This window comes from Bubalus kerabau, chromosome 21, assembly GCF_029407905.1.
Source record: "Bubalus kerabau isolate K-KA32 ecotype Philippines breed swamp buffalo chromosome 21, PCC_UOA_SB_1v2, whole genome shotgun sequence".
NCBI classification, from domain to species: domain Eukaryota; kingdom Metazoa; phylum Chordata; class Mammalia; order Artiodactyla; family Bovidae; genus Bubalus; species Bubalus kerabau.
Window position 1 is genome coordinate 33442189 of NC_073644.1, and position 121896 is coordinate 33564084.

The 121896-nt window shown below is 44.2% G+C and overlaps 1 protein-coding gene across 3 annotated transcripts; it reads left to right on the forward strand.

The window, feature by feature from the left end:
- Positions 1 to 17399: 17399 nt before the first annotated feature.
- KCTD1 (potassium channel tetramerization domain containing 1) lies at positions 17400 to 121661 on the forward strand. Of its 3 annotated transcripts, XM_055558942.1 has the most exons (6): positions 17400 to 17737; positions 49874 to 49944; positions 70068 to 70246; positions 97825 to 97969; positions 116024 to 116329; positions 120749 to 121661. In XM_055558942.1, the coding sequence occupies exons 2-6, from the start codon at positions 49942 to 49944 to the stop codon at positions 120905 to 120907; spliced, it is 792 nt and encodes a 263-aa protein (XP_055414917.1). In that variant the 5' UTR covers positions 17400 to 17737; positions 49874 to 49941; the 3' UTR covers positions 120908 to 121661. The 3 variants fall into 3 exon arrangements, with proteins under 3 accessions (XP_055414917.1, XP_055414918.1, XP_055414916.1); XM_055558943.1 differs by lacking the exon at positions 49874 to 49944 and having other exon boundaries at positions 17402 to 17737; XM_055558941.1 differs by lacking the exons at positions 17400 to 17737; positions 49874 to 49944 and adding an exon at positions 18085 to 19878.
- Positions 121662 to 121896: the final 235 nt, after the last annotated feature.

Below are 121896 nucleotides of genomic sequence, written 5' to 3' on the forward strand. Positions count from 1 at the left end.
TTAGATGTTGTTTAGTCGCTCAGTCTAAACAACAGTTTAGACTCTTTGTGATCCCACGGACAGTAGCCTGCCAGGTTCCTCTGTCCATAGGATTTCCCAGACAAGAATACTGGAGTGGGTTGCCATTTCTTCCTCCAGGAGATCTTCCGAGAGCAGGGATCGAACCTGTATCTCCTGCATTGGCAGGTGGATTCTTTACCACTGAGCTGCCAGGGAAGCTGATGTTTGGATACATCTTTAAAAAAAAAATAGTGGACAACTAGGCAACTACTGTCGAGGGAAACCTTAGGAGCATTTCAACTCTACTGGGAGAGGGTTTGCAGGAGACCTTCAGAGTCATTTCCCTTTGACCCTGGATCCCAGAGGGTCTCCTGCTGCAGGGAAAATGTTCCCTTGTTGTATTGTCTCAGGAAGCGGCTCCTTGTGGCATCAGCTAAAGAGTTGATGCCTAATTAGCCTGAGGACACGGGGGCACAGATTCCTGGGCAGAAAGGAACACATAGCCTCACCACAGCCCTCTCATCTCCCCTTCAACCTTGCTTCCAAAACAGAGCTTGAGTATTATCATCTAAGATTCTCCAAGCCACCAGGGGAAATGCCAGTTGTGTGGGCTGTGACTTTGGGATTAAACCATAGAGCCTGTAGAGTCAAGTCCAACCTCCAAGTGCCAGCACCCAGGCTGCTCCAGCACAATGTTCCTACAGTCGCTCCACGAACAAGCTCCCTCTCCTAAATGCAAATTCAGATCTCCCCAACAGATTCGTCAAGCTGGAAATCTCTATATATACCCACTCTCACCCTCTGTAGGCAGGAGCAGTTTCAGAGCTGTCTTTCTCGGTGAATTGTTAACCAACTCTGAGTCTGGCAGTGAACCTAGAGTGGCAAGCTTTTGTTGGTTTGTTTTAGGACAGCCAGAAGGAGCTCGGTGGAACTGGTCTGATGCCTCTGCGGTGCAGGTGTGAACCTGGGGGTGGGTAGGAAGTGCAGCCAGGGAAAACAGAGGGCAGGAGCCCAGGCAGACCCAGGTGCCCCAGTGGAATCTGGCTTCCTACTTCCCTACCCAGGCCACAGATACCTCGCTGGAATCCTTGGACAGACTTATGAAGGCTTGCAAATTGGAATTTCAAGAAGAAAAATTGTTTATAATGCCAACATTCTGAGCTGATTTAATGCAAGAGGAAACAGTATTTAATGACAACTGTTTGATGACATTTTGAAACAGCAAGCCATTAGATTCAGTTCAGTTCAACACATGATCGTAGGTGCACCTACTATGTGCTTGGTTTTATGTTAGGCATTCAGGAGGAAAACAAGAAACAGACTATATCCCATGGGATTCATACTCTACTAAGATAAACATCTATTTGGGGTACAAAATGCTAAGAATACTTGTGAAAGAAACACATTTTTCCTAAATAGAGCTGAAGATGTCAAAAATCCAGAGAAAAAATTATTCAATAATAGAATAATCTTAGAATGACAAATTCCCACAATAATAACAAAAACAACAATGACATGTATACTTAGTGCAGATCTAATTCTGCTTTCATCTAATGATTTCAAAGAGTTTAGCAACCACTGCTGAGTTAATCCTCAGTGCTAAACCTGACTCTTCCAACTTCTTTTGGGAAAAAAAAAAAAATTGGCACTAACAGTTAACATCCCACAGGGAAGAAGTTCTGGAAAAACAAAGCGTGCTCACCCCCACAGAAGCATCGAGCAGCAAATTAAAGATAGTCTAATTTATTCAAAAAAGTAAGCTGGGACTCAGAAGAATCAAACCAGTGCCCACAAAATAAAAGGCAACAGGAGAAGGAGTGTACATTTATTTCTTGCAGATGGAAATGACAAACTTTTATGTACCTTAGACATTCTTGTGGGGCTTTCTGTATTTCTCAGGAATCTAAGGTCCTGAGTATATCCTGAGAAGTCTTGCTCCATATTCAAAGAGGGAATTGCTTCCTCCTGTTTTAAAAACAGAATGGAGGATAAAGATTTCATTTCCCAAATATAATATATAGAAGCAAGTTGATTCAGTGATGATCTCCAAACCCTTTGATGGGTCCCCTTAGAACCAACCAACCATATCCATATGAAGGGAAAGGTTATGAATGAAAGAATTCAATTGTTTGCAGGAAAAAAGTGAGTCTGCCAGAGATGGAGATGATCTGGAGCAGATCTGATACCTAATTACAAAGTAATCCAATACTTAGCGGTCTCACCTGGCAGTCTTTGTCTTCAAAGGATCAGACCTTTGAATATTAATGAAGTCTTCACCTCCTTTCCTCTCTACTCCCCAAATAGCTACTCTTTCATGAAAAGTTGGTCTAATTTCTTAGCAGACCTCTCATTATCCTATTATTCTAGGATACAGTTACAAGTATCTCTTTTTCCTTTTGATGTTCTGTGATATTGCCTTTAGGCTTGTTTTGAATCGATATTGTATATTGTATGACCCTTAAAAAATACACACACAGACAGGCACATTGGAGCTTCTACATGGAGATACTATTATTATAATAAAATAATATGGAAGTATTAGCATAGGACAAACATCAGAGATGGCTTCATAAAAGCCTCCAAGACATGAGTTGGGTCAGATAAGTACAGATAAGTGGGAATGTGTCAAATATGGAGGTGGATTCACAGGTGGCTCAGTAGTAAAGAATCTACCCGCAATGCAGGACACTTGGGCTGGATCCCTGGGTCAGGAAGATCCCCTGGAGGAGGAAATGGCAACCCACTCCAGTTATTCTTGCCTGGGAAATCTCATGAACAGAGGAACCTGGTGGGCTACGGTCCATGAGGTCGCAAAGAGTCACTCACAATTTGGTGATTCAGCAACAACAATGGTGGAAGGTTGGGCAGGTGTTGGGAAGTTGTGGGCAGCTCACATTTGTTGGTTTTCAAGGAAGAAAAGCTTACACAGATGGCCAAACTAAAGGCTATAAAGGTGTCCCATGGACATCTAAGGACAAGACGCTAATCCCAGCCTGGACTCGGGAGGAGGCTGCCCCCTCCTCTGTGCTTGGTACAGCCTCAGTCTTGGCTCCTTCCTTGTTCCCTGAGTCACAGAACAGTGGAGGATGCCTGGTTTAGGGCAATGGCATTAGAACTGCGGAGCATGAGCCGAATGAAATAGATTTGACGTCAACACGGGGGAACAGTAATGGTGTCTGCCAGGTTCCTAGCTTGGGTGCCCTGCAGAGACAGGAGGTATGAGGAAGAGCAGGTTTGGAAGGTGTTATGGACAGAGTTTGTGCCCCCAAATCCATATGCTTAAGACCTAACTCCCAGTGTGGCTGTATTTGGAGATAAGGGTCATAAGGAGGTAATTAAGTTGAATGAGGTCATAAGGTGGGGCGGTCCTAACCCAGTAGGACTGATGTCCCTATAAGAAGAGATATCAGAGATCTCCACCTCCATCTCTGTCTCCACACACGCAGAGAGACGCAGGCAGGTGAGGGTGCAGGGAGAAGACGGCCATCTTCAAGCCAGGAGGAGAGGTCTCACCAGAAACCAGCCCTGATGGCACCTTGATCTTAGACTTCCAGCCTCCAGGACCGTGAGGGACTGCATCTCTGTCTAATCCACACCCGGTCTGTGGTATTTTGTTACAGCAGCCGGAACTGACTGATACAGAGGGAAACACAATTAATCCACACTTGGATGAAGATGGATTTAAAGCAAATGGTGACTTAGAAGTGGCAGGTCTTGATGGTTCGATGGAAGCGGAGGGTGAGAAAGAGCAAGAAGGAAGCAGGAGGAAGGGATGCGGTCCAGGTTGCAGTCTTGGGTAGAGGATGAATTGTGGTGACTTGCCTTGAGTCTGCAGTTCCAGAGCCGGACAGGGCAGAGAGTGAATGTGTAGATAAGCTCTTGGTTGTAAGCAAGAGAAATTAAGATGGGGCGATTAACTGTACGGAGGTAGTGGGATTGTAACAGAAATGAAACCTCGTGGAAACCCAAGGTCAGGATTCCAGTAGAGTCATTCCCCTGGAGTCCAGACATAGAGCAGCCCCAGGGCTTTCAGCAGATGCTCACTCCAGGAGCAGGACCAGGCTGCCTCGATGGCCTGTCTTCTCCCTACTGGCTGACTTACTTTCATCGTAATTCCTAGAGAGAGAGATTGTTTGGTTCAGGAGTTTCAATACAGGCTTCTAGGTAGCTTAGGGGTTGGTTGTGTAAGGACCTATCCTTGATCCAGTCCATTAAGGTGTTGGTCATGTGATAGAATGACTACTTGGCTTGACAAATCTGTCCCTTCAGCAGTGGCTGTGAGCAAGGCAGCATCCTCTAGAAAGATCTGGGGTGTGCCAACCAGTGTCACTGAAACATCTAGAATGGAAGGTGGGGTTGGTAAGAAGATCTTTTTTGTGTGTGGTTTTAGGCTTGTTAGGTACATTCACAAAATGTGCATATATAATTTTGGTTCAGTTTTTTCAACAAATGATCTCATGTGCATGCGTGCTCAGTTGCTTCAGTCATGTCTGACTCTTTGCGACCCCATGGACTGGGGCCCTCCAGGCTCCTCTGTCCATGGGATTCTCCAGACAAGAATACTGGAGTGGGTAGCCATGCCTTGCACCAGGGGATCTTCCCAACCCAGGGATCAAACCCACTTCTTCTGTGTCTCCTGCATTGCAAGCATATTCTTTACCACTGAGCCACCAAGAAAGCCCAAAATGAACTCGTACTTTACATTAAAGTGGTGGTGGTAGTGGTAAGTACCAGCCTGCCAATGTTGGAGACCTAAGAGATAAGGGTTTGATCCCTGGGTCAGGAAGATCCCCTGGAGGAGGAAATGGCAACCCACTCCAGTATTCTTGCCTGGAGAATCCCATGGGCAGAGGAGCCTGGTGGGCTACAGTCCATAGGGTCGAAAAGAGTCAGACACAACTGAACCGACTTGGCACACACACATGCACTCGAATAATAAAACATCTTGGAAATTTTTCCACTCATCACCTACACATCTACCGTATTCATTAAATCTACAGCTAGTATTCTGTTGAGTAGATGAGATACAAATTTATTTATTCACCATCTACTGCTAGAGTTAGATTATATCTGATGAGCCTTTATTACAAACAATGCTTCAAGAACATCCTTGTACATTTTTCTTTGTGTGCTCCTAGATTCCTAGAAATGAACTGCTGGGTTGAAAGGGATGTGCATTTTGCGTGCTGATAGCTACTGCCAAATTGTCCTCAAAAAACACTGTACCAGTTTATACTTCTAGCAACAGAGCATGCTTGTGCTTATTTCTCCACATCCATATGAATGTTTCTTCAACTATTTTGAATCATAAACCCCTTTAGAGTCTGTTAAAAGCTATGAATCCTTGTTGTAGGAAAATACACAGATGTACAAACACAGAACATTTTCCACATAATTTCTACCAGTTCACAGATCACATAAAGACCACCCAAGACTCAAGACTTCATATTAAGGGTCCTCCAAATAGACATGGAGAATCCCAGGGACGGGGGAGCCTGGTGGGCTGCCGTCTCTGGGGTCGCACAGAGTCGGACACGACTGAAGCGACTTAGCAGCAGCAGCAAATAGACATGTGTGAATGGGTCTCCCAATCTAGGAGAGTGGATCTCAGTCCTAGCTGAGCATTTGTTATGTATTTAGTTATTTATTTGTGCATTTGTTTGGCTGTGCTGGGTCTTCATTGCTACTCAGGGGCTTTCTCTAGTTGCGGTAACCAGGGGCTACTCTTCGTTGTGGTGTGTGCGTTTCTCATTGCAGGTGGCTTCTCTTGTTGTGGAGCACAGGCTCTAGTCTTGGGGGGCTCAGTAGTTGCAGCTAAGGGGCTTAGTTGCTCAATGGCATGTACGATCCTCTAGGACCAGGAATGGACCCCATGTCCCCTGTCTTGGCAGGTAGATTCTTAACCACAACCACCAGGGAAGTCCTTAGCTGCACATTGGATCACCTTGAAAAGGTCTGGCCCATGCCCAGGCCACTTTCCAGACCAAGTCAATCAAACTATCTCGAAAAAGATCTAGGTAATAGAATGTTTTTTGCAAGTTTTCCATGTGATTCTAAGATGCATTCAGTTGCAAGAACCCCCTCAGTTTAGCAGAGGCTTAGAGAAGGGTAAAAAGAAGTCATTTGAAGACAGAAAGCCAGAGTGTACAAGGGACTCTAAGGATCTCAGACATGGCTGCAGACTTTTTTATTTTCATGAGTCACTGCGGGGTAGATAGGAGGGACGAGGACCTGGCACTGATACATATGTTTTCACTGAGAAACTGTTTCACATACACAAAAGTAGAAAACCTGAGCACCCACATGACCTATGAAAAAAGTGAAAGTGTAGTCGCTTAGTCGTATCCTACTCCTTGTGACCCCATGGACTGTAGCAACCCCAAGGACTGTAGCGACCCCATGAACTATAGCCCTCCAGGCTCCTCTGTCCATGGGATTCTCTAGGCAAGAATACTGGAGGAGATTGCCATTTCCTTCTCCAGGGGATCTTCCCAACCCAGGGATCGAACCTGGGTCTCCCGCATTGCAGGCAGATTCTTTACTGTCTGAGCCACAATACTGATTTGAATTTTTGCCACATTTGCTCTGTTCTTGTAAGGGGGGCAATGGGTGAGGGCTGAGATTTCTCCCTCAAATAATTCAGTGGCATTGTTACTTTTTAAAAGTTGCCCCTGGTGATTCTAAGGTGTAGCCAACATTGATAATCATTGTGCATTGTGAAGCCTCCCAAAGAGAAGGAACCCTGAGAAATGAGTAGAAGGAAGAAATGACAGGGAATTCCCTGGTGGTCCAGTGGTTATGAATCCGCCTTGCAAGGCAGGGGACCTGGGTTCCATCCCAGGTCGAGGAACTAAGATCCTGCATGCCAAGGAGTAACTAAGCCCTTGAGCTGTAACTACGGAAGCCTGGAGGCCACAACCAGAGAGTCTGTGTGCCCGCAGTGAAGATCGCACATGCTACGACTAAGGCTTGATGCAGCCAAATAAATCTAAATAAATCTTTTTTAAAAAGAAGAAGGAAGAAAAACCAAATGCATCCCTGAGAGCCCACAACTTGGACCAATGAGCAGAGCAAGCCCCCAGTTGGCCTGACTAAAGGGCCTGGCCATGAAGGTCAAGAGCAGTGACAGTCTGCTTCAGGCTGCAAGGATGAAAGAAGGCTTCATGGGGAAGTAGAATTTGGAGCTGGGCCTTAAAGAATCCAGACAATTTAGATCAGCAGAAAGGAGGGGAGGAGGAATTTTCCAATCCAAAAGGAAGCTGGTAGTCAGGGCTGGTTATAGACTCAACCACAGGAGTCATAGTAGAGATTTCCTTCCCCCTGGTCCTGCTGAATTAACTCAGGGAGGCTCTCCAGGCTCCACACCCCCCCCCCCCCCATCTCTAATCTCATCTTTCCTCCTTCCTGTGCTGACTCTTCCCCTTAGAAATGTTTATCTACCTTCTCCTAGGCCAGCGGTTCTCAAAGTGGGGTCTGGGAGCTGGCAGCATCTGGGAACCTGGGAGAGAACCTGGACTGCTGCTTCAGACATATGGGGGGTGAGTCCAGCCTGCCAGGGGATTCGGGTGCACACTCAACTCTGAGGGTTAATGTCATGGGAACTTCTGGCCGCATCTGCTCCCTTCCCAGCACTGTTCTGTCTGGGGTTCTTCCTCACAGAGAGCTGGACTCATGGTAGGAGACACAAGGAAAAACCGTTGAGAAATCAGCCTGGGGCAAGGCTATGGGGAGTCTGGACTTGAAACTGAAGTAAGAAAGGAGCCATGAAGACGTTTGATCAGGGGAGTAAAAATACTCAGAAGATATTGGAGACTACGGAAGAGCATGTTAAGAATGCAGGTGGCCCCCAACCTCACGTGTGTGCCTGCTGTCACTTCAGTCCTGTCTGACTCTTTGCAACCCTATGGACTGTAGCCTGCCATCCTCCTCTGTCCATTGGATTCTCCAGGCAAGAATACTGGAGTGGGCTGCCATGCCCTCCTCCAGGGGATCTTCCCAACCCAGGGATCGAACCTGATTCTCTTATGAGGGTTCTTTACCTCTAGTGCCACCTGGGAGAGAAGCCCCCCAGCCACACCCCACCCCCTGAAATGGCAGGCAGAGTTCATTGTGAATGTGCATCTTATGAAGAAGTGGTTTCATAACTTCTATTCAATTTTCAAATGAATTATGGCCTCCAAATGATTTAGTGATCATTGCTATAAAGAGGAAATTATTGTATTACTTGCTAAATTATATTAGCTTTTGAGGTCATGTTTCTCACAGCGTGGTCAGGCTAGTATTAGAATTTATCTGAGCTGTGTGTTAGAAAATGTACCTTCTTAGGCTGTACCCTGGACCTAATGAATCAGAATCTCTGCAGTTGGCACCAGGAATCTGCATTTTTAAAGAAGTTCTCCAGGTGATTCTGGTTGATTCTGATGCATTCTGAGGTTCATGAACTGCTTCAGGCTTTAAATTCAAAAAGCCAATACTTCAAGGAAAGCTAAATTAGTTGTGAGTTTGGAAAGAATGTGGGTCATTAAAACATGGTGCTAAAGCACAAAAAGTCTTACGATGCGAACTGAAAATAATAGCCAGAGAACAGATTTTCCTGGGCTGTTCAGTGATCATTTAAAGCTAGGTTCTGTTGGGAGTTTGATAATGATATATGCACACGTATGCTAAGTTGCTTCAGTTATGTCCCACTCTTTGTGACCCCCTGGATCATAGCCCACCAGGATCCTCTGTCCATGGGATTCTCCAAGCATGAATACTGGAGTGGGTTGCCATGTTCTCCTCCAGGGGATCTTCCCAACCCAGGGATCAAACCCGGTCTCTTACGTCTCCTGCATTGGCAGGCAGGTTCTTTACCACTAGGACCACCTGGGAAGCCCCAGGAATGACATATACACATTACTATATTTAAAATAGATAACTAACAGGGACCTACTGTATAGCACAGGGAATTCTGCTCAGTACTCTGTAATCATCTATGTGGGAAAAGAATTTGAAAAAGAATAGATACATGTACATGTGTAAGTGAATCATTTTGCTACCCCTGAAACTAACACAACATTGCTAATCAACTATACCCCAATTTAAAGTAAAAATTTTTAAATAAATAAACTTGAAATAAAAACAAAAACAAAACAAAACAACAGGGCTTCCCCAGTGTATCCATCTGTAAGCAATCCACCTGCCAATGCGGGAGACACAGGTTCAATCCCTAGTCTGGGAAGATCCCACAAGCCAGAAAGCAACTAAGCCGGTGCACTAGAACTACTGAACCTGAGTTCTAGAGCCCACGTGCTGCAACTGCTGAAGCCCACGTGCCCTAGAGCCCATGCTCTGAAACAAGAGAAGCCACTGCGATGAGAAGCCCATGCACTGCAACTAAAGAAAAGCCTGCACAGCACTGAAGACCCAGCACAGCCAAAAATAAACAAATGAAATTTAAAAACATAAAAATAAAATAAAGCTAGTTCCTATGTGTATTACCATCTGGATGGCAAAAACAGATTTGAAATGAGTTCATCCTCAAGTTTTGATAGTCCAACTCAACTTCCCAGAGTTGGATAAAGACTAAGTTAACCTGTTTTCCTATGTCAGATGGAAATAAGATAACTAAGAGAAAGGCAGAAAGAAAACTCCTGACCACATGAACCTACTGAAGGTTCACCCCTCCCTGGAATCAGGCTGGTTGTGTTCCTGGAGAGAATCTTCTGTTTTATCTGCCTCGCAGCGTATACTTGGCACTTTGCCAAAAATCCACTGACTACAGATTTTGAATTACAGATTTTGAAATATATAGGATTTAAACAGCAGATCACCTGAGATTGAATTCATGGAAATATACTTTAATCAAAGAGTGGTTTTTTTTTTTTTTTTGAGGGGGGTGGGGTGGTGCTGTGTAAAACAGAAATGAAGGACCTGTTTCGGTGGATTAAGCGTGTGTGTGCCCAAGTTCCACCTCCATTAGCTGTGTGATGTTGACAAGTTATTTAAGCTCTCTGGGTTTCTACTCATCTGGAAACTAGGAACAATGCTCACATATATTTTCGAGAACAACTTGAGAGTGTTAATATAAAAAACAAGACTCACAGCAAGCACTCTTTAAACCTTAATAAGAATGAAATATGGTGCATATATGTTTTTCCAGATTTCTACACTTTCTGAATCTGAAAAACCACTGCTTTTATAATCAGAAAAGAACGATAAACCAGTTTTGCTTTGTTGCTGTTTTTTACTTTAAAGTAAAAATGAGCTGAAAAGATAGCGAAACAAACAGATGCCATCTGTTTTTAGAGGAGCCTGTTTTTATTTGGAGTAGCAACAACGTGTAACCCCTGGGGTACCCTAATCTAACCACAGACTGTAGGAACACGTAGAATGGTGAGTCCTGTACTGGTATCTCCCGGTGCCCTGGCTCTACAAACTTAGATCCCAAAATAGAGGAGTTAGGTCACACTGCTTCCAGCTTTCCTGCCCCTCTCCAAAGCAGTCTTCTTCATCAAGTGCAAAAGCCTGGATCTCCAGCAACAAATTAAAGAAATAGAACAAGCCCATCCCAGGGCTTCTTTAAATATTCAGATAAACCCATGTGCCCCTATCAGTTAAATTAAGCTTTCCTAAGAAAAAGTAAGTCAATTAGTTCAAAATGTGGGTTAGTGCTTCTGGGTATTTAAAAGGGGATTTTTTTTTTCTTTCTTTTTTAGTTCATTTAGAAACAGCCACGGGGCAGGCACATACCTACTCCTCTGCACGTCCTGTGAATTGCCACCACATACCTCGACTAGGCTATCAAGAGCTTCAAAATCTGGTCCTTAAACTTTCTCCAAGTCCTGAAGATATTGCAATACCAGCTTTAAAATGTATCTTGCTTTGCCCTTTTAGTTCATATACTTTATCTTCACCTTCTGACAAATTACTGATATTTGTCAAAGGGTACTTGGCATTGCTGTAGAACATGAGAAGACAGGATTCTAGCCTAACTGAACTTCTTCCTTCTTTCATTCAACTAATATTCTCTAAATGTCTGTAAACAAAGGTCAAGTGTCCAAGACACAATGCAATGTAGTTCCAGAGCACACTTGATGACATATCTTGCAAAACTCATTTGTCCAAATGGTTCAGATGAAATAAACCAAACTTTAGCAAAACATAAATACAATTAGATATTTCTTATGAAAATGAATTTCTGGAAGCAATTTCTGGGTCATATAATATGAACATTTTTGTGGCTTTTGAGAGGTTGCCTACTTGCTTTCTTAAAAGGCTATCTTAATTGATATTGACAATAAAATATATGAGAATAACATTTTCATACCAACATTTGGGGATAAAGTGATGACATTTTTGTTTGTTTTGTTTTGCTTTTACTAATAAGTTACTTTTTTGGCATATAGCTAATAGTTTCATGAATATTTTATCATCTAAGACAACTGTAATAACTCTTCCATTATGTAAGATATGGAGGAGGGCATGGCAATCCACTTCAGTATTCTTGCCTGGAGAATCCCATAGACAGAGGAGCCTGGCAGGCTACAGTCCATGGGGTCACAAAGAGTGCAACCCAACTGAAGTGACTTAGCACATGTAAGATATATATATTAGTTATGTGACATTAACACATATCTGAATCTCCTTTTCCACTTTAATTAGTATTGTAATGGTATTGAAATAAATGTTATTTAATAATAGGACTAACATCCACTTCAATCCTACAAGCTCTTTAAATATAAATGACTAGAAGAGAAATTACTATCATTATTAATTTTATGTTTGACTTTGACAGCCTTTACATTTGACTTCATTATTAGCCAAGAGGAGTTTCATTATCAGAATCTTATAACAAAGAGAAATAGCACTCTCTTAGGCTCTACAAAAACATAATTCTCTTATGGAAAACTACATTCCTTTAAGATATTATTTGTTTTACAAACAGCCTAGGAGACTGGTAGGTGATTATTAGGTACAAAGATCAAGAATTATAGTTACCAGGTGGCAATTAGAAACGAAAAATTCTACTCCTGTGAATCACTGTGGTAAGTTCACTCTGACCTATTTTTTTTTTTTTTTTGACAAAACATCAAAGATAAAAATAGGTAAAATCCTTCTTACTCCCTAGAGAGTAATGCAGGACAACCTAGGATTTCAACAGAAAACACCTAATTCTGGTCTGATTGGGTTTGTGGGCATTCCTTTTGTCTGTAAAATCTTCATTTCTTCTAAGACACAAATGGGTCTGTACTTACAACAGCCCTGGAAAATAATCCCAGTATTTTAGGTGCCAAGTGATAAAGGTGACAGCTTCTTAGGCTATTTCTGCTGTGCTCACAGTCCAAGGTCTTGGGGTAGTCCTATTCTAACTCTCCAAGATTCCCAAATCGGATGATACAGAGAAGTATTTTAGTGATAGGGAATTGTTCCCCTGAAGATTTTTATTTTTTATTTTCATTCTTTGGTTCCTAGAAGCTGATTGTGGCAAGCCACTTAAGATTGGGCTACAGAGCCAAAGTTTCCTGACCTACAGAGATCTCAGAGAGCTTGGGCAAGTGGCTTAATCTTTGGGAGCCCTTCTGGCCCTAGTTTTCTTGTTTATATTCAAGCCTGGAAATACTAGAGTCTTAGTAATTAAGAGCTAACAGTTGAATGTTTTCATTTCAAAACGAATCACTTTGCTGACAATGGTCTGTATAATCAAAGCTATGGTTTTTCCAGTAGTCATGTACAGATGTGAGAGTTGGACCATTAAGAAGGCTCAGCACCAAAGAACTGATGCTTTCGAACTGTGGTGCTGGAGAAGACTTTTGAGAGTCCCTTGGACAGCAAGGAGATCAAACCAGACAATCCTAAAGGAAATCAACCCTGAATATTCATTGGAAGGACTGATGATGAAGTTCCAATACTTTGGCCACCTGATGTGAAGAGCTGACTCATCAGAAATGACCCTGATGCTGGGAAAGATTGAGGGCAGGAGGAGAAGGGGACAGCAGAGAATGAGATGGTTGGATGGCATCACTGACTCAATGGACATGAGTTTGAGCAAACCGTTGGAGATGGTGAAGGACAGAGAAGCCTGGTGTGCTGTAGTCTATGGGATCGCAAAGAATCAGACATGGCTTAGCAATTGAACTGCTCTGTGAACTTTTGTGGTGGTTAGCTCTCACCCCACACATAAATATTTGTATGTTTATTGAGTGTCTACTATGTACCAGCCACTCTGCTAAAATACACTAAGGAACTGTACTGGAAATGAACCAGAGATGAGGTGATAAAGGACACAGTTTCTGCTTTTACAGAGTTTTCTTCCACATCATAGAGTTAGATTACATGGATTCTATTTTCATCTGAGTTAGAAAAAACATTACTCAAGATGATTTTCAATTAAATTCAGCAGAATTTAGTAGTAAAACTCTGAAACAAAGATATGTCAAAATAGTTTTGATTTGAATTCACATTTAACCTCCAGACTGCTTTATAAATCTTTTATTAGTAATCAAATCAAGAAAGCATGACTTTAAAAGGAGAAACTAAAAACAGTGATGAAATAAAAAATTGCTGTTCAGTTCAGTCTCTAGGTAGTCACCAACTCTTTGCAACCCTATGGCCTGTAGCACGCCGGGCTTCCCTGTCCATCACCAACTCCGGGAGCTTGCTCAAATTCAAGTCCATCGAGTTGGTGATGCCATCCAACCATCTCATCCTCTGTTGTCCCCTTCTTCTCCTGCCTTCAATCTTTCCAATCAATGATGAACTGATTTCTTTTTATGACCTCCGCCCTCAAGAACACACAACATTTCTTGAATTTATCTACTTAAATCTTCCCCAGCTCATGTCTCTTGACAAATAGCTACCTGCATTCCCCAGTCCCTTACTCTTGCAATAACTTCCTATAATGTGGTCCACTAGAGCGGGAATCAATTTCAAGGGAATATTAAACCGAAGCAGTCATTACGTTCACTTTAACTTGTAAATATTACTGCAAACAGTAATGTTGTCGTATAGTTACTTTTCATCCTACAAAAATTTTTTAGTATAGAAATTCAGACTCATGATATTTCAGATGTTTCCCCAAAATGTTTATTCCTTAACGGCTAACTAAACATATATCCTATTCATTCATTCACGGTGAACAACTGGAGTGCTGTATCCCGAGCACCAGCCTAAATGACAGAGGTATATTGACGTAGGAGAGGAAACATATAAAAAGCAACTACATTATTATATAACAGATAAGGTCAGAAGACCGTAATCAGAGTTGAATATGTTTCTTTATGGCACAAACTCACAAAGTATGGACTGAATGGGAGTAAGTAGGTGGGTTAGAAAATGAAGAGAAAACATTTGGAATTTTTCCTTCCAAAACAACCATGCCACTACTTTCAAGTAATCTAAGAAATGGAGAAGCACAAATATATATGTGATACTTTATAATGACAATGAAGAGACAGAAAATGGTGATGAGTATGAGTATCTTGTTGAAGTTGTAAACCTCTTAGGGTAGCTGACTGTTAAATAATTGCAATAAATGCTCTATACAGTGCTGGAATTGTCTTTTATATGAAGAAGCTGTATGTTTTCTATGTGCAGAAGCTATCCTGCACAAGAAATAACCATCTTTACAAGGAAGGAGAGGCAGCTGTCAGTTTCAAGTGGTGAGCTAAAGGGACTTCATGGTAGGGCAAAATCAAAGTGGAGGAAGGGATGCTGGGCTCATAGGCAGAAGATAACCAATATTGCTTCGCTACCAAAATAATAAGAAAGGTCTTTTGATCCTCTCAATTTGGAATTGAGCGTGTGTGAACCACAGGATGTTTTTAAGGAATCACTTATTAAAGCTAGAATTGAACTTCTTTATGAACTCAGCTGTAATTCTGTGTTATTGGGTTTTAAAAATCAAGCAACATTTGGGGAAGGTGTCGGTGTGTATGTGTTTGGGATGGGCGGGGGAGGGTGTCGTTGGTGAACAGGTTTATAACTGCTTGGTTTTCCTGAGTGCTCTTCCTGGTAAATACTCTTAAGTATTATCCTGAAGAGGTCTTTACCAATATTTGATGAAGTATCATTACGGGCAAAGAATTTTGGTAGCGTTTCAGGAGCCGATGCCACGAAGCCGATTCCCGGTCGCCCGCTAATCAGGCCAACGCGTACTTTCCGAGGTGCGTTTTTTCGTATCTAATATTAGCGGGGGTCCTGACCGTTGTTTGCAAAATATCCAGGCAGCCTCAAAAGCTGCTGTTTTCCCAACTCCGTTAAAAAGTTATTTGCACTTGGGTTTTTTTTTTTTTTGGTTCTGCTCTTCCCCACTCCCGCCTCCTGGCTTTTGCCAGTAGAGACCTGCCCTGGGGGCGATTTTGTCCTGGGAGCACAAAACTATTTTCTTTTCTGGAAATAAGTTGACGTCAACTGGGAGCTGTTTTTGGTTGCTTTGTTTCCCGGAGCGTCCAACCAAGCACACCGCCTTCGGCAAATTGCGAGCAATTCAAAGCAGCTCGCCCAGCTGGGAGGGGAGCCGGGGCGGAGGGAGTCGGGGGCACCCCTGCCGCCCGCAGAAGTGGGGAGACCTTGGGAAGCTGCTCCGCCTCTGGAGTGTGGTCCGAGTCCCCGGGCCGAGCCCGGAGCGCAGCCCCGAGCCAACGCGGCCCCTGGGCTCACTGAATCCGCGGTGAGGGCCGCCGGGCGGGGAGCAGCCCCTGGCGGGGAACTTGCCGGGCGCCCACCTGAATTCTCCGCAGGGCTTACATGCCGGGCCGGAGGGCTCAGGAGGCCCCCAAACCTGGGAGCATCCCGGGACAAAGGGCCAGCCTTCCGGAAGTAGCCGGTGCGGCTGATGTGTGCCAGGTCGTGTGCGCGGGACCGCGGGTGCGACTAGCTTCGCAGCCTACTGCCTTGAGCTCATTTCTATACATCCCCAGCACAGTGGCGTTTGGACACAGCGGGCCGCACCTCGGAAAAGATTCCCGAGGAGTGCTACCTCCGGATCCCAGCCCTCCCCCCACTCCCCAGACAGTTCCCTGCAGAGAGGAGGACTGATGAGAGTGTGGTGTGTGTGTTTCACCGAGAAACGGGAGAGTGGGGTGTGTGTATGTGTGTGTGTGTTTCCCCGAGGAGCAGGAGGGGGCCCGCGAGGCAGTGACTTGCTCTAACTTGTTCACACCTGGCGCGGTTTCCCCCAAGCTCAGCGGCGGCGTCCAGGGCCTAGGAGGCGCGCGGAGGGCGAGACTGGTCGCTGGGGAGACACTGTCAACTCCCACTTTAGACGCCCATGCGGTCCAGAGACCGTCTTCCTTCCTTCCTCTTTTCTTCTTTTTTTTTTTTTTTAATTACAAATTGCCTCATGGGTTACTTTTGATGCGCAAGATTATAAACTGCCCTGAAAGCAAGACAGAGGGCCTGGTGTGTGTGTGTGGGGGGGGGGGGGGGGGGTTGTCGCAGGGGACTAGCAATTGAGTAGACCGTCGCAGCCCAAGTGCTGAGAATTCGGACTGAGATCCGAGGACGCACTTGAAGGGCTGCAAAGGCAGCCTCACCCGCGGGCCGGCCTGGGACTCGGAGTTGACCAGCGTGCTAGGGGGACACACTCGGGCTCCCCGAGGAGGAGCAAGTTAGAAGGCATTCCAAAATCCGGAGATGGCGGCCGCGGCTGTGCCTCCAAAGAAATGAGCCGAGGTCTTGGTGGGTCTGGGGGCGCTGCCCCCGGGCCTGGAGTCCTGGAGGCGGTGACAAGGACGTGCCCGGAGCCTGGGCGCTCCGTGGGCGGGCGTTTGGCTGGAAATGGGACAGTGTCTCCGATGGGAAAGCGGGACCCGGCGAGCTCTCTGGCTGCCTTTCCAGTTTCGGAGGTGCCCGCCCCCGCGCGCCGAAGGCAGCACAGCCCCGAGGGCGAACGAATGGCGGTTGGCAAACTTGGAACCAGAGCGCGCCCAGGATCCGAATTGCCGGAATCGTGGCGGCGGCGGGGGCGGCCGAGACCCAAGTTCACTTTTTTCCCGCCCACCGGCCCCAAGGGTCTTAGGGACTGGCGATGCCCGCTCCGACCAGGTGGAGCGCCTCGCCGTCGGGAGCTACGTTAGTTTGCTTCGAGGCAGGAGGGCGGTGGCCTGGGCGGGTGGGGAGGGGTCCCTGGGGTCTCGAGCGCCTCTCCCCCGCGTGTCCCCTCCCACCCGCCCCTCCCAGTCTTTCTGCCTTTGCTCCTTCCCCAGGCTGGCTGGACCGGCGCGGACTTGCCCCAGACCTACGGGGAGCGCCCCAGGTCTTTAATGACAGCTTAAAAGTGGCTGTTGGAAAAGTCGAAAGGGATGAGGCTGACGTGGGGCGTGTTTCGCTCCTTTGCAATAGTCGGAAAGAGAGCTGGGAGCCTTGCGGCTGGCCCCAGGCCCCCGCGCCTCGCCCCCAGCCAGTAGGTGGGGGAGCCGCCGCTGCCGCCAGCCCCATCCCGCTCCCAAGCCTCGCCCGCTGCGCCCTGGCCGCGGGCGCAGAGAGGGTGCGGGGCCTCGCCGTGCCTCCTCCACCCTGCTCATTAACCTGCCTGCTCCGCTCCGTTCCGGGCGGCCCCAGACACGGGCTTCTCGAAGCAGCATCCGCGGCCCGCCCGGTGCAGCCGCCTCCCCGAACCCCCGGCTCCGGGGGGCAATGAGGGGGCGGTGGAAGGGGCACTGCTCCTCGGGCATTACTTAGAGAAGCGAGACCGCCCCGCCCTCTCAGCCGGCCCTCCCTCGCTCCCGCCCGGGCCCGCGCGCCACTCAGCCAGAGGGTAAGTTGGGAGTGTTTCACCCCCATCGACAGCTCTCCCTCCCCTTCCTCCCCCCGCCTTCAAAGTTTTCTTCGGAGTGGGGAGAGGGGTGGGGGAGGAAGAGGGTCCAGCCAGCCTCGGTCCTTACGCGCTGCCTGTCTAACGTACCCCCGCCTCCCTACCCCTCCATCCCCCGCGCGCCGCTGCCCCTCCGGAGCCGCGCTCCGAACTGACAATTGGCGCGCGGCTCCTTTAAGAGCCCGGCTTTGCCTCCCGGTAGCTGAAGGTCATTAAACACAAAAGCTCTCAGCGCTGCGGTCCAATATAGCGCATGCGCCCTGCCCGAGGACTGGCAGAGAGACGGCAATATGGCGAGAATGCCTGGCAGCGGGGACTGTAACACCAGCGCGGGCGGCAGCGCCGCCGCCGCCGCCGCCGAGAACAATGGGGAGCGGGGCGAGGGCGAGCGCGGGGTGGGGGGCCGCGGCCGCCGCCACGGCCGCCCGCACTACTGCAGCGCGGGCGAGGAGGAGGAGGAAGACGAGGAGGAGGACGAGATCCAGGAGGTGCAGATAACGGGGGACGAGGAGGAGGAGGACGGAGGTGGGGGGCTGGAGGAGGACGAGGAGGAGGAGGAGGAGATGGGGCTGGACTGGGACGAGCCCCTAGAGCCCGAGGACTCGGCCGGGGAGGAGCTGGAGCCCGAGCCGGTCCATAGGATCAATATGGACCAGAGCGCCGCGCTGGAGCCCGAGGCGCCGCCGCGACTGTTGGCGCCCCGGGCCCGCGGCGGGCCGCCCGGGGCCGGCGCCGAGCTGGACCCCGACGTGCTGCAGCGCCCCGAGCGGGCCCGGCTGAGCGAGAACACCCGGCTGGCCACCCGCTACGCCGTGCGCATCTTCCGGGAATACCTGAGCGAGAAGGCGCAAAGCCCGGACTTCGAGACCATGGACAAGGGGGCGCTGTGCCGCGTGCTGCGCTCCTTCTACGCCGAGGCCCGCTCCAAGAGCGGCCAGCTCTACAGCAAGTCGTCGCTCATCAGCATCCGCAGCTCCCTCAACCGCTACCTCAACGAGCCCCCGTACTGCCGCACGCTCGACCTCACCAAGGACCCCGAGCTGCGCAGCGCCAACCTGACGCTGGCCGCGGTCATCCGCAAGCTCGAGGAGCAGGGCGCGGGGCCGGTGGTGCAGAAGCAAGCCATCACGCGCGCCGACCTGCGCAAGCTCTACACCTCCAGCGTCTTCAGCACCAACACGCCCTTCGGGCTGCTCAACAAGGTCTGGTTCGAGACGTGCATGTACTTCTGCACGCGCGGCCGCGAGAATCAGCGCGAGCTGGAGGAGGACTCCTTCGGGCTGGCCATGGACGAGGATGGCCGCAAGTTCGTCTACTTCAAGTCCCTCGGGCCCTACCACAAGTCGCGCTCTTCGTCGTGGAGCAAGAAGCGCGCCGAGAGCAGCGACGAGGAGAACTTGCCGCGCATGTACGAGACGGGCACCGAGTTCTGCCCCTATGCCAGCTTCGTAAAGTACTTGTCGAAGCGCAACCCCCTGTGCAAGGCGTTCTTCCAGCGGCCCCGGGACCACTGCAGCGAGGGCGATGTGACTTGGTACGAGAACAAAGCCATCGGCAAGAACTTGCTGGGCACCAGGATGCAGATGCTCTCCAAGGCGGCCAAACTCTCCAAGACCTACACCAACCACTGCATCGGCGCCGTCTCCATCGCCACGCTCAACAGCATCGCCGGCATCGGTACCAAACTGGGCTCGCCTGCCCCGCAGGGCTGCTACGCTGAGGCTCTGAACGGGGCGGCTCGCCACCACTCCCACCAGCCCCCCACCCATCCCTCCCACCACCACCGCCCCCAGCCGCCCTCGCTGGGGAACACCTATATCCTCCCCAGAGACAGCCAGGTCGGGCCCGACGTGAAATCGGAGGCTGCGCCCAAGCGCGCCCTGTACGAGTCGGTGTTCGGGTCGGGGGAGATGTGCGGCCCCTCTTCCCCTAAAAGACTTTGTATCCGCCCCTCGGAGCCTGTGGACGCGGTGGTAGTGGTTTCGGTGAAACACGACCCCCTGCCTCTTCTTCCGGAAGCCAATGGGCACAGAAGCAGCAATTCTCCCACAATAGTTTCACCTGCTATTGTTTCCCCCACCCAGGTAACCAAACCAAAGTCTGTGCATGAAGTGTTTCTCTGGTACCACTTGGAGACTAACTTGGTCTCACGCACGCCTGGGTTGGTGGGGGGCGGGGGAAGTTTTTCAAAGTAGCAGATAAGCTGAATCGGATTTGATTTCACTGTTAGAAGCTTAACTCTCTTGACGCTTTTCAGGAAAGTTTCCACCTAACCGTAAAGGCTGTTGACAGGGCCAGCTACCTAACACTCCCTGCTGCGCAGTAACGCTGAAAACTTAAGAGTTCACAGAACAAAAGGGTCGGCTCAACCCTCCATTGAATGTCTGGGTTTTAGACGGCAAAGCGTGCAGGAATACTGTGCCTCTAAATGAAGCAGTTACTTAAACTACCTTTGCATAAAGCAACCATTAAAATACTCTAGTACATATTCACACTAACTTATGAAGGTAGAAAAGCAGTTATAAATGATTATTTATAACTCAGACATGCCATTCCCACTTCCTGTAAGAGGCGGATTTTGGAGAGTGGTGGGTGAGTGCCAGTTTATACTGTGCCGTGTAGTTGAATGTAAAGCAGTTTGGGATGTCGTTTTCATCAGCTAAGTCACTTGTTGATGGTTTGGAAAGGTACTGTCTGTACTGCCACCAGTTTCCCGGTTGGAGCATGCTTTATGTGCTGGGCTGTGTGGGCACTGGAACTTTGCTCTTTCCTAGCGCCATGGAGCTGTTGGTCCTAGGGCGCAGTTAAGTGATGGCAAGATAGACAGTTGAGATAACAGCAGATTAGAATGGAAAGAAATCTGAAGTAAGCTAGCTCAGAAGTTGAGCCACCTCGGGTAAATCACTTTACCTCTCTGGGCTTCAGGATCCTTAACAAAGATAAGGGAGCTGTTTGAACATTAAAATTATTTAATTCTAAGTGGTTAGACTTCTGGGTTGAGATTAGAGGTTCAGTTGGATATTTGTCTTACTATTTTTCCTAGAAGAATATATTCATATTCTTTTAAAGCTAAGTTCATCTTTTGGATACTGTGCTGTAGGAGCCAAAAAGCAGAGGTCCTTGGGGACCCTCCTGTCTTTTTCAGACAGGAGTAGCCCCTGGGTTTTTACAGCTTGGCCCTGAGTTTGGGGGTGTAGGGCAGGCCTTTCAGGGCACAGATGTCAGGTACCTCTATGCTTTTTCCAAAGTGGAAATTCCAGTTCTGGATAAACTGACCCTTTCAGACTCTTACTGGCTAATCAGCAAGCCTCAAGGCCAACTGAGAAAGGGTATACTATAAACACCAGAGTTCTCTAAGATACAGGAGACCCGGAGGCTGTGTGTCTCTCTGTGCTTGTAGCGCGCAGTTTCTAAACAGAGGTGGTTTAGGGAGTTGGAAGGATGGAGACTTTGGATTTGCTTTTTCTTTGAAAGCAGAAATAAATGATCAGATTCTTCTGATAAAGTAAAACCCTTAAAATGTCCTGATTTCAAGTAGCACCTGATTAAGAGTTAAAAGCCTAAGAGAATTTATTAAAGTACCTATCTGCTTGAAATAACAGTGAAGCAGTTGGTCCCCTGGCATCTGTCTACTGATTTTTTGACTCTAGTGTCACATGGAATCCTGACTTAAGATCCGCAAAAGATGAGGGACCTTTGTTTTTGTTGGCTTGGTTTTGTTCTAAGAATTACAGCACTCCGCCACAGTCTTTTATTTTAACTGAGTGAGATCAGTCATTTCTATAAACCTGGACACTGATGCTTTTATTCTTGAGTCTCTTGTTAGGTAACTCCCAAGTTAAATATAGATTGGAGTGTCCATATGTCCATATGTTGGTTATGTTATCACTATGCCTTTCAAACAGTATCTTAGCTAAGTCCTTTGCAGTTAAAACACTACAAAAAGTTTCTTTGCTTTCGCTAATGTTAGAGTAAAAATTTTTTTCATCAGCATTAAGAAGTTTAAGGGAACTATTTAGTAACTTCTGTAGAATTCCCTTCAAAAGCCTGAGCATTCTAAGTATGAAATGCATGTTCAATGTAAGTACAAAGCTGATATTAAACTTTTTCCTCCTGTATTTACTCAAATCAGTATTGAGGTTCAGGGCATTTCCTGGGGTTTAATGACTGGCTGGGGTTGCTGGCCTAAGGCATCACTTTAGGTCGGCAGCTCCTTTGGCTGGTCATTAATCTGCAGGAAATACCCTGTGTACCTCGAGGTTCAGTCATTATTACTTAACTATAAAACATAGGCTGTCTAACTTTAGGCAGGCTAGATCTTATCAAGTGGAGTCACACTGAATTCCACTAAGGACTGCTTGATGACCAGTGACTCCCTGTTTGAGTCTTGCATCGTATCTGAAGTTTCTCAGCAAATGAAGAGCCTGTTACTGTAAATGCATTTACTCTTTTACTTCTTGAGGGTGTTCATAAGTGTATTACTTATGGGACTGGTTGACAAATGAATGCACGTAAGGATTAATGAAGATTATGGAATTTGTGATTCTTTGACTCATGTGAAGTTCCTGGCTTTATTTAATTTTGAAGGGGGTGGAGGCTTGGTGGTTGTGATGGTTACCTTAACTGATTGACTCTTTAATCTCTTGAATGTCTGTGTTCAAAGTAAGAGATGGTCTTAGTTCTCTCCCCTCCTCCACCCCAAGGCTGTTGTGTCTAAGATGATCTCCTTACTGGTACAACTTCCTAACTCCCAGATGATTACATGGTACATATTTAAAGGCTTAGCGCGTCTCCTATTCAGCCTCTTCATAGCTGTTCTCTTTGCATGAAAATGTGGCATTTTTCTTGCCTCTTCAACACTTGGCAGCATTTGTAAACTTGTGAGAAAGGTGTCCTCAGTTGAAGTTTCTTGACCCTAACCCAGATTACCTCCAGAAATACTTTTAAGGAATTCTGTAAGTAGGAAACCTATCAGTGGCGAGATTCTGGGGTTGGTGGTACACGTCCAGTGTTTTCTGTTTCATTGACTTCACTAGGGACCAGAGTCTGTCCTTCAAATTTCCAAGCTGAAAATTAGAGCAGCTTCCCCGTGGGACACACCCAGTGGTTCATGACCTTGCCTTTGAAGAAGCTGGATGCTGACAGCACTTGGAAATCCAGTCTTCATTCAGGTTCTGTCATGCAGGAAGAGAGAAGGAATATTCGTTCTAACTACTTACGTGAAAAAAAACATGCATTTTACGTGTCATTGAAATAATTGCCAAAGTCCTGTTTTGTTTTGGAGACTAGGCAGGCGGGATACTCTTTTTTTTTTGTCTTAAAGGTGAACTCAAACTTCTGTAAATGTGAAAGGTACGTTCATGCTCAGTCATGTCCAACTCTTTGCAACCCCACGGACTGTAGCCTGCCAGGTTCCTCTGTCCATGGGATTATCCCGGTAAGAATTCTGGAGTGGGTTGCTATTTCCTCTTCCAGGAGAGGATCTTCCTGACCCAGGGATCAAACCCACGTCTCCTGCATTGCAAAGAGGGTTCTTGACCACTGAGCCATCTGGCAAGCTCCTCAGTTGAGACAGAAGGGTGTTTAACAGTTACGTCAACGGTGGGTTATCTGGAGCGGTTAGGATTAACCACCTTGTGTAAAATGGATGTTTTCCTGATTTTTAATAATACTTTGTGGCTGTATTCTTTTTTCTCATGCAGGAATGTTTGCTCTCCTTTATAGAAAGTTCAAATTGGTAAAGGAACTAAGTGGCATTAGCCTAAGTAATGGAAGTTTCTTCGTTCTTTTAGGAAACAATTACTGAACACCTACTATTTTGGCTTTGGTACCAGAAATCCTTATAAATTAATCATTTTCCACTTGGCAAGTAGTCTCACTGGCAAGATTTTGGCCTCATTAAATATTAAAGGAGATTAAAATAAAGACAGTTAAAAGGTAAAACACTCAATGTTTTGAAAGTCTGTTTTTGCAAGTCATTTGGGAAAGAAATCTGTAATTTTACTCTTTTGTATTAATATTGCCATGAGTACTCAGGTGTGTTGTTTTAAATTGATACAAACCCACATATATATCATGGGCAGCTTACTCCAGTATTCCTGCCTGGAAAATCACATGGACAGAGGAGCCTGGCAGGCTATAGTCTATGGGGCCACAAAGAGTCAGACACGACGAGCGACTGAGTGTGCGTGCATGCACACACGTCAGCTCACTATCAAATCTAATCCAGAAAAGGGAGAAAAACTATTTGCTGCCAAAGGGAAAAGTGGATGCCAGTCATCTAAATGTAAATCTTAGGATCACCTTGATTTAAAATCTGGCTCCCCTGACAAATGTTACGTAAAAGGCCATCCTTTCATCACTGTAGACAGATTTCAAGCAAGAAGCGTTTCTTCAAATGGGACTGCATGTTGTATATGAGACCTCTTACATTTTCACCTTGATTTAGGCCAAAGCTCCATTTCAGTGATTTATGAAAAGTTCACTTTCGAGTTATCATTTGGTGTCTGCATCACCATTTCAAAAGAAAGTTGATACAGAAGTTGCTCTGTGGTTACCTGTGTTGAAAATCTTAGGACCAGACATATAGACTAGGTATCTAGAACTTTTCTTTTTTTTTCTTTAAACTTCTCTTTGATCATTCAGTCATTCACTGCATCGTACCAATTAGTTAGGATGCCATTTGAAAGACTTCTCTGGAGAATTTTTTTTGCTGCCCCCACCCCCATACCCTGAGGGATGTGGGATCTTAGTTCTGTGAACAGGGAGCAAATCTGCGCTCCCTGCATTGGAAACGCAGAGTCTTAACCACCAGACTGCCAGGGAAGTCCTCCTTTGGAGAATTTAGATACGGGGTAGAGAGGTGGGAAGTGATGAAGTTAAATTGCCTCTGATAAACGGAAATGAAAGAAAGAAAACATAGCTTTAGAATTTGAAACATTGTGCTGATGTTTTTATTTAATACTAGTGGTTTTCTAAAGATGCTGACTTCCACTCAGCCATTGTTACCTGAACCTCTTGCTACCTGCTAAGGGTTGCCAAGAGGAGTGGATTCAGAGGAAGGGCTTTCAAGCTGAAGTGACTCTGCTTGATGCGCGAACATTGCGGGAGAAACAGATGAACTCGTAAAGTTGTAGGCCCTCTGGGTTTCCAGAGTTGCGAAAGTTCCTCTTTGTCTATTCTCCTTCGAGAAGAGAATGAGCTGCTTATGGTCTAGAAATAAGTAGGCGTTTTAACTTTTTGAGATGTCTCACTAGAGCAGGGGGCTATGGGCTGAAGCTGAACCTGCATGTGGGGTTTACCTGGCACCCATGACTATATGAACTAGACGGTAGACCCCATTGAATCCCCTTGGGCTACTGGAGGCCCAACCTAATTAGATGTGTTTTAGGTTTTCAGTAATTCTGCTTGGCTTTCTGTTCAACACTTTCTTTACAGTCAGACTTTATTCCTTTTGGCTTATGTGTTAACAATCTGATGAAACCTTTTCTTTTTCCCCTAAAAAAAGATCCTTTTGTATCTGACAGCAAACTCTCTCTTAGAGACTGAGACTGATTATCTTTTTTATTATATCCTAAATTTGTCCCAGTCTTGGGTCACAGAAACAAATGGGTGTGGGTGACGTCTTCCAGGATTGGAAGGCCAGAGTGTCTGAGCTTTAATTGGAGGTCTTGTCACAGCAGTTTGCTCTTGTGCTGCTTTGCAGACCCCAGTGGCAACTTCCTTTTTCTGGAAACCCACTGCTTTCTGAGATTTGTGATTCGTGTTTAGCAGCTGGAAGCAGTTCAGCTTCCGTGGGCCTTCCAGGCAATGAGTTTGGTAATATGGGTGAGGAGGGTACAATGAGGTCCCCAAGGTGTGAAGGCAGGGGTGGTGTAAGCATCTCCTATGTCTAGTCCTTTTCTGCAATCCTCAGAAACTGGGGAGACTTTGAGGAGAGCCCTGGGCACCTGCCAGCCCCTCTCAGTTTTTCCCCCATCAACAGCCCCATCTCCACCCAAGTATAGACTTTGAAAATCATCTTTGTAAGGCAAGCCTTCCTGGAAATATCTAGACTCCTTCACTCCCTGGATTACTGCTTTCTGATGGTCACCTGGCCATGAACCCTGGCAGACAGGTGGTTTGATTTGATCTGTAAGGAAAGAAAGTGGACTCGAAAGTGTTAGTCGCTCAGTTGTGTCCGATTCATTGTGACCCCCATGGACTGTAGCCGTCCATGGAGTTGTCCAGGCAAGAATACTGGAGTGAGTGGCCATTCCCTTCTCCAGGGGATCTTCCCAACCCAGGGATTGAACCCAGGTCTCCCCCATTGCATTCTTTACCACCTGAGCCACCAGGGAAGCTCTAGGCACATACAGAAGGAGGCAAAAATACGCTACCTGCAAAGGGTTGACAGATTTATGAGACCATCCGGCTGTAGGCTTCTGGGAAGAAAGGAGAGGAATTCGGAAAGGAATGTGGGAGAATGGCAGAGATAAGTGTTGCTTCCTTTGTGAATAATTCGGTTCCCAAATGTCAAGACTAGTTTGGAAGCTTATAATTTTCGATTTCTAGTTTTATTTTGTGTCCCCCATCCAGCTTAATTCACCTAGTTCAGTCCAGGCTCTCACCATGCATCTCCATCCCTCCTCTCTTTACACAAGACAAAGGAAACTATGATTTATAGCGCTGGGTCCCACGTGGGCTCTTGAGCTTGTGGATTAGTTCTGATACCTAAACTTGCTGTGGTTTTTTGGCATGTAGTTTTTAAGGAAGTTACAGACGTTGAGTTGGTTCACCATCCTGGCTTCTTTGCCGTTCTGGGTGGACAGTTGGACCAGATCGAGGCAGGAGTGAAGGGAGGAGGCGTGAGGCTGCAAGGCTGTCATGTCACTGGGCTGCAGTCCAGACACAACCGTGATTCCCTCCTTGCAGAGTCGGATGTCAACTGTCTCAACCTCTGACTGACTCTGTAGTCAGGAAGTGGAGTGTAATCATTAGTATTAATAATAACCAAGATGAACCGAGGGCTTTAAACTAGCCCCCCCGACCGGCAGCCTCTGCATCACTTGGGAGTAGTGGGCTACTTGGTCTAATTTAATCTTCACATAGTCCTTCAAGGAGTTGTGGTTATTATTTCCACTTTACAAAGGAGGAATCCAAGGTTAATAGATGCTGACTTAATTCCCTGAAGGTCTAAAAACTGGTTAGTGACTATGCTGGGATTTGAATCCAGGACTGTCAGATTCCGGAGTCTGCTTTTAAAATCCATGGGCTGTTGATTCCACAACCCTTAGCTGTTCATATAAAATAATCCAGTAAAGAGAAGATGATATAACATTAGATTCATATCACGGCCTTAGGTGCTTTGCTAGAGCAACGTAAGAACTTATTAAAATACAGCAAAAAAAAAAAAAGGGAACACAGAGTATTTCCACTTACCATGCTTCCATTTGGCTGCATGTGGTCCCAGCCTCTGCCGAATCTGGGGACAGTATCAGCCATACTCTTTGAGACGCCCCATCACAGAGCATGTTAAGAGCAGACTCTGGGGCCAGACTGCCAGCGATAAATCTCAGCTCTGCCCAGAACCAGCCTGCGCTTTGGTTCCCTCCTGAATCACATGGGGACAGTGGTCATCCTCACCTCCATCAGTGTTAAACGAATTACTGTTTGAAAATTGCTTAACTCTGGAGCGTTTGATGAACACATGAAAAACGGCTGATCTTGCTGATGAAGTCCCAGCCTCAGTCTTGAGTGTTTCTCTTGTGAATAGCTCATCCAGATGCTGCACAGGCCCTGCTGCCTCCTGGGGCGTCCGTTGCCGCAGGCCAGTAGCACACCCTCTGGTCTCCTAGGAGGTGGGCGATCCCCGGAAGCTTCTGGCACTGTGGCTCTCCCAGACCCCCTCCCTCTCACTCACCTCCAGCTGTCCATCCAGGTGTCCTTCACACCAAAGCCGTTTTTTTCCTCCCCTCTACTTTTCTTTGAGATTCTACACTTTTCTTCTGAGTTTGTTCTGCAGACCCTTCCCATTGCTAGAGGGGGTAGGAGGTACCCTCTGGAGGCGAAATTGCTGCCCAGACTCCAGGGGATTTACAAAAGTTGGCTTAGATGGAAATCTAAGCTTTTCACAAGAGGGTAAATTTTATTTGGAATGGTTTGGGATTAGGGGAAGCAGTCATAATACATAGTCTTAAAACGTTATAAAGGTTGTTTTGACAATAACTTTCATAAATTTTAATTCCAGTATTTTAGAAGTAGGGCCTGTATTTGCCTACATCTTCTTTATATTGTTGTGTTTCCCTCCCGGCGTAAGTGGATTATCATTTTCTAATTCTTTGGTCTTGGAGACTATATAAAATCAATCGAAATTTTACTTAAAGTTGATGTGTACTAGTACTAACACATGTTTTGAATAGACTGCAGAATCAGGGTAATTGCTTGGTGTTCAGATGCAGCATTTCTGACCAATTAGTGATCTCTTCTGCCTTGTTTTAATTTGACAGAGTGAGCGCTGTTATAAAATAAGAAAGGATCTCTGTGATGATACAGGATCTGTTACCTCTAGTTTGCTCTTCAAATAATCACAGTATTGTAGTCCCAATAGTATAAGTTTGTGGGTTTTAGAGTTATATTAATTATTAATAACTTTAATACTTCCATTAATTTCATTAAGCCAGCTCATCTAGAGTGTTGGTTTCTATCTTGTGACTTTTTCCTGACAAAATTATATATAAATAGACTTTAGCTATTTTCTTTCCATCTTGAACAAATATTTCACTGTTTTTTACTCCAGAAAAACATGAGAGACTGGCAGTGTATTTATTTTTCAGTGGGAAACATGTTGCTGCAGAAACACGGGGACCTAAATAAAAGTGTAACAAGAATATTAGAAAATGGATTATGCTAGCTTCATTTTCTTTTCTTCTCAACATGATGTTCCATCACACATTGCCTTTTTTTAAAACTAATAGTAGGGTGTTCATAGTGCTGGTGATTTCACTAGTTTCAGGATTATTTTTTAAGGAGGAGGGATGGTGAATTTCCAGGTATGTCTCTCAAGTTTATTTTTTTTTTTAAACTTACAAAAAGGATCGTGGAATCCTAAGTCCTTTTTGTGCATTTAACTACTATCTCGAGTGATGGATTTTAGAACCATCCCTTGGGTTGTGAGTGGTGATCTAGGAAAAGTCAAGATGTTATACAAAATAACTCTGAAAGTAGGATTCATTTATTGAGCACTTACTGTGTGCAAGGACAGGAATTTGAAGGTAAAAAATAACTTAGACATAGTTAAAGGAAGACGCTGGAGAAGTGACAGTGGGAATACCTACAGTGTAAACTGCAGTAGGCAAGTCAGGAGGGGGACCTGATGGAGGGGAGGGACTTGGCCCAGCTATTGGCTGTTCACCAGTAAAGCCTGGGGAGTAAACAGCGTGTGTATTGCTTTCTAAGGAATGGGACCAAAGGTGGCCTGACCAAGACTAAACATTTAAACCTTAAAAGTGTGTGAGGAGAAAAATGTAAATTCTCAGAAGAAATAAAATCTTGCCTTGTCAAAATGTAAGCCTTCTCATTGCTGTGACCTTTTGTGGGAAAGCCTTAGTTCATGGCTGTCTTAGCTGTCCCAGCATGAAGTAGGCTGCCACGTCTGAGGTACCTAAGAATAGTGCTTTACAGGTTGCAAAGAGCTTTTTAATATGTGATTTCATTCTAAGGAAGCTCTGCAGGGCCCTTCCTAGTGTCAGTTACTGGGTTGGGTAGACTGTGGGGACACAGATAAACTCCTTGTCTTGGGACGACTCAGCTTTGTGGAGGAGGCAGATAAGTGACCCAACGTGTGATAAGTCCTGTGATATCTCGAGTGATGGATTTTAGAACCACTCTTTGGGATGTGAGTGGTGATCTAGGCAGAGTCAAGATGTTATACAAAAAAACATGAAGGGGAAGGGTAGGAGCTGGAATTATACCCATCCTCCAGATGAGGAAAACTGACCCTTAGAGAGGTTAGGCAGTTTCTCAAGTTCACCTCGTTCCCGAGGAGTTAAGTTCCAAGTCTAGGTTTGGGCCCTTTTACAGTGCTACTTTTGGGGCTGTCATGTATAGCTGAAGGTTGTTTTGTTTTGTTTGTGTTTTTTAGCTACACCTCATGGCTTGCAGGATCTTAGTTCCCTGACCAGGGATTGAACCTGTGCCTTTGGCAGTGAGAGCACAGAGTCCTAACCGCTGGACTACCAGGGAATTCCTTAGCTGAAGTTATAAAAGCATTGCTGTCAGGCACTGAAGAAAGAAAAAAAAAAGTACACTGAAGCACAAGTATGTGGATGGATGTGTCTTTTAAAAACTGAAAGAGTCTTAATGTGATTTTCGTGCTTTTGGTGTTTTAGGACAGTCCAAAAGAACATTCTGGATCAGGGTGAAGTAGAATGGTCCAGCAGTGCTCCAGATGTCAGTGGCTGACAGCTCCAGCCAGACTGACTGGGGGGGATCTTTCCTCACAGTGAAGCCCAGCTCCTGAAGTCCCCCCTCCTGCAGTGGTTGAGGACTGACCCCCACGGAGAGCTGTATAGTTCTGTCTTTTCCCACTTGAGCCAAAGCACTTAATTAAAAGAAAGAGTGTATACAGTTCTGATGCAGTTATGACTAGTAAAAAGAGCCAATAAAAATGACAATAAAGTGCCTGACAAATAGAAAATGTTTAATAATGCTGAGGTACTTTATGGGGCAAGGCTTTACCTCTTGGCATGGGATGACAGACTTCCCACGGAGGCTTTTCCTGGCAGCTGCCCTTGGCCGCCAGCTCCCGCCCAGGCGGTAGAGGCGAAGTGCCCGGGCACTGCTGTCTTGGAGTCACCCAACTTTTTCCTGCAGGAACCTCGCTGGGAAGTGACGGCTGCAGACATGTAGCCCTTTTAATTGTGACAATGGGTAACACAAGGTTTACAGGACACTTTAGTGAGAAGGGAAAAGGCACAGTAGCAAAAAAGTAGAGGGAAGGCAAGTAGCTAAAGTGCCTCCGATCTTACTGGACATTTGGAGCAAAACCAACATTCTCCATCAGTTCTAATTAGACCGCCCAAAGGAGAGACCAAATTAAAGTTAAGCTGAATTATCCCTGGGCAGGTTACTTAGTTCCCCTTCTCTTAGGTGGCAGTCCACTTGTTCCTCGGTATCCTCAGAGAATGGGTTCCAGAACCCCCTGGGATGCTCAGGTCCCTTGTATAAAGTGGTGTCATATTTGCATATAACTGGTAAATGTCCTCCCTAAACATTGCATCATCTTTAGATTACTAATGCCTGATGCCATGTAAATGCCATGTAAGTAGTTATAAATACAATGTAAATGTTCTTAAACAGTTGTTGCTGCTGCTGCTGCTGCTAAGTCACTTCAGTCGTGTCCGACTCTGTGCAACCCCATAGACGGAAGCCCAAATTCAAGTTTCTGGAGTGATTTTTGCAATATTTTTAAATACTTTTGATTTGCAGTTGATTGAAACTCTGGGTGCCCATAGACACAGAGGATTGACTGCATTCCTGCTGTGAGTGGTAAAAGCCCATACATAGTAAGTGCTCAGCAACTAATAGATTTTAAAAATTTCGGTTGATTAGAGATTACTGACAGGGTACAGGAAAAGTAGAGGGGCAGTATACAATTTCCAGTTGATCCTCAGTATTCTCTTGTTGAGCTAAAACAGAGGATCCCCCCCATAAAAAACCCACAAAATATTTATAAACACAGGTGAAAGAATGGAAATATGCAAATAAACCAGCTGGAAAACCCCCATCTGTGGTAACGACAAAATAATGAAAAACAAAAGGCAAAGAATAACTTTAAAGTTTATATAGAAAAATGCATGTTAAATTCTAGATATCCCTGTTGAGCCAGTGTGTAACTCATTAAAATATAAAAATAAAATTAAATCCACAAGCTTTCATTCTCTCCTTTATACCATGAAGAGGATAATTTAAAAATTAAGGATTAATTTTGGACTGTCTTTTAAGTAGATCTTGAAAAAGCTGAAATGACTTACAAGTATTGACAACATGTCTACAGTGTTCAATACAATTACCCATTTCATTAAAAATACACAATTTGATTTATTTTATTTTTTTAATATAAATTTATTTATTTTAATTGGAGGCTAATTACTTTACAATATTGTATTGGTTTTGCCATACATCAACATGAATTCGCCACAGGTGTCCACGTGTTTCCCATCCTGAACCCTCCTCCCTCCTCCCTCCCCACACCATCCCTCTGGGTCATCCCAGTGCACCAACCCCGAGCATCCTGTATCATGCATCGAACCTGGACTGCCGATTCATTTCACATATGATATTATACATGTTTCAATGCCATTCTCCCAAATCATCCCACCCTCGCCCTCTCCCACAGAGTCCAAAAGACTGTTCTATACATCTATGTCTCTTTTGCTGTCTCACATTCAGGGTTATCGTTAACCATCTTTCTAAAGTCCATATATATGTGTTAGTATACTGTATTGGTGTTTTTCTTTCTGGCTTACTTCACTCTGTATAATAGGCTCCAGTTTCATCCACCTCATTAGAACTGATTCAAATGTATTCTTTTTAATGGCTGAGTAATACTCCATTGTGTATATGTACCACAGCTTTCTTATCCATTCGTCTGCTGATGGACATCTAGGTTGCTTCCGTGTCCTGGCTATTATAAACAGTGCTACGATGAACATTGGGGTACACATGTCTCTTTCCCTTCTGGTTTCCTCAGTGTGTATGCCCAGCAGTGGGATTGCTGGATCATAAGGCAGTTCTATTTCCAGTTTTTTAAGGAATCTCCATACTGTTCTCCATAGTGGCTGTACTAGTTTGCATTCCCACCAACAGTGTAAGAGGGTTCCCTTTTCTCCACACCCTCTCCAGCATTTATTGCTTGTAGACTTTTGGATCGCAGCCATTCTGACTGGTGTGAAATGGTACCTCATAGTGGTTTTGATTTGCATTTCTCTGATAATGAGTGATGTTGAACATCTTTTCATGTGTTTGTTAGCCATCTGTATGTCTTCTTTGGAGAAATGTCTGTTAAGTTCTTTGGCCCATTTTTTGATTGGGTTGTTTATTTTTCTGGAATTGAGCTGCAGGAGTTGCTTGTATATTTTTGAGATTAGTTGTTTGTCAGTTGCTTCATTTGCTATTATTTTCTTCCATTCCGAAGGCTGTCTTTTCACCTTGCTTATAGTTTCCTTTGTTGTGCAGAAGCTTTTAATTTTAATTAGGTCCCATTTGTTTATTTTTGCTTTTATTTCCAATATTCTGGGAGGTGGGTCATAGAGGATCCTGCTGTGATTTATGTCGGAAAGTGTTTTGCCTATGTTCTCCTATAGGAGTTTTATAGTTTCTGGTCTTTAATCCATTTTGAGTTTATTTTTGTGTATGGTTTTAGAAAGTGTTCTAGTTTCATTCTTTTACAAGTGGTTGGCCAGTTTTCCCAGCACCACTTGTTAAAGAGATTGTCTTTTCTCCATTGTATATTCTTGCCTCCTTTGTCAAAGATAAGGTGTCCATAGGTGTGTGGGTTTATCTCTGGGCTTTCTATTTTGTTCCATTGATCTATATTTCTGTCTTTGTGCCAGTACCATACTGTCTTGATGACTGTGGCTTTGTAGTAGAGCCTGAAGTCAGGCAGGTTAATTCCTCCAGTTCCATTTTTCTCTCTCAAGATTGCTTTGGCTATTCGAGGTTTTTTGTATTTCCATACAAATTGTGAAATTATTTGTTCTAGCTCTGTGAAAAATACCGTTGGTAGCTTGATAGGGATTGCATTGAATCTATAGATTGCTTTGGGTAGTATACTCATTTTCACTATATTGATTCTTCTGATCCATGAGCACGGTATATTTCACCATCTATTAGTGTCCTCTTTGATTTCTTTCACCAGTGTTTTATAGTTTTCTATATATAGGTCTTTTGTTTCTTTAGGTAGATATATTCCTAGGTATTTTATTCTTTTCGTTGCACTGGTGAATGGAATTGTTGCCTTAATTTCTCTATTTTCTCATTATTAGTGTATAGGAATGCAAGGGGTTTCTGTGTGTTGATTTTATATCCTACAGCTTTACTATATTCATTGATTAGCTCTAGTAATTTTCTGGTGGAGTCTTTAGGGTTTTCTATGTAGAGGATCATGTCATCTGCAAACAGTGAGAGTTTTACTTCTTCTTTTCCAATTTGGATTCCTTTTATTTCTTTTTCTGCTCTGATTGCTGTGGCCAAAACTTCCAAAACTGTGTTGAATAGTAGTGGTGAGAGTGGGCACCCTTTTCTTGTTCCTGACTTTAGGGGAAATGCTTTCAGTTTTTCACCATTGAGGATAATGTTTGCTGTTGGGTTTGTCATATATAGCTTTGATTATGTTGAGGTATGTTCCTTCTATTCCTGCTTTCTGGAGAGTTTTTATCATAAATGGATGTTGAATTTTGTCAAAGGCTTTCTCTGCATCTATTGAGATAATCATATGGCTTTTATTTTTCAATTTGTTAATGTGGTGTATTACATTGATTGATTTGCAGATATTGAAGAATCCTTGCATTCCTGGGATAAAGCCCACTTGGTCATGATGTATGATCTTTTTAATGTGTTGTTGGATTCTGATTGCTAGAATTTTGTTAAGGATTTTTGCATCTATGTTCATCAGTGATATTGGCCTGTAGTTTTCTTTTTTTGTGGGATCTTTGTCAGGTTTTGGTGTTAGGGTGATGGTGGCCTCATAGAATGAGTTTGGAAGTTTACCTTCCTCTGCAATTTTCTGGAAGAGTTTGAGTAGGCTAAGTGTTAGCTCTTCTTTAAATTTTTGGTAGAATTCAGCTGTGAAGCTGTCTGGACCTCGGCTTTTGTTTGCTGGAAGATTTCTGATTACAATTTCAATTTCCGTGCTTGTGCTGGGTCTGTTAAGATTTTCCATTTCTTCCTGGTTCAGTTTTGGAAAGTTGTACTTTTCTAAGAATTTGTCCATTTCTTCCACATTGTCCATTTTATTGGTATATAATTACTGATAGTAGTCTCTTATGATCTTTGTATTTCTGTGTTGTCTGTTGTGATCTCTCCATTTTCATTTCTTATTTTATTGATTTGATTTTTCTCCCTTTGTTTCTTGATGATTCTGGCTAATGGTTTGTCAATTTTATTTATCCTCTCAAAGAACCGGCTTTTGGCTTTGTTGATTTTTGCTATGGTCTCTTTTGTTTCTTTTGCATTTATTTCTGCCCTAATTTTTAAGATTTATTTCCTTCTGCTAACCCTGAAGTTCTTCATTTCTTCCTTTTCTAGTTGCTTTAGGTGTAGAGTTAGGTTATTTATTTGACTTTTTTCTTATTTCTTGAGGTATGCCCGTACTGCTATGAACCTTCCCCTTAGCACTGCTTTTACAGTGTCCCACAGGTTTTGGGTGTTGTGTTTTCATTTTCATTCGTTTCTATGCATATTTTGATTGCTTTTTTGATTTCTTCTGTGATTTGTTGGTTATTCAGCAGCGTGTTGGTCAGCCTCCGTAGGTTGGAATTTTTAATAGTTTTTCTTCTGTAATTGAGATCTAATCTTACTGCATTGTGGTCAGAAAAGATGCTTGGAATGATTTCAATTATTTTGAATTTACCAAGGCTAGATTTATGGCCCAGGATGTGATCTATCCTGGAGAAGGTTCCGTGTGTGCTTGAGAAAAAGGTGAGATTAATTGTTTTTGGGTGAAATGTCCTATAGCTATCAGTTAGGTCTAACTGGTCTATTGTATCATTTAAAGTTTGTGTTTCCTTGTTAATTTTCTGTTTAGTTGATCTATCCATAGGTGTGAGTGGGGTATTAAAGTCCCTATTATTGTGTTATTATTAATTTCCCCTTTCATACTTGTTAGCATTTGTCTTGTATATTGTGGTGCTCCTATGTTGGGTGCATATGTATTTATAATTGTTATATCTTCTTCTTGGATTGATCCTTTGATCATTATGTAGTGTCCGTCTTTGTCTCTTTTCACATTAGCTAATATGAATATTGCTACTCCTGCTTTCTGATTTCTTTTAATTATAAACAATACATTTATGGAAATTGATCTCTAATTTTCATTAGAATGTGGTGCTTCTGGTTAAATATATTCTAAATTTATTTGAATAAATAAAATATCTTAACCGTATAGAATATGGAATTAAGGTCTTTTAAACTTTTATCATTAAAAACAGTACATGTGACCATATGATTAATTTCATTGTTTTAAAATAATAGTTTTGAAAACATTCTCACAGCCACTTTACAACCAGAGAAGATCTCATCCAAATACTAAAGAATATGAAACTTTTTGGCAATGTATTATAGAGAACAATGGCACTCTTTGTGTCAAAGTGCTAATTTGAGAGATTATGTCATGCTTTTAACTCTTTTCCAAATAAAGTACTTGCTCAACTGAGATAAATCATCAAATATTTCACATTTTAGTCGTAATTTAGTTTATACCAACATGTTTAGAAATGAAGTCAGTAATATTGTCTGTATCATGAAATATGAACTATCATTAGATTATTAGTCTTCAGTGTACTGCCTGGTAGCAAGGATACACATCTCATTCCTAAAATATTCATCCGCATGATCCATCCAGTAGCTGACACGTATGTGTGTAACATGTTACAGTAAATACTCAGCCTATGTGATTCCATCTGCGTAACAGTCTTGATTCCATGATTCCAATCCACATAACCATCTTGTAGCCCGGAGAGATGAAGTAGCCTGCCCCAGGAAGTTCAGTTAGTAAATGGCAAAACCAAGGCTCTCACTTGAACTTTTCATTCAACAAATATTAATTGAGCACCTACTATGTGCCAGTCACTGATGATCCAATAAAGATTGAGGTGGAAGGTCTCATTTCTCATAAACTTGACATTCAAATAGGAGAGACAGACATTAGAACTAACAAAACTGTCACTGAAATAGACCAAAGTGACCAGGCAGCTACTGCCTCCCCATCACTTGAGTCTCACCCGCACCGGAGCAGGTCCCACACACTAAGCACGTGTGCTCCTCTAGCCCTAGAGGAGGCAGAGCAGATCGACCTGTGACTGGCCTCGTCCACTCCCCTAGGTACAGGTGGGCGCTTTGAAATCAGACTACAGTTTCCCCAATTAAAATATTAGGGGGGACTTCCCTGGTATTCCAGTGGCTACGACTCTGTGTTCCCCATGATGGGGGCCCCGGTTCAATCCCTGGTCCAGGAACTAGATTCCACATAAAGTAACTAAAGATCCCACATGCTGCAACAAAGGCCCAGCACAGCCAAATAAATATTTTTTTTAAATATTAGGGGAAGGACTGTAACCTGCATAGAACAGACGTTAGCACTGTTCCTTTCTTAAGAACTCAGGGTGGACAACACATCTTTCCACCTTAGCTTGAGAGCAGATGGAAGATACGGAAGCCCAGGAAATGATCCGAATTCAAGGCTCAGAATCTACTTCCTGGACAACAAAGCCCCACCTCCTTATTTGCTGAAGTGTTAGTGTCTCAGTTGTGTCTGATTCTTGCAACCCCATGGACTGCAGCCTGCCAGGCTCCTCTGTCCATGGGATTGTCCAGGCAAGAATACTGGAATGGGTAGCCATTCCCTTCTGCAGAGGATCTTCCCAACCCAGGGATTGAACCCACGTCTCCCGCACTGCAGGCAGATTCTTTACTGTCTGAGCCACCAGGGAAGCCCTCTCACTAGGTTATGTGTAACCCTTACGACATGATAGCTTCATAGTTTATCCAGTTGATTGTGGGCAAGGTCCTCCCATGCCTTCAAAGGACTGGGGTCTTCTTTCTCTCGGGGACACACTTTCCCAAACTGTGTCACTGAGGACATTTGTCAGAAAATCTGTGCTTTTCTCCCCACTCCAGCAGCTAAGATATTATTGCTGGAAGCAGGAGAAAATATCAATATGGGTTGGGCACTGGCTTTTCCGTATTTGTGATGCTGAAGGATCGTGGGATTAGCGTTTAAGAGTGAGGTCACCTGGCATGGCTGCTGGTTATACTGCCCTCACCTCTCTGGGTGTTAATCAGGCCAAGTCACCTAAACCAATTTATGAGAAGCTCTTGATGAGACAGGCATTAACCGGAATACCTGGTCAGGTGACCTCAAGAATCCCTTCTGCCCTAAGAACCTATGATTTCATCCGGGACAAAAAATGTCTACAGATCAGAATTGTACAAAAGTTTGTAAACTAGATTGCAGTTCAAAGACATGAAGGAATTCTGTTTTGGAATCCTCATTTTGATGTGAACTCCAGTATCTGGTCAGGTTATTTAATGTTAAAGATACCTTTCTATACTTTCTAGTGTCTGTTGCCATTTTGGGCTGGGTTTATGTTTCAAGGATGTATGTCTTTGTTTTTCCCCCATAATATTTGAGTTAATATGATGTATAAAGTGGTATATCTGATTTAATGATCTCAGCCTGTGGTTGAAAATTTCTAACCGATTTAGGGTTGTTTTCTCCTTAATTTGCTGTATGCAGAGTGGGTAGCCCTTCAAGAACTAATGGTTGAATGTTTTTTAAAGTGAGTTGGTATTTTCATCAGACCCCTTTGTATAAGGATCATTCCTGGCATGTGGTTTCCTTTTCTCACTGCTCTATCCCCAGCGCCTGGCACAGTGATTGGGCACATTTTAGGTGCACAAAAGTATTTGTAGAAGAAAATAAAAATATTTTGTAATAACAGTAAAGGTTAATGTATAATCTCTGCCTTCCTAGCCTTGAGCAGAATGGATCTAAATATTTTTGCTCTCATTTGAAAAAATGAAAATGAATTCTTTCACTGTGAAGGTTGGAAATAAAACACTCCTCCAACAACATATAAGGGGAAAAAAATAAAACACACATTTCCATAAATACCTGTGGCACACCTACGGTGTACCTAGCACTGTTCTCTTCTCCGAAGGTCAGATGATTAAGACAGTGCCCTGAAGACTAAATCCAGCTCTGTCCTGCATATGTTGCAGATGTAATTTGTTCTCTTCCTCTGATTTCCTAGCACATGACAGGGATCACAGACACTCAGATAAACAAGCCTCCAGGTTAAATATGGTGATGGTAGCCGTGCTGGCCTAGTAGAGATGCAGGTCTGTGGTGGTGCCCTCCGGGGATGACGGATGAGGTGGGCAGGACGAGGGTGGCCTTGCCTGGAGGTCCCCACACCTGGACTTCTGCCCGTTCTGTGCTTCGTGTCTGGACAGTGTTCACCTCTCCACCTCCGGCCTACTCAGATTTTCCTTTCTTTTTTCCCTTCCCCAGAGCCCTCATTTCTTCTCCTCCTCCTTTCCCTGGCTCCACCTCCAACCTCATAACAATGAAGAGAAACCCTTTTGCAAAGAAATCCATTTGGTTTCATAGAATCATCCAGAATGTAGTGTTTGCTCCAATTACAGAGTTGTCAGTGCACAACTACGGATTTCTTAGGGAGGGAACTCCGACTTCAGGGAGGTCAGTGTTAGATAACTTGGGCTTAGGGGAAAGGGTTCCTTTTGCTTGTCTGTCTGTCTGTGTCTGTCTCTCCAGCTGTCTGCATTGGGCTTTTGTGGTAATTTGGCCTCTTGTTTCTCTCCTCTGTCAATTTTATCAATATTAGGACATAGCGTACTGTATTAGAAAATATCAATGACTGTTGTCACTAATCCCATTTCTCTTTTATGAAGTTTGATCACAGACTCCAGACACCTCTTTGATTGCTGGCAGATAAATCTTTAGATAGATAGATAAGTAAATCTTTATCTGCCAACACTTAAAGAGGTGTCTGGTAGCCCTGGTAGCTCAGCTGGTAAAGAATCTACCTGGTAAAGAATCTGCCTGCAATGCAGGAGACCCCAGTTCCATCCCCGGGTTGGGAAGATCCCCTGGAGAAGAGAATGGGTGCCCACTCCAGTATTCTTGGGCTTCCCTGGTGGCTCAGACTGTAAAGAATCCGCCTACAATGCGGGAGACCTGGGTTCAATCCCTGTATTGGGAAGATGCCCTGGAGAAGGGAGTGGCTGTCTGCTCCATTGTTCTTGCCTGGAGAAATCCATGGACAGAGGAGCCTGGCAGGCTATAGTCCATGGGGTCACAAAGAGTCGGATACAACTGATGGTCTGGTCTGTTGTGGATGGGCTCTAAGCAGAGGAGGACAGGATTCAACTTGTTTGCCTTTTTGTGTGTGTGCTTTTGTTGTTGTTAAGTTCTGTTCTGTTGAGAGATGTGGACCTTGGATTGCAGAGGAATTGGAGCAAGGGAGAGGTGATGGTGTCCAAGGACTAAGATAGTAGCAGATGGTTCCCAGAGATATTTGGGAGGTGGACTCCTCAGGGCACAGAGGTTGGTGTTGTGGGGACAGGAGTTCAGGTGATGGACAGACAGATGAAGGGTGATGCTACTTATTGAAACCCCTCCCCTGCACTGGGGTTGGGGGGTGGTGGGGGGTGAGGGCGGGGGAAAGCCCTGGAGGCAGATGTTGAGCTCTGCTTAGGGATTTGAGAGGCTCAGGGACACCCGAGGGGCATGTCAGATAAGCAGGCAGATAAACAGGTCTGGCAGAAGTCCTCTGGAGGATAAAACTTGGAAGTTCACCAGTTTGTGGATGATAATGGAAGCCACTTGGGGTGGATTGTTTTGCTTAGAAAGAAATCCTATCTGGAGAATAAAAGAGAGCCTGAAGAAACTTGAATATTGGGTGAAAGGACAGAGAAGGGGGTGGCCTGGCATACAGCCGGGGTGGGGGATGCCTGGGGCACTGGGGGGTTGGGGTGTAGTGTAGTGGGGCCGGAGGGAGTAAAGGGTTTTGTTAATGGGCCTGAGATTGCCATAAGATGAGACCTTGGGGTACGTACGTAGGCCCTCTGGCTTCTCCACGGAGCAGTTCTGTGGGGTGGCGGGCAGCGGGCAGAAACCGTAGGGAGGGAGCTGAAGGAGGCAAGAGAGGTGGGGACCCAGGAACAGCTGAGCTACTTCCAGGCTTGACCATCCAGGAGAAAGGAGCTGGGACCGAGACAGGTTGGCAGGGGATTTCATGTATTTTTAACATGGGAGACACAAGAACGTGTTTACATGCCGATGGGGAGGAGGTGATGAAGCAGGATGGAAGGAACGGGGATGAGAGTTGGGGCATACCAAGGACAGATGGGGTGGCTGGTTTGGTGGCTGGCTTGGGGCGGTCTTGTTCACATTTGATGTACTTTTCGAAAATCGTGGAAGGGAAACGCTGACCCAGGTTAGACTCAGATGACATTGAGACCTCACCTCCTCTGCCAGCCTTCAGTATCCCAGCCCCCTCCATCAGCGCTCCCCAGGGAGTCTGGAATCCTGGTGGTGAAAGATCCCCACTTCAAGTGCCTTCCTCATTCAACGGGAGAACATCCATTGTGTCTTAATTGAGTCAGTGACAGAGGGGAGGATCCCTTTCAAGGTAGGGGCCCATTTAATCCAAAGGGGAGCTAAGTAAAACAGGAACACTGTCTGAAACCGTTTCTCAGGGAGAGAATGAATGAGTTACAGGAGAACTGCTGGGTCTCAAGTTTCTTAGAATGAAGATGGACACTTGTTGGCATCACTTTAACTGATGCTGAGTATCGTGTGTGTGTGTGTGTGTGCGCGCGCGCACGCACGCAGGCAGAAACAGTTTTTAACTTTCAGGCCTCTGGCTTTTTCTGGGAGGAAAAAAAATTGCTGTAATTTGTAAAAGTATGATTTTTAAAATGTTTTCTCGATTGATAAACTTTATATTTTAGAGCAGTTTTAGGTTCCCAGGAAAACGGAGCAGAAAATTCAGAGTGCCTATAGATACCATGTCCCCAAACACTACAGGCTTCCCAGATGGCACCAGTGGTAAAGAACTTGCCTGCCAACGCAGATGTGGGTTCGACCCCTGGGTCAGGAAGATCCCCTGGAGTAGGGCATGGTAACCCACTCTCCCACTCTGTTCTTGCCTGGGGAATCCCATGGACGGAGGAGCCTGGGGGGCTACAGCCCACAGGGTCGAAAAGAGTCAGACATGACTGTAACGACTTAGCACACACACGTACAGTACAGCCTGCTCCACTGTCGGTGGTCTGTTGTTACAGTTGGTCCCCCTCCGCTGACACCTCGAGCACCCACACTCCACAGTGCATTAGGGCTCATCCCTGATGTCGTACGTTCTATAGGATTTGACAAATGACCAGTGATGTGCGTCCACAGATGCAGCATCGGACGGAGTCCTTTCACTGCCCTGAAACATCCTCTGTGCTCTGCCCGGTCACCCCTCCTTCCCCTCTGTTTCTTTCTATGTGTGTCTGTTGCTTTTTTTGGCAGTTATCTTCTGTGTAAACATAAAAATTAGTTTTTCAGTATCTCCTTCAGAAGATCTTGATAGAACCTTAATAACAGCTTTGACTTTTGAGTACTTTGGTACATAACAGAAAAATTTAGTCCCTGGTCCGGAATTATGACTTTAAAGCAGTAATAGTAATTATTCAGTCTTTATCCTTCTCTCCCTGCCCCACTTTGTAAGCCCCCTGTAGTTACCATTTCAGGGCTTCATGGTGGCTCAACAGTAAACAATTCGCCTGCAGTGCAGGCGACCCGGTCCAATCCCTAGGTCGGGAAGATCCCCTGGAGAAGGAAATGGCAACCCACTCCCAATATCCTTGCCTGGAAAATCCCATGGACTGAGAAGCCTATTGGGCTACAGTCCTTGGGGTCATAAAAGAGTCAGACATGACTGAGCAACTAAACAACAACAGTTAACATTTCAAGGAAGGACTTTTCCCGCTCCTCCTTTCCGAGTGGGGGGTGGGGGTGGCCGGAAGGGCAGAGAGATTTGCTCTTGACCCTACTAAACTACTAAACCGCCACAGGGCAGCTCGCTAAGGAAGTGTCCTGGGCCTCTCTGGAGTCTTGAGTTCTGTTCCTAAAGGGCCGGAAGAGAATCAAAGAAGCTTCTTAAAGGTACAGGCAGCAATGTTGGCTGCAGGGGCCTTAAAAGATGAAGAAAGGTCGTGTGGGGATTAAGGGGTTAAAGCATTCGTGTTCAAGGCTCTGATTTTTACTCTTAGCTACTTTGTACAGAAAGGATGCTGCCTTAAAGCCTGTGGAAACTGGACATTGTAAATTCTGTGGTTTGAAAATCATTGGGGAAAAAAAAATCCCAAAATGTGCCGGGAGAATTGGACTGCAAATACCAGTTCGGAGAAGAGCCTCCAAGCGTTCAAGCTTCGTGATTATGGGTTGTGTTTCCATAACCAAGGCTTTACCCAGGTCACCTGGGTTTCCAGCATCCCTGAGGATGCCTCGGAGGAGACGGTAAAGTGGGTAAAGTGGGAATCACTTCTCCGATGTCACTTTGCAAAGATGTTGTGATTTTTGATGTTTCTCGTTTCGCTGGGGTTCATATTTGCCTAGTATTTTTCTAATGACTATTTCACACTCATCCCAAGTGACAGTAGCCAGGAAATCATAGTTTTCATATGCTGGCTGTATTTTCTACTACTTACTAAAACACACAGAACTATTTATTTATTAATGAGAACTATTAATGTATTTATTAATTTATTAAAGCAAGAAGATGCACCGGTCCCCTGTGTGGGAACGTCCATCTAGACCATAGTCTCCTAGAGGAGGAGGACCCCTGATGGCCTGAAACCCATGAATCAAGGCCCCAGGAGGTTCATCGTGCACATGAGGCATGGTTGGTCTCTCCTCCAGTTGCTTCCTGGTCCCCAGAAGTGTCAAGGAAGGACTGCTTCCTTGCTGGTCTCTCCTCACATTCGACTAAATCAGTTTTGTACATTCTTGGATTTTGTTTTCTTCGCACCCAGAGTAAAATGCTCGTAAAGACTGGTCTCCTGGGACTTGCTGGGCAGTCCAGCGGTTAGCTGTTTGTCTTTCAATGCAGGGAGTGCAGGTTCGATCCCCTGATCGGGGAGCGAAGATTGCACATCCCTCCCGGCCAGAAAAACAAAGTGTAAAACAGAAGCAGTATTGTAACAAATTCATTTCAGACTTTAAAAATGGCCCACTTAAAAAAAACTGGTCTCTGGCTTTCAGGATTATGTGACTGTGTGGCCTCCACCCTAGGAGGGTGGAGCTTCAGATCAGATCAGATCAGTAGCTCAGTCGTGTCCGACTCTTTTCGACCCCATGAATCGAAGCATGCCAGGCCTCCCAGTCCATCACCAACTCCCGGAGTTCACTCAGACTCAGGTCCATCGAGTCAGTGATGCCATCCAGCCATCTCATCCTCTGTCATCCCCTTCTCCTCCTGCCCCCAATCCCTCCCAGCATCAGAGTCTTTTCCAATGAGTCAACTCTTCGCATGAGGTGGCCAAAGTACTGGAGTTTCAGCTTTAGCATCATTCCTTCCAAAGAAATCCCAGGGCTGATCTTCTTCAGAATGAACTGGTTGGATCTCCTCGCAGTCTAAGGGACTCTCAAGAGTCTTCTCCAACATCCAGTTCAAAAGCATCAACTCTTCTGCGCTCAGCCTTCTTTACAGTCCAACTCTCACATCCATACATGACCACAGGAAAAACCATAGCCTTGACTAGATGAACCTTTGTTGGCAAAGTAATGTCTCTGCTTTTGAATATGCTGTCTAGGTTGGTCATAACTTTCCTTCCAAGGAGTAAGCATCTTTTAATTTCATGGCTGCAGTCACCCTCTGCAGTGATTTTGGAGCCCCCCAAAATAAAGTCTGACACTGTTTCCACTGTTTCCCCATCTATTTCCCATGAAGTGGTGGGACCAGATGCCATGATCTTCGTTTTCTGAATGTTGAGCTTTAAGCCAACTTTTTCACTCTCCACTTTCACTTTCATCAAGAGCCTTTTGAGTTCCTCTTCACTTTCTGCCATAAGGGTGGTGTCATCTGCATATCTGAGGTGATTGATATTTCTCCTGGCAATCTTGATTCCAGCTTGTGCTTCTTCCAGTCCAGCGTTTCTCATGATGTACTCTGCATATAAGTTAAATAAACAGGGTGACAATATACAGCCTTGACGAACTCCTTTTTCTATTTGGAACCAGTCTGTTGTTCCATGTCCAGTTCTAACTGTTGCTTCCTGACCTGCATACAAATTTCTCAAGAGGCAGATCAGGGTGGAGCTTAGAGATACTTAAATCCTTTTTGTATTTCTCATTTGAGCTTCCCTGGTGGCTCAGATGGTAAAGAATCTGCCCTCAGTGCAGAAGACCTGGGTTCAGTCCTTGGGTCGGGAAGATCCCCTGGAGAAGGGAACTCCAGTATTCTTGCCTGGAGAATTCCATGGATAGAGGAGCCTGGTGAGCTACAGTCCATGGGGTGGCAGTGAGTCGGACACTGACTCAGCGACTAACACGCTCAGTTACTATTAAACTGAGTAACATGCTCAGTTACTATCAGCAGGTGCTGTGTGGGGTCTGGAAAGGACAACTGTTGTCAGAATGACAAGGGCCTCCCCTGAGCTTATATCTTCTAAAGGGACAAAAGGGGGAATAGGTAACAGCAAGAAAGTAGCACCTTGCTATATAGTAGGCTGTGTTCTACAGAAGAGGAAATCCCAGGGACATGACAGGTGGTTATGGGGATGTGGGGCCGCTTAGAAGGGACACCAAAAGGCCCACCCTGGGAAGAGTGCTTCAGGTAGAGGAAACCAGTATGTGTAAAAGTTTTGGAAAATCTTTGGGAAATGCCAAGTTAGTTCAGTTTAATGCTGGGCTGCAAAAAAAGGCAATGAAGTAGACAGCTGGTTGGATCTTCCTGGAGGTGATGGGGAGATAGGGACCCTGGCTTACACCAACTTATCATGTCCTAGAATTGAACACTGAACACAAGCGGATTGCTAAACGCAACGCGTGCATGTTGGTGTAGTTTGTCTAAAGCTTGAAGCAGGTTCGTCGTGGTGGTTTAGTTGTTGTCGTGTTTGACACTGTTCATGGACCGTAGCCCACCAGGCTCCTCTGTACATGGGATTTCCTAGGCAAGAATACTGGAGTGGTTTGCCATTTCCTCCTCCGGGAGATCTTCCTGACCCAGGAATCAGAAACCTCGTCTCCTGCATTTCAGGCAGATTCTTTACTGACTGAGCCACCAGGAAAGCAGGTTACTGCACCTCTTAACTACATCTGATCTGTCAAGGAGCCTTACTAGCATCTCTGTCTCCTGCAGGGGGGTCGCTTGGCGAAAGACCTGGCATGCTAAAGCACCTGGTGAAGGTTTTGCTCGCCGAATCTCCCTGTTAACCCCTGAGGCCTTCTGGAAAGTCTTTATTGGTAGAAAGAGATGCACTGTGAGAAATAAACCAAGATTTGCAAAGTTGTTTGGGTAATTCTGCTTTTTGCCAGCCTCATCAAAGGAAGACTGTCGAGACTAGTGGCTGGTATTGGCTGCGTTTTCTAGGAGAGGGATTTTTTTTTTTTTTTTTTAGGAAAATGAACTCTTTTGATATTCAGCATTCTTTCCAGTGAGGCTTTTTGGGCAGAATTTATCCAGGCAGTACATATAAACAGGGAGATCAAGGCATGTTGTTAGGCGAAGAGTAAAAGTCATGGCTCTAACAAATAACTCCAGAAGGGCATATGTGGCTTTGTGCCTTTAGAGTCTTTTCTTAAAGAAATGTTTTGTAATTTAACACATGCACGTAGTAAATTTTTAAAATATGCTATGAAAAACGACTTTGCCGCCCACTCCTGACCTCTGGTTCCCCACTAGAGATAGCCACTGTTACATTTTCTTACAAATTGTTAGGATTCAGCCATTTAATATGCATGTTCAAAATATTGTCTGCATCCCCTATGAGTTTTGAAAGGTAGTGCTTTCTTAAATATTTGGATGTATGGCAGCTATTCAAAGATCTGGGGGGAAAAATCAGACAATATAGAAAGAAGGTGGAATAATGTCATTGGAATACTGATTCCTGAGCATTAGTGAATTGGGGGGTTCACATAAGTAAAACAAATCATTGCTAAGGGAAAAGTTAAAATCATGTGTACAGGGACTTCCCTGGTGGTTAAGATTCTGTGCTCCCAATGCAGGGGACCGGGGTTTGATCCCTGGTCAGGGAACTAGATCCCACATGCCGCAACTAAGATCTGGCACAGCCAAATAAATATTTAAAAAAAGAGAGAGAGAAAGAGAGATGGTTACATATTTAGTTGTGAAATTTTGTACTTACTTTTTTTCCCCCTTAGAACTACTTTTTTTCCAATCACTTTTATTAAGGTGGGATTGTTGTTTAGTCACCAAGTCGTGTCTGACTCTTTGCAACCCCATGGACTGTAGCCCGCCAGGCTCCTCTGTCCATGGGATTTCCCAGGCAAGAATACAGGAGTGGGTGGCCATTTCCTGCTCCAGGGGATCTTCTGAATCCAGGGATCGAACCCATGTCTCCTGCATTGGCAGGCAGATTCTTTACTACTGAGACACAAGGGAAGCCCTAAGGTAGGATTACATAGAACAAACTGTGTCCAGTTTAAGTTCAGTGAATTTTGACGAGCGTATATACCTGTATAACTACCATCCCAGTCAATATACAGATCATTTTCATCATCCTAGAAAGTTTCCTCTGGTGCCTCCTCAGTCAGCCCCCTGCCCTTGCCCAGCCCCTTGGCAATCCATCACTGATCTGCTTCCTGCCACTGTGGCAGGAAAAGAGGCATTTTCTTAGCACATTTGGTGGTTGGAGGGGTGTGGGCGGAGCGCGGTCTTTGATTAGTGCTACTGGTAAATGTGTTTAGTTGAGGGAAGTGGAACATCAGAATATAGCTGTAATGATATTTTGAGTGAAGTATCACAAGGTTGATCTAAAGATTAAAAGAGATAGTGTGTGTCAAGTGTTGTGTATAGACGCCTCGCACACAGCAAGGGCCCCCAAGTGCTCCTTGTCACTGTGATCATTGGTGGGCTCGAGGTGTCACAGCTAGATAATAATCCAGGCCCTCTGTGATAATCCAGGCCCAAGCTTCTCACCCTTCAGGGACCTGGGGGGTTCACCCCTCTCCAGGGAGGGGTGAGTGTGATGGGGGGAGGGTGAGCCTGTCTCCCCTGCCCCCTCCTCCCCCCACCCCCACCACCCCGTTCCAGCAGCGCAACCTTATTTTGCTTTTCAACTGTGACTCAAGTGTAAGCTTTCTGGGACTTCCCTGGCTGTCCAGTGGTTCCAATGCATGGGAGTGTGGGTTCCACATGGATCAGAGAGCTAAGATCCCACATGATTCATGGCCAGAAAACCAAGAACATGAAACAGAAGCAATACTGTAACACATTCAATAACAACTTTAAAAATGGTCCACGTTAAAACAACAAAAAAAACTTAAAAAAAAAATAAACTTTCTTCTGAAAAGTAAGGGTTCCCCATGAACAAACATGGGCGCTCTCCTGAAGTTCAGGCTCCTCATTTAATGACAGGACAAGGTTTATCACCTTTGAGCAGCAGGAGCACTGGAACCCAGCTCTCCAGATTTCTAGCCTTTAGAAAATTAAAACTGGGGCGATGCCAGCCCCACATCGACACTGTAACTTTATGCCGGTTCATAATGGGGACCGTTCTTACCCATCTCAGCATTTCCTGGGCCAGGCAGGCTGGAAGAAACATTGATAGGCATAGACAGTGTAAGTTACCTTACAGCGTCTAGTTTGGGACATTTTTAGAGCTAAAATGTGGAATTGGCTGACACCATCTTTTTAGCAGTCATTTTCCTTTTTTTTTTTTTTAACTCTAATTTGTCATATTTTCCTCATCCCTTACCCCTTCATATCACTTTTGAAATGCGTGTGAATTAAGGTCAATTAGCATGTGTGTTGATATCCACCTCCAACTAAATTTTCGAATTATCTTCCTATCCATCTTGAAGAGGTAGTAATTTCAGTTTAAGTGGCGATTAAAAAGCAAAGAATTACACTTAATAACCTCCACCAGCATACCCAAGATCTTCTGTTGTGGCGTCTGAACAAATACTATTCGTCATCAATAATTTAGGTGGGACAGCACGTGACTTCCATTTAGTTTTACAGGGTTACCAAGGGCTCTGGTTCTCTCTGGGGAGATGGCAGAGCGAAAGGAGCTGGCCTTAGAGCCTGCTTACCAGGCGCCTCAGCTGTGGGCCGGGAGCAAGACTCCTTGAGCCTCAGTTTCCCTTTTTGGAGAACACTCAAAATATACCAGCTCTTTTCCAGGCCTGAGTTCATTTGGTATTTATTATCAAAACAGTAATGTGCAAATTCTGTTTTAAACTTGCTACCTCAAATGTGATCCCATGTTACGGGACTAACAGTAATTTAGTTAAGTGTATTGTCAGAGTTGACAGTGAGGGTATATTCATGCTAATTAGAACAGGTACAGTGAATAGGCTCCTGCTTGAGCTGTCTCATTAAGACTGAATTGAATTGATTTTGATGCTTTTTTACAGATTTTAAAATTAACAGTAACAAGTGGCAGCGATTGGCTCTAAGTGTATAGACTTTTACCTAAAACAGCCATATTCTTTCTCCACGATGGTTATTCTTTTACCTTTTAAGTACAGTATGCTAATTTCTTACCTCCTCCTACATCCTTCTTTCTTATTATCCAACTAAATGTATTACCACAACCGAATATAGATTTAGAGAGAGATGTGGTAATCACTGCTTAATTTAATGTTTTAATTTCCATAGTCCAACTACATGAAACAGGATGTATCAAGTACATTATTAGCAGGTAAAGTAATTCCAGTGATGAAATTTATTTTGAGTCTTTAGTTTATATAAATGGTTGGCTGAATATTAATGCTAAGATTAATACTGAGATCCTCCCCATTACTACTAACTTCATTTGATTACCTTTTAGTTTAAGATTTCTAATAGAAGGGCAGCACATCTTTAAATGTAAAGATTTAGAATATTTATTTGTTTCAACAAAACACTTTCCCATATAAACTAGACTGACTTACAAACAAGCAGTTACGATTTTAGCATCACTCTGTTTTTTGTTTTTTTTTTTTTAACTTTTAGTTGGAGGATAATTGCTTTACAGTGTTGTGTTGGTTTTTGCTGTACAACAGCTCAAACCAGCCATAAGTATACACATATCCTGTCCCTCCTGGGCCTCCCTCCCACCCCACTCTCCATCCCATCCCTCCAGGTCCTCACAGAGCTGAGCTGAGCTCCCCGTGCTGTGCAGTAGCTTCCCACCAGCCATCTATTTTGCATATGGTAATGTACATGTGTCGGTGCTTCTCTCTCAATTCATCCCACCCTCTCCTTGCCCTGCTGTGTCCACAAGTCTGTTCTCAGTGTCTGCGTCTCTATGCCTGCCCTGCAGATCGGTTTATCAGTACCATTTTTCTAGATTCCATATATGTGCATTAATATTATACCACACTTGCATAAGAGTTACAGAAGGAGGCATGTTTTCTAGTTCTGGGGGACACTTCTAGTCTCAGGGGAATTCTCTAGGCAGTGGCCGAGGCCCTCATCAGAAGTAGCAGTTTCTGAAGACACGTGAAAAATGATACTTGTAGGACTTAACATAATTGTGAAAGTCAGGCAAGTTTTCATTCACCAAATGTCTTCACTGAGCTAGAAGTTGTCCTTAAACAGACTGGAGAACAAAGTAATAAAAATAAACTCAAAACATGAAAAAAATGAATGTACTGCTTATTATTCTTGGCAGTATAATATCAGAAGTTCATCAATATATACTATATGTATCAGATAGTATATATTCTCTTTTCTCAGCAAAAAAAGAATAATAATAATACTTGTAAAGTTTTAAGTTTCTGGTTGTTTGTACAGTACTGCATACCTCATAGTATAATGTAAGCTGGGACTTCACAAGTTCAGAACCACTGGAAAACAGAGGGAATGAGAAAGGTTGTGTGAGTGATATACATGTAGACAGGTATTTTGTAAGTATCTCTTAAAATAATCATTAAGTCCCTTAGAAATAAAATAATAATTTATAAAATTAAGACCATCATTAAAAATAATAGCTTTACTTGGGGACGTCCCTGGTGGTTCAGCTCCGAGCTTCCACAGCAGGGGGCACAGGTTCAATCCCTGGTCTGGGAACTAAGATCCCATATGCTGCAAGGTGCTACCCAAAGAAAGAAGGAAAAAAATAGCTTATTGTTAAAGATTATATTCCAGGTACTAGGTAAGTGCTTTTCGTTAACTGTCTACTCCATAACATGAATTACTGATTTTTCTCCATAATCACAAAAAAGCATTATTTTGACCTTGTTTAAAGAATAGGCTTCCTTTGTGGCTCAAATGGTAAAGAATATGCCTGCAATGCAGGAGACCAGGGTTTGATCCCTGGGCTGGAAAGACCCCCTGGAGGAGGGCATGGCAACCCACTCTGGTATTCTTGTCTGGAGAATCCCACGGACAGAGGAGCCTGGTGGCTGTAGTCCATGGGGTCGCAAAGAGTTGGACACGACTGAAGAGACTTAGCACACAGCAGCACGAAAAGATGGGGAAACTGAGGCAGAGAGCTGTTAAATCAAGCCCAGCAAGCTCGTGATGAAACTAGTGTATAGAGTTTCATCTGGCCCTGGAGCCCTCAGTTCGACTCTGCCTCTGTGCACCGCTGCTGATGTGTTAGTAATATTTTTCCAAATAGAATTTAGAAAGAATAGCTGTCAATTCATCAGATTATACCATAAAATATTTTACTTCATTTGAAAATGTTATTACTTTTATTACCGAATAAATGTCCACCTAAGTTATTCATAACATTTCTCATAGTGTCTGTTTAAATCGCGTGCTGCTCTCTGTTGCTCTGTTATGTTGCTGGAAGCATTCTGCTTGTTCCAGCCTCAGGTTCGTTTTTTGTTTCCCCTTCTGTTCCTCTTCTCTCTACTGAAGCGGTTTTGAGCGCCTTCTGTGGTTAGTGCAGAGATGAGAAAGCAGCTAGTGGTACACCCACCTTTCACAGCCCCTCCTGGAATTCAGTATCAAGTTATTCAATCAGTTGGTTATTAGGCTTCCCTGGTGGCTCAGTTGTAAAGAATCCACCTGCAATGCAGGAGTGAAAGAAAGTGAAGTCGCTCAGTCGTGTCCGACTCTGCGACCCCATGGACTGTAGCCTACCAGGCTCCTCCGTCTATGGGATTTTCCAGGCAAGAGTACTGGAGTGGGTCACCATTTCCTTCTCCAGGGGTGGATCTTCCCCACCCAGGGATCGAACCTGGGTCTCCCGCGTTGTAGGCAGACGCTTTACCGTCAATCCCTGGGTGGGGAAGATCCCCTGGAGAAGAGAATGGCAACCCATTCCAGTATTCTTGGCTGGAGAATTCCATGGACAGAGGAGCCTGGAAGTGTACAGTCCATGGGATGGCAAAGAGTCGGACACAACTGGATGACTAACACTTTCACTTTCAATTGGTTATTAGTGCCTGGTAAGTGCCAGGCTCTGTGCTGGAGACTGAACAAAGCATTGCTGCGGTCCCTGCGGGGGTGCAGTCTAGTTGATGTCCACGAGTGACTCTGTGTGTGTACTTAGCCTCTCAGTCGTGTCCGACCCTTAGACTATAGTTGCGACGCCATTGACTGTATGCTTGCCAGGCTCCTTTGTCCATGGGGATTCTCCAGGCAAGAATACTGGGTGACTCTGAGTACCTCTCATTTATGAAATGCTTCACCCTGGATTGGGATGAAGTGGCGTTCGACTCTCTTTTCCTGTCCAGCCTTACCCCACCCACCCTGAGTCTGTACCTCAGATCTACAGGGACCCAGAGTCAGCCCCACCGAGATGGGCCCTTATCATTTTCTGTAAACCTCAGCAATGCCAATACGCCTTGCACCCTGCTTCTTGGAGTGTGGACTGCTAACCCCCGGGTGCTGGTCTTTTTGTTGTGCAGTCTGACAGCATTAGACTTCTGTCATGGGAAGTACGCGTTTATTTTATTTTCACAAAATCCCTTTCGCCTCGTTAGTGTTTGATTTTTCCTTAATTGACATTCGTGCCTATTAACACCCCGAGTTGGTGGGTTTTGTCTTGTCTTTTTCACTTGACAGATGGAATGGGTAGATAACAATCAAAAAGCGTTTGAGGGCCATTGCCCGAAGGAAGAAATCGCTGAAGTCGGTTACTGGAAGGCGATCAGAGCCCTCAATTATGGAGCCTTATAGACTTGCTTTATCATCATCAGTACTGTGTATTCATTTTCCACTGTGTGCAAAAATAAAAATGTATTTCATTAAGTACTGTGGGGAACTGGTAGGAAAAATAACCCAGCAGTGCTCGCCACACCCTGGTTTCACTCTGATGAAGGCTGTAAGCTTTCGCTGGATGCCTGTGATCTTCCATCCTGCTGGCTGGTGTCACTGATCTGTGAGCTCATTTATGGGGCCAGCTTTGCATGAGGGTCACGGATCTATCTACCTGGTTCTCTGAAAGTTAGGCTTGTTCCTCCTGATAATCTTCAGAAGGAAGCAGTACCTAGAGGGATCTTTCAGATTCGTTATAAAGGAGACCCTTGCAAATTGTTGGACCTAGAGAACCCTTCAGACCTTCCCCACAAACCTCTGTCTTGACTGTCCACTTAGAGTAGTGGTCCCCAACCTTTTTGGCACCAGGGACCAGTTTCGTGGTAGATGATTTTTCCACGGATTGGGTGGGGGAGAGGGATGGTTTTGGGGTGACTCAAGCGCATTCCGTTTATTATGCTGCTGGTGATGTGACAGGAGGTGGGGCTCAGGTGGTAATGACAGTGACAGGGATCAGCGGTAAATACAGGTGACGCTTCTACCGTGCACACCTCCTGCTGTGTGGCCCCGTTCCTAACAGTCCACAGACCGGGGGTTGGGGATCCCTGACTCAGAGGGGTCAAATGCGATCTACCCTGGAATAAAAGGAGGACCTGGGTGCCAGCAGCCAGGCATTAGAAACTGACCTCCTGAATAGAAGAGCCGACAGGTTGGTTGGGAAACAAGGTGAAACTAGTCTGATCCTCCCCACTTTCCCAACACATCTGCGTTTCTTCCTGTCTCTCCTGCGCTTCCCTCTCCATCAGTTTCTCTTCCCGTCCCCCTCCCACATCACGGGCCTTTTCTCCCTTCCTAAACCTCTCTTGCATCCCATCTTGTCTCATTTCTTCTTGGTCTCAGCTCTTGGGCTGTTTTCTCTTCTGCTGCTGCTGTTCTAACAGCACTTGTTTTTCGTCTTAGATGGAATTTTGCTATCTGCCTCCTCACTCGCTATACCACCACTGCCGTTGTTGTGGCGTTATATGCTGTAGTGCAGTTCAGTTCAGTTGCTCAGTCGTGTCTGACTCTTTGCGACCCCATGAATCACAGCACGCCAGGCCTCCCTGTCCATCACCAACTCCCGGAGTTCACTCAGACTCATGTCCATCGAGTCAGTGATACCATCCAGCCATCTCATCCTCTGTCGTCCCCTTCTCCTCCTGCCCCCAATCCCTCCCAGCATCAGAGTCTTTTCCAATGAGTCAACTCTTCGCATGAGGTGGCCAAAGTACTGGAGTTTCAGCCTTAACATCATTCCTTCCAAAGAAATCCCAGGGCTGATCTCCTTCAGAATGGACTGGTTGGATCTCCTTGCAGTCCCAGGGACTCTCAAGAGCCTTCTCCAACACCACAGTTCAAAAGCATCAATTCTTTGGCGCTCAGCCTTCTTCACAGTCCAACTCTCACATCCATACATGACCACTGGAAAAACCATAGCCTTGACTAGATGGACCCTTGTTGGCAAAGCAATGTCTCTGCTTTTCAATATGCTGTCTAGATTGGTCATAACCTTTCTTCCAAGGAGTAAGCGTCTTTTAATTTCATGGCTGCCGTCACCATCTGCAGTGATCTTGGAGCCCCCAAAAATAAAGTCTGACACTGTTTCCACTCTTTCCCCATCTGTTTCCCATGAAGTGATGGGACCAGATGCCATGATCTTAGTTTTCTGAATGCTGAGCTTTAAGCCAACTTTTTCACTCCTCTCTTTCACTTTCATCAAGAGGCTTTTTAGTTCCTCTTCACTTTCTGCCAGAAGGGTAGTGTCATCTGCATATCTGAGGTGATTGATATTTGCCCCGGCAATCTTCATTCCAGCTTGTGCTTCTTCCAGCCCAGCGTTTCTCATGATGTCACTCTGCGTATAAGTTAAATAAGCAGGGTGACAATATACAGCCTTGACATACTCCTTTTCCTATTTGGAACCAGTCTGTTGTTCCATGTACAGTTCTAACTGTTGCTTCCTGACCTGCATACAGGTTTCTCAAGAGGCAGATCAGGGGGTCTGGTATTCCCATCTCTTTCAGAATTTTCCACAGTTTATTGTGATCCACACAGTCAAAGGCTTTGACATAGTCAATAAAGCAGAAATAGATGTTTTTCTGGAACTCTCTTGCTTTTTCCATGATCCAGCAGATGTTGACAATTTGATCTCTGGTTCTTCTGCCTTTTCTAAAACCAGCTTGAACATGTGGAAGTTCACAGTTCACGTATTGCTGAAGTCTGGCTTGGAGAATTTTGAGCATTACTTTACTAGCATGTGAGATGAGTGCAATTGTGTGGTAGTTTGAGCATTCTTTGGCATTGCCTTTCTTTGGGATTGGAATGAAAACTGACCTTTTCCAGTCGTGTGGCCGCTGCTGAGTTTTCCAAATTTGCTGGCATATTGAGTGCAGCACTTTCACAGCATCATCTTTCAGGATTTGAAATAGCTCAACTGGAATTCCATTGCCTCCACTAACTTTGTTTGTAGTGGTGCTTTCTAAGGCCCACTTGACTTCACATTCCAGGATGTCTGGCTCTAGGTGAGACAGACATATATGCTGTGTCTTGTGGTTAAATAACCATCTAATAAGATTAAACCGGGACTTTTAAGACTACCAAAGACATTTTCCTGCACATTTCACTGCCTTAAGTGGAAATGCTCTGGTGAAGTTCTGTCTGCTGTTGTAGGCGAACCAAATGACTGCTTTCAGAGTCTTAAGTCCTGGTGGGTTACATGCTACTAGATTGCCCCAGGCCAAAGCGGCACATTTCAGGAGGAGAAATGCAGGCTTAGATTCCAGGATATTTTGCTTCTGACTTTTTTAATCAGCTAACTTGCGATGACTTTGGGCTACCATTGGACAGTTTGAATATTCCTGCTTCAATTTCCCTTCTTTGCAAAAGACAGTATTGGCCTTACCCTCCTCCTTCTCTGGACCTTTTAGAAGGCTTATGGGTTGTTATTACTCACAAGGTCTGGGATTTCATAGATTAACTGCTTCATATACATAAGGCACTATATAAATTCCAGGTATGATTTTTTTTTTTCTAATTTGTTTCCCTTTTTTGTACCATAGTTTTCTGGCCAGCCAGGTTGATCTTTAAAAAGTTAGTTTTTTTTTTTAAACTCTTGTTGGTATTTATTTTAAGATACTTCTCCAAGAACACAGATGTCTCCTCCTTTACAGCATGAAAACTGTAAGGAACGGCTTGTTGCAATAAAATCGGAGGAGGGAGACGGCCTCGATGCTGTCTTTACTGCTCATTCACTTTCTTTTTAAGCTGTGCTTTCAGTGTTATCTCTTCATCCATCTGCTCCTAAGCAGGTTTCATCAGTCAACGTCCCCTCTAAAATTTCCGAAGAGACATGTCTCATACCAGGACAATAGTTCAGCTACAAGCACTGTCACCTGTCCAGTGGTCACTGGCCACAGCTGGCTGCTGCCAGATCTGAGTTCCACCACATCATCGGAAGCCGACCCAGAGCATAGACTCACCTCCACTCTTGCTTCATACCACCAGCGGCTCAGATGGGACCCATGTAATAACTAAAACCCAGGATGACCCAAACAGCCAGAATCAGCCTCCATCTTCTGAGAACAGATTCTACCTGGCAGGAGATGTCCCCTGAGTGAGTGAGTGAAAGTTGCTCAGTCATGTCCGACTCTTTGCGACCCCATGGACTATACAGTCCATGGAATTCTCCAGGCCAGAATACTGGAGTGGGTAGCTTTTCCCTTCTCCAGGGGATCTTCCCAACCCAGGTCTCTCACACTGCAGGCAGATTCTTTACCAGCTGAGCCACAAGGGAAGCCCAAGAATACCGGAGTGGGTAGCCTATCCTTCTCCAGTGGATCTTCCCAACCCAGGAACCAAATCAGGGTCTCCTGCATTGCAGGCAGATTCTTTAGCAACTGAGCTATCAGGGAAGCCTGAGATGTCCCCTAGGAGAAGCATTTTTGGCAAGCCATTCGCCCTCTGGCATGCCTGTCAATACGACACAACACCCATTGGTTCTGGTGCGGAAACATCGAGATGGTAACTCTCACTTGCCCTAATTTTTTTCTTCTATATTACTCAATATTTCTTTCTGAAGAGATGACACTGATGTGGCTTACAAGAGATTCTTACTTTATTAAAAAGCATTTGTTTCCTATCACCAGAATAAATGTTTTCTATTCTGTAAAGGAATCTCAAGTAAGCTGCTTTCAGACCACTCCAGTATCGTAGAATAGTGGCAAGTGAAATAGCACTATGGAAAAAAAATCTCTCTAAAGTAGGCATTCTAGTCATTAAAGCACCATATTTTGTTGGCTGTTTCATCCTGTCAGTGAAGGCAAATAAAAAGCAGTAGTGATTAAAATTTAATCTTCCCTAATCAGCTAGAGAAAATTCTGTGATTATTAAGAAATCTCTCTGTGTTGGGTTCTTTTTTTCTGCTTTTGCGCTCATAGTTTTGAAATGCCTTTCATTTCATGACCAGTTCTTCTTTCTTTCGAAATAATTTTGAATTCTGACCTCCTAAAATGCTAACTTTCTTAAAGCATTTTAATCTCTTACAGTTTATGTTTTTTACAATCACATAATTATTTTTAAAAATGAGGACTGAGAAAAGCATTATACATCAGCTGGGTCAGCTGCATCTGTTATAAATGGGAAAAATGAAGTGAGAAATGACATACTTTGCCAAGGCCACATAACTCATCAGTGACATGCCTCTGACTAAAACTTGGGCCTCCACTCTGTCACATCCTCAGGAAAAAGACTGAATTTAGAAACTTAAATCGATGTCGACACTGTTAGAAACACTGCTGCTGGTATTATCTGCAAAGGTAAATGGAAAAATTAGGAGTATGCTCCTGGTAATGTGAAATTACTAAATACAGATGTGTCGTATTTAAAAATAATGTACTCTAGAGTCTTAAAACCAAGAGTGATTATTTTCTGACTGTACCAAATTATTGTTTGCTTAAGATTGTCCATAACTAGTTCTCAGGACATTTAAAGCACAATTTAATTCATTTTCTTTATTCCCATGGGGCTCTCTTGTCATCAGGAATTCCCTGTGCATGTATGTGGCTTCTTCCCAAGGCAGACTCTCACTCCTTGAATTGTTCACATCCATAGTGCTCCAAGTAAAAGTGAAAGGGAAAGTTGCTCAGTCTGACTCTTTGTGACCCCATGAACTATACAGTCCATGGACTTCTTCAGGCCAGAATACTGGAGTGGGTAGCCTATCTCTTCTCCAGGGGATCTTCCCAATCCAGGAATTGAACCGGGGTCGAGAGAAGGCAATGGCACCCCACTCCAGTACTCTTGCCTGGAAAATCCCATGGATGGAGGAGCCTGGTAGGCTGCAGTCCATGGGGTTGCTAAGAGTCAGACACGACTGAGTGACTTCACTTTCACTTTTCACTTTCATGCATTGGAGAAGGAAATGGCAACCCACTCCACTGTTCTTGCCTGGAGAATCCCAGGGACGGGGTAGCCTGGTGGGCCGCCGTCTGTGGGGTCGCACAGAGTCGGACACGACTGAAGCGACTTGCAGCGGCAGCAGCAGCTCCGGCATTGCAGGTGGATTCTTTACCAACTGAGCTATCAGGAAAGCCCTCAGTGCCCAAGCCCCGCACCAAATAGTGAGCCATCGTTTCTCACTGAATGAACAAGTGATCAAATGAACTTTTGAACACCCCTATTATGTAAATGAGAGTAAGTCAGTATACTTAAAAACTTGTGTATGTTAATTTTTTACTTTTTAAAGTGCATAAAGGTAAGTGCAGAAAGGCATCTAAGAATCTTAAGAGGAGCTTCCAAGGGACTCAGTTAAGTCCTTGAAAGGAACCTATTTAGCTTTTGACACTGTTGGACAATGAATTTTTATGACCAATTTTTATGACCACATCCAAGAAAACAGTGAGTCAAGTTTATTGTTTATTTAGAGACAGATGTGCCCTGTAGTTAGCATCAAGGACTAACAGAGGAGTAAATGAAACGCCAGTTCATTTGTTTCATTTTGGAAAACAGAGATGGGGGCTGGGGAGAGGTGTCTGCTTCCTGGACTAGCTGTCTCTTGTCTTCTGCATGACCACTGACCATCCATCCTTCAAACTCTCAAACCCATTGTCTTTATGCCAAAACAGACTGAAAGGAAGAAGGTAGATGGAGCAAGGCAAATCTGTCTTGTGAAAGCCAAGGTGCGGATCACCTAGTAGTGGGGAGTGGTAACCTTACACTGGTACACAATGGCGAGCGTGTAAAATATCACAGTAAATTCATTACTAGATAATTATAGACTAAGCCACTTGACCTCAGAGTCAACTTCCTTCTCTGTGAAACGGTGATAATACTTAACATTGTGCAGGGGATTCTGGTTTCAGACTCGAAGGCCCTCTCTGAGCGTGAGAGAGTGTTTCACTGCCAACCTTTTTGCTGCCACCTGCATCTTCTTGCAAGAAAGCAGGTGTCAAACTGACTTCTGGAAAAGCAGGCAGTATTCATGTGTGGCTTTTATCAGCTTGCTCTTGCTGGGTTTTAGATCTGGAAATCGAGGGGATCCCAGGGCAGGGACAGATGACCAGATAGTTCCCAAGAGTGTAGAAACCGTAGGCTTCTGCCCCTTTCTTTCAGGATCAAACTAAATAGACTTCCATCTCAGCTAAATATGAGCTTACCATGACCTGAGGCTCATTTAATTTTTTGTTCCACACATTTCCTTTCTGGCGAGAAAATAAAAGGAAAGGAAACTTCACTCCTAAATTCTGTTCCATTTCTGTATTTCTTCATTCTGTTCTTCATTTTAAAATGTCCACAAAATTCTGATGATGAAAGTAAAATATAACAGCATGCCAAGACTGTACTAATTGATTCAATTGGGCAATATAGTGCTGGGTGTTTTTTTCCTAATAGAATTTTTTTTAAATTTCAGTGTTCAGCATCATAAAGTATAAGAGAAAAAACAAAACCAAAATTTGCCTGTAACATCATTACCCAGTCCTACACCCTACTGATATGTGGGTGCATTTAATTTCAGATATTTTCATTGTACCTACACCTATTTTTGCAAAAAAAAAATTACTTTTCCCTATAGAACTGTTAACAGAGACTGCTTTCACTTTAATGCTATGTTTTAATTTTAAAAAGATAGTAATATCCATAGTTGAGCTATAATGTCTATTTAAAAATACTAGTCTGTGACTTTTTAAGTATATTTGAAACTGTCCAAGAAATCTAATTCAAAAATTAATCCAGCTGTAATAAACACAGCAAAATTCTATCAAAATGTTCTTTTTATAAATTCACTTTGATTTTTGAGGGGAAAAAAAAAAAGGGCAGAGAAAACTTGGCAAATAATTTTCTTTTCTTGGTCCCAGCTTGATAATCTAATAAGGGAACTTCTTGGATACATATTTCACTATTTGAGGGAAGAAAGCACATTGAGGAGACTCCATATCTGGTAAATATTGTGCGTTAAAGTAGATAAACAGTAGTAAGCCATCCTCCTGGCCCGAGGCAAGAGGAGTAACATTTTGCTATTTCAGATTAGGAAGTAATTACAGATTAATTTAACACAGTTGCTAGTCATTTTGAAACAACTTTGAAGCCTCCTATTTTTTATTTCCTTTTTTTTAATCTGTGAAATTAAGATTTGATCTGAAAACAAAATCAATACAGCTCACGTGCTATTTCATTTTATGAACCTACTGTGATGATCTCATTCTCTACTTCTTTTCATAGGCTTTGTCCAGCTCTCATCTTGTAATGTTCCATCCTATTTTTTTTAATTAAAAATTTTTTTTCTTGATGTAGACCATTATTTTTGAAGTCTTTATAGACTCTGTTACAATTTTGCTTCTGTTTTATGTTTTGGTGTTTCTGCTGTGAGGCCTTTGGGATCTTAGCTCGCAGACCAGGGATGGAACCTACAGCCCCTGCATTGGAAGGCAAAGTCCTAACCACTGGACCACCAGTGATTAGAACTGGTGAATAGAACACTATTAGTGTTATTCACTATTAGTGAATAGAACACTGTTCTGTTCTTCTTTATCTGTACCCCATTATGTAATAGTTTATCAGTGTAAAATGCTGTCTTTCTCATCTATGAGTCTTTACTCCTCAGCTGCTTTAAACGTTCTCTCTATGTCTTGCTGGATCCATAGACATCTCCTCTGTACATGGAGTGTATGGATGTATTAAATTTCATTTTTCATGTGCAGAAGGAAAGAATTCCTTCTGCAGAAATTCCTCTGTCTTTTCTCTGTGCAACATCCTCTTGTGCAACAAGCCATCACCAACATTTTACCCTCTGACGGCTTTACCTCTCTGTAGAGTGGGAAGATTCATCCTGTCTTAGAGATGAGAAAGCTGGAACCCCGTAGGTTTGGTAACTTCTCCAAGATGACCTAAAGACTGAGCCTGAACTCAAACCAGGTCTTCAGATTCCAAAAACCAGGGTTCATTCTCTTGCACACTTGAGATGGTCTGTTTTGGTTTATTTTTTCCAGCTATGTAAAGTTTTCAAAATTGTTTTACCTTAAAAAGAAGGTTTTTTTAAAATCATATTTGTGCAGAAGTTTTTCTTCATTTTATTATATATTTTACAATTTAAGTTAATGTGGGGCTTGATCTGGGGATGAATTAATTTGGAGTGATTTTTGTATAGGCTAGAAAACCAATGACCACACTTGTTATGAATCTCTGAGTCAGGAGTAAGCAGGTTCTGTGAGTTTGAAGGGAGTACCTGTGAATAAAATGAATGGAAGATCTGATATCAAATTTGGATGCTCTGAAGACTTTTTAGCCTACTTCTCCACTGACTTCAGAGATTGACAGAAATAGTCTTCAATTTTGAAATATTGCTTGGGCTTGTTTTTGTTTGTTTGTTTGTTTGTTTGTTTAACCTATGTGAAATTTTAAGAAGCGATTTATTTCTCTCTCTTTCCAGTGTCACTCTGCTATTAAAGTTTGACACATAGTAGGAGCTCAGTCAGGCTTCCCTGGTGGCTCAGGTGGTAAAGACTCTGCCTGCAGCGTAAGAGACCAGAGTTCAACCCCTGGGCGGGGAAGATCCTCAGGAGAAGGCACTGGCTACCCACTCAAGAACCCAGTCAATATTACTTGAATGAAGAAACAATGAGGGCCCTTACAAAATATGCTGGTTTTATGGTTGAGAGTCTCAGCACACAACTTAGGGGATGTTTCTCTATAAGAACCTTTACTGTGAGTCCAGCAAGATGGTGTCAGTTTTAAACTAACCCTCCCAAGGCAACGCCGGATTTCTACCTTAGGAAGCAAGATCCTTGTCTAAGACACTTTGATTACAAGCTGCATGGCCAAAATGGTTGGCTGAGTATCAGAAAACAGAATTAATCAGAACACCCCACTCTCCATGCATTCCATATAATTGAGATGCTACTTGGGTACATATGAGAGTACGGGTGATATAAATACATGTATTTTTAAACCCAGGCTGAATTTTGTGGGAAAAGTTAGGGTTTGTGTTAAATTCCATCACTGCTCTATTGCATGTATCAAATAATATAGGTAAATACTTTACTATTGACACGCTTTTCTGGAAGTATCCCTGAGAAGCGTGTTTCTTTTCCCAGTGAAAGAGATAATATAGTCCAGCCTGATAGTGGAACGTGACATGAGGCAGGGGCATACGTTCTTAACAAATAAAGTCATTAAAACTTTCAGTTTAAACTTCAGCTCATTTGTTCCAGGCGGTGCCCCTGGGGCTCCTGTTTGAACAGCACACAGCAAGGTTAGATCTAGGAGGCACATTTTTCATTAGCTTCTTTTGAAAGATGCCTGCAGTCAAATCCCTTGAAGGACTCTCCTCGCCCAGAATCATTGCTGCTCTGTTGGGTAGGTGAGATGGATGATTAAGGTACAAGGAAGCCGCAGACTGAAAGCAGCTGAGAAATGGAAATTTTAAAGATAAACCGATCAACATGCCTGAAAAATCTATACAGGATAGAAATGAGGGGATGGAGAATTAGAAATAGAATTTCAGGCACCGTTTCATGTCCGGGTATTAGAGTCAGATTTGGGGAATCGGATGCGAGGAAATAATAAGTGTCTTTTTGGCTTTTAAAAGAAGTATTTCACAGTAATTTAAATGACTATCTGGACAGAAAAGTGTTTGGATTGGAGGAGTTTCTTCCCAGATTATTTTCTGGTTTATTTTCTTTTTAAGTAGAACTTAAAAGTCAAGTGAATAAATCTTAGGTGCACGTATGTATGGGCTTCCAAGGTGGCTCAGCCAGCAGTTAAAGAATCCACCTGCCAATGCAAGAGATTTGGGTTCAGTCGCTGGGTTGGGAAGATCCCCTGGAGAAGGAAATGGCAACCCACACTAGTATTCTTGCCTGGAGAAGCCTCATGGACAGAGGAGCTTGGAGGGCTACAGTCCATGGGGTCTCAAAGAGTCGGACACAGCTGAACACACACACATGCGCATACATATGTATATAACTGTTTAACTTCCCAGATCAAGATTCAGGACTTTTTTAGCTCTAAGATTCATTCTTATCCCCTCCTAGCCAGCCACCCACCCTCCCAAAAAGAAGGTGGCCAGTGTTCTGAGCTCTGTCATTGCAGATTCCTTTTGCTGCCTGTAACCTGTTGGGAACGGAGTCATTTGGGATGTGCTTTTACGTCTCAGCTGCTTCTCTGAGACCTAGAGATGTAGTGTGTGCAGCATCCTTACTGCGTGGTTACTCAGCTCTCTTATTTTCATAAAATCAGTAAAGAAGGCAGAAGTACAGTTAGAAGGGGAGACAGAAATGAATGTGTTGGAAGGGATGGGGTCATAAACCATTTGTATTCACTTTAAAATGCCCCTGCTTCTCCCTGAGTGATTAAAGTTCAAGTTTATCATGATTTGGGCCTCCATATATCAAGAAAAATTCAAACAAGGTTTACTGCGCTGTCCTGTCCAACATGACAGCCACTAGTCACACTTAACCTTAGAGTTAGTTGCTCATTCGTGTCCAACTTTTGTGACCCCGTGGACTGCAGCCCACCAGGCTCCTCTGTCCGTGGAATTCTCCAGACAAGAATACTGGAGTGGGTTGCCTCCAGTGTTGCCTCCAACACTTGACCTCCCTACCTTACATTAAACTAGTTAAAATGCATTAAAATTACAAATTTGGTTCCTCAGTAGCACTAGCCACATTTCAGGTCCTCGAATGGCCACACGTGGCCACCCTACTAAATGGTGCAGGTATGGAACATTGTCTCCATTCTTGCAGAAAGTTCTGTTAGACAGCTGCTTAGAAAACTGGCTATGAGTTTCCTTCCTCCTCCTCTTCCCCGTTTTCCCATCATAATAATATTCTGGTGGGTTTATTTATATTTTCATTGTAAATTGCCATTTAATTCTGTGGTCCTCAGACCATCATCTTCAAGCTTCCATTTCCTGCACTTTCCCTCCGTACTTGGAAAGAAAACAAGTAGGAGAATTCTCACAGTGTACTGAAATTTTGCTATGAATTTTAATTTCTAGAATGTACCGTGTGGTCTCCTTCCTGCATCCCACAGTGAGCTGACTTCTCACCTATCAGATTTCAGCTTAGACTGTCTCCAGGGAGTCTTCCCCACCACTCCTCCCAGCCCCCAAGCCTGGATTACATGTCCTCGTAGTTAAAACTGCCGCAGTAACCTGGCTTCCCCCTGCCTATTGTACTTGATTGTTTCCTGTCTCCTCTCTCCCACTGAACCAGCTTGCTGAGGCCAGGGACCAGCCTGTCCTGTCCCCCGGGGTATGTGCATCCTTAGGGACACTGCCTGAGACTGTGGAAGGAGGGAACACTGGGCTACATGAGGAGGGGGCCATAACCGAGTAACTTAACATTAGGATGGGGTTCCGTCCACCAGCCCACCGCCCGGGTGAGGAGTCTGTTCCAGAGGAGGAATGATCAGAAACACCACCATTCTGTCTGGCCACTTTCCAAATACACCTCAATGCCCTGAGCTGTTTCTCCAGCAGCGATGTTGGCACATTCAAAACACTTGCGCACTCTTCTGGTTAAAGTTCATGGTTTTCATCTCGTCGGAAGTGATGTTGAAAGACACACACAAACTAATGAGATGATGCTGGGAAAGTGATTAAAGATGGGAAAGTGGAGCTGAAGCATGGTGATAATAGGATAGAAAGTTTTGCCATGTCTGTCTGCAGGCAGCTGTTCTGGCATCACAGGCCAAGTCTCACCAACCCAAATGACCCCATGGGGAGGTGGCTGTATCCAGGAAAGGTAGGAAGCAGGGTAGGTAACAGAAGTCCCAGCTCAGTCTAGCTTTAAAGATGAATTTATCTTCCCGAGTGTCAGGAAACATAGAGATTGGAGGCTCAGAGTTGGTGGATCCAGTGTCTCAACAGTGCCAGGGAGGATCCAGCTCAGCCAGCCTGGGTGTTGGCTTCATCCTTAGGCTGGTAGGGAAGTGGCTGCTGCAGGCAGGTGCAGACATCCTATCTGAGACCTCAGTGTCCAGTTAAAGAAGAGAGAGTGCCAGTTCTGGTCACTGGAGAGGGGAGGAGGTAGCCACGGCTGAGTCAACCGAAACACCTGGAATCAGTGCAACAGATCTGAGTGTCTCCTACAAGCGCTAAGACCACCCAGCCCCAAACACACCCCCCTATCCCCAGCCTGTGGATTTAAAAAGTCCTTTTAGCCTGCACCAATGTGGAAATTACTGAGTGAAAACCCTTTATTCCATTAGCTAATAGCAGTTAATACCTTAGAAATGATCTAACTAAGGGGACAAATGCAGAACACAGAAAACTCCCAGGATGAGAAGACAGAGCCTCAGAGAAGAGCTAGAAGGGCTCACCTTCAAGTCTTACTGGAACCAACAAGAACCTACTGTATCAGATCAGATCAGATCAGATCAGTGCAGTCGCTCAGTCGTGTCCGACTCTTTGTGACCCCATGAATCGCAGCACGCCAGGCCTCCCTGTCCATCACCAACTCCTGGAGTTCACTCAGACTCACGTCCATCAAGTCAGTGATGCCATCCAGCCATCTCATCCTCTGTCGTCCCCTTCTCCTCCTGCCCCCAATCTGCTCCCAGCATCAGAGTCTTTTCCAGTGAGTCAACTCTTCACATGAGGTGGCCAAAGTACTGGAGTTTCAGCTTTAGCATCATTCCTTCTAAAGAAATCCCAGGGCTGATCTCCTTCAGAATGGACTGGTTGGATCTCCTCGCAGTCCAAGTGACTCTCAAGAGTCTTCTCCAACACTACAGTTCAAAAGCATCAATTCTTCAGCGCTCAGCCTTCTTCACAGTCCAACTCTCACATCCATAGATGACCACAGGAAAAACCATAGCCTTGACTAGACGAACCTTTGTTGGCAAAGTAATATCTCTGCTTTTGAATATGCTATCTAGGTTGGTCATAACTTTCCTTCCAAGGAGTAAGCGTCTTTTAATTTCAAGGCTGCAGTCACCATCTGCAGTGATTTTGGAGCCCAGAAAAATAAAGTCTAACACTGTTTCCACTGTTTCCCATCTATTTCCCATGAAGTGATGGGACCAGATGCCATGATCTTCGTTTTCTGAATGTTGAGCTTTAAGCCAACTTTTTCACTCTCCTCTTTCACTTTCATTAAGAGGCTTTTTAGTTCCTCTTCACTTTCTGCCATAAGGGTGGTGTCATGTGCATATCTGAGGTGATTGATATTTCTCCCGGCAATCTTGATTCCAGCTTGTGTTTCTTCCAGCCCAGCGTTTCTCATGATGTACTCTGCATATAAGTTAACCTACTGTATAGCACAGGAAATTAGACTCAATATTTTATAATAGCCTATAAGGGAAAAGAATCTGAAAAGATAGATGTGTGTGTGTGTGTGTGCACGTTTGTGTGCTCAGTCATGTCCGACTTTTTGTGACCCCATGAACTGTAGCCTGCCAGGTGCCTCTGTCCATGAAATTCTCCAGGCAAAAATTATGGAATGGGTTGCCATTTCCTTCTCCAAGGGATATTCCAGACCCAGGAATCAAACTGGTGTCTCCTACAGCTCGTGCATTGGCAGGCAGAATCTTTATCACTGTGGCACCTGAGAAGACCAGATATATATACATATACATATGTGTGTGTGTGTGTGTGTGTGTGTGTGTGTGTGTGTGTGTGAAATGAAAGTGTTAGTTGCTCAGTCATATCCAAATTTTTGTGACCCCATGGACTATAACCCGCCAGGCTTCTCTGTCCATGGGGATTTTTCAGGCAGGAACACGAGTCGGTATTCATTCCCTTCTCTAGGGGATCTTCCAGACCCAGGGATAGAACCTAGGTCTCCAGCATTGCAGGGAGATTCTTTACCGTCGGAGCCACCAGGGAAGCTGTATAGATATAGAGATAGATATGTATAGCTGAATGATTTTGCTGTGCACATGAAACTAACACAGCATTGTTACATCTACTATATTTCAGTTAAAAAAATGGGGAGGGGCGGGGGTGGGGAGACTTCTCTGATGGTCCAGTGGCTAAGAGTCTGTGCTCCCAGTGCAGGGGCACAGGTTTGATCCTCGGTCAGGAAACTAGGAGAAGGGGATGACGGAGGACAAGATGGTTGAATGGCATCACCCACTGGATGGACATGAGTTTGAGCATGGCTGGGAGGTGGTGAAGGACAGGGGATTCTGGCGTGCTGCAGTCAGAGAGTCATAGGGTTGCAAAGAGTCAGACACAACTGAGCGACTAAGGGAACTAGATCCTGAAGCCGCCACAGAGAGAGAAGATCCTGTGTGCCACAAGATCTGGCAGAGACAAATCAATTAAAAAAAAAAAAAGTCTTACTAGTCTGCCTGAGCCCACCCATTAGGAAACTTTGACCTAAAGGGTTAATCCCCCACTTCCCATCCTCCCCCCACAAGGAAACACTGGTTTAATTTTAAATTTAGCAATATCCATACATATATGATTTCCAGTGTACATGGTATATATTCTGAGAAATCTGGATTCCTTCAACCGATCAGTTACGCTTTCTTTTTTCCTCCTTCTCCGTAGACCTGGCAGTGTTAGAGCTGTGCTGAGTGAGGTCACAGTCTAACTACAGTATTAACCCTGCAAATCTGTTCATTTTCACCCCAGCACCCTGAGGCAGGATATAGAATGTGTCCAATTGAAAAACTATTACAGACGCTACAGTGCTGTGATGGACTGAATTGTAACAGAGACTAGAGGGGGTGTGTGTGTGTGTGTGTCTTTAGCCAAGAAATCATTTTCTAAAAGGAAGTCAGGTAGTACGTAGCTCTTAAAAGTGGATTATATTATTGTACTTTTATGATTGTACTTTTAAAGGAAAAAACGCATTTTCTGACACCCAGATTTTAAAATGCTGTTGACTATTTCAGCCTTCACTGCTTTACATTTCCTACTGACGTGTGTCCTTGTTTTTTTAGTTCTTTTCCCCATCCAGTACCTCTTTCACTTTTCTCTGTGTGTTGCAATCATCCCTTGTGTTTTTTAATATTTATTTTGCATTGTTAAAAATATACAGGAACATACAAAGAATAACACAGTGACCATCTACAAACCCACTTCCCCCAGTTGAAGAAATAAAGCATGAACTCTTTCTATGACTGTTCCTGGGCTCTGTTTAATTCAGCACAGAGAAAAGCACCACACAGATGGTCAACATTTTGAGTAAAAGCTCAGTCACCACCGTAGATGGTAGTTTCATTCACAGTAGATGCGGAGTTTCAGAAGAAACGTGCATTCCCAGTCTTGCCTGGACATGTGGTTAATGCTAACTAGTCCAACAGTTGTGCCCCAGGTAACTCCTGAAGCTGTTTTGGATCATAAAATCTAGGATGTTTTGCAAATTTATATTTCATCATGCTGGGTTTTATGCACAAAAACTAGATGACTTCCCATTTGTAATCTCCATCAAAGGCATTTCTCAAAATCCCTTTATTATGCCTTATCACTGACTCTGCCGCACATTGTTTGCAAACAATCTCTGGCTAAACTGTAAATCTACAAGCACCCTCGTGGCGATCGCCTGGCAGAATTCAGACAAAAGTGCTGTTTGACCTTTTTCCTAATTGTAGATTCTAAATGTTTGACCCCCTTCTTTGAGTGCCAGAGACCTGACTTGACTTGTCTGTGGTTTGGGCTCTAATTTGAAAGCGATTGACCATGTTTGGATGGTGTTTGAAATATTTGTATTGTATCCATGGAAAGGATGGCAGGTTTTATTTTCTCAAGAGTATAGTTTCTTCAGCACGTTCTCGTGCCATCGTGTGATGTCCTCCTTCTGCTTCGTTTGCTTCCAGGATATCTTTGCCTGTGGGGCAGCACATTGTGCCTGGCCATGTGCCTCAGCCCCACCTTGGAAATGATCTCTTCTACGAGCTCAGCATGCACAAGAGCGGCTGGCTCATGGCTCCCAAGCACATACCTGGCCACTGGAGGGGACACGCTTTTCAAAGTGTGCCCAGTTCCATAGTCTTCTAGTGAGAGAAGCAGGAACCCAGTGGGTAGATGGGGGTTATTTTTTTGTTTGTTTCATCTGTTGACTGATGAATTTCTGGTACCTGTTTACAAGCTTGCTTTGAGTGTGTGAACTGATGGTTAGACCAGTCATGCCCCCTTTTTCCTGATTTGGAAAATAGAAATTGAAGAGACCATTCTGCAGAACCCAAGTGCTGAAGGTCTGTATTTATCCCCAGCCCATAGCAGTAAGGTAGTTTTCCAAGAGAAGGATAAAGCATATGTATTTTATCTGGATGGAGACCGTTTCAAGTATTGATTATCTTTTCATTTGTAATGAATAGTAGTTCTCCACAAGCCATTAACCAGTTGTTAAATGCAAGAATTCATTAGTAAAATAAGCCGTCACAGTGCATGGTTCTATGTGAAATGAACATTAGTTCAGCTCCTTGATTCTGAGCACTGGAAGTTTTCCTTTTCTTTGTCATATATCTCGGAGTTTTTTCATATGCGTGATAGTAAAAGTGAGAGCTTGTTGATTTTCCAGATTTTATTAGTGAACGAATATCAGCGCTAGTCACTGGCTTATTCTGTAGGAGGTATGCATTTCCTTTCTCTCCACTGAATAAAGCAAACATGTCTAAACTTGCTTCTCTCTCTGTAGGACAGTCGGCCCAATATGTCAAGACCTCTGATCACTAGATCTCCTGCATCTCCACTGAACAATCAAGGCATTCCTACTCCAGCACAGCTCACAAAATCCAACGCGCCCGTCCACATTGACGTGGGCGGCCACATGTACACCAGCAGCCTGGCCACCCTCACCAAATACCCCGAGTCAAGGTAATCCGAAAGTGCATGTATTTGATGAGCTAACTGTTCTTCCTTTGACCAGGGCTTTGCAGCGTGGCCTCACTGCGGCCAGGAGTAGAACGTAAAGGCATCACGCACCTGCGTGCCTCACCCCGCTCCAACCCCTGCCCCAGACACTGCCGTGGGACACGAACATAAATCTGTGAGTCAGGGTTTGATCCAGAGCTTAGCCGAGTACGCGTGAGAGTGTCACCGAGGATGGAGTTCTGCGATATTTCATTCCTCTGAGATCTTCACATTTCTTAGCATGGTAAACAAAGGATGGTGATTTCTCCCCCTGACCTTTCTTCTGTCCTCTTCTGCTAAAACACACTTTCTTATCAAGTCTTAGAATTTTATAAGGGATCACTTGGCCCACCAACTTGTGAACTGGAAAAAAATTGAGACTGTTATCAGTAGGGCAGTATATTTAGAACAGCTGGCAAAAGTCCAGAAAGATAGTCTCGCTTGAAAAAAAATGAAGGGCAGTGGAACTGTAAGAGCTCAAGGCAGATAAGCAAATATAAAAAGGATGTGAAGGGGGGAGGCTGTTCTACAGACAGGCTGTGTACACCACTCTGAGGATAGCTCCCCTCCTAAGTCCCCGTCCACTCATTTCTAAAGGAGTTCCAAGGAAACAATTTACTTTGCACCCCCAGACCCCTCTGCCCGACTCCCCCACCACAGCGCATCTGGATCTGGGGGCTGTGGCAGAACCTATTAGGGAGTTTATCTTAGGCGGTTAGGCTGTTGAGTAGAGAAAGAGGCATGAGCTCACATGGGCTGATGTCAGGATAAAGAGTTTTCCCTACTTGTTTCTGCTCAAATGAAATGGAAACAGAGCACTTGGGCTTCAGAAGAGCACTCATTGCATTTTTTGAGCACCTCCTATAAAGTGACAGGTATCAGGTAACTTATAGCCTAAGGAGAGAGCACTGATGAAATCACTGTCATAACCGCACGAAGACTGCTCTTTTGGTTTTTGTTAATCTCACTTCACTATCTGATATTTTATGAAGGAATATGCATGTGTGCCAAGTCGCTTCAGTCGTGTCTGACCTTATGGACTGCAGCCCACCAGGCTCCTCTGTCCATGGGATTCTCCAGGCAAGAATACTGGAGTGAGTTGCCACGCCCTCCTCCAGGAGGTCTTACCGACCCAGGGATCGAACCTGTGTATCTTGTGTCTCCTGCGCTGTAGGTGGATTACCACTGAGCCATCAGAGAAGCCCCAATAGGATAATATGCTAATGCTAAGTCACTTCAGTCGTGTCTGACTCTGTGCGACCCCATAGACGGCAGCCCACCAGGCTCCCCCGTCCCTGGGATTCTCCAGGCAGGAACACTGGAGTGGGTAGGATAGTACATTGAGTCATAAATAATAATTGAGTTAAATAAAATATATCAAAATTGATTTCACCTGTTCCTTTTTACTCTTAATGTGGCTACCAGAAAGTACAAAATTACATGTGTGTCTCGTTCTTTATTACTGTCGGACAGCACTGAACTATATATACAGAGATTTAAAAAGCATATACATAATTAATGTATATTAATTCTCCCTCTCCCAACCTCCTGATACTTAACATATATCGTAAGTTGAATATCTCTTTCTCCAACTTAATTAGAGAAGATACAGTGTTCATCTTTTTTTCTCAATCTTTCTCTGTGCTTCCTTGTCACATACAGTGAGCTGTGGTATCCGGAGAGCAACATCAAAAATAATTTGTGGTTCATTATTCCCAGGTTTGAATGTTGACACTCCCATTTAATAGTTATTTGGCCATGGATAGGTTCAATTTCTAAGCGCCTATCTTCTATCTTGTGAAATAGACGCAAATATGTATTCTTCCACGGTTATTGGGAGGATTATACGTGATTACAGAAAGCACGCCGTGGCCCTGTGCCCAACACATAGTATTGCCTTTATACTTAATCCTCTGCCAAACCCAGCAATTGTTTCTTCTCAAACTGCCTTCCAAATTCCAAATATATCCCATTCCTTCATTTCCTAGACCACAGTAACAGCCTCACTTCTGGATTCTTGCCTGGATTCTTACAGGCTCAAAGGCCTCCTTGCCTGCATCTTCTGGTCCTTTATCTTTAATGCCCCCACCTGTTGTAGAACTGCTGAGCCATTCCAAGGAGATGTTTTTAACCATATGTCCAGACTTTTGGAAACAAGCCTTACAAGTAGCTTCTGTTTCTGTTGCTTACACCTAAAGCAGATGACACTGGTCAGAAGACAATGGTGTGGCTGTTGAATTGGTCACCGTGTGTTGCTTTGCTTCCCCTTGGATTTGGGGCAGAGGGACTTGGAAAGCAATTAAATGGTCATTTCAAAGCAGCAGTCAGTTTAATGGGATCAATCCCAGGAGAAGCTAGTGGTAAAGAATCTGCCTGCCAATGCAAGAGATGTAAAAGACTCGGGTTCGATCCCTGGGTTGGGAAGATCCCCCAGAGGAGGAAATGGCAACCCACTCCAATATTCCTGCGTGGGAAATCCCATGGACAGAGGAGCCTGGAGGGTTACAGTCCATGGTGTTGGAAAGAGTCATACATGACTGAACTTCTGAACACAAAACCACAACTTTTAGTAGCCAAAGATATAGGGAAGAAATAGTTCTTCATGCTTTTTTCCATAGCTCTCAGATGCTCCTTCCAAATTCTAGGAAAATCTCACTGTATCATCAATGTTTGGGGGATACATTTTAGGATATTAGGTTGGCCGTGGCCATGGAATGACAAATAATAATTCCAAGCCAAGTTCTCTAGATTCTAGGGTGTCTTGAACCCTTCTCAGCCTGTGGGACCTTTCCCAGCCCCCTGGTTCCTCCTTTATCCATCTTTTCCTTGGTGTAGCCCAGAGGGGAAGGGGTTTTTCCTTGGTTTTCTTTTCAAGGATTTCAAGAGGAGACCTGTAGTATAAAAGTACAATGCTGTTTGTAACAAGTGATCTTAAAAGATATGATGTCTTTCTATAAATCAAAGGTCCTGCAAGAGTCTTTACTTCATTTTGAAATATTGTAGGTGATTTTTTATTCTATTTCTATTTATTGTCTTCTAGACTAAAGATTACCGTTAAAACAGTGGTCCCCAACCTTTTTGGCACCAAGGACAGGTATCATGGAAAATAATTTTAACACAGACCGGGATGGGGAGGTTTTGGGGTGATTCAAGCACATTACATTTATTCTGCACTTTATTTCTATTATTGTTACATCTGCTCCGCTTCAGATCATCAGGCATTAGATTCCAGAGGTTTGGGACCCCTGCTCTAGAACATTGTCCCCAGAAAGTGGTAAATTGGACACAGGTGAACATTAGAAGCACCTGGGAAGCATTAAAAGACCATGCGAGACCCCAGACCAATGAAACAAGAACCTCTGCAATTTTCCTAAGCGACCCTGATTTTCACCATATGGCTCTATATGGTCCCTCCAAGTGAATATAGGTCTTTTACTCAATGAATATTTTGATATTTTGTGCTATATCATAATGGCCATTCCACCATTGAAAATACATCTCCATCTTCATTTCTTTAATTAGCAAGGTTCCCTGAGGTACGCACTGATGTGCCCTATTTTTTTTTTTGGTTTACAAACCCTAAGTAAGGATTCAGTAAGCGAGTTGACTTTTACATTTTACAACAAAGTTAATTACTCACATTGTTATTCACTTTTATTATCAGGTGGGTTTTAGCTAACAGGACTGGACATAAGGGTTCAAATTAATTGTAGTACTGCATATATCTGTGATGTGGTCTGTCTTTACCAGTGTTTCATGTAAGATTCAAAACAGGTCTTTGGAGGTGTTTATGAGACAGAGGCTGATCCATACCACCTCAGTGATGAACACTGTTCCGTTTCAGGGGAACTTTGCACATGTCGTTTCAGTTGTATTTGACTCTTTGTGACCCTATGGACTGTAGCCCACCAGGCTCCTGTGTCCATGGGATTCTCCAGGCAAGAATACTGGCGTGGGTTGCCTAAGCCTTCCTCCAGGGATCTTCCAACCCCAGGGATCGAACCTGAATCTCCTTCGATTCCTGCACTGCAGGTGGATTCTTTATTGTCTGAGCCACCTGGAAAGCCCTCATGGGAGCCTGCTGCTAAGTCATTTAAGTCATGTCCGACTCTGTGCAACCCCATAGACGGCAGCCCATCAGGCTCCTCCATCCCTGGGATTCTCCAGGCAAGAACAGTGGAGTGGGTTGCCATTTCCTTCTCCAGTGCATGAAAGTGAAAAGTGAAAGTGAAGTCGCTCAGTCGTGTCCTACTCTTAGCGACCCAGCCTACCAGGCTCCTCCGTCCATGGGATTTTCCAGGCAAGAGTACTGGAGTGGGGTGCCATTGCCTTCTCCGCTCATGGGAGCCTACAAGTCTCCAATTCTGGCTGCTCTTTGGAATTGGAATCACCAGGAAAACCACCCAGTTTGGATCTGTAATAATTTTACATCAAATAAGTGAAACCAAAAATTAAAAAGAGTCAAGAAAAAATATTATCAGCATTAAAATATTTTAAATAGATATACAAGGAGTTTGTTAGCTTGATTTCTAAGTTGTAAATATCTAGACAAATGGGAGGTGGACCTCACTTATAATCTTGCCTTGTGCCCTGCACAGTTTAAGAACAGACCTGATTATATCTAATGCAAAAATCCAAGGTCCCCACTAACATCATTGGGAACAAAAATCTAGGTATCTAATTTGTCCTAAGTAAGTAATATTGGTAACAAATTACATAGCCTTTTTAAAACCTCCTAATGCACTCATCTCACACACTAGTAAAGTAATGCTCAAAATTCTCCAAGCCAGGCTTCAGCAATACATGAACTGTGAACTTCCAGATGTTCAAGCTGGTTTTAGAAAAGGCAGAGGAACCAGAGATGAAATTGCCAACATCCGCTGGAACATTGAAAAAGCAAGAGAGTTCCAGAAAAACATCTATTTCTGCTTTATTGACTATGCCAAAGCCTTTGACTGTGTGGATCACAATAAACTGTGGAAAATTCTGAAAGAGACAGGAATACCAGACCACCTGACCTGCCTCTTGAGAAACCTGTATGCAGGTCAGGAAGCAACACTTAGAACTGGACATGGAACAACAGACTGGTTCCAAATAGGAAAAGGAGTATGTCAAGGCTGTATATTGTCACCCTGCTTATTTAACTTCTATGCAGAGTACATCATGAGAAACGCTGGGTTGGATGAAGCACAAGCTGGAATCAAGATTGCTGGGAGAAATATCAATCACCTCAGATATGCAGATGACACCACCCTTATGGCAGAAAGTGAAGAGGAACTAAAAAAAGCCTCTTAATGAAAGTGAAAGAGAAGAGTGAAAAAGTTGGCTTAAAGCTCAGCATTCAGAAAACTAAGATCATGGCATTGGGTCCCATCACTTCACGGGAAATAGATGGGGAAACAGTGGAAACAGTGTCAGACTTTATTTTTCTGGGCTCCAAAATCACTGCAGATGGTGACTGCAGCCATGAAATTAAAAGACGCTTACTCCTCGGAAGGAAAGTTATGACCTATCTAGATAGCATATTCAAAAGCAGAAACATTACGTTGTCAACAAAGGTCCGTCTAGTCAAGGCTATTGTTTTTCCAGTGGTCATGTATGGATACTAGAGTTGTACTGTGAAGAATTGATGCTTTTGAACTGTGGTGTTGGAGAAGACTCTTGAGAGTCCCTTGGACTACAAGGAGATCCAACCAGTCCATCCTAAAGGAAATCAGCCCCAGGTGTTCCTTGGAAGGACTGATGCTGAAGCTGAAACTCTAATATTTTCTCCACCTCATGTGAAGGGTTGACTCATTGGAAAAGACCCTGATGCTGGGAGGGATTAGGGGCAGGAGGAGAATGGGACGACAGAGCATGAGGTGGCTGCATGGCATCCGACTCAATGCACATGAGTTTGAGTGAACTCCGGGAGTTGGTGATGGACAGGGAGGCCTGGCGTGCTGTGATTCATGGGGTCGCAAAGAGTTGGACACGACTGAGCGACTGAACTGAACTGAACTGAATGTTGACACTGAAATATCTACCTAGCCACTAAATAAATGTTCTAGGCAAGAATATTGGAATGGGTTGCCATTTCCTTTCCCAGGGCATCTTCCTGGCCCAGGGATCAAACCCAGGTCTCCTGCATTGCAGGCAGATTCTTTACCATCTGAGCCACCAGGGAAGCCCATACTTTAAAACAGTAGTCCTCAATCTTTTTATCACCAAGGACCAATTTTATGGAAGACAATTTTTCCATGAACCGTGCCAGGGATGGGGGATGATGGTTTCAAGATGATTCAAACACATTACATTTATTGTGCACTTTATTTCTATGTTACATCAGCTCCATCTCAGATCATCAGGCATTAGATCCTGGAGGCTGGAGATCCCTGCTTTAAAAGAAAACGTAAATCTGAGTTCAGAGTTAGGTCTATTTCAGCCTTAATGGTCACCTTGATCAAAAATAATATTAACATCAGTTGTTATATTGATGGCTATTCTGATGTGGACTTCTTAAAACCAGGAAGAGGGTTGATACAACTGATTAAGCAAACCTATGGGGTGGCAGTGAGGCAATGCCTAGCTAAAAGAGCTGCTAACCTGGAAGTGAAAGACCGGATCTCATGTTACAGTCCCCTGAGCCATCCTATCTGTGTGCTTCACAGAGCTTTTGTATCTTTTAAACCAAGTATATGAGTTAACTCCCACATAAGGAGATTATGCTGAATTGGTCTCTTCTGAATAGCAGCAGAGTTACTAAGCACACTGGCGTATGTAGCTAATTGCAAAACCCAAGAGACTCAGCTTTCAGCCTTGCGGTCGACACCCATGGCCACCCAAGGGGTGTGTGTTTCTGGTGCTTTAGGATGGCAGTGCTAGGCATGTGTGCCTTGCCAGCAGAGAGCCAGCTCTGGCAGGGTTCACCCCCAACGTACTGGCCATTCCACGGCACTTCACCTGGAGCTGCACTGAAGGGAGGGCTTCCCGGTAACTTGGATTCAACCCCTTGGTCGGGAAGATCCCCTGGAGAAGGAAGTGGCGACCCACTCCAGTATTCTTGCCTGGAGAATCCCATGGACAGAGGAGCCTGGCGGGCTACGGTCCATGGGATGGCAAAGAGTCGGACACGACTGAGACTAAAACAACAACGGCAGCACTGAAGGGAAAGCTGGGCACGTGCAACATTAAGAGGTTGGTCCACAGTTTCAGGACAATTGCATTCTCATGTGTGGATTTCCGAGTAACTTCTGTGTGCCAGGCTCGGGAGTTTTCTGTAATCCTGTGTCAGGGCTGGGGGTTCTGTGCTCTGACTGTGACGTCAACAGTTCCAGTTCACGCTGTGGTCCCTAGACACACACAGTGGGTCCCCAGCTATCATCTTAGAGGCTCACACTTTAGGATCTCAACAAAAATGCCCCTAATTAATGTACCCTGTTTCACAAACTGTTCCCTAAACATTCATTTGGAATTGCTGCATGGCACTGAATATAACTCAGGTGGTAAAGAATCTGCCTGCAATATGGGAGACCGAGATTCGATCCCTGGGTGGGGAAGATCCCCTGAAGAAGGGAAAGGCTACCCACTCCAGTATTCTGGCCTGGAGAATTCCACAGACTATATATAGTCCATGGGGTTGCAAAGAGTCGGACACAGCTGAGTGACTCTCACTTCACTTCACTTCAAATGGAAAGAGACAGCTGCTGGGGAAATGCCTGTGGACCTTCACAGTGAGGACAGTCTACTGGTGAGCAGTTCTGATTGGCAAGATTGGTTGATCTGTACAAAAAACTAAAAGAAGGGATGTCCCCAGTGGTCCAGAGGTTGAGAATCCTCCTTGCAATGCAGCAGACTTGGGTCTGATCCCTGGTCGGGGAACTAGGATCCTGCCTGCCTTGGAGAAAAAACTCTCATACTGAGGCAACTGTTCAGACCATGTGCAGCAGCTAAGACCTGATACAGTAAAAAAAAAAAATAAATATACTTAAAAAAAAGAAAAAGAAATTAGTTTATGCGGTGACTCAAAAGGAGGAAAAGCACCTGGCCAACGAACAATGGAAAGTCTCTCCAGGATAATAAGGGAAATTTTTCTTCTCTGTTTCTTCTTTTCATCTTACAATATTGCTTTTCCAAAACTGCTTCTCAGTTATATAGGCAAAGATTAAATAAAACCAGCTTCAAAAGACTATTTGTTTTTTGTTTGTTTTTCAAAAACGATGAAGCTGGATTTTCTGTTTAAGGCTGAAAAGCCAGCCTCAGTACCTTAGACTAGCAGATTCAGCCAAGTTGCTCTGCCACTGGGAGCAACATAGGCCTGAGTTTTCAAGTAATCTAGCTCATCAAGTCTTACCTTAGAGCATTATTCGAAGAAAAGTGCAGCCAAATTACAGGCACTGGCCTGTAGTTTTCCCTGTCATATTCTTTTATTCATTCCACAGATTTATTCTGTGTTCTCTATCAACTGTGGCATACACTAGCCAGCAAAAGTCCTTGCTCTCTTGTCGTTTACATGGGAGTGGGGTGGAAGACAGACAATAAACAACTACACAATCAAATAACATTTGAGGTGGTATAAGTGCAGTAGGAAAAGAAATAAAACAGGTAAATAGCCTTGGGATGTAGTTTGCTTCCTATGCTAAGTCTGCAGATAATTTTATTCTGTGGTCTCTTTCTTCAGGATACATCTTTATTTGTTCATCTACACTTTTCAAGACAAACTCTAGGTTACATTTCAGGGTTGATGCAGAAGCAGATCGTTGTGACTTTGGTATCACAGATCACCTTTGATCTGTGATCAACAGCCTGTCCTTTTTTTTTTTTTTAAGTTTTAAGTAATTTTATTTTTTACTCATTAATTTCTTTGGCTGCACTAAGTCTTCACTGTTGCACACAGGCCTTCTCTAGTTGCAGTGAGCAGGGGCTGCGCTCTAGTTGTGTGCGCGGGCATCTCATCGTGGTGTCTTCTCTTGCTGCGAAGCACCGGCTCCAGGGCTCCAGGGCTTCAGTAGTTGTGGCGCTCGGGCTTAGCTGCCCTGTGGCATGTGGAATCTCCCCGGACCAGGGGTTGAAGCCCTGTCCCCTGCATTACCAGGCAGATTCTTTACCACTGGACCACCGGGGGAGTCCCAGTGGCCTGTTCTGCATTCTGTGATTCAACTCCTATTATATAATATGTGGCAGATACACACGTTCACCCTTCATCTCAGCGGGGGATGTTCAGGGTCATGTCTATTGTCTGGGCCGTGGGTACGGAACAGCTCCAGCCGCGTCCATCATGTCCTGATTACCTTGCTAGTTATATTAACCATAATGCTGTTTCTGGTACATTTTCTATATTTTTGCATCTGGTGGTGACTGAAGTTTTATTTGGTGTTAACCGAAGTAGAGAGTTAACAGATGTTCAAAATAAACGTGGGCAGAAGGCCCTTGCAGGCAAATAATAACAAGGCTGGGAATCCCTTAGCCCAATCCTTAGACACAGGAGAAGCGCCGGAGCCTTTGATGGCAGAGCAGTGACCATGGGCGGGGAGTAACACCGGGTGTTTAGAGTGAAACAGCTCAGGACAGGACTGTAAGCCCCATCTCAATTTTTAATAACTTCTCACTTGCCAAGCACTCAGCCTTGACTTAGATAGAAACCTCCTCGGAAAGCTCCTTCTAACATAGGTCTCACCCTTGAATCCTTGGTACCTAGTATCAGGCGAGCCACAGTGGACATTCAAGAGTTTGCTTAATATGTGAATTAATTATTGGGAAAAATACTGTACCCAGTGGCCAGAGCTTCAAAACAGTGAAGGTTGAATAATCAAGTGAAGCTTTTCAAAATAGAAAATTACATTTAAAGCTGGCCTGGGTTCATTACCTCCACCATTCCATGTGCCACCATAACATTATAGGAGGGCCTGTTATTGACCTCATTTAACAGATAAGAACACACAGCTCCACAAAGCTCAGCAAGGCGTTCACCCTTATTCAGCAAATGGGGAAAGACCAGGATTCCAGCTCCCTCTGGCTCCAGGACCTTGGTTTTTTATTCTTTTATTTATTTATTTATTTATTTACTTTTGCTGACAAAGCAAGGAAAGAGCGCCCGGGTGGAGAGCAGGGAGGGTAAGGGAACCCAGAAGAACAGCTCTGTCACATGGCTTGCAGTCTCGGGTTTTATGGTGGTGGGATTAGTTTCTGGGTTGTCTTTTATTCTTTTAAAGTCATGCGCTGAAGAATTGATGATTTTGAATTGCAGTGCTGGAGAAGACTCTTGAGAGTCCCTTTGGACTGCAAGGAGTTCAAACCAGACAATTCTAAAGGAAATCTACCCTGAATGTTCATTGGAAGGACTGATGCTGGAGCTCCAATACTTTGGCCACCTGTTGCAAAGAGCTGACTTGCTGGAAAAGACCCAAGACCCAGGCTGAAAAAGCCTGGCGTGCTGTAGTCCATGGGGTCACAAAGAGTTGGACATGACTTAGTGACTGAATAACAATAACAACACAACAGAGCCATGCTTCTCAACCTTAGTGGCATGTTAGAATCAGCTGAGACCTGAAAAAGAAAACCTGGTCCTGCCCACAAAGATTTTGATTGCACTGGCCTTGAGCAGGGCCTGGGGGTGGGATTTGCTAATGCTTCCCACCTTCAGCCACTCAGTCCATCTTTCTACCTTCTGGAACTGTGTTCTAAAGGTGGGCTTTGGCCAAGGGAGCAGATCATCTACAATATCTCAAGCTCCTTTATTCTCAAGTGGCCTTCACCCAGCATTAGCTGGGGCACGTGGGATGCCTGGGTGCTGGAGCTCCCATGCGGGTCTCCTGCCGTGAGGTTGTGGCCCAGGGTTGTCCAAATACCGTGCCATCCATTTCTATGTGTCATGACTTGAAGAAGCCTGAAAAGCACCACCTTAGATGGGATAGTGGGATAAATGAGTCTTGTTCTTCTTTGCCACTGGGTTTCAGGAGGCTTTTTTTTTCCATGCCCCATGTCCAGCATACACACCCTTCCCATAGCAAGGGGCAGAGTTGGCCTTGGACCAGTGACCTTGCCACCTGCTGATGGCTGCTGGGTTGCACCTGTGAAGAGAAATCCATTAGGAAAACTTTCAGGAACCAGCTTTGGCCCCGGCATGCTGTGCCCAGGGGGAGGAATGGTCTAGGGGATGCCAGGACAGGTAAGGCTGCTCATCAGGTTAGGGGTCTCTATGCCCACTGATGCATTACTCACCACCTCTCTGCTGGGCTGCTCCTTGTCTGTTAAAGCAGTGAACCCGAGTGCAAGATGCTATAGACTATCTCACATTCACACCCCTGTGCAAAACACATGTGCATGCACCCATCAGAAACATCATTTTAAAGATTTTTAAAATGTGTTTCTAAAACATGCCCCCTAAGCTTATGCTTCAGGTTTTAAGCCAAATAATAGGTCTACCAGTAGTCTTCAGCAACTTGTATTGTGCCTGGCAATGCTGGGTAAGTATTTGTTGAATGAGTTTTGTTTTGTTGAGTGGCATGAGTTTTGCTTTGACCTGGAGCAGCTTAACCACCTCAGGGCTGCTTCAGCTCAACCACATTTTGAATCATCAGATGCTATGGTGATGTCAGATCTTAACGGCAGGCCTAGTCCAATCTGGGAAGCAAAGATTAACATCCCAGTCTCTCCACAGCAGAGCCTAGAAAGGGATTTTCTAGTCTAATTACCCTAAATCGAAAAAGTAAGAAGAAGGAGAAGGGAATCCATCAGTCTGGTCATAACCCAGACACCCATGAACCAGATGAACCGAAGGGTAACACCTGCCTTCAGAATGTTTTCCTCCCACTGATAACTTCCTCCCTGAACCTCTCAGATCAGGATCATCTCCATATGCTTGGGAAAAAAATGGTGCAGGTTCCTCTGCTCTGCCCATGTGTATCCCAGGATGTGAGGGAAATGAGCAGTTTCCACTGACATCCAGGTGATCCACCTACATCTCAGAGTTTGGGCCCCAGATCTGCAGAGAACTGTAAAACACGAACGTATCCACCTGCAGCCTGGTGGAATGGTGGTGGCGTGGCCAGGGACACATTGTTAGTGCGATGCTTTTCTTGTTGAGTCTTTATTGATTCTCAGCACTTGGGACTATATGGACTGTGCTCATTTTGATGTCACAATGAATAATGTCATTGAGCAACACCAATGTCGTTTTTGCTCTGTGTTTATAATCATATTTTCATATTTCCTGAAGAAAGTACTTTTATAATAAACTATATATTCTATTTACTTACTTGAAAAAGTTAATTTGTAGGTATTTCACAGAAGATTCCAGTCATCTCATCCGAGGTTAACCTGTAAAAAATATGCTCCACTTTACTGTGTTCTTGAGAACAATTCCATTAAAAGGGCTTAAAATTACCAACGTTAATTTTACACAACCCAGCTCACAAATCTCCCACGACTTTGGTTCCCCAAACCCTTTAGTTTCTGTTGGTTACATAATTCTGATTCTGGTTGAGTGCTTCGAGAGCTTTTTCATGGCAAAGGAGAACCAACATTAATTTTAGGTGAATTTCCAAAAGACAGACTACATTTTGTGTCCATAGGGAGCTTATGGGAGTAGAATATTACACCCCACCGCTTGGGTCTACCATATCGGTCTTGATACCATCTTCCCAAATTGCTGTGGTCTACAGAAAGTTGAAAGCTCTCTGTATCTCCCTGTATCAGAACACAGCAAGGTGTGTATGCTATATGTATTCTTGGCTGGAATAAACAATGTATAAGTCATTCTGAAGTTGAAGGCTCTTTTTTTATGAAGCCAATGCAAAAACTAAACTTTTCCTCCCTTCCAAAGAGAAGCATTTATTCAAAACAAAAGCACATGGTGTTACAATTTGCATGTAAACTCTGAGGACTTAAAAACAAAAACAATTTTGAAAGTCACAGTGAAGGATCCCTGATGGGTCCACTGTACACCCACATGTCCTCGGCCGAAGCCTGAGCTGTGGTGCTAGATGTATCCGTTTCCATGTCTGGCAGTTCTTTCTATTATTGATATATAAATAACCGATATTAAAATGCCACTTCTTTGCATTAGAAATGCAGGATTCATTGTCTCAAATCAATGAATTATCAATACTCTGCTTCCAAATGGTAACTCTCAAGGTGCCTGGAGACAGAAAGTTGTGACAATCTGTCTCCAAAGCAGCAAGCTGAAGAAGGTACATAAGGCTTTACGTGTGGCTTCCGCTTGTGCCCAGGGTGGTCCTTTTGGGAGGATGAAGGATGTGAGAGGTAGCGAGGGGTGGGAAGTCAGCTGTGCTCTTACGGGCATATGCTTTTCCTGTAGTCTTATTCCCAAGGCAGACACCTAAGGGTTCTAACTGGGTGGTAATTGTGTTTGCCAAAAAAAATAAAAAAATAAAAAATTTGGTCCCACAGATGTAACAGGGGTTTGCTGGACTGTGTGAATCTAATCAAGACAGTCAGTAGAAAGGACACCATCACTTGGATAGCGCGGATAGCGCTCTCCTGCTGCCTCATAGACGCCATGTTTGCTTAGTAACGACCTCACTGTGTGTCTTTTTCGGTGGGGGTGATTATTTTTACTCGTGTGCAACTTCTCGTATTGTGTTCCTCATATTTAGAAGATGAATGACAACCGTGCACATTGGCTAACCGCCACTTTCTAACAGTGGCCTGCCTCGCCCGGCTCAGAGGGCTTCGTAACTAGAGGTGAATCTCAACTCGTCCAGACCTGCTTCAGTGATTTGAACCAAACGTGCTTCAGAGCTCCCACCCCGCCTTGTGAGGGCTTGGCTAGGCCCCGGCCACCCCTCCGAAAACTGACTTTAAAAAAACACAGCTTAGGAGGCCCTGAGGGCTTCAGACCTTACCTCAGAAATGAAACTTCTCGTCTTGAAGCAGTACAAAACAGTCAGTGTCAAAGAAAAAAAGGATTTTTTTCCCCCTTCTATTCACTGTGAAATAATACTTATTCATTTAGCCTAGTGACAATAAAAGATTTCAAAGGCAAATACAGACTACTTAAAAGGTAAAGAAATTTTATAATCTGTTATAAAAAGCAGATCACTAATACAACATTGTAAATCAACTATACTTCAATAAAAAAGGGAAAAAATCAGATCAATAGTCCAAGAAAACTGTCCTCTTGACAGAGAGAAAACCAAATTCTAACTTTGTACCACCTTATTTATTAAAATGTGTTCCAATCTTAACCAGTTCTGACAACATATAAAGCTCCTTTATCAAGGGTTTTTTTTTTTCCATAAAACTTCTACAGATTCTCTTCACCTTCAGATTTCTTCCTTTTGTCATTTTCTCTTTTTTTAACCTCCTGGGGGAAAAAAAAGGAAGCATATACATTTAAGTGTATCTTGCTAACCCATAATCTTAGGGACCCTGAGGAAGGTACTTCATCACAACATAATCATTTTGATGATACATTGCAAAAGGAATAAGGTGGTGTGAAGGATGGAATTCGGAGAAGATTGCTGGACACATTAAGGGAAAGTGTTAGTTGCTCAGTCATATCTGACTTTTTGAGACCCCATGGACTGTAGCCACCAGGCTCCTCTATCCATTGACTTTCCCAGGCAAGAATATTGGAATGGATAGCCATTTCCTTCTCCAAGGGATCTTCCCAACTCAGGGATAGAACCCAGGTCTCCTGCATTACAGGCAGATTCTTTACTGTCTAATCCATGTTAAAATGAACTAGAGCAAGGTTATAACAGCCTAGTGAACTTAAGGAGCCGTGAGCAGTGCAATTGAAGTTCTGGTCTCCACTCTGGCAAACAATCTATGATGATTACGAAAACCCAACAGTCAGGATACAGTTTGTATTTCCAAGTATATATCCTGCCAGGCTCTTAAAGAACACGTTTGTAATACTTCATGTAGATTTTTAAAACTTTAAGAAAGTCGTTATTTGTAAAAAGCAGCTTTGGTTTTAGTGCACTTTCCCTCAAGACTCGAAAGTAAAAGTTATGGGAGCAACAGATATGGGAAACAGTGGTATCAGGTGACTTCTGCAGTTTGTCCATTTATATGATCACAGTAAGGAAGAGGAAACATGAGAAAATCTTGTCATTAGCAGGGAGACTTTTTTTTTCTTTAAATGTGTTGTAGGTCAGGGCTTGGTTCTGGTTTTTTTTGGAAGGGATGAGGTAGATACACCTACCGCCCAGCGAGTCTATGGACCGGCTTGGTGCCTTTGGGTAAATTCTTAAACTGTGATAAACCAAGCCTGAGTCCCAGAAGGGCGTCAACAGTTGCACAAGGCGCGCACACCTATGACAACGCATTGTTGATCCTGGAGCAGCCAAAGGCAGGTGCTGTCAGTAAGCACCCTCCTGATTTCTCAACCCCCCACACCCGAGAATGTTGTCTTTGAATCATGAGCTGATAAAAAGTTCATATTTTTCACATGTCACTTTTGATTTAGTGACTGTGTAAATAATCTTGCAACATAAATTCAAAATCTTAAGCCTCTCAAAGTACAAAGCTAACCAGGCACATCATCCTTCGTGATTTGAAGAGATAATTGAACGGTGTTTTCAACAAAAGGGTAGTATGGATATTTTATATATTCTTTAAAACATTTAGATGCTTTTGAAGCTGTGTAAATATGACTCTTGTCCGGTTAGCAGCTTTCTTTCCTTCTTAGCTTCTGAGGTGGTATAACTCAACAGTCCTGGGGCTAAATCTCCTCCCTTTTGGCTTTGTCATCTCAAAGCCTAGTTCGTGAAAGTGTTTTTAAGCCTCCTAGTCACTCTGAAGTCATACAGTGATAGAATAATTCATTTTCATTCATCTAACCACCTTTCAATCCTCCTGAGTTTTTGAATGATGCTCTGTTATAAGACCTTTGAACAGTGTCAGTAATGGCTGTGTGTGTGTGTGGGTGTGGGTGTGGGTGTGGGGGTGGGGGTGGGGGGGGTGTGTGTGTGTGTGTGTAGGAGCAGGAAAGGGATACAAAGGAGTCAGTATAGATTCATTTACTTTCTTCCATACATCTCCTTTTAAGTTTTCACAAAGCATTTACATAGTCTGTAGGTAAATTGTATTTTTCTTCTTTCTTTTTTGTTTTATCAAGCACTGTGTGAAGCCTCTGGTTTTTCACATTTAGGTACTATGCAAAATATGTAAATGCTTTGTTGTAAACTGCTGTTTTGCTGGTCCCATTACAAGTAGGAAAACACTATTAAATTGAATTAAAAAAAACAGCTGGTTTCACCATAGCCCTCTCATAGTGTCATATAATTAATAGGATGCTTTTATTTGAAAGGACTGCTGTGATATACTGTGAGCCAATTCCAACAGGCTGAGGTAGTAAGACAGCAGCAGAAATGGGAAGAGGCTCCAGTCCACATCCTGTTGTTGCTGATAGTCTCCAAGTATGCTGGAGAGAATGGGGAGAAACATCTGGGGGACCACAATCACAGGGGGCTGGGCTGAGTCCCTTCCCCATATGAGGGAGATTGATGACACAGATGGAGGAGTCAGTCACAGAGGAAGGCACTCCTTCAATGGTTGGGGCTGCTGATACTCAGAATCCTGGGAATAAGATCACTCGAAAAAAGGTTAGAATTTCCATGATGGTCCGGCGGTTAAGACTCCACGCTTCCATTGCACAGTGTATGGGTGGGATCCCTGGTCGGGGAACTAAGATCCTGCATGCTGTATGGCACAGCCAAAAATTATTATTATTATTTAAAAATAAATGTTAAAAAAGTAGGTTAAGTTCAGCAGGAACATGTGCAAGGGTTTGCTTATGTGACGAGAAACCAGAAACGAGAAAACTGGAGTGGAGCAAGATGCAGACGGGTTGGCAGGAGGTGCCAGAGCTGGAGTTCTGGGACAGATGAGCACTGAGATTTGGGGACAGTGACGAGAGTGGGCTGGCCCTCACTCTTGCAGGATAGGAGGCTGCACAGTTCAGCCACCCTCAGCTAGCGATCTGGTGGCTCCACGCCTCAGCATCTCCACTACTCACATCACAATATCACCTGTACATACTCTCGAGTTGTGGTGAGGATTAAATCAGCTAATCCACAGTGTTTTTAGCAGCATTCCTAACATAAACTTGGGCTTCCCTGGTGGCTCAGATGGTAAAGAATCTGCCTGCAATGCAGGAGGCCCAGATTTGATCTCTGGGTCAGGAAGATCCCTTAGAGAAGGGAATGGCAACCCACTCCAGTATTCTTGCCTGGAGAATTCCACGGACAGAGGAGCCTGGTGGGCTACAGTCCGGTCCATAGGGTTGCAAAGAGTCGGACACGAGCGACTGACATTTTCACACTTAACAGAAACTCAAATAAGTTAGCTATTATAACATTTTTTTTCTCTGAACAGTAATTATATTGTAAACTGAAAACCATATTCTAGAGTCTTAAATCAAGAGAAAACAGGAGTATGTCACAAATACCTCCAAATATAGAACAGCCAGTGGGGAGGAGGGAGGGGGTGGGCTGGAGAGAGACCTCTGCACACGTGTGGGCTTGCCTGCCCCCAGAGAAAGCAAGGGGAAGGCGAAGCAGAAACCGCTGGAGCCGAAAATACCAAAGTGGGCTCCCATGAGACACAATGATGCTCTAATCCAGGCCTGGTCTTAAAAAGTAGTGGTAAACCCCGGAAACCATTTGAAAACAGACAGTTGTTCAAACCAAAGAGCTGGTGATCTAAAACATTGTCTTCCAAATCAAGGTGCTCAACAGGATTTTCTGTGCAGTTGGATTCTGTTTTGGCATCGCATATCTTCTCCAAGGTATGAAAATCTGTCAGCACTGACTGAGTCTAGGCTTGACCGAGAAGCAGAAGAATCACTGGGCAGTAAGAGAGCCACCCCGAGCGAGACCCTGTGGCCCTGCTGCTTCCACGCTGGTTAACTGACTGCAGGGTCCTCACTTGTAAGATGCAGGTGATGGTATCTACCTGGAAGAGCTGTTGTCAAGACTCGGCACCCTGCAGGTAGTGGACGCTCAGTAAATGTAGCTCATGTCAGACATCCATTTCTTCTTCATAAAAATTATTTGGATGGGCTATTATCCCCTTCCACAGATGAAGAAATCGAAACTCAAACCAATTTGGTCTTGAAGATGGTAAAGCCAGGATTCCAGCAGGTCTCTTGAATCAGAGTTGAACTTCCAGGGGCTCCTGAGAGATGACTGAAAGTGCGGCGCCCAAGCTCTTGTGCCGTCACTTGCTCCACTCAGGCCGACGCTTTGAGAGAGGCGCTCCTCATTTGTTGAGTCCCCACCTCACCCATCATACTGTTTCTCACCTGAAATCCCTCCTCCAAGCCCTTGTGCCCTTCTCTTTATGCCTGGCAGTCCTGAAGACCCAGTACTAGCATTGCTTCCTACAGGAAGCCCTCCCTGCCTGTCCCAGGCTGGCTAGTCCCTGTCCTTTGTCCTGTAGCACCCAGCTGGCCCAAATCATGCTCATCTGAGTGGGCCCTAGGACTTCCCTGGTGGTCCAGGGCTAAGAATTCATCTTCCAATGAAAGGGGTGTAGGTTCTATCCCTGGTCAGGGAGCTAAGATCCTGAATGCCTCGGGGCCAAAAAAACAAAACACAAAACAAAAGCAGTCTTATAGCAAATTCAATAAAGACTTTAAAAGGGTTCCACATCAAAAAAAATCAAATCTTTAAAAAAACTTAAAAATAAGAGATTCAGCAGAGTACCCAGGAATATGACAAGCATTCAATAAATGTAGGAATAGAAAGCCTACTTCGGTAAATTCCGGTGGTGCTTTTTCAAAACAATCAAGTTAATTATAATACATTTTTTATAGTAAGCAATTAAAGTAACTCTAGTTTAAAAAATTTTCCCTGTGCGTCATGAGAAGGACTAGCTCCCCGCCCCCCAGTGGCCCTGGGCTCCCCGTGAAGCCGACAGTATTGCTGTCAACTAGCAATTCTGCAAAACGCTGAGTGCCAGAATCCTGGCGCGCTCATATATTTTTTTATACTTTAAACTTGCCTTTCTTTTCTCCCCTGCTTTCTTCAGCTCTGTGAATCATTTAAGAAAATGATGCTGCCACAGGGAACAGGTACTGGAAACATTACTTCCTCATAAGTAGATATAATTTGTTTTGTTTGCTTTTCCTTAGAAGGTATTTTCTCTCTTCTCTTAAATTACTTCTGTCCATTTCTGTAACAAGCTCTGAATTCATTTTTATCTGTGTTCCTCAAATATCAATGAAACTTCCCAAGTGTGGAAACTCTACACAACTATTTCTCAAATTGTGTAAACATTTATATGCAAATTAAATGCTGTTCGATAAGTAAGGATTCTCTAACAGTGAGTTGACTGGTGTTTTTTGTTTTTGGGGATTTTTTACATTATAATAATACCCAGCATAGCATCACCTCTCCCCTTTTTAAGAAAAACTTTTTATTATGGATATTATTCTTTCTTTTGGCCATATGACTTGTGGGACTTTAATTCCCCAACCAAGGATTGAATCAAGGTCCTTGGTAGTGAGACAGCAGAGTCCACTGGATTGCCGGGAAATTCCCTATTGTGGACATTTTAAAATATATGCAAAGCTACTATACTATAATAAAAACTAATTTTAAAAATATGTAAAAATAGAATATGAAATGAAGATCTCTGCATTTCAAAAGGTTTCTGGTATCAACCCAGCATTTCTCTTCCCTTCCATCTGTTCTACTTCCCTCCTCTCCCATCCCAACAGAAAGGAGGGAAGGGGACCCTTTGGTTCCAGTGCTGATTTTTCTTTAAAAAAAAAAAAAAAAAGCTTTTAAAATTTATTTGGCTCCACGGGGTCTTAAGTTTTGGGACGCAGGATCTTCAACATTTGTTGCCGAATGGGAACTCAGTTGCTACATGTGGTATCTAGTTCTCTGACCAGGGATCGAACCTGGGCCCCCTGCACTGGGAGCTCAGAGACTTAGCCACTGGCCCACCAGGGAAGTCCCAGTGCTGATTTTTCTCTGCTTTTCTTTCCTTCCCTGCTGTTCCAAGTCTAGGTTCCACTGCAGGGACAGCGTCCTAAACATCTCTCATTCATGTACGCACACCTACAAACACAGACACTCACTCCCACCCATACACTTACACATCTGCACAAGCACACACCTTCCCCCAGCCCTCTATCTCATTTGCTGTCTTCCTTAGGTATCAAATATTAGGACAGAAGCTTGGTTGAAGCCAGGTCTCCTGCATTGCAGGTAGATTCTTTACCAGATGACCCACAAGGGAAGCCCAGGAATACTGCAGTGGGTAGCCTATCCCTTCTCCAGCGGATCTTCCCGACCCAGGTATCAAAACACGGTCTCCTGCGTTGCAGGTGGATTCCTTACCAAGTAAGCTATCAGGGAACTTGGGTTAGTAGGCTCGAAAAAGTATGAAGCCACAGTGCTTCTGAAAACAAAATCATTCAATAGAAAAAGGCTGTAAATCAGATTTTTTTAAAAAGTAATATCCTACTGATTGGTGGACTCATCACAGATTGTTTTTCTATTTTGCTGCTTCTTCATCCTCTGTGCTTTTCTAGTTTTTAACAATGAGTAGTTATTGCTTTTATAATATAAAAATATCCACCAAAAGCAATGCTCAAGAGGTCACTTGGATATTGCCTGTGAAACGGTTCACCAGCAAAATAAATCTGGACCGAAAACTAAAGGAAACATTTTCCTAAAGTTCAAACCATATATTCCATGGCTTGGAAGCCCAGAGGTGGAGAAGAAAAGGAGAGCTGAGTGGGTGAAAGGTTCCACAACCCGTGTCCTGCCTTTTCTCACCATCTTTATCCCTCTGTGTGTCTTTGGCACTTAGCTCTCAACCCCACCCCTGGGCAGGGTCTTCTCCACCCTCCCTGAGCAAGTTAATCCTAGCGTGGGCACTGCCCACAGGTCCTTGTCCTACGCCTCCCTCCCTTGTAATTACCGTGTGTGCACCAGCTCCTCCCTGGTAAAGTAGGGCCAGGTGCTGCGTTGACTGCCATGGTGCTTCACGTGGCGTGGGGTCAGACCGCACAAGGACCACCGGGCGGATGGAGCTCAGGAGAGTTGGAAGCATCTCCAAGCTAAATTTCTTTAGCTGTAAAGTGACCATTCCCACAGGGGGATTGGCAGAATTAAATAGGGGGACCGCACGTAATGGGATGCCAGAACTCAAGGTAAACGGAGTTGAAATACGCCATTTCAGGTATATGCCTCAACCCAGAAGAAGTTTTCGTTGTCCTAAGTATCTTGACTTTCCTATCTATTCTTATGCCCCTATTATGTCATAGTTGTACCAACAGTTTGAAAGTAACCTCTAAAGTCTTGGAGTGTTTTGGTTCGGTTTGGTTTGGTTTGGTTCAGCTTCCCTGAGCTTCAACTTTTTCTCAGCTGTTAAGTAAATGATAGCTTCCCCACAAAGCTGGTAACAATCAAGCTTTCTTGAGATAACATGCAACACTAGCAAAGTCTTTTTGAACTGTATAAAAACTGCATTTCCCAAGGGATGTTGTTCATTTGTTGTCTTCTTGCTTGTTCTAGGGTTTTTTTTTTTTTTTTTTAATTAGAAATGAAAAGGAGGTATATTTAGTGGTCAAGAACACAGGCTTTAGAATGAGACCTAGGTTGGAGCCTGAGCCAAGTGATGGCCATTGTGGGCTCAGTGTTCTCATCTGTGAAATGGGAATAATATGGTCAACTTATAGGATCATTGTAAGAATGAAATGAAATAAAGCCCATAAAGCAGGCAGCTCCTTCTTTGGCACCTAATAATATTCAATCAATAATAACTAGCATTAGAGCAGGTGTCCTCATAGACTTGAATGTGACCATCCTCTGCCCATCCCCACCCCAGGGGCAGCATGGTGGGTCTGCCAACTCTGTCTAGGCAACTGTGCATCCTTGAGTCATTTTCCATTTGTAAAATGGGAGGTTGATCTAGGTCATGCTGGTGATCCTTAACCTCTAAAAATGTGTGTGGCTAATTAAGAAAGCGTGACAGTTCCGGGTGACAGAATGACCAACTTGAGATTATTTCAAATTGACGACATTGACTTGCTCCTCTTTAGTCTCTCTGCTCATCTGCCTTTGCACTGGTTCCCAACTCAGCAGTTCATTAAACTTCCTTGGGGAGCGTTTTAAGAGATGCAAATGCTTGGGGTCCAAACCCTGAGCAATAATTACATCAGAATATCTGGCACTGGGCATCTGTATTTTTTAAAAGGTCCCTATGTAATTCCACTGTGCAACCAGGGTTAAGAAGCACCGCTCTATACAAATGACATAGTCAAAAACAAGGGAAAGGAGACAGGACTTGGATAAACTGCAAGCTGCCTCTGTGGGGAGATGTGATCTCAGAGATAGTGTTTTGATTTTCTCACTTCTAAATTTGCTCTTTTCCTAAACATTGCTGAGAGCATAGCCTGACATCAGTCCCCATCGCCCTCCAAACCAAACCCAAACTCCTTGACCTGCTTACACAGCTCTTCATGGTCTGACTTCTGCTGCCTGTCTCATTTTTCAGTTGGCCTGTCTCTATGCCCTAGTGGAGAGTAATCATATGGCAGTGTTTGGGGTTTTTTTTTTTTGTCCACCTTCAAGCCTTTGTATCTTCCCTGCACCTGTCTTTTCTTATCTAACCTTAGCTCCCACCTCTGTACCAGCTTCTGCTTATCATTCAGGCTCTCCTGTGAACTTTCTTTTTCTTCCCTGTGTACTCCCACAGCCCACTCTGTATACCCACTGCGCACTCAGTCACACCACTTGATCTGCATTCCCAGCCCCACAGACTGTTAAATTCCATGAAAGTCAAGAGTGTGGTTTATTCACCACTGCATTCCCTGTATTTCAACATGATCAGGTTGAGTGAGTATTGGTGGAAAGAATGAACAAATAACTGAGTGACTATACAATTAAAAAAAAGAAAAGAGAAATTCTTTTTTTTTTTTTTGACCATGCAGCATGGCATGTGGGATGTATAGTTTCTTAACCAAGGGTTGAACCCATGCTGCCTGCAGTGGAAGTGGGAGGTCTTAACTTACTGGACCGCCAGGGAATTCCCAGGAAAGCAAAATTCTTGAGGAACTGAGTCACAGTTAAATTAAAGAACCTAAGTCTTATAAATGATTGAATACACAAGAAAAAAGAAATTCTTAGTGACTAATATTCACACTAAGCCAGGTCTCTTTCATTTAAGACCATTCTTGAATGCCGGGGAGAAGAGGAGCCACAGTGAGGAAGCAGACTAACTTTTCACCAAAAGGAACTTAATTTCCTTGGTGGTTGGGCTGCATTATTTGCAGCAAAGAGTAATCAACAGAGTTCTAACTCTAAAAAGCAAGAAAGAGGAGCACATTTGAATGTCTATTAATGTGTATTTTAAGTGAACCTTTATAAGCCTCTACTCTTTGCAACCTGTAACCTCTGTTCATGGAATTCTCCAGACAAGTATACTGGAGTGGGTTGCCATTTCCTCCTCCAGGGAATCTTCCTGACCCAGGAATTGAACCTGGGCCTCCTGCATTGCAGGCAGATTCTTTACCGTCTGAGCCACCAGGGAAGCCCAACCCTCTAGTTAATGAGTTATTTGTACAGAAAAATGATAGGATGCTTACAATTTACTTTAAAAATCCCAGAGCGGGGAGAGGGACGCAGAGAGGTACAGGTGAAATAAGACTGAACAAGAATTGATAGCTTTAGAAGCTGGATGGACACATGGGAGTTCATTATCCTATTTTCCCTGCTTTGGCATACAGGGAAACTGTCCAAAACAGAATGTTAAAAAATAAATGTCAAAAGAATAAAACTGTGGGAGGAAGTTTTTCTCAGTACTCCCACTTGGTTCAGTGAGTGGTTGTTTTTTTTTTTTAAAGGCAGTCATACATCATCTGGAGCCAGCCTGGTCTTGGTCAGTTGAAAAACAGGAATGTTCTCCAAGGTTGGTAAACTGTAATCAGGTCCACGGAGTTTTCAGGCACCAGAGTTTACAAGTCACAACTGTTGATTTGTAACTCCATTCATGTGTCCACAAGAAATATAGCCTGTGTCGGTGTTCCCCTCTATTTGCTTAGCCAAACAATGCTTTTCCACAGCACATTCAACCTCGAAACCAACGCAGGACCCCAGTTTACGATCGCTGGCACCACTCTGCCCGTCCGCATTGTTTTCACAAATTCAAAACCTTCCTCCTTTTAAAGGTAGCAAAAATCAGCCCAGTGTCTCCTTTTATTATTTGTAACATTTGTTGACTCAAACGCAGGGACTCTTTCTTTTCCGAGGGGCCTTTCACTGCAGCCAGGAACGTGCATGCATTGACCCGGCCATGAGCTCTTCCTTCCGAGCCTGCCCTCCCCCGCCTCTCGGCTCCCTCGTCAACCATGCTGCTTCCGCCTTTGGTACAGGAGACGGGGAGGGTTTTCCCACCAATTTCAGGCCACTCCCTCCCCACCTTTGGGTCTGCAGAGTGCACCCTCCCTTGCCTGGAGCAAGCTGGAAGAGAAGGTTCCAGGCCTTGCAGGTTCCAGGCCTTGCTAACCCGCCCTCAGGACAGCTCCATGGTGGGGTTTCTAATCTGCCAAGTAGAATCCTGTTCTTCCTCCCAGCTTCTTCTCCCACTGCCTCGCCCAAGGGCCACAGCCACCTTCCTGTCCCCTTGCTGAGTCTCCTTTCAGACTTCCCTCCTCTTGCCTTTGCATCTTTTGCTATTTCCGCTAAATCAGATGTAAAGGTGCTTCTTACTGCAACTGTGCAGTTTCTTGTTATCTGCTGGTGGTAGGGTGTTTGTTTTGATATTATCTTAAAAACCACTTCAATTCAGTTCAGTTCAGTCGCTCAGTCATGTCCGATTCTCTGCGACCCCATGAACAGCAGCACACCAGGCCTCCCTGTCCATCACCAACTCCCAGAGTTCCCTCAAACTCACGTCCATGGAGTCGGTGATGCCATCCAGCCATCTCATCCTCTGTCACCCCTTCTCCTCCTGCCCCCAATCCCTCCCAGCATCAGAGTCTTTTCCAATGAGTAAGCTCTTTGCATGAGGTGGTCCAAGTACCGGAGTTTCAGATTTAGCATCATTCCTTCCAAAGAACACCCAGGATTGATCTCCTTTACAATGAACTGGTTGGGTCTCCTTGCCACTTAACATGACACTTTTCTCCTATCTTGGAAAGTTCTGTAACAATACACCTCAGCCATGATTGTTCCTTTTACTTCTTTAAACCCTGTACCCTAAACTGCCCTCAGGCTTCAAAGAGCTGTTTTCCTAGAAACTTTTATTTGCTGTTTTGTGGTACCTTCTTTTGCTGTCTTTTTGAGCATGCCATGACCCCTTTTGATTTTTTTCAATAACCCCGAGAAAAGGGATAATTTTATAAAAGAATAGAGATGTAGAGAAGTTGATTCGCTCAGATTACAGCTAGTAACTGGCCAAGCCTCATTCCTCTCCTCTTTCCGTCACTCCTTTACTCATTCACTCCATGAAGATTTATTTATTTGATCACTTTCTGTGCTGGCTCACTTCCAAGCCTAGATTTTGAAAATGAGCTTTTAAAAATTAAAAGCCTGGGATTTATTTAAGAATAAAATATTTACTTTTCATCTCATTAGTAAAGTGACTTGTAATCATTGATATTAATTTATCTAAGGCCACAAAAATAATCAGTGTACACGTTTGGATTTCATTATAAAACTCTTGCCAAACAAATCTAAGATAGACTTGAAATCTCTAGACCTAAAATGTTCATTCAGTAGTGGTAATTCTTTTCATTCCAGTCATTGTAGGGAGGCCCCTTTAAGATCAAACAGACTGTACCCAACTCCCCCAGTGCTACTTAACTAGTTGGGCAAGTTACTCATCATTTTGAGCCTATTTCTTCATCTTTAAAAGGAGGATAATGGGTTTGTTACATAAAGTGCTTAGATGAGGGCAAGGTATATAGAAAGCAGTTAATAAATATAGCTCCCTGTTCTTCCACTGTCAACTGTAAATTTATCATTAACAGTGAAAAGTAGAATGTTTAAATGACAGGCAAACAAGTCTCATTCTTTCCCATCCTGCACCAAACTGTCCTGGAAACACTATTGTTTTAGTTTTACTGCTTCTTCTTTACATAATCTACCATTTGATTGATGTGTTTATAAGAAATGAATGACAAGGTAGCATGCAAGGTAGAATCCTTGGATGACTGTAATCTACACCGTACATGATCACCCTCAATTCATGGAAAGGTGGATGAAAACAGTAGTTGAGAAAAATATATTGGGTTTTAAGGATACCATCTGACTCAATAGTTGCTTTCTTTTTTGCACCTATTACCTTCAGGTAGGACAGGAGTTTTCTAATTATCTTTAAAGGATTGTTATTGAAGCACATTCACAAGTCTTTCTTGGGGGAGAGGGGAGCAGCGTTCCTATTTGTTGGTTTGTTTGGTGTATTTTAAGAGGGATGGAATTATCAACTTAGCATTACATCTGTCCCACTTCAAAAATAAGACTAGGAAATGTATGATTCCAATATCATCATCAGAGCAATAAAATGGTGTTCCAAATCAGAGAGAGACTTGTTATGAGTTCCACAAAAATCTTTTCTTAAAAAATGGAACCATTTTCCTGCCTATACTTTTAATGAAGGTCAAATGTACCTCTTGGCAAAGGAAGAGATTTCAAGTGTGTAAATTCTATTTTCTGATACAGGATATTTATTTTTCATTAGCCAACCCTCTAGTTGTTCATAGTATAGATGTGACCATTTTCTATTAACTGAGTGTATACTAAAGTGTATAGGTTCAGCCTGCCTTAAAGAGATGAATGATATTGGATACAAAATGCTTTAACTATAGCACACTTTTCAAATGTTAACTGTAAACAGGAAACACATATTATGGATTCCTGTTTTTAAAAATTACCCATTGCCACTTATGTTCCAGAACTAGGTCATATTTTTTGGGTGGTCAAATGTTTATATTTTATAATGATTCCTGGCTGTTACAAATGATTTTTGCTGAGACCTGGGAAACTAGACTGCATATTGTTAATGAAAAACATACACTCTTAGATGAGTGATACTCTCAGTGATTCATTTTTATAATTAAATAGATGTTAGCATATAGACATTGCTTTACTTTTAGAAAATATGGGACTTATAGGTAGGGAAAGGTCAGAAAACAGATTTCTTAAAAACAAAAATGCACTTTTTTTTTGTAGACTCTGTTTAAAAGACACTTGGGAGCAATCACACTTTTCTTTTTTTTTTAATGGCAGAGAAGGTTGTTTTAAGTAACACAGAGGGAAAGACATGATCTTGCATTACAGTGACCGCGCCTAGCCCTAATCACCATGTCAGGGACGTCTTTACAGGTAAAAGACATTGAATAATAGAATTTACTCGAGAAAGCCTGCGACTATTTTGAATTGTCTGGTCTTGAGATATTTATCAAGCAGGGGCCAGTACTTCTCAGCGAACCATAACTACTTAGTGGGTGATTTTCCCTGACTGCCATCTTCAAAAGTGCTGTCTTTGACAGTGACACAGAACAGTAGCTTTCAGTCTTAGTGGCCGAACGATTGATTCTAATTGTCTTCACTGTTCCCTCTTTCCTATCGCAGAATCGGAAGACTTTTTGATGGTACAGAGCCCATTGTTTTGGACAGTCTCAAACAGCACTATTTCATTGACAGAGACGGACAGATGTTCAGATATATCTTGAATTTTCTACGAACATCAAAACTCCTCATTCCTGATGATTTCAAGGTGAGGGATTCATATTAAATTAACAACAGCCTAAATATGTGCTTTTTTTTTTTTTAATGTGCTCCCCAAAATATTTCTAGCTCTACATTTTTAACATACACCAACTTTAATGGCATCAGAGGTTTCTGACATGGTTATACCGTCTTTGTGGAATAAAGTATACAGTCATTGACGTTTATGGCCAAAAGAGGGTGGCTTTTATGTGAAGAATAGAATTATAATCCATTTTAATACATTGAAAATGAATTGATTATATTCAAAGGTTATCTCTGATAAGTCTTAGGTAGAGAATAAAAGGAAACCTCTTTAGCTTAATAAAGACTTTTTCTTCCAGAAATTTAAAGCAAGCATTATGCTTACCAGTAAAATTTTAGAGTTGTTCCCTTTCAAAATTACTAACAAGTGTTAGACTTAGTCCCACAAGGTGCTGGAAACTCTAAGCAATAAAATTAGACAACAAAAAGAAATAGGAAGGGATAATATTAGAAGGGAATATATAAAAATGTTATCTTTGCAGCTCCTTAATACTTCTCTGAATAGAAGATTCTAAAGAATCAACTAAATATCATTAAAACTAATAATGAACTCGTTACAGCATCCATATTCAAGGTCCCAATATACTGCAATTAATAGCTTACTGATAGACTACCAAAGCCAATCATAAAATGTAATGAGAAAATATACCACTTACAGTAGCAACAAAAATTATAACACCCAGGAATAAACTTAAGAAATATGCAAAGTCTGATTAAGAAAACTATAAATCTCTACATGCAGGTTTAAAACAAGAATTGAATAAATGAAGGGACATTCGTGTTCTTGGATGGGAAGCCTCAATATTGTTGAGATGTCAGCTATGCTCAGACTATCTTATACATTCAGTGCAAATCCACTTAAGTCATAGATTTTTTCAGTGAAATTTGACCCATTTATAAAATTTGTGTAGAAGAAAAAAGAGGCTTAAGAATAGCTTAAAAAGTGATATTATACAGCAGAAACCAACACAACATTTTAAAGCAGTTATCCTCCAATTTAAAAAAAAGAATAGCTAAAAAATATTTGGTGGTGATAGAAATGGTGGACAATGGTGGATGTGTCATATCAGACATCACAGCACACTACAGTGATACAGTGATAAGAAAGTGTGATCCTAATAGATGCTAAAATACACATATAGATCAAAGGGGAAAAAACAGAATTGGGAGAGAGATGTGTGTGTATGTTGGAATTTGATATATTATCAATGTGGTATTTCACATTGGTGGGAAATGAAAAGAATAGTCAGTAATTGGCACTGAGACAGCTGAAACCAAGACCTTTGGAAAAAATGTAAAACCAGAGCCCTGTCTGTATCATAAGTTCGTAAAAATTCCAGGGATAAACATAAAAAGAAAAGCTATAGAAGTATTAGAGGAAAATAAAAAGAAATTCCACAAAAGTTTAATTGTTAGGCAGAGAAGACCTACTTGAACAAAACTTAACTACCCAGAAGGCATCCTTAAAAAAAGGAAAAAAATTGCTAATTTAAAGACACTATATACAAATAAAACACAAGTGTCAGATGAGAAATATTTACAGTGAAAAATTAATATCCATCATAAAAGAGCTCCTTAACATCTACAATATTCTGGCCACCTGATGTGAAGAACTGACTCATTGGAAAAGACCCTGATGCTGGGAAAGATTGAAGGCAGGAGAAGGGGACAACAGAGGATGGGATGGTTGGATGGCATCACCGACTCAAAAGACATGAGTTTGAGCCAACTCTGGGAGTTGGTGATGGACAGGGAGGCCTGGAGTCCACGGGGTCGCAAAGAGTCAGACACAGCTGAGCAAGTGAACTGAACTGAAACACCTACAAGAAATATGGAAACAACCCAATGGAGAACATTTAAAAATATAAACAAGTTTCTCAAAAGAATAGAAATTGCCACTAAATGTTTGAAAATATAGTCAATCTCTTTAGTATCAAAGAAGCAGAACTTAAATATATATCAGATTGGCAAATCTGGCCAAACTTTATATCAGGTTGGCTAAAATTTAAAATGTTGGTAATATATAGTATTGAGGAACAGTGTGGTTGGGAGTGAAAACTATTAAATATTTTTGGAAGACAATTTAGTGGTAGTGCTGTGTGCTTATTCACTCAGTCGTATCCAACTCATTACAACCCCATGGACTAAAGCCTGCCAAGCTTCTCTGTTTATGGTGATTCTCCAGGCAAGAATACTGGAGTGGGTTGCCATGCCCTCCTCCAGGGGAATGTTCCCAATGCAAGGATCAAACCCAGGTCTGTCTCATTGCAGGTGGATTCTTGCAATCCAGGGAAGCCCAAGATATAGTATTGAGGAACAGTGTGGTTGGGAGTGAAAACTATTAAATACTTTTGGAGGACAATTTAGTGGTAGTTTCGAAATCTTTAAATTATAGATGTCTGTTCGTTTCTAGAAGTAACACATAAATATTCAGATATATGTACTTAGAATGTTTAACAATTCCATGTCTATTCATTTATTTCTAGAAATAACACATAAATATTCAAAGATACATGTACATAGAATATTTACTATAGTTATATTTGTTATAGCAAAACTGGACACAATCAAAAATGCTTAACAATGGCAGATGGTTACAAAATATTATAGAATATTCATACTATGGATTAGTTGATATGTGGGGGAAAAAAGATTTTATTCAATGAAAATATTAAGTTGTAGAATATGTATAGTATGTTTCTATTCATGTAAAAATTATGCATATATATGTGTAAATAGATAAAAAAAGATCTAGAAGTGCAAAGTCATGTCCAACTCTGTGCAACCCCATGGACTGTATCCCTTCAGGCTCCTCTGTCCATGGGATTCTTCAGGCAAGAATACTGGAGTGGGTTGCCATTTCTTCCTCCGGGGATCTTTCTGATTCAGGGATCGAACCTGGGTCTCTTTCATCTCCTGCACTGGCAGGCAGGTTCTTTACCACTGCACCAAAAGAAGAATAGATCTTAAAATTAACAGGAATCTGAGGGGCCTCTCATCCACCCTCTCATTCAGGACTTTGAACAGTGGGGCCTGTGCCAGGCATGATTAGCCATATGGAAAAGAGTATAGAAGAGTCATGTCATGTACACATGTCGCTTCCCTGAGAACAATATACACTTGGCAGAAAACTAAGAGTAATAATTGCAGTGAGCATGTAGAGCTCCCTGCAGCCCTGGAATGAGTTGGAGGAATTCTCCTGGCCCTGCTGCTCCCCAGCCAGTGGCAGTTCCTGGGAACCTTCCAGAGCCGGCCTCTCTTGGTGTTGAGCCCAGTTCCAGCGTTTACAGATGTGGGAAGTTGGTTTGTGCAACGTGGCTCCTAAATGAAAGTTGGCAGCTTTATCAGTGATGGTCTCTTCCAACTCAGAAAGGAAACTGTCTTGCGGATCTGTAATATGGCGCCTTACTAGGCAGTTTTCAAAGGTGCTCTTCACTGTATACATGCTTCTCTCCACGTGCCCTTTCCTGCCAGCCTGAGAGTCTTCTTTTGTGTGTGTGTGTGTGTGGTGGGGGAGGGGGGTGGCCATGAGTCATGCGGGATCTTACCTCTCCAACCAGAGATCGAACCCACAGCCCCTGCATTGGAAGGTGCAGTCTTAACCACTGGATCACCAGGGAGGTCCCCAGAGGGCAAGTCTTCGGTCTCCAGCACTCAGCCTAGAGCTGGGGACGCAACCTGCTCAGACCGAGCAGAGCCAGCCAGTGGATGGTAGACAGCAGACCCCATGCTTCCGGGCCTACCAGCTGCAGAGTTGAACATCACCACCCGCTTCCCACACCAGCTGCCACGAAAGAAGGTGAAAGAAAGAGGAAGAAAGTGAGAGCTGCTGCTAGAAAGCAGGCAGAGGCCCCCGTGGAGATGCACAGAAGTGAAGGGAGGAGTGGGGGAGGGGAGAGGGGGCGGCGGGGGCGTGGGTTGGGGTGACCCCAGCCTCTCTGCAGACCCAGAGCCCCAGGTGGCAGGCGTTAGGGCTGGTAGAGCAACTTGGGCCAGTAGAGAAAGGACACCAAGTGTGATATCCGGGCAGCCATCGGACCAAAGGTGCTTACTCTCTGATGTTTTCCTAGAAGGAAGGCACTGGGACTTGGGAAGGGGGTGGAGGCGAAACGTCACCTTTATTTCTCTTTTAAGGTGATTGCACTTCCACTCAGAACCTTTACCTGGATCGTTCACGGCCTCCTTAACCTGAGCTGCCCACCCAGCAGCTGGCCAGGCCCGCCTCCTCATCCCCACTACCAAACCAGCTCCTCTTCCTTTGTGTCCTATCTCAGGAAAATGCCAGAATCTGCCTTTCTGCTCCAGTCCTGCCCCTCCCACATCCATCCATCCATCGGCCCATAGAACACTCCAGATACTTCTGGAATCAATCCACATCTCTTATCCCCACTCCCTGGTCCAAGGTCCAGCAGCTCAGATGACTCATCACTGGTCTGCTCTCTTCTACCCTTACTCCTCCTCCACTTTCCATGTTGAAACTAGGAGACACTTCTTTTCATTAAACTTTCTGGGATCATTGTAGATCCTCATGAAGTTGTCAGAAACAGTGGAGGGATCCCATTTCCCCCTGGTGTAACTTCTTGCTGAATCTTACCACAGCCCCACAACAGGATGTCGACCCTGATGCGGTTGCCAGGTCCCCTCCTGTTGCCCTTCTACTGCCATGCCTTCGTCTCTGTTCCCTCCCTGTATCTCCCACCCCATCTCTCACCTAGGGACACTTAAAAAACAAACTGTATTGTGACCTGCTTCTGCTTCAGACTCACTCTGCAGGGGCTTCCTGTTCATTGTTCATGGAGCAAAGCAGCACAGCCCTGTCAGAGCCCTCGAGGCCCCTGCCCATTTGGCTCTTACACCTGTGCCCCACCATCTTCTTGTCCCCCTTCAGAGCAGACTGCTCTGTCTGTCTGATGTTCTTTGCCTGACCTTGATTTATCACTTCTGGTTATTTAGTCCCTAAGTCTTGTCCGACTCTTTTGCAACCCCATGGACAGCAGCCCACCAGGCTCCTCTGTCCATGGGATTTCCCAGGTAAGAATACTGGAGTGGGTTGACGTTTCCTTCTCCAGGGGTTTTTCCCGATCCAGGGATCAAACCCGCATCTCTTGCTTGGCAGGTGGACTCTTTATCACTGAGCCATCTAGGAAGCCCTGTTTATCACTTAGGGATCATCATATTCATCACTAAGCCAGCCAGTGCCTAGTCTAGCTTAGATTTGCCTGTATCCCCGATTTTCCATGGTCACACACAGAGTATTTGTAATTATTTTTTTCTCTTGTTTAGCACTATGTACCCAGCTGTATGGGCTTCCCAGGTGGTGCTGCTGCTGCTACTAAGTCGCTTCAGTCGTGCCCGACTCTGCGCGACCCCATAGACGGCAGCCCACCAGGCTCCCCCGTCCCTGGGATTCTCCAGGCAAGAACACTGGAGTGGGCTGCCATTGCCTTCTCCAGGTGGTGCTAGTGGTGAAGAACTCACCTGCCGACGCAGGAGACTTAGGAGATGTGAGTGCTGGGACAGTCGCCTTGTGACCCTGCGGTGACAAGCCTGAGGCCAGAACGTCAACACTGAAGATGACATAACAAAAAGACAGCGTCCAGTCCTTGATAACATCACCAGGCAGATACCACTGCCAATAGCCAGGGACCTCTGACTTCTCATTGAGAAAAACAAATCTCCCTTAGTTTAAGGTGCTGTTGACTGGCTATTTCAACACTTGTGGCTGATATTTAATATTACAGTTGTGTGCACACGTGTGTGCTCAGTCACATCAGTCGTGTTCAACTCTTTGTGACCCAATGGGCTGCAGCCTACCAGGCTCCTCTGTCCATGGGATTTCCCAGGCAAGCCAATGTGCCTCGGGTTGGTTAGGCCCTCATGCCACAACTGCTGAGCCCAGTCACCTCAACCAGAGATCCTGTGTGCCACAACTAAGACCCAATGCAGCCAAAAATAAATAAAAATATTTTAAAACCTTATAGGACTAAATGGAAAACATAAAGCCTGTACGTTTGTAACATCATCCTAAGCTACTTGTGTGGCAAATATATTAATTTATAATTTCCATGATTAAAAGAGATACAGATGCCAGGGAATATAAAGCAATTTATGGTGAATCACAGTGAGAACCTGGTAATAGCCATGAGTTTCTAGTTGCATTCTGTTCCAGAAACAGAGCTAGGCGTTTTAAACACATTTAAATGTCGCAGGCATTATTTTTCCTCCAAGAACATTCAAGTTAGACATTCAGAAAGACTGCATGGGAGTTAAGCTGTGACCTATTCCAGAGGACGGTTCCTTGAGGACTCAACCTGTCACCCCCTGGTGAGGATGGGATGGGTGCTTCTCTGCACCATGATGCTCCCTTGGGATTCCAGAGCCCTGGAAGACCTGCCATTCATCAAGGCTAAGCACAGAACACACCCTTTAATTGCCTACGGATTCAACTGTAGCCCACGCTTGGGGGAAGACAAAAAGTACTTCAGATGAACCTCACGTGTCCCAGAGCTCTGAAATGTTTCCCGCGGAACCTCTGGGTGACAGGCTGTAAAGTACAGGGAGTTGGGATCCTGGTGGAACAGCGGGAGAACCTGAGCTGTACTGGCTGATGATGGGAGTGCATGTACCGCAGATCGTGTGAATCACAAGCGTGGGCGCATGCAGACGAGCTCAGCCTGCCCCTTCCTGAGCAGTACAATAGTGCTTTCTTCCTCGGCAGAGTTTATTTCCTGACCTTGGGAAAGGGACATGGCATCTGGCATGTGGAGAGCATCTCTCTTCCTGGTTTTGCAGGGAACACATTCCTTGATTACCTGCCCCCCATCTCCAGCTGTTTGATGCTGGGTTGAGCACATGCCTGCGATCTCGAAATCACAGCGCCCTCAGCCCCTGAAAATCTCATTCTGCAAATGTGCTGTCTGAGCCAGATACCCATTTAACAATTTAGATAATTTCATACTTCAGAACACCACTTAAGTGGCAGCTGCTTGTGCCTTGCTCCCACTGAAAGATGTTGGAATCTCTTCTCTAGATAAGTGATTGTACAACTCTCTGCTGGGTTTTATTGTGAAGACTGTCTGTTCGTCTTCCCTTCATTTCCCGCCCCCCACCTCCATTACACTGACTCATTCATCATTGCTCTCTTTTCTGCTCACACCCATGCATGCATAGGTGTGTATGGGTGCACACATGCATATACACTCATGCATGCATGTACATAAGCACACACTTGTGATTCCCACTTCATCAGGAGTCCAGAGCTTTAGTTCCTTTTTTCAATGGAGAACCACAAAATTATCCCTCTCTAGGGTTCTATTTTGAACATCTTTGGTAAGTGTCTGCCATGTTGCTGACATCTCTTTTGGTATCTGATGAATGTCTAGCCTTCTTAGATAAAGAAAAATTTGCCAGCAGATAGTCCCCAACTTATCTCTTCCTGGCTTAAGTTCAAACGTCTATTAGTTGTTTCTAATAGCTTTTTAATATTGTAGAAAAAGCATATGTACATTGTAGACAATTTGAAAATATAGATAAGCCCCCAAAAAAAGTTTAAACAGTATATCCCACTCAGAGATTGCTGATATTATTGATAAAACTTGAGTGCATAGCCTTCTTGGTCTTTTTCTATGCTTATTTCAGACAATATCTCTATCTTTCCATTTTAATAAATTTTATTTCCTCTAATTTTGCAACCATATTCACATTTCCATGGTTGACCACAAAAATGTCCTTTCTATTTGGTTTTCCTGAGTTGATATCTCATCCAAGACTTCATTGAATCTAGTTATGTCTGTACCTTTTTATCATCTCGTATAATACCATTTTGGGGGCTTCCCTGGTGGCTCAGCAGTAAAGAATCCACCTACCAAGCAGGAGACACAGATTCAATCCCTAGGTCAGGAAGATCCCCTGAGGAGGAAATGGCAACCCACTCCAGTATTCTTGCCTGGAGAATCCCATGGACAGAGGAGCCTTGTGGGCTACAGTCTACAGGTCGCGGAGTCGGACACAACTAAGTGATTGAACATGAACGCACATAGTTCTGTTTTTATATGATGCTGACTTGCTAAAGAGACTGGCCAGTTGCCCTATGGAATGTCCCACCATCTGAATTTGCCTGATTATGGGAGCTCATTACTCTAGCCTCTCATTTCTTGTAAACTGCAATGTATATCTAAAGACTTGATAGGTTTAAGTGGACACGTTAGGCTTTCTTTTGGAAAGTTGGAGAGTTGAGAGTGGAGACAGTGGCAAGGAGAGAAGGGACTTTGCCACTGCCTGTGTTGCCTCTACTGGCCGTCATTTAAATCATAGGCTGAGCATCCTTGCCCCAGGAAAAACAAGAATGGTCAGGAGGAGCCAGAAGCCAAAGGCACTGAACAGGGAGGAAGCCTCCTGGCAAGAAGTCCCAAGTGGTAGCAAGGGAAATGGAGTAAGTGGACCAGTCCTTCCAGGCTTTGAGGAAAAGAAAGGCGTATGGGGGTGGGGAGGGGAATAGGCGAGGCACAGAGGGGTTTTTAGGGCAGTGAAACCACTTTGTATGATATTATAATGCTGGATACATGTCGTCAGACATTTGTTCAAACTCACACAATGGCCAACAGCAAGAGTGAACCCTAATGAGGACTTTGGGTATGGTGGGTCAGCGTCGGTCCATAGATTGTGGCAAACGGTCCCCTCATGAGGGATGTCGAAGTTGGGGGAGGCTGTTCATGTGTAGGGTTAAGGGGACACATGGGAAATCGCTATATGTTGTGTTCAATTTTGCCCTGAACAAAACTGCTCTAAAAAATTAATATGGGAAGGAAGGGAGGGAAGGTTGCAGAGCCAGGGAAATTAAGAATTTTAGAAGTCCCAAACCTCCAACACTGAAAAAACTGTGGTGGCCCACGCTCTCAAAAAAAATATGTTTAAGGAAAGTTTTATGGGGATCTGTTTTTGTTTATGATAACTACTACATGAGTGCTCTTGATGAAATGTAAAATAAAAAATACTTTCATTTCCCCTCATTTTCTTGGCACCTCCTCTCGGCAAGTGCCCTGATACGTACATGCCCTGCCATCTTGGGAAGCAAGCTGAGGGATCTCACAGCCCAGGAACAGGATCCCATGGCCCAGGAGCAGGATCCCATGTCCCGAGCATGGGTAGGAGGAGGGCTTCTAGATCTCTGTGGGGGGAGCTGGACGCATTTCCCACCAAAAAGCCTTCTCTATGCCCACGGTGCCTAGCTTGGCAGCTGCACATAGACAGGTCTTAAAATGCATGAATGAGTGGCTGAGTTGCCTTTTGAGTGGAAGGACCCATAAAACTTCAGGTACCTTAGGAGTGAAATAAGCCTTTGAAGTTTTTTGTGGAACTAGAAGCTGCGTGTTGAGGCTGAGTAATGGCCCCCAAAGGCATCTGCATTCTAATCCTCAGAACCTGTGAGTGTCACCTTACCTGGCATAAAGAGACCATGCAGATGTGATTAAGTTTAAGAGCCAGTGAGCTGGGAAGATTATCTATGATAATCCAGGCGGGCCCAGTGGAACCACAGGAGTTTTCAGAAGTGAAAGAGGAAGGCAGGAGGTCAGAGTCAGAGAAGATGTGAGGAAGGAAGTGGTGTGGTGGCTGGACAGGAGCCAGGAGGGCAGGGCCGCCTCTGGAAGCTGGAAAACATTTTTTCCCCTCGCCTCCGGAAGGAAGGTGGCCTTGCCCACACCCCGACTTTAGCCCCGGGAAACCCATTTCAGACTTGTGACCTCCAGAACTCTTAAGAGAATAAATCGGTGCTGTTCCAACCACCACATGTGTGGTAATCTCTGATGGCAGCAGTAGGAAAGCAGCGCTCTGCGTATATCACTTTCCTCCCTGTAGGAAAATGTCTTCTGAATTCAAATATTTAATCAATAAATAAACTTTTGAAACATGGCCCATATGCCTCTTAGAGTCTGCTCACATTTACTTTCCTGTTCTGTGTACCTCTCTCCAGCATCTCAGGGAACCTCAGTGGAATCACCTGTAAAATGAGATCTTGATCTTTCTGCTTCTCAAGACTATTGCAAATCTCAGAAAATTTTTTTAATTTAAAAAATGTGTGTTCTAGGACTTTAAAATTATTTCACCATGAAAAGGTCTGTGAATAACCTCTCTTTTACTGGTTATGAGGCTGAGAGATATGGTTGATGCTGTCTTAGGGAAGGTAACATCGGCCTGGGAGTGGAGAAGGTGACGACATCTAGAACATTCTGGACTCACTTTGCTGAAAGCAGAGGTGATGCTTTGGAGTCACTTCCTTCATAAGAAGAACTGGGGCCAAACCTGCTGTGGTTCCATAAACACCTACCCGTCTCCAGGAGGCTGAGTCGCAAAAATTGACAAAAGGAAGGCAGGCATCATCAGATAGGAACTGAGGCTTCAGGGAAAATGACTTCAAAAGAGATTGAGAGACCAAAGAGATAACCACAAGGCCAGAAAGCCTAAAAGGAAACAGGATAATCTCTAAAAAATGTGCAATTGAGACAGTATAATTGTGTGATCGCTATTGAGGAAAGAAAGGAGAGTGGCGGTGGAGGCGGGCTGTTCTGCAGGGAGTTCTCTGATGAGATGGGAGGCGGCTAGGAAGCAAAGAGAAGTGAAAGTGAAAGTCGCTCAGTTGTGTCCGACTCTTTGCAACCCCATGGACTGTAGCGTTCATGGAATTCTCCAGGCCAGAATACTGGAATGGGTAGCCTTTCCCTTCTCCAGGGGACCTTTCGAACCCAGGTCTCCCGCATTGCAGACAGATTCTTTACCAGCTGAGCCACAAGGGAAACCCAGGAAGCAGAGAAGGACTGATACAAAGGAACCTACCTAGAAAAGGATGGCCAGCATGAGCTTAGCCATGCAGGAGATGGTAACAACAGGAGCGACCTTTTTGGTTCTAGGGCTGACGGAGGACCATGCTGGGAGGCAAGCTGGCGTGGGGAGCTGATAGCTGCACCAAGCGCATGTGCTCAACCCTTCTCCAGCCTTCGCTCCCCCAGCACGAAAGGGCTCTGCCCTGCAGATCAGTGGAAAAGGAAGAAATGGAGCCAAGGTAGTCAAGAGAGACTAAAAGAACACCAGGCAGCTTGAGGTGGTTCAAGGCTAGGTCCGTGAGATGACGTCCCGTCTGCTGGTTGACCTTCAGAGGAACCCTTTTAATCCTTCACTTGAATGACCCCCAGCAGGATTCTTGAGACATCATTGAGCAGGGCCAAAAACCTGATAAAGGCCAGTGTTTCCCTAATTTTCCCAGAGCAGATAATATAACTGTGAGCAATGGCACCACATTCCAGTACTCTTGCCTGAAAAATCCCATGGACAGAGAAGCCTGGTAAGCTGCAGTCCATGGGGTCGCTACGAGTCGGACACGACTGAGCGACTTCACTTTGACTATTCACTTTCATGCATTGGAGGAGGAAGTGGCAACCCACTCCAGTATTCTTGCCTGGAGAATCCCAGGGACAGCGGAGCCTAGTGGGCTGCCATCTATGGGGTCGCACAGAATTGGACACAACTGAAGCGACTTCGCAGCAGTGAGCAACTTAGGTAGGAAGGGGCTATCAGTCCAGGGGCAGATTTCAGAATGGATTATTACACACCCAGCTTGTGAACTCAGAGATAAAAAAAGAGGTGGTCTGAGTCAGTGTAGGGGGACTTATAACCCAAGTCCTTTAGTCTCATTACTTTGGGGTTATGGTAGACAAACTTGTAGGTCCAGGCTTTGTCATGGACACAGACTCATAGTTTAGCAGGGCCGGAAGCAACTTGAATGCAATTGATCCCCCTCATTTGACAGATAAGTAGCCTGGAGCCCTAAACAGTTACGGAGAATCTCTGGTAGTATGGCAACTTGGAGCCCCTTGCACACCTCCAGCCTTCCCCACAAAGTCCCACCCAAATGCACAGTATTTCAAAAAGATATCTAATAGATGCCACAGTTATGAGCTGGATTATAGGTTGTATAACCACTTGGCATTCTGAATCCAGAGACTAGATTTATGACCCAAGAGTCAGCCTGAACAAAGGCCTGTAGGTAGCCCTGTCCGCTCTGTACTTTAAAAAATGATTCACACATAGAAACAGAACACCCAGTTCAAAATGACACCAAAAAATGAGAAGGAGACCAAGAACTTTGGGTAAAAGAATCTGAATTTTCTCGTTACACTGGAATAAGTCCAGAACCTCCAGTATGTAATTTAAAGAGGGATAAGTAATAGAGGATTTTAAATTGTTCACAAATGCTGAATGAAGGAGATCTAGCTCCATAACAGCTGTGCAAAAAAAGGTGTAGGAATTTCACTCTGAGGGAATGTGAATAGAGTAATGGGACTTTGGGGCTGCCAGGAGCACTAATAGGACCTTATGCTGTGTGGAGGGCAGAATAATGCCTCCCAAAAGCATCCATGCGGACCTCCCAGCGGTCCACTCTTAATGACTTCGCCTTCCAATGCAGGGGGTACAGGTTCCATACTGATTGGGACGCTAAGATTGGTCAGGAAGCTAAGATTCCACACGCCCCGGGGCCAAGAAACCAAAACATAAAACAGAAGCAGTATTGTAACAAATTCAGTAAAGACTTTTAAAATGGCCCACATCAAAAAAGTCTTTTAAAAAGATTTTTTTTTAAAAAAGACATCCATGTCCTAATTCCTGGAAGCTATGAGTATGTCACCTCACATGGTAATAGGTCCTTTGCAGGTGTGATTAGATTAAGGATCTTGAGATGGGAAGATTATCTTGGATAATCCAGATGAAGTCAACATACTCAAAGGTCCTTACAAGTGAAAAAAGGAGGTGAAGGGTCAGAGTAGGAGGAGGAGATGGGACAATGGAAGCAGAGCGGGCAGTGGTGCTGGACCGGGAGCTGAGGGGTGCAGGCCGCCTCTGGAAGCCGGAAAAGCCAAGGAAATGGATTCTCCCGTAGAGCCTCCAGGATAGACACAGCTGTGATGACCCAACTTGGACTTCTGACTTCCGGAACAGTAGGAGAAACAACAAGTGCTGCTTCAAGCTACTAAACAGGTGGTAATTATTACCACAGCAGCTGAGAACTAACACAGACTGAATTCATGGTGGCTTCAGTGTCCAGCCAGGTTGTACGGAGTTTGTATGATGCGCTCATTAGAGCATGTCTGAAATGTTAGGTTCCGTTCTGGTCTGGGTTTTAGGAAGGCTGTTGACAAGTTCAAGTACCATTGCGCCTTGAACAGTGTGAGGGTTAGGAGCTCCAACCCTGCGTGCAGCTGGCCCTCTATGTCTGTAGTTTCGCATCCACGGATTCAACCAAACCGCAGATCATGTAGCATCATGGTACATAGTTAGTGGGACAATCCCATCTATAAGTGGGCCCCATGTAGTTCAAAGCTGTGTTGTTTAAGGGCCAGTTGTAGCTACCAGATGTTGAAGAACTTTGAAGTCCTAACAAATGATTAGGAGCTGAAACAATTGGGTATTTTCAGCCTGAATAATAAGACATAACAGTCGACTTCAAATGTTTGAAGGGTTAACTTGTCAAAGATTCAGATCAGTCACTCAGTCGTGTCCGACTCTTTGCAACCCCATGAATCACAGCATGCCAGGCCTCCCTGTCCATCACCAACTCCCGGAGTTCACTCAGACTCACGTCCATCGAGTCAGTGATGCCATCCAGCCATCTCATCCTCTGTCGTCCCCTTCTCCTCCTGCCCCCAATCCCTCCCAGCATCAGAGTCTTTTCCAATGAGTCAACTCTTCGCATGAGGTGGCCAAAGTACTGGCGTTTCAGCTTTAGCATCATTCCTTCCAAAGAAATCCCAGGGCTGATCTCCTTCAGAATGGACCGGTTGGATCTCCTTGCAGTCCAAGGGACTCTCAAGAGTCTTCTCCAACACCACAGTTCAAAAGCATCAATTCTTTGGTGCTCAGCCTTCTTCACAGTCCAACTCTCACATCCATACATGACCACAGGAAAAATCGTAGCCTTGACTAGACGGACCTTTGTTGGCAAAGTAATGTCTCTGCTTTTGAATATGCTATCTAGGTTGGTCATAACTTTCCTTCCAAGGAGTAAGCGTCTTTTAATTTCAAGGCTGCAGTCACCATCTGCAGTGATTTTGGAGCCCCAAAAAATAAAGTCTGACACTGTTTCCACTGTTTCCCCATCTATTTGCCCTGAAGTGATGGGACCAGATGCCATGATCTTCGTTTTCTGAATGTTGAGCTTTAAGCCTACTTTTTCACTCTCCACTTTCACTTTCATCAAGAGGCTTTTTAGTTCCTCTTCACTTTCTGCCATAAGGGTGGTGTCATCTGCATATCTGAGGTTATTGATATTTCTCCCGGCAGTCTTGATTCCAGCTTGTGTTTCTTCCAGTCCAGCGTTTCTCATGATGTACTCTGCATAGAAGTTAAATAAGCAGGGTGACAATATACAGCCTTGATGTACTCCTTTTCCTATTTGGAGCCAGTCTGTTGTTCCATGTCCAGTTCTAACAGTTGCTTCCTGACCTGCATACAAATTTCTCAAGAGGCAGATCAGGTGGTCTGGTATTCCCATCTCTTTCAGAATTTTCCACAGTTTATTGTGATCCACACAGTCAAAGGCTTTGTCAAAGATTAAGATGGCTGAAACTCCAGAGGGTGGAATTAAGAACAAGTAAGTTGAAGTTAACAGGAAATTCAGGTCATTCTAACGAAGACATTTACAACAATCAGAGCTGCAAACAAAGTAAATACTGTGCCTTGTTAGGTTATAAGCATCAAACATTCAGTCAGGGGTTGAGTGGTCATGACTCAGTGATGTTAGAAAGGATTCCTGCACAGGGTCAAGGCTGGTCAAGAAGACTGCTGTGAGCACCTTTAAGATTTGAAGACTTGGCCTTTCCTGGTGGCTCAGTGGTAAAGAATCCGCCTTCCAGTGCAGGAGACATGGGTTCGATCCCTGATCCGGGAAGATCCCACTTGCCACAGAGCAACAAGCCCTGTGCACCACAACTATTGAGTCTGTGCTCTAGAGTCCAGGAACCACAACTACTGAGCCCACACGCAACTGCTGAAGCCTTTGTACCCTAGAGCCCACGCCCTGCAACAAGAGAAGCCCCTGCAAAGCCCGTGCACCGCAACTAGAGAATAGGCCCCCCTGCTCGCCACAACTACAGAAAAGCCCACACAGCAGTGAAGACCCACCACAGCCAAAAATAAATAAAAGCATTTAAAGAAAAAGAAAAGATTTAAAGACTTGATGGCATCCTTTCAGAAGTCCAGATTCTTTCTTGTGTTAAAATTTGTAATTAAATCTCACAGGGAAATAACAAGCAGTAGCAGAAGGTCTCGCTTCTATCGCTTGTGTAACTAACTCTCAATAATGTTCTTAAATTTCCTTGAGAGCCGTCGTCTTGATGAGTAAGTAAAGTACTAAGGTTGGTATCTCGCAGTTGGTGGCCTTCAAAGATGGCCAGGGCACGGTAGTGGGGACCCCGGGTGGACTGGGAGGAACCCGCAGACCCCACTCCTGCCCTCAGGCTGGGCTGGGCTGAGGGGCTCAGCTCTGCCCTAAGAGCGGCCACACCTCAGCTTGGTTCTCAACACCAAACTAAACAGCAGCTCCTGTGAGTCAGGAGGCAGAGCAGGTGAAATGAGATGATGGGAGAAAAGGGTGGCTCCCCTGCAGGGAGCCAGGCTCCCGTAGTGATGGGGTTGCTAGGAGACGACAGTAGAACAGCAGCCCCTTATGCTGACCTGCGTCCATGGTCATGTCTTCTACCCGGCCCGAGTCTCTCTATTCCCAAGGCAGTGATCCAGCAGGGGCTCGCTTGTTCTTTTCCTGCTCCTCCAAACTGTTTTCTCTGGAAGGCTTGAATAATGTCACCGCTGCTATTTGCAAAAAAGAGCAAAGTGCCAAATAAAGCAGTCCCCTGTGGTGACCCTCCCTCCTGCCCTGTCCCGTCTCGAGGCCTCTGGTGGCACTCGGGCCCTGGGCTCAGGCATTGGCTCTCCCTGCAAGGCCCCGGGCACCGCCTGCCAGCTCCAGCCAGTTGGAAGGAAGGCAACATGCCTGTCAGTGATTAAAATGTTCTCAGCCAGCGTGTCTGGACAAGCACCCATGTATCTTACAGCCAGAGATGATTGTGGCCATAGTTACGTTTAGACATAATATTGACCTGCTTGATAACATTGTTCCTAAGCTTCTGCCTCCCGCTCAGCCTCTCTTGTCCTCCCATTCTATGGCTTGTGTGTGTTTTAATAGAGTTTTTTAAGACGAGAAAAAGAAACTACTCCCGAAGACTGGGTTCCTGTGCCTTCAGAAGTAGGTTAGTTTCCTTTCCTGCACTGCTGTCTTTTTTCTTTTTTTTAACTTTTTATTTTATTCTGGAGTATAGCCTATTAACAGCACTGTGATAGTTTCAGGTGGACAGCAAAGGGATTCAGCCATACATAGACATGTATCCATTCTCCCCCAAGGGCTTCCCAGGTGGTCTTAGTGGTAAGGAATCCACCCGTTAGTGTAGGAGACTTAAGAGACTCAGGCTCGATCCCTGGGTCAGGAAGATCCCCTGGAGAAGGGAATGGCAACCCACTCCAGTATTCTTGCCCGGTGAATCCCATAGAGAGGAGCCTGGTGGGCTACAGTCCATGGGGTTGCAAAGAGTCGGACATGACTTAGCATGCACCCCTCCCATCCAGGCTGCAACATAACATTAAGCAGAGTTCCTGTGGTATACAGTTGGTCCTTGTTATTTATCTGTTTTAAATATAGCAGTGTGTACATGTCCATCCCAAACTCCCTAACTATCCCTGCACCCCATTCTTCCCCCAGCACCTGTAAGTTCATTCTCTTAAGTCTGTGAGTCTTTTTTGTAAATAAGTTCATTTGTGCCATTTTTTTTTTAGATTTTCTCATATAAGGGATGTCATTTGATATTTCTCCTTGCCTGACTTAACTTCACTCAGCATGACAATCTCTAGGTCTCTCCACGTTGCTGCAGATGGCATTATTTATGCTTTTTAATGGCTGAGTAATGTTCCATTGTATGTATGTGCCACATCTTTATCCATTCCTCTGTCGACGTACGTTGAGGTTGCTTCCATGTCTCGGCTGTTGTAAACACTGGAGCGGTGAACACTGGGGGCTGCACCACCGTCTTGCAGGAGCCCGGGCCGGAGGTTGTCGCCTCTCTCGCTTTGATGGGGGCACTGAGGGCTGGCAGAGGCCAGCACATCATCCATCAGCCTCTCTCAAACCCTCACCCATCCATAGTAAAAGCAGGCGCTCATTCCCTGGCTCTCCACCCCACTTCCAGGGTGGCCCTGCCCCTCCCCCTCCTCGAGAAGTCCTGGAGCTGCCCCTGCAGGTGGCAAGGAGCGTAGACTCGGGGTGAATAGGGCACAGCTATGCCCCTGTCACCTCGACACACGTGCATGTTCCATCCTGAGGTTATAACGTGGATTCTCAACAATACAATCAAGCTTTAAATACTCAAAAAGACAGAAGTCTTGGTGAATCCTTTCACACACTAGTTTTCTGATCTGCAAAATGAGAATAAAAATGATTCCCAAATCACTGGGTAACTATGGGGATGGTAGGACTTAATTCATGGGAAGTGTCCCACCTACCCCTTATACTCTTGTGTGCTAAGTCGCTCAGTCGTGTCCAACTCTTTGCGACCCTATGGACTGTAGCCCACCAGGCTCCTCTGTCCATGGGATTCTCCTGTCATGACTACTGGTGTGGGTTGCTATTCCCTCCTCCAGGGGATCTTCCTAACACAGGGATCGAACCCCTGTCTCTTATGTCTCCTGCATTGGCAGGCGGGTTCTTTACCACTAGTGCCACCTGGGAAGCCCAGTTATTACTCTTAACTCCTATTATAATCACTGAAAGAATGAGTGAATGCAAATTGTCTCTACAAATAAAAAATTTACACCCAGATTTGAATATCAAAATAACAGAGGTAAGAAATTCACCCCCCTAGATGTGGACATATTCAGTACATGTTTGCATTTTTAAGTATAAGATACCTTTTTTTTTTCTTTTAAGGACTACACTTTGTTATATGAAGAGGCAAAATATTTTCAGCTTCAGCCCATGCTGTTGGAGATGGAAAGATGGAAGCAGGACAGAGAAAGTGGTCGCTTTTCAAGGCCCTGCGAGTGCCTCGTGGTACGTGTGGCCCCAGACCTCGGAGAGAGGATCACGCTCAGCGGAGACAAATCCTTGATAGAAGAAGTGTTCCCAGAGATCGGCGACGTGATGTGCAACTCCGTCAACGCGGGCTGGAACCACGACTCGACGCACGTCATCAGGTTCCCGCTGAATGGCTACTGTCACCTCAACTCAGTCCAGGTACTGCGTCGTCACGTGCTGTGTGGCCGCCAGGGTCCCTCTCGGTGCTGCTCCTCACTCTTGTCCTTATGGGGTGCGTTTCCTCCAAGATGCTGGAGAGCCCTCACGTGGTAACACTTCTGCTGGGGCGGTAAACTCTTCACACCTCTACAGCAGGGGTCCCCAGCCTCCGGGATCTAACGCATGATGATCTGAGGCGGAGCAAATGTAATAATAGTAGAAATAAAGTGCCCAGTGAATGTAATGCTCTTGAATCCTCCTGAAACCGTCTGCTTCCCCAGTGTGGGGAAAAGCTCTCTTCCACAAAAGCAGTCTGTGGTGCCGAAAAGGCCGGGGACTACTGCTCTATGGCCTTCATTCAGTCATTCCACAAACATTTACTGAGCACCTGCTATGTGCCAGGTGCTGGTATGAGCACTGGAGATACAGAGGGAGAAAACAGACCACAGCTGTCTTTTCATGGAGCTTATGTTATGAGAATGGAGTGGGGTGGCCGGGCAAACAGTCACCCTCCTAAGTGTTGAGCAGGTAGTGAGAGGAGGATGCCTGGGGCTGGGTATCCTGGAGGGGTAGGGGCATCTAGTCCTGAGGCTCCTCAGGTAGGAGCACGTGCTTGATGTATTGAGGAACATCAGGAAAACCAGTGAGGCTTGAAGGCAGTGAAGGTGGGGTGGGGAATGCCGAGACCCCCGGTACAGACAGTGGAGGGCCTCACAGAGGGTGGGAAGCACTCTGGGATTCTTTGTGTTGCTTTCTTTGGGGCTTGATTCCCTCGCTTGTGTGAGTCAAATGGAAAGTCATTTGAGGATTTGAGCAAGTTGACATGTTGTAACTCGTATTTGAAAATGAATACTCCAGCGGCAGGTAGAAACCAGGACGAGCAGGGGGACCAGTTAGAAAGTGGGTCTGAGCAATAACTGAGACGTGTCCGACTCTGAATATCTTTATTTTTTAGCTGTGCCATGCAGGTGTTCCAATACCCGTTCCCAAACTAGTCCACACTTTAACACAATCAAGCGGGCACACACTTGCCATACCATATACATGTTCACGAGTGCCATTATGGCTTGATGAACAGAGTACTGAATGATGTCTTAAAATTGTTGTATGGGGGGGCTTCCCTGGTGGTCCAGCATTTAGGAATTTGCTTTGCAGTGAGGGGGACTCAAGTTCGATCTTTGGTCGGGAAACTAAGATCCCACATGTGGCAGGGCAACTAAGATGAGATGCAGCCAAATCAATAAATAAATCTTTTTTAAAAAATTGTCCCATGGCCTTGAACAAATTTCCGCTTCTGTTTTCATTTTTATTTTTAAAATGTTTTTGGCCTTGCTGCAGGCTTGTGGGATCTCAGTGTCCTGACCTGGGACTGAACCCCTGCCCCCATTCAATGGAAGCATAGAGTCTTAACCACTGAACTAACAGGGAATTCCCAAAGTAATTTTTGTTTGTTTGTTTTGTTTTGGGGGCACTCCCCTCACTGCTTAGGGGGATCTTAGTTCCCTGACTAGGACTTGAACCCAAGCCCTCAGCCTTGAGAGAGTGCAGTCCTGACCACTGGACCACCGTGAATATCTTGAATGTAGAGCTGGCAAGGTTTTCTGATAATGGCTGTGAGCTATAGGATAGAAGCCAAGGATGACTATGATTTTTGATGGAGAAACGAGATAAATGGAATTAGCATCTTTTGAGGTAGAGATGTTTATGGTAGGAGAAGAAGACTTAAGGGCAGAATTCAGAAGTTGGGTTTACACAGTGTGAGGGGCCACGAGCCTTAGACCCTAGTGGGTGTGATCACCGTTGTAACCGATGTGTGCCAGCCTAGGGCCAAGTGCTTTGTCTTTTTACACCAACCCTAACAGGTAGGCACTATCAATTCCGTGTCTTGCTGATGAGAAAACAAAGCACAACTGGGTCTTGACTCCAGGTCTGTGTAACTCAGTGGAAATCCATGGAGTGATTTCATTGGAATGGACCCATGACTTTATTCAGTATTGAGCCAACAAACACTCCCCCCAGACTCCAAGACTAGAAGCACCCACTCTACCATTCTGCCTCTTGAGGATGGTTTCCCAACTGTTTATAATTTTTGAATTTTGTGACTAGATGGCTGAGAGCAGAGCAGCAGGAGACTGGCCGACCCTGAGCGCTGGGCGTGCAGGAGGAAGGTACACGCCCCAGACGCAGCCCTGGGCTGCATAGGTGCAGAGGCACAGCTGAGCTGCCCGGTGCCGCTCCTGAGCGGGGCTTCCAGAGCCCTGAAATCTCTCCCACCCGTGCCCTGCCCCCAGCTCTCTCTAGGCAGCATTTCATCACTTCTCCAGGGCCCTGCCCCTGAATAACTATCAGACATTCACAAGCCTGACATGTTGCCCCGTCATTCAAGTCTGATCAGAGGTGGGTTTTCATCTGGGTTAACATTGTCATACGACATGGCCATACTAGCTCCTGCCCCATCTAGAGGACAGGCCCAGTCCTCTAGGTGTTCAGAGGCTTCAGGCTAAGGCGCAGGAGCAATGTATCTACCGGAGTGATTTCAATATTCCCAAATGATCACTGACTTTAAGGAACTTTGCTGTTAACCATTTGATACTTAAAGAATGACCAAGAAGCATACGCTGTCTGCATTACATGGGAATAAGTTTTACCACCTCCAAGGTAACCTTGGATCGATTGTATTGAATAATTATCATATTATGCATATTAGATCCTCTGGGGAGGCAGCTTAGAAATGTCCTTATAAAAGGAATTCAACAACCTAACAACACTGAGAGACAAATGATATCTGAGATAAGTTCTTTATTGCTCAACTTCCTCTACCTTCCTAATTCCTCTCCTTATCAAGGTGAATCCTTTCCAGGGCGGTGGTTTGGCCGAGCAAACTAGTGTGTTTCTTGCTGACAAGCTACATTCCTGCCTTTACTAGGGAGATCTTCGAGTGAGCTTTTCTTCACCTTTTTACTCAGCTGCCACCACATCTTAATGTCTTACTTTTAAACCTAGAGGTTGTTTTCTTCATTGTGTCCTTTGCTGCCTGGTGTGCATATGCGTTGTAAATTCATGTACAGAAGTAGATGCTGCAGGGAAGAGTGTTCATTTTGGTCTCATAAGGACTTGCTTGGGTTTTTTTTAATTTGCCAACATTTGAAGTTTTAATTTTTAGAAAGTATATTCTTGCTTTCCAGTCTCATCTAATTAGCTATTTTGCAAAATAGCAGATTATATTCCATGTAAAAGTAGGCACCCCAAAAATAATAGTTAAAAAAAAAGACATAGTAAGGGATCTACTGTATATTCACATTTTGAAAGTTATTTGATAGTATTTCACTTAACCCCCAAAATAAAAATAAAAAATTTGAGCCGGGCATTTTTTTAAAGTTATGATTGAATCATCTTGCCTTTAGAGTGGTGTAGAGATAATTTAACTATATCCAGAATTCTGGCAGGGAACATTTGCAAGTCTAATATTTGTTAGATTCCTAAAGAAACATACTGCTGTGGATCAGTTTCCTGTATTTTTGTGTATGTAAGAGTTGCAAGAACTCTTCCCTGCATTCAAGAGTGTCAGACAAGTAATGACAAACCCAGGGATCTTTCTGGCATTAGGTATTTGGTTTCAAAATTAGATTATATTATAAATATCTATTAATTATATGAGAAATTTTTAGATGTTTTCTAATATAGGACATATATAAATAACCATTGCATTTATTCTTGCCTCTCTGGATACACACTAGGCAATAAATCTATTTCAAATGCCACAACTTGAAAAGCTCGAGATAAAGCTTGACTGTCTTTAATAGTCCATTTCTTCTGCTGTTGAAATTGCATCGGTCTTCCAGGCTGAAATATATTGACTCAGTATCAGGCAGTTAGAACAGTGGCTGAATCAAGAGTGGATGAGTTGAGGCTGAATCACTGATGAAGTAAATTCAGATAATATCACTGTCTTTCCATAGTCTTTATCATCTCACCGGATATGTTAGTGGTAAATGAGCTTTGAAATGTGAACCCTGTCTTTCTGCAGACAAGATGGCATTGCAGAAAACATGGGATTTGAGGCCAAAGAGACCTGAGTTGCAAACCCAGTTCCATCACTTACTAGGTGTAAGCCTCAGTTTTCGCATCTGTCAAGTGGACCAGCTCTGCCTGTTACGCCAGGTGGTTGTAATGAGTGAATAACTTGGCACACGTGGAGCTAGCTTATGAAGGCACATTGTAGGTACTAGAAACGTTTGCTCGCTCCCTCCTGCCTTTGAATCCAGAGTCTTTGAAAACAGAAACTCAGAGAGACTTAGGGCTTGGATAAGATGGATTCAAGCTGCACGTGATGTCAAACTGTGGGACAGTCTTTGGGCATGTACGTGGCCAAAGGACCTAGCTGGTCGCTAACCAGATGCTTGTCTCGACCCCTCACAGGTCCTCGAGAGGTTGCAGCAAAGAGGATTTGAAGTCGTGGGCTCCTGTGGGGGAGGCGTGGACTCATCTCAGTTCAGCGAATACGTCCTGCGGCGGGAACTGAGGCGGACGCCCCGTGGACCCTCTGTCATCCGGATAAAGCAAGAGCCTCTGGACTAGATGGATGTATTTCTTCTGCCAAAAGGAGAAAAACATGCACCACAAATAACGCAAACACAGAAAGGGACATTTATGTGCAGTTGGGACAGCAAACCGAGTCCTGGACCTAAAGTTGAATAAAAGACACATTTATATCCAATAGAGACCACACCTGTATTCATATGGGAACAATTGGAATAGTGATATCCTCAAGGTGTAAAAAATATATAAATATATATATATATGTCAAAAGGTAGGAAACGCAAAAAGAAAAAAGGTGGTAGCTACAGTTGGTGCTGTGATGGCCGTGAAGTGTCCTGGCCTCCCGAGGCCTCTGACCAATAAACAAGCCATGAGCAATGAGGACGGATCTCCTTACGGTTTCCATTGCCAACAGCCATCCATTGTTTCTTTTTCCTTTGTCTTTCTTTTTCCTTTGAAAACAAAAACGCCTAGAATCGCATTTCTTTGCATATGGAAGTTTCATGTCTCTCTTTAGATGGGGGACAGAGCAGAACTTCAAAAAAAAAAAAAAAAAAAACTCTCATGAGCACACTGCATTTGAAAGATGCGAGACATGAAATTTTAAATATAGTTTGTACAGAAGTCACACTTTTTTGTCCGCCTCACCGATGTGAACATTACTTTGTTTTTAAACTGATCAGTTTTGCAAAGGGGCCAGAATTATTCCTTGTTAGAGTTGCTCCAGTTTGAGTCTGCTGCTTTCCTACAATTTTTCAAATTTTATAATGTATTAAATACAATAAACTCTGTTTAAAAAATAAGGTCTGTGTGAGACACACGTGTTGGGGTGAGGCTGTAGTAAAATGAAATTTTTCTATTGTAAAATTTTCTGTGTGGAGTGTCAAAAAGAGATCCAAAAGCTGAACCCAATGTTGAGATCAAAACCCACTCGAGAATAAGGATGTTGACACTTGTTCTGAATGGTTCTGTTCCCATTAGTAAGGTTTGGGTCCCATGCTTCTGCATTGGTGAGCAAGATAAACCTT

Excerpts from the sequence above, each read along its gene's own strand:
- KCTD1 (XM_055558941.1), top strand. The coding sequence starts at position 18,085 with ATGGCGAGAATGCCTGGCAGCGGGGACTGTAACACCAGCGCGGGCGGC. Across the intron at positions 97,970-116,023 it reads TCATTCCTGATGATTTCAAG|GACTACACTTTGTTATATGA; the intron begins GTGAGGGATTCA and ends TTTTCTTTTAAG. Across the intron at positions 116,330-120,748 it reads GTCACCTCAACTCAGTCCAG|GTCCTCGAGAGGTTGCAGCA; the intron begins GTACTGCGTCGT and ends GACCCCTCACAG.